The following is a 117,855-nucleotide window of genomic DNA, read 5'->3' on the forward strand; positions in this document are numbered from 1 at the left end:
GTAGAAAGAAAGGGTCCAAATTGTCTTGTCCGGCTGATTTGTGGGGGTCCATATTTTGCAGCTCTTTCAGAACATCAGCTAACTGGATTCGGGAGAAGGAGAAATGGGGAAGGCGAGATGTTGTTGACCGGGGTAGGGGTAGCAAGGTGGAAAGCATGGCCAGCCATAGAAAAATGCTTCTTGAAATTCTCAATTATAGTGGGTTTATCGGTGGTGACAGAGTTTCCTGGGAGGAGGTTTTCTTATTCTCCATGGACTTTACAATGTCCCAGAACCTGTGTTGCAGGAAGCAAATTTCTGCTTGAAAAAGCTAGCCTTGGCTTTTCTAACTGCATGTGTATATTGGTTTCTAACTTCCCTGAAAAGTTGCATTTCACGGGGGCTGTTCGATCCTAATGCAGAACACCACAGGATGTTTTTGTGCTGGTTAAGGGCAGTCAGGTCTGGAGAGAACCAAGGGCTGTATCTGTTCCTGGTTCTAAATTTCTTGAATGGGAAATGCTTATTTAAGATGGTGAGGAAGGCATTTTTAAAGAATAACCAGGCATCTTCTACTGATGGGATGAGGTCAATATCCTTCCAGGATACCCGGGCCAGGTTGATTAGAAAGGCCTACTCGCTGAAGTGTTTCAGGGAGCGTTTGACAGTGATGAGTGGGGGTCGTTTGACCGCTGACCCATTACGGATGCAGGCAATGAGGCAGTGATCGCTGAGATCTTGGTTGAAAACAGCAGAGTTGAATTTAGAGGGGAAGTTGGTTAGGATGATATCTATGAGGGTGCCCGTGTTTACGGCTTTGGGATTGTACCTGGTAGGTTCATTGATAATTTGTGTGAGATTGAGGGCTTCAAGCTTACATTGTAGGATGTCCAGGGTGTTAAGCATGTCACAGTTTAGGTCACCTATCAGCACGAGCTCTGAAGATAGGTGGGGGGCAAAAAGTTCTAATTGTTTGGGTAGAGACTTGGATAGTAGGACAGAACTCTGCAGGCTATCTCTGCAGTAGATTGCAACACCGCCCCTTTTGGCCGTTCTATCTTGTCTGAAAATGTTGTAGTTAGGGATGGAGATTTCAGAGTTATTGGTGGTCTCCTAAGCCAGGATTCAGACACGGCTAGAACATCCGGGTTGGCAGAGTGTGCTAAAGCAGTGAATAAAACAAACTTAGGGAGGAAGCTTCTAATGTTAACATGCATGAAACCAAGGCTTTTACGGTTACAGAAGTCATCAAAAGAGAGCGCCTGGGGAATAGGAGTGGAGCTAGGCACGACAGGGCCTTGATTCACCTCTACATCTCCAGAGGAACAGAGGAGGAGTAGGATAAGGGTACAGCTAAAAGCTATGAGAATTGGACGTCTAGGACGTCCTGAACAGAGAGTAAAAGGAGCAGGTTTCTGGGGGCGGTAAAATAGCTTCAAGTTATAATGTACTGTACATACAAAGCTATGGTAGGATGTGAATACAGTGGAGGTAAACCTAGGCTATGAGTGATGATGAAAGAGACATTGTCTGTATAAACATCGTTGAAACCAGGTGATGTCATCACATGTGTGGGTGGTGGAACTAAAATGTTGGATAAGGTATAATGAGCAGGGCTAGGGGCTCTACAGTGAAGTAAGCCAATAAACACTAACCAGAACAGCAATGGACAAGGCATATTGACATTAAGGAGAGGCATGCATAGTCGCCTGATCATAAGGGTCCAGTGAGTAGTCAGGTTGGTTGGGGTCACGGCGATTCAGACAGCTAGCCGAGCCATGGGTAGCAAGCTAGCAGAAGATGGAGGTCTGTTTTTAGCCACCCTGTGCGTTTCCGTCGGTAGATTAGTGTGGTTCCATGTGGTAGAGGGGACCAATCCAATTGTCAAAATAGTTATTGTTATAGTGGTCCAAGAAGATTGTTCGATAGACCTGTTCAGATAGCAGCCGATATGCCCAAGACAGCTAACGATTAGCGGGAAGCAGTTAGCAGATTAACATTCAGGTTACTTCTCGATGGAGGGGCCAGTTGAATAACTCCTTCAGGCAGATAACGATAACGTCGGTAATCCAGTCGTGAAGGCACGGTGGGGCTCCGCATCGGCAGTAAAACGGGTCCGGATAGGTGATTGTAGCCCAGGAGTGGCTGATGGAACTCTTCAGCTGGCTAGCTCCGGGGATTATTGGTGGTTGCTCCGGAATCGGCGTCAGCCGATAGTCACTCGGATAGCAGCTAGTTAGCTGCAAGATCCAGGTATAAATGTCCAGAGCTTGAGGTAGAAATCCGGGGATATAGAGAGAAAATAGTTCAGGTATGCTCTGGTCTGAGTCGCGTTGTACAAAACTGGCGATAGCTTTCCGAGCTAAAGGATAGCTGATGACCGCTAGCCGTGGTTAGCTGAATAATAACGTTAGCTAGTGAGCTGGCTAACTTCTGTTGTGGATTTCGGATACGAGGTGAATGATACTTTTGGAGAGAAAAAAACAGATCCGCAACACATTTGGTGAGGCGGGTTTAGGAGAGTGTTTTGAAGTTGAGTTTTTAGAAAAAAATACATGAAAAGATATGCGAAGAAAAATATAAAAATATATAAAATATGTATACACGGGACAAGACGAGGACAAAGGACGTCTGACTGCTACGCCATCTTGGGAAAAAAAATGAAAATGAACATATGAAAATGAATGGTATGAATGCGTCATACCAGGATCGGTGTTTTCTGTTGATTCTCTTTTTCAAGATACCATAGTAAAATCAGCACATTATATCATAGAAACAGTCCTCTACCTGGGTTGTCTAGTCATCTCTACACTGTTTATTTATATTATCTTTCAAACCAAACTTGCTAGAAAAATAAGGCAGTTCAGGGTTTATTCAGTTTAGTATAGCATACCGGCTTCCTGGCGTACCCCTTCCCTGACTTAGTCTGTTTACACATCAGATGGGGAGGTGAGTGACACACATGCACGCATACACACACACGCACATAGCAACAGTAAGGGGAGTGGGAGTGTGAGCGAGAGGAGAGATCTCTTCAGAGTAAACAATGGGACGAGCAGGTGGATATGTCAACTGTGTGAGATTAAAAACATGCAGGCATTTACGTACATAGACGCACACAAACACACACAGTTACCCAGAAACCGAGACAAAAAAGACTCTCAGCCAAATAATCTATTTTAATGAAAATGATACGAAATTACGCCTTATGGGCGTGTGTGGCAAACAGGGACAGATGCTTCCAGTACACGCTGTACAACAGCAGGAGAGACACCAAGTACATCATTTACACATGGCAGGAGATGACAGATTGCATCAACAATGCATCTCCTGTCTAGGGTGATCCCAATACTGCTGTTAGTCTACTCTGCTCGTAGACTTGTCTACTATGGTCTATCCACTTTCATACCTCACTGAATCCACCTATCATGCAATATGTGTTATTCAGAGCTAAATGTGTCACTGTACCTGACAAGTCGAGGTTTGAAATGTTTTGAGTGCAGACCAAAACCTCATCCGTCTACTGTTATGAATATAGACAACTAGCTCAAACAACAGATTAAGAAATCTGCCATTCAGTGTCTGGGATGTCAGGCAACGATGTGAACAACGGGGGCTTTTATTCGACAAATCCTGATCAGATTCAGGAAAGAAAAGGGATTAAGATTGAGATTAAGACGGAGATTAGTGCTCGGATGGAGCCTGTATTTTCTGATTGGACATTAAAGGCCAGTGTAAGTAGCCCTACTAACTGAAAATGGACAGGTCCCCTATGAATATTCATATCTCTTCCAGACTGAACTAAAAAATGTCCAAGTTGCTGTCCTAAGCAAGTACTGACCTTTAGGTTTCCTGGCACCCTATTCCCTATATAGTGCACTACAGTGGTTCTTCCTTTAAAAGTTGTGTCACACTGCAGCACAGCTTGAGGGGTGCTGCAGAATTCATGTTATTTAAGTGTCAGCCATTGTTGCCATTAATGCTATCTTTGAGAAGTTAAATGACAAAAAAAAATGACATGGAACTGTGACCTAAGAGTCCTGTTTACTGTAGCTATATTAGCGTAACTTACTTATTGGCATACAGGCCTACTTCAATATACAGTATATCAATCAATCATTAATTTATTTGTGCATGTCATCACACAGCACAGAAGTCATCCATGTTTTAAATACATTCAAGCATTTTTTATCAAATGAAACCTCAACGTGTTGGCTAAAGCGATTGAATTCAGGAATGCATTTGACTGTTTTTAATATTAGGAAAATATGATGCTGTACAACGTGACCGGTCAGCAGTAGACCTAGGCTACTAAGTGACTGCGAGTGAAGAGCAAATTAATCCTTACATTTCCACACCCTAATTCTAGTCTAACCAATACCAAAACGGAGATTCAGTGAAAATAAAAAATATCATTGATTTATCAAGACCAGTCCCCATGCTTGTCTCAGAGCAGCACAAAACGGTGCTGAAATAGTTGACCACACACAGGTAGGTTAATGCCTCAAATCCTATTATAACAATTGGATGACTTTGGGAGTTTCAGTAAGCAACAATCTATTGCCTTCATTAGCCTACTTTATTCCAATATTTCTGTTATCAGTGATATTTATTTCCATAGTAATTCGTTATCATCCATCCAGATGTGGTGGGCTATGCAAAAGAGAGAAGTGACATGCCTCGCAAACATCATGAATACATTTAAAGTCCCTAAACTCGGCAAGAGTCTATTATCCTGCTGATAGCCCATCAAGGGAGGAAGGCTTCTTTTGTATTCTTTAAAAAACTCCAGCACAGAGAAGAGAAAGGACCTTTAATTAAACAATGAATAAACCACAACATGTCAGCTAAAGCAATTGACTTCAGGAATGCATTTGACTGTTTTTAATATTGTCCATCAACCAAAAACACAGCATCTACCGTGGTAGAAATACGCTATTTTTACTAGAACTGTTTTTTTTACTACTTGAAAATACACATGTTTAGTAGGCTACTGTGCAGTGTATGTAAATACAATGCTCACCCTACCCCCCTTTCCTATTGTCCTGCTAATAGCCCATCATGGGTGGATGTATCACGTTTCATGGAAGACATAGATGCAGACAGTGTCGAAGTAACAAACGTGTATTACTAGAACAGGGGGCAGGCAAAACAACAGGTCAAGGGCAGGCAGAGGTCAGTAATCCAGATCAGAGTCCAAAAGGTACAGAACGACAGGTAGGCTCAGGGTCAGGGCAGGCAGGGATCAATAATCCAGTGTGGTGGGGCAAGGTACAGGACAGCAGGCAGGCTCATGGTCAGGGCAAGGTTCTGACTTACATTTGGTCAAAAACGCACAAACATTCCTGAAAATGAAAATTTCCACAAAAGCCAACCTAACTAAGAAATACATGTTGTTTGTTGCCATGGTGAATAATCCAATAATAATTGGTAAGACACATAAAAGGAAACATCAAAGAGTTTACTGGAATCTCTAAATAAAAATACTGGCAGATCAATAAAATGTCCATGTAGATCTAATTAAATTTAGAGGATTCTAAATTAATATCTAAGGGACTTTTATACAATTATAATGCAGGGTAATTAATAAATGTATATATTTGTAGGGGTTGATGCATTTTTTTGTTGCGGCAAATCTGGTCTTAGAGTACTTAAGCATTGAATACACAAGAGAGCAGGTTACAGTGGATCAGCTCTACAGAGCTCTCTCTCTCCCTGCAGAAGGGGAGAGGAATGGATGTGGGGGTTTTATGACACCTCACGTCGATTGTAAACCATTAGGCAGCAGACAAATCCTTTGGGGTCTAGTTTGTCTTCAACGCAACACGAGGTTGAAGACAAAGGAACCTCTTAACAATCAATGCTACGGTTGAGTAGCTGTTCTGTAGTACTGTATCTAAGAAGGTGAATTTAAGCAGGACCATCCGGTTATTCTCTTCAAGTCATCGTTTGTCTACACTGCTTTCATCCCCACGCTGAGATCATCTACACCAGTGGTTCCCAAACGTTTTATAGTCCCGTACCCCTTCAAACATTCAACCTCCAGCTGCATACCCCCTCTAGCATCAGGGTCAGCGCACTCTCAAATGTTGTTTTTTGGCATCAGTGAAAGCTTAAACATAAGAATGAGTGTGAGTTTTTGTCACAACCCGGCTTGTGGGAAGTGACAAAGAGCTCTTATAGGACAAAATAATAATATAATAATAATCAATCATTTTGCTCTTTATTTAACCATCTTACATATAAAACCTAATTTGTTCATCGAAAATTGTGACATAACTCTGCAATGTTGGGTTGTATTGGAGTCTCAGTCTTAAATAATTTTCCACACAGAGTCTGTGCCTGTATTTAATTTTCTTGCTAGTGAGGGCCAAGAATCCACTTTTACATAGGTACATGGTTGCAAAGGGCATCAGTGTCTTAATAGCGCGATTTCTCAAGGCAGGATACTCTGAGCGCAGCCCAATCCAGAAATCTGGCAGTGGCTTCTGATTAAATTATATTTTCACAGAACCGCTAGTTGCCATTTCGAAGAGACTCTCTTGTTCAGATGAGGGGTAGCCTAGTGGTTAGAGCGTTGGACTAGTAACCGGAAGGTTGCAAGTTCAAACCCCTGAGCTGACAAGGTACAAATCTGTCATTCTGCCCCTGAACAGGCAGTTAACCCACTGTTCCTAGGCTGTCATTGAAAATAAGAATTTGTTCTTAACTGACTTTCCTGGTAAAATAAAAATAAAAAGATATTGTTAATTTAAGTGGACTGGATGCAGGGCATGAAAGGGATAACGAATCCAGTTGTTTGTGTCATCTGTTTCGGCAAAGTACCTGCGCAATTGCGCACCCGACTCACTCAGGTGCTTAGCTATATCACATTTGTCATTGTCCGTAAGCTTGAGTTCATTTGCACACAAAAAAAATCATACAATGATTCTTAATGCAGACAGAGAAGAGCTCCAACTTCTTAATCATAGCCTCAATTTTGTCCAGCACATTGAATATAGTTGTGGAGAGTCCCTGTAATCCTAGATTCAGATCATTCAGGCAAGAAAAAACATTACCCAGATAGGCCAGTCGAGTGAGAAAACTTTAAACTTGTCTCTCAATTTTAAAAAACGTGTCAATACTATGCCCCTTGATAATATAATAATAATAATAATAATCAGAGCACTTCTGTATGTTGAAAAAGCATTACATGGTCGCTGCCCATATCATTGCATAGTGCAGAAAATACACTGCCCCTATCCTTTTTTAGGATAGTGGGCAGCATTTGGAATTTTGGATGAAAAGCATGCCCAAAGTAAACTGCCTGCTACTCAGGCCCAGAAGCTAGGATATGCATATCAATTGGATATAAAACACTCTAAAGTTTCTAAAACGGTTAAAATGATGTCTGTGAGTATAACATAATTTATTTGGCAGGCAAAAACCCAGAGGACAAACCATCCAGGATTTTTTTTTGAGGTGACAGTGTTTTCAATCAGTTTTCTATGTGGATCTAGATTTCTAGGGCACTTGCCTGCAGTTCCTATTGCTTCCACTAAATGTCAACAGTCTTTAGAAATTAGTTGATGTTTTTCTTTTGAGTAATGAAGAAGTATGGCTGTTCAGAACGAGGGTCGAGTCTAGTGTACTGTTGTGGTTGGGGCGCACGACCTGAAAGCTCGCTCCACTTTGTTTTCGTCCGGTATTGAACACAGTTTATCCCGTCTTAAATTTGATTGTTTATTTATGTAAAAAAAATACATGAAGTTGTATTAGGAAAGTTGTTTGAAATGTTTGGATCAAGATTACAGGTAACTTTTGTAGTCATGTTGCGTGAGAAGGAACCAGTGTTTTTCTGAATCAAACGTGCCAAATAAATTGACGTTTTGGAGATATAATGACGGAATTTATCGAACAAAAGGACCATTTATGATGTTTATGGGTCATATTGGAGTGCCAACAGAAGAAGATCTTCAAAGGTAAGGCATGAATTATATCGTTATTTCTGAGTTTTGTCGCGCCTGGTGGGTTGAATTATGATTGTCATGTGTTTGGTTGATGGGGTGCTGTCCTCAGATAATAGCATGGTTTCCTTTCGCCATAAAGACTTTTTGAAATCTGACACAGTGGCTAGATTAACAAGAAGTTAAGATTTAATTTGGTATATTGCCCTTGTGAATGTAAGAAAGTTAAATATTTCTAATAATTTTCTTTGAATTTCGCGCTCTGCCATTTCACCGGATGTTGTCGAAACGTTCCGCTAGCGGAACCCCTAGCCGTAAAAGGTTTAACAAAGTTAACCATTTTCACTGTAGTATACAAAACGTCTTTCAAGCTGTCAGGCATTCCCTTGGCAGCAAGAGCCTCTCGTGGATGCTGCAGCGTACCCATGTGATGTTGGACCCAACTGCTTGCATGCGCGTTACCACTCCACTACGTCTCCCTGTCATTGCTTTTGCGCCATCAGTACAGATACCAACATGAGCAGCAGCTAAGTTTGGCTACATTAGTGGTATTCCCATGAGAGAGTTACAGTTAATGTGATTGGATGTTAATTATTTGACTAGGCTACCTGTATGTTATTTCTGTTGTTATTTCGCCGAAGACTAGATGGTTTATTTTTGGCAGTGAAACGAGGCTACTCAGGTGAGAGAAAAAACCTCACCCAAATGTATAGCCCCGTTGGAAAATATAAATGGACTGTTTGAAAATGTGAAGAAAAAAAATGAACAAATGTGAATCACATTTTTATTTGGCTTACTTCCGACGGCATTGCGCATACCCCAGTTTGGGAATACCTGATCTACACGGCTAATTAGCCGTCCTCAGAAGACCACTCTTCCAGAACGAATACAAGGAAACATAAAACTAAGAGAAAGGGAATCTCTCTCTCTCTCTCTCTCTCTCTCTCTCTCTCTCTCTCTCTCTCTCTCTCTCTCTCTCTCTCTCTCTCTCTCTCTCTCTCTCTCTCTCTCTCTCAACACGTTACATATTGTGTTGGTCCGCTGGGGACCTGTTGTCATTATATTAAGTTCTAATCGATAACATATACCGTGGGTGTGTGTATTCTATTATCATTTAGCTTGTTAGTAAATAAATAATCAAATCACTTTGTGTGGTACGGAATGATTAGTGAGACCTGGGTTCGTGCAGATTTACGGAGTCTATGATGTTCAGAATTAGACTGATATGAGGAAATGATTAATTGATGACTGGTATGATGTCTATATTTTGGAGTTAGTTCGGGAAATGGTAACTCATTAAACAAACCTTTCCCGCACTGCCCCAAATTCAATTCAAATCAAATTGTATTAGTCAAATGCGGAGAATATGAGCCCCTAATCAACAATGCAGTTAAAAAAATATAGACGGGTAAGAATAAGAAACAAAAGTAACAAGTAATTAAAGTGCAGCAGTAAAATAACAATAGCGGGACTATATACAGGGGGGTTCCGGTACAGAGTCAATGGGCACCGGTTAGTTGAGGTAATATGTGCATGTGGGTAGAGTTATTAAAGTGACTATGCATAGTTGATAACAACAAAGTAGCAGCGATGTAAAAGCGGGGGGGGGGGGGGCAATGCAAATAGTCTGGGTAGCCATTTGATTAGGTGTTCAGGAGTCTTATGGCTTGGGGGTAGAAACTGTTTAGAAGACTCTCGGACCTAGACTTGGCACTCCAGTACCGCTTGCCATGCGGTAGCAGAGAGAACAGTCTATGACTAGGGTGGCTGGAGTCTTTGACCATTTTTAGGGCCTTCCTCTGACATCGCCTGGTATAGAGGTCCTGGATGGCAGGGAGCTTGGCCCCAGTGATGTACTGGGCCGTTTGCACTACCCTCTGTAGTGCCTTGCGGTCGGAGGCCGAGTAGCTGCCATACCAGGCAGTGATACAACCAGTCAGGATTTTCTTGATGGTGCAGCTGTAGAACCTTTTGAGGATCTGAGGACCCATGCCAAATCATTTCAGTCTCCTGAGGGGGAATAGGTTTTGTTGTGCCCTCTTCACAACTGTCTTGGTGTGCTTGGACCATGTTAGTTTGTTGAGGATGTGGACACCAAGGAACCTGAAGCTCTCAATCTGCTCAACTGCATCCCCGGCGATGAGAAGTCCACAATCATCTCCTTTGTATTGATCACGTTGAGGGAGAGGTTGATGACCTGGCATCACACAGCCAGGTCGCTGACCTCCTCCCTATAGGCAATCCCGTCGTTGTCGGTGATCAGGCCTACCACTGTTGTGTCATCGGCAAACTTAATTATGTTGTTGGAGTTATGCCTGGCCGTGCAGTCATGAATGAACAGGGAGTACAGGAGGGGAATGAGAACGCACCCCTGAGGGACCCCTGTATTGACGATCAGCAAATGTGTTGTTACCTACCCTTACCACCAGGGGCAGCCCGTCAGGAAGTCCAGGATCCAGTTGCAGAGGTGTTTAGTCCCAGGGTCCTTAGCTTATTGATGAGCTTTGAGGACACTATGCTGTTGAACACTGAGCTGTAGTCATGGAATAGCATTCTCACAAAGGTGCTCCTTTTGTCCAGATGGGAAAGGGCAGTGTGAAGTGCAATAGAGATTGCATCATCTGTGGATCTGTTGGGGTGGTATGCCAATTATCTAGAGTTTCTGGGATAATGGTGTTGATGTGAGCCATGAACAACCTTTCAAAGCACTGTAGGGCTACAGATGTGAGTGCTACGGGGCGGTAGTCATTTAGGCAGGTTACCTTAGTGTTCTTGGGCACAGGGACTATGATGGTCTGCTTAAAACATGTTGGTATTACAGACTTGGACAGGGAGAGTTTGAACATGTCAGTGAAGACGCTTGCCAGTTTGCCAGTGCATGCTCGCAGTACACGTCCTGGTAATCCGTCTGCCCCTGCGTCCTTGTGAATGTTGACCTGTTTAACTTCTTATGGTATAGGGGATGCGTGCGTCCCACTTGGCCAAAAACCAGGGAAAATGCAGTGCGGCAAATTCAAATAAATGTATATAAAAATCAAACTTTCATTAAATCACACATGTAAGATACTCAATTAAAGCTACACTCGTTGTGAATCCAGCCAACATGTCAGATTTTTAAAAGGCTTTTCGGCGAAAGCATAAGAAGCTATAACTCCAATACCTTGACTTTGTTGTCCTTAAGCCATTTTGCCACAACTTTGGAAGTATGCTTGGGGTCATTGTCCATTTGGAAGATCTATTTGCGACCAAGCTTTAACTTCTTGACTGATGTCTTGAGATGTTTCTTCAATATATCCACATAATATTCCTCCTCATGATGCTATCTATTTTTTGAAGTGCACCAGTCCTTCCTGCAGCAAAGCACCCCTACAACATGATGCTGCCACCCCCATGCTTCACGGTTGGGATGGTGTTCTTCAGCTTGTAAGCATCCCCCTTTTTCCTCCAAACATGACAATGGTCATTATGGCCAAACTGTTCTATTTTTGTTTCATCAGACCAGAGGACATTTGTCCCCATGTTCATTTGCAAACCGTAATTTGGCTTTTTTTATGGTGGTTTTGGAGCAATGGCTTCTGACCCCCTGGATTTGTGATCCATTTTTGGTTGATGATATTACTAGATATTATCTAGCGTGTCCTGCGTTGCATATAATCTGACTGAGCATACAAGTATCTAAGTATCTGCAGGAGTTCCTCCAACAGCACTTTCGTGCGTTTTGCCGTGCGTTGTGTGTCAAGCATTGCGCTGTTTATGACTTCAAGCCTATCAACTCCCGAGTTGAGACTGGTGTAACCGAAGTGAAATGGCTGGCTAGTTAGCGCACGCTAATAGTGTTTCAAATGTCACTCGTTCTGAGCCTTCTAGTAGTTGTTTCCCTTGCTCTCTATGGGTAACGCTGCTTCGAGGGTGGCTGTTGTCGTGTTGCTGGTTCGAGCCCAGGGAGGAGCGAAGAGAGGGAAGGAAGCTATACTGTTACACTGGCAATACTAAAGTGCCTATAAGAACATGCAATAGTCAAAGGTTAATGAAATACAAATGATATAGAGGGAAATCGTCCTATAATTCCTATAATAACTACAACCTAAAACTTCTTACCTGGGAATATTTAAGACTCATATTAAAAGGAACCACCAGCTTTCATATGTTCTCATGTTCTGAGCAAGGAACTGAAACGTTAGCTTTCTTACATAGCACATATTCCACTTTTACTTTCTTCTCCAACACTTTGTTTTTGCATTATTTAAACCAAATTGAACATGTTTCATTTTTTACTTGAGGCTAAATTGATTTTATTGATGTATTATATTAAGTTAAAATAAGTGTTCATTCAGTATTGTTGTAATTGTCATTATTACAAATATTGTTTTAAATCGGCCGATTAATCGGTATTGGCTATTTTGGTCCTCCAATAATCAGTATCGGCGTTGAAAAATCATAATTGGTCGACCTCTATGACAAATCCTCACTGGACTCTCTTTCATTCCGTGTAACGGCGTTTGTCTGTGGAAAGAGAGTCGGACCAAAATGAGGCATGGTGGTTACTCATGTTCTTTAATGGAAAAAATACGATACATGAAAATAACAATAATATACAAAAACAACAAACGAACCGCGAAAACCTATACAGCCTATCTTGTGACAACAAACACAGAGACAGGAACAATCACCCACGAAACACTAAATATGGCTCCCAATCAGAGACAACGGTAATCACCTGACTCTGATTGAGAACCGCCTCAGGCAGCCATAGACTACGTAGGCACCCCACAAAAGCACAAGACAAAAAACACACCACAATAACCCATGTCACACCCTGGCCTGACCAAATAAATAAAGAAAACACAAAATACTAAGACCAAGGCGTGACATACCGTTTCTGCTTCACATCAGTAAAGGACTCAGTGTTTCAGAAACTCACTTCATATAGAGGAGCTATCACTCTTTCACACACGTAAATAAATCCAGTTTGTTATTTGGAATGATTTATTTCATTTTTTTCGAGGGAGAGAAGCCAAAGTCCCAGAGTGCCTAATTTTAGAAAATTGTCAGTCCACATGTCAAGTGTAATTCCTCTATTGTATTTACCCAAGTCTCTCTCAACTCCAGGACCACCACCAGCATTTTATGTTGTTGCCTGATGCAGGACTCTAGTGCCAGATAAGAGAGACTCTCAGACTGAAAACACTTCCATTAATTTACGAAAAGATAGTCCATTTATGCCACAGTTTAGACTATCAATATATCAGTGTTCTAACTCTCCCTTGTGATAATGTGGTGCAATGACAGAACAATGCAATCTGCCACCATCTACTACAAACGGTCGCAGCATAAGCTCAAAACTTTTAAAGGAAGAACCACTGTACTTTTGACCAGAGCTTTTGACCAGAGCACTATGGACCCTGGTCAAAACTAGTGCACTATACAGGGAATAGGGTACCATTTGGAATACACCCAGACAGACATCTTACATAAGCTTCTGAGTCAATGCAATATTCAACACAGCGAAAGCAACATGTACTTGCTCCTATGCAAATATATTATGAATTCATGATTCTCAAAAGAGCTTTTCCTTTGAAAGTTTGAGCCATTTCTACCAAGATACTTCAGAAGATGTCACTGCACATTTCATGGGGCATCTTCTATTATACATTTTCTATTATGAATCAAACTAATTCAAACAAATGAATCATTATAGAAATACAGATACGAAATACACAACGCAGAGGACGAGAGGACTAGAGTTAACGCTCAATGGGAGTTCGTTTTCAGTTCAACATCTGTTGAGAATCTGTGGAATGTCACTCCTAAACACTCCTAAGCTACGTGTGCTGCATGTGCTATGTGTGCTATGTACATTTAGTCGGGAGCAGGAAACTTGTTATTTGGCCATTGGCCAGTTGTACTGCAAGGACTTCTGATTGGTCAACCCCAGGCTAGGGTGAGGGGTTATAAACGGCATCTTGTTCCTTTGTTCGGTGGAGAAAAGCTGAGGAGAGGGCAGACTGAACATCTACCTCCCAGCGTAACATCTTGAATTGCCCTACTCAAACCTATTTTTCTCCCTCTGATTTGCTCTGGATTTTGTGTTATTGAAGAATAACATCAATTGCTAACAGAGGGGAAGTGAGTTCCATACCGTCTTTAGACTTTCTACGAACGTTAAAACATGAAATAACAAACAGTACACCAAGTCTCTTCCCTGGGTTATTTATTTAACCTTTATTTAACTAGGCAAGTCAGTTAAGAACAAATTCTTATTTACAATGACAACCTAGGAACAGTGGGTTAAAACCTCTTGAAGCTAGGGGGCACTATTTTTATTTTTGGAAGAATAACGTTCCCAAAGTAAACGGCCTATTTCTCAGGACCAGATGCTAGAATATGCATATAATTGACAGCTTAGGATAGAAAACACTCTAAAGTTTCCAAAACTGTAAAACTATTGTCTGTGAGTATAACAGAACTGATATTGCAGGCGAAAGCCTGAGAAAAATCCAATCAGGAAGTGACTCTTATTTTGAAAGCTCTGTGTTCCTATGCATCCCTATTGACCATTGAATGGGATATCAACCAGATTCCTTTTTCTATGGCTTCCCTAAGGTGTCTACAGCCTTTAGACATAGTTTCAGGCCTTTATTTTGAAGAATGAGCGTGAACGACCACATTACGTAAGTGGTCAGGTGGGGGCTCTCAGAGTGATTTTTGCTCAAAAGAGAGAGTCGGCCATTGTTCCTCCCGGTCCTCGTGAAAAGCCAACTGTCTTGGCGATATATTATCGAATAGATATTTGAAAAACACCTTGAGGATTGATTATAAAAAACGTTTGCCATGTTTCTGTCGACATTATGGATATAATTTGGAATTTTTGTCTGCATTGTCGTGACCGCTATTTCCGGTGGATTCCTAGGCATAACGCACCAAACTAACGGAGGCATTTGGATATAAAAAATATATTTCTGTCTAACTGGGAGTTTCGTGAGTGAAAACATCCGAAGATCATCAAAGGTTAACGGTTAATTTGATTGCTTTTCTGATTTTCGTGACCAAGCTTCCTGATGCTAAGTGTACATAATGCTATGCTAGGCTATCGATAAACTTACACAAACTCTTGTATTGCTTTCGCTGTAAAGCATAATTTCAAAATCTGAGACGACAGGGTGATTTAACAATAGGTAAAACTGTGCTTCGCTATATTTCACTTGTGATTTCATGAATATTAATATTTTCTAGTAATATGTTTTGACTGTTGCGCTATGCTATTCAGCGTTGCTGATGACAAATATACCGGATCCGGGATGGGTAGTTCTAAGATTAACTGCCTTGTTCAGGGGAAGAACAACAGATTTGTAATTTGTCAGCTCAGGGATTTGATCTTGCAACCTTTTGGTTGCTAGTCCAATGCTCTAACCACTGCCCCAGCTTTGAACATCATCCCTAGAGACAAATAACTCACCATTTAGACTCTTGCTGAGGAAATATTGTGTCTTGTTTACTCTGTCAAGAACCCCCCCCCCCACACACACACACACATGCACCTTCTCTCCCGCTTTCCCTCCATCCCTCTATCTCATCTCTTGACTGAGGTGTTCAAACACTACATTGTTTTATGTTTTATGAGTATGTCCCTCCCTATTGGGATGGCTGTGATAATTTGGGGCCAATAAAATATATCCAATGAAGGATACTAGCGTCTAAACTTCTACTTTTGCTGGAAAATTTTAAGGGAGAACTACTGCTTGACCTCTATTCCAAGCATGTCAGTTAATCCTTACCCTAACGTTAACCCTTTAACCTAACTCCTAGCCCTAACCTTAACCGCTAACCATAACCCCTAGTCTAGCTAACAAACATTAGCCACAAGCCAATCCTGCTTGAACCAGCAGCAGATCCTATAGTCTGATAATGTAAAGGTTGCATTTTATTATTTGTGATGCTATGGAATTGCAAAGCATATAAAAGTAGTAATAGTTGCAAAGTTGCTAATTAGCAAAAAAACGCTAAAGTTGTCCGTGATGAGATTCGAACACGCAACCTTTGGGTTGCTAGATGTTCTTGTCATACGCCCGACCAACCACCGTACTTTTGTTTTTACCTTAAGTAACCTTCTTTCTTATGTAACCATACCAAACGTAACATATCATACTACTTTGCATTTACTATTTTACATCTAGTCTATGAGACAAGGCTGGCTGGTTAGGCATATTCTAAATGATCAAGGATACAAACAAACAACCAAAGCTGTGTACGGGACAGGTATTTATACTGGGTGTAAGGGTGTAACAGAACTCAAAAGTTTATTAGAAATCTCCTGGCTGTTTCAGCAGATTATCACAGTTTGTTGTTGGTGTAGTAGCAATTATGAACACTGGAATAATGGATACAGATGATAAGGTCACGGTGGACTTTGCAATGGGTGATCAGACTAAAGTAGTTATACTAATCAAATACATCCTTTGTGAATAATATAGAAGTTCACCTCACAATATTCAGACGAAACATTTATCCAGACTAAACATTATGTGGTAACCGATTAAGCTACACAATTTTATGTGCATGTACTTTATGGTTTGGAAAGCAGTCATAACAAATGACAATCAAAAACATGAAGATAAAGATATTTTCAAATCTCTGGGATCACCAAAATGATCATCATTCTTCCTCCAAACTGTCCCCATGTCTCCCTGCTCTGACTCAACAGTGGCCTACAGAATACTTTTTTTTTAAACGTTGCTATAAATACACTGCTATTCATTTTCTCTGCATCAAAATCTTGTTCACGGTGCGAGAGATTATGGCTGAAGGTGACTAATTACACTTAAATCATATCTCTATTCAATTTTCTCTGTGCGCTCCAATTATTTCTTCCAGTTTTTGTCAGTATAGGAGCACCACGGCAAAAAGAAAGACTCGCCAATAGGTTCTATCTCCCCCCTTCCCCCACTGTGCCCTGTAATTACATCTGTAACCCTGTACATGTGACTATTAAACTCTCTATTCTCTAATCTAATCTCAATCAATCTGACAAAATGGAGCTCAGAAGGTGAAGCAGATGGTCAAAGGACTGGTTGGATTAATGCCACTATAGCAAAAGATTTTAGGACATGATTATGTCTTACAGAAATAAACCTGCCCAAACCATCTTCTATCCTTTCAATATCTTTATTTTGACACACACACACACACACACAAACACACACATGGCATCACTACAATAACAAACCCTCCAAAACAAAAATGGCCTTAATATCTACTACAGCTTTTCTACATTTTGTTAATGATTTTGCTAACTTCTTCTCATCCATCTGTCACTTATATGTTGTAATACAAAAACACTCTAATGCCAGATCCAGACCATTGGACTTCAGTGGAAGACTGCCAATGAGTGTGTGGGAGCTAATCACTACCCCATATTTTCTGTCTGGGTTTCTCCATTGATCCTCTGAGTCATTAGAAAAGGTAAATCTGGGGAAACAAAGTGTGTGTTTGAGATTGACTACATTGCAGTCCGACTGCCCATGCAGTGCTCAGAATCACGTGATCTACAAATCACATTGCATCCCAAGGAACTACTCATTATGTGATCAAGATCACCTTACTCAAACTGATCTCTTCAAACACACTAAAAGGGAGGCCTACAGGTGGCCATCTATTCCCAGGAGTGGCTGGACAGATGATTAAACCAATAAGGCACAGTAAGTGGGTTTCTGGGTTAGGTAGTCCACGTTGTAAAACCAAACCACTGTCTATTTGAGGCATTGTCTTAGACTACAATTCAGATGAAAAAGGGAGTTATGTGGGTATCGAGGAAGCTGATTGCGTATGAAACTCTTCGTACTACAAAGTAGAAGTCTTTCTCTGTTGTCAGATGTGTAACTTTAGGCAGCATCTTGTTACCTGTCTTGTCCAAAATCTTCAGCATCCACTTTGAACACATTGCTATACTGTACTTTGTGTACTATAGTCATTATCAAAAATGTTGACATGAAAATATAGCAATAAAGGCTGGTCTGGGGCTCGACAGTAATATCAAGTAATCTGTGTATTGGCTTCGAGACCGAGTGAAGACTGAAAACAATGTTATCCAAGCCTGAAACTATAAAAAAGAAGTCTCAAGACCGGATTTGTGACTGAGACCAGTCTTGAGTACTACAACACTACTATAGTGCATACAATACTACAACTAGTGAGGTACATGAAAGCATGTCTCTGATTTCACAATTGTTAACAGTGTCACTTTTGAATCTACTTCATGAAAGTGTCATTAGTCTCTTCTCATCATGTTAAGTCTATCAAAACATATATATAAACCCAGAAAATGTATTAACTATGGAGCTCAAAGACATACTGTATCTTGCAAATGATGCTGAGGCAGACAGAATCTGAGTTCTCTTTAATGCAACTTGGTCATTCATGTACTTTCTCATAGAGTGTACAATCTGACGGAATAAGGAAATTATTAATGAAATGGGATATTTTATTGAGGGTCCCTAGAACATACTGTAATTGCACACGAGGAAGGATTGATTGCCCAATCTGGCCCTCAAACCATCACGGTCACCTAAGAATCCCCAGTTTACAATTGGCTAATTCATCCCCCTCCTCTCCCCTGAAACTATTCCCCAGTTCGTTGCTGTAAATTAGAACATGTTCTCAGTCAGCTTACCTGGTAAAATATACACATGGACAGCCTACATTGATCTACATACATGCTGTCATGGAAATGTTGATTCCAGATCTCATTTTTTTTAAAGTACCGACAAATCTCAAGGAAATAGGATTCCAGATCTCATTAAAAGAAAGTACCAGCAAATATCAGTGTGAATAGTTGAATCACATATCTCTCTATGGAACCTGCAGTACGTACCAATGTCTTCTAGCGCATAGCCCCGATAGCAGCACCAACACCTGCAATCTCATTTTTATTCCAGGCTTCGTGCTATAGACTTCCAACACGGCAGTATCTAACAAATCCCAGAGCTTAGGATCCATCCCTTAATCACAGCCTGGGAGTCTGAGACAAAGCGTTTCAGAATGGAGAGATTCAATTCTGGAAGATTTGCTCTGTCATTTTGCATTCAAAAGGTCTAATGTACAGCAACAAGCTATATAGAAGCAGCATCCCAAATGGCATCCTATTCCCTACTTTTGATCAGGGCCCAAAGGGGCTATAGGGAATTATATAGGAAACTATATAGAGAATAATGTTCCATTTGGGACATACAGTGCCTTCAGAAAGTATTCACACCCCATGAATTGTCCATGTTTTGTTGTGTTACAGCCTGAATTAAATGTAGATTTTTTTTGTCACTGGCCTACACTCAATACCCCATAATGTCAAAGTGGCATTATGCATTTCGATTTATTTTAACAAACTAATTCAAAATCAAAACCTGAAATGTCTTGAGTCAATAAGTATTCAACCCCTTTCTTATGGCAAGCCTAAATAATTTCAGGCGTAAAGTTGCATGGAATTATTCTGTGTGCAATAATAGTGATTAACATGATTTATTAATAACTACCTCATCTCTGTACCCCACACATACAATTATCTGTAAGGTCCCTCAGTCGAGCAGTGAATTTCAAACACAGATTCAACCACTAAGACCAGGGAGGTTTTCCAATGCCTCGCAAAGATGGGGACCAATTGGTAGAGGTGTATAAAAAAGCAGACAATGAATTGTCCTTTGAGCATGGCAAAGTTCTTAATTACACCTTGGATGGTGTATCAATGGTCACTTTGGATGGTCAGTTTAATGGCTATGATAGGAGAAAACTGAGGATGGATCATCAACATTATAGTTACTCTACAATACTAACCTGACAGAGTGAAAAGAAGAAAGCCTGTACAGAATAAAAAACATTATAAAACATGCATCTTGTTTGCAACAAGGCACTAAAGTAATACTGTAACAAAATGTTGCAAAGCAATTCACTTTTTGTCCTGACTACAAAGTGTTATGTTTGGAGCAAATCTAACACAACACATTGCTGAGTACCACTCTCTATATTTGCAAGGATAGTGGTGGCTGCATCATGTTATGGGTATGCTTGTAATTGTTAAGGACTGGTGAGTTTTTCAGGATAAAAAATAAATGGAATAGAGCTAAACATATTAAAAATCAGTCTACTTTCCACCAGACACTGGGAGATTAAATCCACTTTCAGCAGGACAATAATTTAGAAGGTAAAGCGAAATCTACATTAGAGTTGCTTACCAAGAAGACAGGGAATGTTCCTAAGTGGCCGAGTTACTGTTTTGACTTACATCTACTTGAAAATCTATGGCAAGACCTGAAAATGGTTGTCGAGCAATGATCAACAACCAATTTGACAGAGGTTGAAGAACTTTGTCAGTGCAAATGTTGCACAATCTAGGTGTGGAAAGCTCTTAGAGACTTACCAAGAAAGACTCACAGCTGTAATCGCTGCCAAAGGTGCTTCTACAAAGTATTGACTCAGCGGTGTGAATACTTATGTAAACTGGATATTTCTGTATTTGATTTTCAATCAATTTGCAAAAATGTCTAAAACCATGTTTCCACTTTGTCATTATGGGGTATTGTGTGTAAATGGGTGAGAAAAACAAATATTTAATACATTTTGAATTCAGGCTGTAACACAACAAAATGTGGAATAAGTCATAAGTCAAAATGTAAATACTTACTGAAGGCACTGTAGTCATAAGATCTAGCCTAAAGTAACTAATACGGGAGCTCTCAAGTCCCACATAGAATTCTATAGTAACTGTAGTATACTGTAGAATACTATACTAGACACTGTACTACCCCTTGATCATGTGTAGTACTTAATATAGAATGTATTTAATTAGCATATACCCCTTCTCATTCTCCTAACCCATATAGCAATTTGTGCCAGCCATAAGTGAAAACCTACAGTACATGCCAAGTATAGACCCTACAGGTTATAGAAAAGAGCAGAAGCTCTGACCTATCTGTTCAGACCTAATTTCTGCCTACCTTCTGAAGGAGAAAGGCTCTACTTCTATGTCAAATATAATAAATCAAAAACACTACAGTAAATACTTCAGTAATGTCTGCAGAAACACTATAGTACATACTACAGTATAATACAGCCTGCAAAAACAATACAGTATATACTACAGTTTTCTTTTACTACAGTATTTATACTAGCGTTAAATGTGAATATTACAGTATTCTACAGTATACTACAATAAATCAAGTACATTTGTATTTGTCACAAGAGCTGAATATATTCAGCAGAGAAAACGGCCTATGACTTGGGTGGCTGGAGTCTTTAACAATTTGTAAGGCCTTCCTCTGAAACCGTCTGGTGTAGAGGTCCTGGACGGCAGGGAGCTCTGCCCCAGTGATGTACTCGCCTGTATACATTACCCTCTGTAGTGCCTTGTGGTCAGATGCCAAGCAGTTGCCATCCAAAGCGGTGATGCAACCAGTCAAGATTATCTCAATGGTGCAGCTGTATAACTCTTTGAGGATCTGAGGGCCCATGCAAAATATTTTCAGCTTCATGAGGGGGAAGTGGCATTGTTGTGCCCTCTTCACGACTGTGAATTGCAATTGATAAAATGCAATTGTGTTAGTTGTCCGTAGCTTATGCCTTCCCATACCAGAACCCCACCGCCACCATAGGGAACTCTTTTCACAACGTTGACATCAGCAAACACCTCACCGACACAACGCCATACACACTGTCTGCCATACAGTTGAAACTAGAATTCCTCAGTGAAAAGCACAATTCTACATCGTGCCAGTGGCCATCGAAGGTGAGCATTTGCCTACTAAAGTCGGTTACGACGCCAAACTGCAATCAGGTCAAGACCCTAGTGAGGACGACGAGCACTCAGATGAGCTTCCCAGTGACGGTTTCTGACAGTTTGTGTAGAAATTCTTTGGTTGTGCAAACCCACAGTTTCATAGCTGTCCGGGTGGCTGGTCTCAGACGATCCCGCAGATGAAGAAGCCAGATGTGGAGGTCCTGGGCTGGGGTGGTTACACATGGTCTGCGGCCGGTTGGAAATACTGCCAAATTCTTTAAAAAGACCTTGGAGGCGGCTTATGGTAGAGAAATTAACATTACATTCTCTGGCAACAGCTCTGGTGGACATTCCTGCAGTTAGCATGCCTGCACATTTTAGAGTGGCCTTTTATTGTCCCCGGCACAAGGTGAACCTGTGTAATAATCATGCTGTTTAATCAGCTTCTTGATATGCCACACCTGTCAGATGGATTGATTATCTTGGCAAAGGAGAAATGCTCACTAACAGGGATGTAAACACATTTTACAGAAATACATGTTTTGTGTGTATGGATAATTTCTGAGATCTTTTATTTCAGCTTATGAAATATGGGACCAACACTTTACATGTTGCGTTTATATTTTTGTTCAATATAGAATGAGAGCCCCGAGAGAGGTGGAGGCTAATCACTGCGTGTTGAAAGCCATTCTGAGAGCACAAATGACAAACATCATATCAAAAAGAAACTGTCTCTAAATCACCAAGCCTATCGAGAGTTAAGAAAAGTGGGGATATTCATTGGGAAAGATAAGTCAGATCCATTGACAGAATGAGAGACGGGATCACACAGAACAGGGAAACACAGTGAATTGAGATAAGCATCAAAACAAAGGTTTGATTCCGTCCCCTTTGTTCCATTGTTAACAGGTGGTGACTGTCTAGCCCGGCTATGATGGAACACTGAGTTCTACTAACTGAGCCTCTAGTATTGGTATCTAGAATATTTGCTCGAATAACCCCTTTTTATGGCACCGTATAACCAGATTTTATTTTTAAATATATGTTAATGCTCATCTAGGGACAAGCACTGGAAATTAGTGTGGGTGAAAATGTGTGACTGTTGTCATTGTATCTGTCTTTATTCAAAATAACATTTTAATTAAATGACATTTCAAAATGGCTTCTTCAGTTTGATCAAAATATTCAACTCTGACACAGAAAGCGGTGATTGGCCTAGGCCCTAGACAGATGAGGAAGGGACGCTGTTGAGGTTACCATAGAGATAACAGGAGGGGGAAGCAGAGGAACTGAAAACACCTGATGTTTACTTGAGAGGGGAAAAACAAGGTGCCCAGGGCAATAGCTCAGACCAAGACAAATACCCCAGGCCCTTGTACCCATGTGTGTGGTTTAAATGAATGCTTAATGATACTACGCACCCTCTTAATAAAAAAGGTGTTTTGTATTTCCAAGGACAATCCTAAAAAGTTAAAAAATATTAACGTTCATCTAACTCACAGAGCAAATATGTCATATGAATCCTGAAGATGTACTTTATTGAAACTTGAAACCTGATAAGGTTTGTGTTTGAAGTATATCGTCATTGCGAGTTATACAGACTTTTTACAAGTCTCATTATTCTCCTTCCGATGCATATTGTGGCTTGTAATCCGCCAGTGTTGTAGATAAAAACATTGCATTTTCCACTCCTGAACTTTACAGCGCTCTGACCTTTTCCATGTCCATGACAGTGCAGCACGCGAAGTGAAGAGGATCAAATGTTTCAGCGACATCCTTTCAGAATCACATCAGAATCAGAATCACATTCCAATTCAAATCCGAGGAAGTTGGGGGGTTTTCTGCAATAAGCGTGGGTAAACGGAACCTTTTACAACAATCTGAGCTGTAACACTTTCATAGACATGATTTAAGAAAACAGAATTGTAGAACATAAAGTAGATCCCAACTTCCCACTCTTTTTTATTATCCTGCCACTGCTCCCAAACAAATCAATCAAGCCTCCTCTAAGGCCCTTTCTGCTATAAGATGTAGTTTTCCCCCTGCTGGTCCCGGTATCCACGGCAACGGGGGTGATACCAAACCCACCCCCTTGACCAGACCTGGGGAGGGGAGCACCTTTTTTCTTTCTTGGGCATTGTTCCCTTCACTTGAATGGATTGCCACTAATTCATCTCAGCATGAGAAATGGCATACAAAGGCCAAGGAAGAGCAAGGGTCTTGGGATTAGACCAACGCAGGCAGAGCGCAAAGCCTTACAAGTAGCCTCGTAGGTTGAGGGGTCACAGAGCTACTAGTTGACTTGCGAACATCCACAATAACATTAGAATTGCTTTTGAAGAAGTTGTCATTTTCACTCTTGTTTTAAGACGAATGGGTAAACTTCAACATTCAACATTGTTGCCAAATGCAAACATACTGTACGTATGTATGTATACAGCAATTCATGTGTTTTCAGGGAGATTGGGCAGGTGTTTTAGTAAGAAAAAAAATAGAGTTGTTTTTGTATGGTAATACTATTTTCACACAAAACAATACCGTAAATCTTAGATGGGCTCATGTAGTTTAGTAGACTTTGCACAGTTTACAATAAATTCAAAGCAAGCCAACAAAATCCACTGATGGCATTTGGCAAACTTACATTATCAATGGGTGGCAAGGCGGAGTCAATCAGAACATTGAATAATCACTGTTAATTGTATTCAATTAAGGACATGTGAATGAATTATGTCATATTAATTATTTTAACAGGTAGATATTTGGAAAAAATGTAACCACTTGTATTATTTTCTGACAACAAATACATTAATATATAATATGGTATGCTCACACATGACATGAAATGTGCATTGTTAGCTATGATACTAACCTACAATATCTATATCCTGTGACATGTCCTATCCATAGAATTAGGAATCAGTGTTGGATGGAATGGCCTATGCTGTACCATTCACATAGTAGGCTACAACATGTTGTAAAATAACCCTAAGAACGAAGGAACGAATTTAGGCTGTCATGTACATGAAGGCTAAAACAACCTTATGTACAGACATCTATACAAAGAGCGAATAAACTTTGCATAAGAATAACTGTTTAGAAGCATTGACTTGCATGAATGATGTCATTTCACACATCTTCACAGTTGCAGTGAGTTACCTAATTAATTGCAGACTAAATAAGCAAATAATACACTGATGAATCACTTACCCGAGAGAGATAGAAGGGTAAAATGCATACTAGGCCATCTGCACGGTTAACGTTTCAGGTAGTTAGGCGTACTTTTCAGAGACAGAAAAGATGTGTATTGTTATTATTTGGTTGTTAGAGCAGCGACGGATTCCTCTGTTCGCTACGTCGCGTCGAGGGAAGAGAATCTATTGAAGGGCGGCAGAGGCGACAGCAGTAGCAGCCGCCGGACAGCATGCACAATCTCAAACGTCATTGGCTCAGGTGAACACGGTGTGTTCTCCCGTATCTTGCTCGGTGAGGCGCGCGACACACACGGCCGGTGAGAAATGTTATTACAATTTGGTGCAACGCGTCTTGTTGCGGTTATTGATGTTTTATTACGATGTAATAAGCATATGTTGAACGTCAACATTTTGACACCGTATTTGTTAGCGATGCACTTTCGTTTTCCAAACGACGTATATGTAGTTTGTAAACAGGAATCTCCAATTGTATTAGTCAGCTTTTCTTGAAGAAAATCACCACATGTAGGGCAAACGTATTATAGGCTAGCTACTAATGTCTTTGAAGGTGACTATTTTGGTGGAGGCCACGAAGATGAAGGGAGTGCCTGCCTGGAGATGGAGAGGGAGAGAGTGGACCTGATGAGAAAGAGGATGGTGAGTAAAATAGTAGAGACAGATGCTTGGGAGCATTTAAGGTCAGGAGTAGAACATTGCTATAACTATTAGTCTTTCAATTCTGACCCTAAACCCTTGGAATGGGGAATATTTAAGATGAATAAAGTTGTTATTCAGTTTAGAGGGATTAACACAATGCTTAGCATGTTTATATGTTTTCTATTTCTATAGTACACATGATTTCCAGTGTTCTGGTTGTGCAAGGTATGGGTTGATGGACTTGATGCTGTATGTTATGAATTAAACTCATGCTGCATCTGTTGATAGTGATTGACGCCAGACTGGTGTTTGAAGGACCAAGGACACTGATTTTTGTTGTATTCTGTGAAACACTGTGTGATTCTGTAGCAGCTGACAAAGTTGTTTTGACTTCCAAGCCTCCCAGTCTGTTGTTTATAGGACATTTGGTGCTATGTAATTCGGATATAAAGGCCTTCTCTGCTAAGGCCAAATTATACATTTTCTCTGCTCCTGTGCTGGGGGTGTCACCCTGTTGCAACCTATAATTAAACCGAGATGATTTTGATTGATTTGACTGCTCTCCTTTTTGTTCACCTGGAAATTTCCATTAGACCCCTCACCTTTGACCCGAAGATGAACCTTATCTCCCCAACTGTATGTCCATTTTTTTCCTTCCCAATGACTATGGGCTGTCACTGGACCTCTGTTTGGTCCCTAAGGGTAAGCCACCTTGAAGGCTGGACCCCCAATTTTAAGTTCACAGGAAAAAGGTAGGCTACACCATACATCCAATTATTTATATATACAGTGGGGCAAAAAAGTATTTAGTCATCTACAAACAAGCAAGATTTCTGGCACTCAGACCTTTAAGAGGCTCCTCTGTCCTCCACTCATGACCTGTATTAATGCCACCTGTTTGAACGTGTTCAGTATAAGACACCTGTCCACAACCTCAAGCAGTCACACTCCAAACTCCACTATGGCCAAGACCAAAGAGCTGTCAAAGGACCCCAGAAACAAAATTGTAGACCTGCACCAGGCTGGGAAGCCTGAATGTGCAATAGGGAAGCAGCTTGGTTTGAAGAAATCAACTTTGGGAGCAATTATTAGGAAATGGAAGACATACAAGACCATTGATAATCTCCCTCGATCTGGGGCTCCACGCAAGATCTCACCCCGTGGGGTCAAAATGATCACAAGAACGGTGAGCAAAAATCCCAGAACCACACGGGACATAGTGAATGACCTGCAGAGAGCTGGGACCAAAGTAACAAAGCCTACCATCAGCAAGGGCATTGAAGATGAAACGTGGCTGGGTCTTTCAGCATGACAATGATCCCAAACACACCACCCAGGCAACGAAGGAGTGGCTTCGTAAGAAGCATTTCAAGGTCCTGGAGTGGCCTAGCCAGTCTCCAGATCTCAACCCCATAGAAAATCTTCGGAGGGAGTTAAAAGTCTGTGTTGCCCAGCAACAGCCCCAACACATCACTGCTCTAGAGGAGATCTGCATGGAGGAATGGGCCAAAATACCAGCAACAGTGTGTGAAAACCTTGTGAAGACTTAGAGAAAACGTTTGACCTCGGTCATTGCCAACAAAGTATTGAGATAAACTTTTGTTATTGACCAAATACTTATTTTCCACCATAATTTGCAAATAAATTCATTAAAAATCCTACAATGTGATTTTCTGGATTTTTTTCTTTCTCAATTTGTCTGTCATAGTTTAAGTGTATCTATGATGAAAATTACAGGCCTCATCTTTTCAAGTGGGAGAACTTGCACAATTGGTGGCTGACAAAATACTTTTTTGCCCCACTGTATATGTTTGCGTCACACCTCGAGGCACACTTATGACTTCATGCTGGCGTTTTACATGCCAAACAGTTATACAGAATGGATCATTCTATATTACAGTAACATATCTAGGCAAACAAAGAACATATGCCATACAAAGAGTCTATCCTTATGAATAATAGAGCCAGTGAGTGAGCACTTACACTGTTAATGTCTGATGACCACAAAAGGACTGTTAACTGATAGGCTTTGACTTTCTGAAATTGTACAATCAAAAAAAGGACAAACAATAGAATCTGAGGATTGAAAAAGTTAAAAACTGACCAGGAGTGAGCAAAGTTGAATTGCTGACAAATTGCAGAGCAACAGCAATTTATTAAGCACAAATCAGTTCCACCAGCACTTGCTTTTACTTTTGTAATGGCTCTGAGAAGACAGTCGTTAAACTTCACATCCATTCTGTTTTTTAACGAATCAGTTAGATCCTGTGACGCTTAAGCCTTTTGGGTGTTGCAGGTAGGCGATTCTAAAATAAAACGCTTTCCACTTGGAAAAGCCTCAATTCAAAAGATGTTGCACTGGAATTGTTTAAAAAAAAAAAATATTCCACTCAGTTTTAAGATGTTTTAGTTATATACAATATGCTTCCATAATGAATGATCTCCTTTATCAATAGAAAACAAGCTACACCAATGTGCAATTTTAAGTTTTCTTAAAAAGGTGACACCAGAAAATATCTTTATTTATATACTGTAGCTAAGCCTTCTCAATACCAGTCACTGGTGGAAGCACCACATGAAGCTAAATCATCCAAATCTGTACACACATCATACAAAGGCACAGAATGCAAAGACATTGTGAAAATATAAAATGCCTGCGCTCGATTATTGCAAACATACAAAAATACCAAAAGGAGCCATTTATGAAAACATTTTATTATTTTCCCCCAAAAGACATTGCACAACATTCAGAAACCTGTTTTTGAACTCAACATCTGTAAATCAGCATGAGAACAATGCCCCATGGCTTCATTCATATACCCTATAATATATATCTAAGATAAGAGGAAATTACAAATATATATATTTATCTATGCTTACATCATGTCATTGAACAACAGATTGATGTACAATACACACACACTGTTGTACAGCAGGAATGGTACTGTAGGTACAAGTAGAAGACAGGAACCCCAGTGGGCAAAAGTGGTTGCAATACCGTCATTATGATGTCTTTTGTGAACATTATGGTCAGGTTCTAAAGGGAAGGTGTTCAGATATAATTTGACCAGATAACCAAAATATGGCGTCATGAAAAAGAAGTCTTCACCTGGTTGTCATCTGGCTATCTAACATTTCAACAACCAGAATATATCATTATGAAATCCCATGCCATATTTTGCCCGCAGGGACGAGACAGCTGGCTAGAATACCTGTGGTCCTTTCGAAGGAAATAACTATAGTATTCAGAAAATAACTATTCAAAAGGTTAGAAGCTCAAGAAACGATGCTGGTCTTTCCTATGTACAATAAGTTTTTCAAGTCCACTTTCATTTAGGTTTCATCTCATATACACAGTTCTTACACAAGTGTTTTTTTTGTCTCATAGTACATAAATGTGCGATATTATATACTTGAGAGGATAACGTTTTAAAAAGTGACTGCAATTTGGAAGTCAAGGGAATCACCCTATTTCACTGTCACATTGTGCTGTTTGCGCCATTAACTAGCATAGAGATTGTCGTTGTACAATGCCAAGACTGAACTTTTGTTGCTCTGATTCCAAAATGCAAACATTTACGTTCTCATTTAGCATATAGGTTAGTTTTAATGCTGATAAGTCTCTCTTTAATTAGCAGCTAAATCGCTAGCGGTTTACTCATATTTACCCCCCTTAAATGCGTCAAAAAGGATTAGACTCACACGGCGAGGTAATAGTGAAATGGAACAATTGAGTGGTTTATGTTGGTTTGGAGTGTATGTAATATAGGTATGTTTGGTCCATTCTTTATCCATCTACTGCTATATGGTCCTGAAGCTGGCAGTGTGAGGGGTCTGTGTTTAGCTGAAACACCAGACAGAGCGAGAGAGTTGTACAGACATAAAACAAGGCACATCAAGTTCACGTGGTAAGGCTGGTCCTTCAATTTCTCTGGAATTACAAAATGTTCAATTCAATAATTAATATTGTCCATCATATACCCATGATTAAAGTCAAACACAAATGGTTAACACTACTTGAACATCATGACACTTCTTATAAAATGCCCAGCGGCGCTATTCATTACAGTACAATGACAAACAGTGAAAACCAACCATCTAATCTACGCTATCGAATTCCAAGGCTGCGGTAATCCATTTCCTACAGTCATACACTGGGTATAACAGGTGTCACACAAGCTTATGATACATCATGTAAATTTAACGATGCCTATCATTAGTGTTACTTCATCAATGGGTGGGCAAACTTTTACAACAAGTGGAGATAAATTATCCAACTGAATGCAGAGCCAAATAGAGGATGGACATTTTGTCCCCAAAATGTCTCTGCGGTATCGAGCTACAACATTAATAAGCTGGAGTAAAAAGGCCATACACTTTTCAAAATGTATTTAACATCTCCGTGCTTCTCACTAGATTTGTCAAATCAACCCCAAAAAGTGAATTTCCCATGATTCGAAAAGAACTGCAACAGTTCCAAGTAAAAAAGGGAACGAGAGAAAGAGTGCCACTTCACGATTAGAACAACGGTCAATGGATTTCCTTGTTCAGGAAGAACAAGAGAAAATAGTAGAAAACAGAACTTACAGTTTATCAACCAAGAGATTGACAAATATTTTTGTTTTTTTATTAATTCTTTGTCTTTGTTGCTTTGCCTAAAACCCTTTTACAATCCTGAAGAAAAGTGGGAGGAACAGAGGCAGACAAGGAGCGGAGAGCGTTTCCTGTTGCTTCACAGTAATTCTGGAGCCTCTCCAGATCAAACCACAGTGGTTTATTTGGGAGGGGTGGGTCAGTTGATTAGTGCTCCTCCAGCCAAGATGGCGTATCCCCGCCGGGCATTTTCAACTTGATGTGGAACTGCTTGAGCGTCTGATCCAGCTGCTGCTGGTTTCCTGCATAGTATGCCGCGATGGCATTGTGGAAGAGGATCAGCTGGTTGTGCAACACTTTCACCTGGGAAAGGGGGCGGAGAAAGAACAGAGAGGACATGAGCACTCACACCAGAGTAAACAAACACATACTCAAATTTAATGACTGTTAAAGAACTGTGTAATGTACAAGTTTGTTTTGATACAGCAAATATCCCAGCAGACTTTAAGACTTTTTAGAGATTTGGCCAACCTGGTCTCAGAGCATTTTGTATTATTCTGTACGTAGATCAGAGACACTCCATTTAATATGACATGTCACGAACGGTATGTATTAATTTGTGGCTGTCCATTACCCATTTCGTATGATATGTTACGAATTACAATTTTCATTTTTACCTTAAGTAACCACACCAAACGTAATATCTTACAATTTGAGTGTCCCGGATTTGGTTTTACTATGTTAGATCTAGTCAATGAGACCAGGCCGACTTGGCAGTAATGATGAATATTTTCCTGAAGATGTATCTAGTTTTAATAGTGGGAATAATTCATATTTATTCAGAGAATCCCAAAAAATAATGCAAAAATTGAAGATGCACATTTAAAACCAAGATATGGTCACTGTGCCAGGGTTCACCCTAAATAAGAAGGGCTCTGCACCACGTTGTCGGCTTGGCTACGCCACTATGTAAAGATTTCAGAGCAAATGAAACTGATATTTAGTAATGATAGTTACTTTATCTTTGATCGCCAATGACATTGTGAATCAGGCCGTTAATAAATTCAGAGCATTACCATGTTCCTCAATTAATTCAGCACATTTCAGCAGTAGGCTCTCGACACAGTTCGCACTCAGGACGCACCCTGAGTATAGTGTTATCGAATTATACAAACTTTGTAACAGTCAAACAAAAGTAAAATGACCAAACTTGCTAAGCTTGCTAGATAACCTTCAACAAATGACAGAATATCAATATCTAATTTAGCAAAAGCAAGTTGATTCAACAGATCATCTCCCCGTTATTCATGAGCTGAAGAGTGGACATTGTTTAAATATTAAAGTATTTTAACAAGGACCAACCCTGTTAAAAAAATATCCATATCTACTCTCATATTTTTTGTTGATCACACATTCTCAACCGAAGCTTTCATATAGTAAGCAAGCACGAGACAGTGCAGAGAAGCGGGGGAAATGTAATAGCGGTATTTTGACACACACAGGCAAGAGACGTGCTTTAACAATACAATCTATGAATTACAGAATAAATAATATAATAATAATATATGCCATTTAGCAGACGCTTTTATCCAAAGCGACTTACAGTCATGTGTGCATACATTCTACGTATGGGTGGTCCCGGGAATTGAACCCACTACCCTGGCGTTACAAGCGCCATGCTCTACCAACTGAGCTATATAGTTAGGAATTTTCATGCGAGACAGGTGTCAGGATTTAGGTTTCAGTGGGAATGAATAGATAAATAGCCTAGGCTCTAGGGGAAAATATAATTTCCCCTCATGCCTCTGAATTGTTAGCAGACTTAATGTCTGTAATGTCATGTAGTAAATTGGGCATATTCCTATAACATTTGTGACCGTCTGAAGAGTCACAATGACAGCTCAAAGCAGCACTCATTTTATAGGCTATACTGTGCTGTTTATTAACTGCATTCGGGTTGCATGTGCGGTCCGGCAGTGTCAATTAGGCATGTGCTTTGAATTTATGATGACTGTGTGAAAAAAATACGCCAGGCTAAAGAAAGCTTCCATGCGACAACCTGCTTGGATAATTTTATTTTCGGCTAATCTGCCGATGCGCATGTAGTTCATTTTAACCTCTTTCAGCTAGGGGGCACTATTTTTAGGTTTGGAAAAATAACATTCCCAAAGTAAACAGCCTATTTCTCAGGCCCAGATGCTAGAATATGCATATAATTGACATATTAGGATAGAAAACACTAAAGTTTCCAAAACTGTCAAAATATTGTCTGTGAGCATAACAGAACTGATATTGCAGGCGAAAATCTGAGGAAAATCAAACCAGGAAGTGGCTTCTATTTTGAAAGCTCTATGTTCCATAGCCTGCCCTTGCTCCATTTAAAGGGATATCAACCAGATTCCTTTTCCTATTGCTTCCTCAAGGTATCAACAGTCTTCAGATATAGTTTCAGGCTTTTATTTTGAAAAATGAGCGAGAAAGATAACATCACGTCAGTGGATAAGCTGGGTGTTCGCATGAGTTTTGCTTGCGCAACAGAGTGGGGCAGCCTTTGTCTCTCCCTCTCCTACTGAAAAAGAGTCGCGGTTGATATATTATCGATTATACTGTACATTTTAAAAACAACCTGAGGATTGATTATAAAAAACATTTGACATGTTTCTGTGGACCTTACGTATACTATTTGGAATTTGTCTGCGTTGTCGTGACTGCTCGAGCCTGTGGATTTCTGAACATAACGCACCAAACAAATGGAGATATTTTGGATATAAAAATAATCTTTATGGAACAAATGGAACATTTATTATGTAACTGGGAGTCTCGTGAGTGAAAACATCCGAAGATCATCAAAGTTAAGCGATTCATTTTATTGCTTTTCTGATTTTCGTGACCAAGCTACTTTGATGCTAGGTGTTCATAATGTTGTCTAGTGAGCGATAAACTTACACAAACGCTTGGATTGCTTTCGCTGTAAAGCATATTTTCAAAATCTGACACGACAGGTCGATTAACAAAAAGATAAGCCGTGTTTTGCTATATTGCACTTGTGATTTCATGAATATAAATATTTTTAGTTAAAAAAATGTAAATGTGGCGCTCTGCAATTCTGCAGTTGTTGATGAAAATGATCCCGCTACCGGGATGGGTTGCGTCAAGAAGTTAAGGAATTACATTAGTGCCACATTAGGGAAAAATATTGTAATTTCCAAGGTTATTATTTTGGGAAACGTGAAGAGTGTTCCCGAGACAGTCCCGGGATCCTGGTTACCCATGTTAATCCCTTGACAGCAAAGGTTCCAAGACAATTAAATCCTAGTAAGGATGCAAAATTTAGTCAAATGTATTCTGTACTAGCCCTTGAAAAGACCAAGAATACTCATGTCTCCTGAAATGGCAGCAAAAACTAGCTTCTGAAGTACCTTGTTCTCTTCCAGGAATTTGAGCTTGACGGAGACGTCGTTGCGCATCTTCTCATACTTCTCGCGGTGGATCTGGAACTGTTGCTGGGAGTATTCTATCTTGGGCAACGTGGTGGCATCCCGCGGGCCCAGGTTCAATTCCTCCAGGTCTGTGCGGTACGCGTCGAACTCAACTCTACAGGGGGTGTCAAAAACCAGAATAAAGTCAACTACATACTCTTTCTTTTCACTTGCCAATGGTCAACATTTTTCCAGACAAGGAGGAGTTGGTTATACAACACAAACAGATCTGGGACCAAGCTAGGGGTAGTAACACGACCAACAGTCAAACAAAATCCTACAAAACATTGATGAACCCCCCCAAAACACTAACTTGGACATGGCAATTTCCTAAACTGAGTCAATTTCAGAAAATGACTAGGAATAACGTATGCTGTCAACATGTTCAAAAAGAGGATGCACATCAATCAGCGAGTAACAGTAAACCAATTTAAACTGATATCATATTACCTGGCAATTTCATACTGTTTGATGTTAATCATAGTGTCCTCAATTGTTTTGTCCACCAGTGTGTTCACACTGGCAATGAAGAAGTTGATTGCTCCCAATAGGGTCTCCCCATTTTTGGACAAAAGTTTTTGAGTGTCAGCATTGTAGCCAAACTCCTCCTGAAAGACAAGATTACATCACACAGTTTTTAGACAATTCAATAAGATAACTACCATAGAACAATTGTATTATCTGAGCAAGCATAGTATTGTTGAATATGATCAAAATACTAATTCCCTAAAATATGATGCATTTCCTAAAGAGATTAATGGATATTGGTTGACCTCTCAATCAAATAAAATTGTATTTGTCACGTGCGCCGAATTACAAGAGGTGTAGACCATACCGTGAAATGCTTACTTACAAGCCATTAACCAACAATGCAGTTAAGAAAACAAATGTTAAAAAGTAACATAAAATTAACATAATAAAAAGAGCAGCTGTAAAATACACTGCTCAAAAATAAAAATAACACATACTAGATCTGAATGAATTAAATATTCTTATTAAATACTTTTTTCTTTACATAGTTGAATGTGCCGACAACAAAATCACAAAAAAAATCAACGGAAATCAAATTTATCAACCCATGGAGGTTTGGATTTCGAGTCACACTCAAAATTAAAGTGGAAAACCACACTACAGGCTGATCCAACATTGATGTAATGTCCTTAAAACAAGTCAAAATGAGGCTCAGTAGTGTGTGTGGCCTCCACGTGCCTGTATGACCTCCCTACAACGCCTGGGCATGCTCCTGATGTGGCGGATGGTCTCCTGAGGGATCTCCTCCCAGACCTGGACTAAAGCATCCACCAACTCCTGGACAGTCTGTGGTGCAACGTGGCGTTGGTGGATGGAGCGAGACATGATGTCCCAGATGTGCTCAATTGGATTCAGGTCTGGGGAACGGGCGGGCCAGTGCATAGCATCAATGCCTTCCTCTTGCAGGAACTGCTGACACACTCCAGCCACATGAGGTCTAGCATCGTCTTGCATTAGGAGGAACCCAGGGCCAACCGCACCAGCATATGGTCTCACAAGGGGTCTGATGATCTCATCTCGGTACCTAATGGCAGTCAGGCTACGTCTGGCGAGCACATGGAGGGCTGTGCAGCCCCCCAAAGAACTGCCACTCCACACCATGACTGACCCACCGCCAAACTGGTCATGCTGGAGGATGTTTCAGGCAGCAGAACGTTCTCCATGACGTCTCCAGACTGCAGTGCTCAGTGTGAACCTGCTTTCATCTGAAGAGCACAGGGCGCCAGTGGCGAATTTGCCAATCTTGGTGTTCTCTGGCAAATGCCAAACGTCCTGCACGGTGTTGGGCTGTAAGCACAACCCCCACCTGTGGACGTCAGGCCGTCATACCACCCTCATGGAGTGGTATGACGTTGGTTTCTGACCATTTGATAAGACACATGCACATTTGTGGCCTGCTGGAGGTCATTTTGTAGGGCTCTGGCAGTGCTCCTCCTGCTCCTCCTTGCACAAAGGCGGAGGTAGCGGTCCTGCTGCTGGGTTGTTGCCCTCCTACGGAATCTCCACGTCTCCTAGTGTACTGGCCTGTCTCCTGGTAGCGCCTCCATGCTCTGGACACTACGCTGACAGACACAGCAAACCTTCTTGCCACAGCTCGCATTGATGTGCCATCCTGGATGAGCTGCACTACCTGAGCCACTTGTGTGGGTTGTAGACTCCTGTCTAATGCTACCACTAACGTGATAGCACCACTAGCATTCAAAAGTGACCCAAACATCAGCCAGGAAGCATAGGAACTGAGAAGTGGTCTGTGGTCACCACCTGCAAAACACTCCTTTAGTGGGGGTGTCTAGAATTTCCACCTGTTGTCTATTCCATTTGCACAACAGCATGTGAAATTTATTGTCAATCAGTGTTGCTTCCTAAGTGGAAAGTTTGATTTCACAGAAGTGTGATTGACTTGGAGTTACATTGTGTTGTTTAAGTGTTCCCTTTATTTTTTTGAGCAGTGTAATAACGAGCCTATATTTTGTCTGTCATAGTTGATGATGAACATTAAAGGCCTCTCATCTTTTTAAGTGGGAGAACTTGCACATTGGTGACTTTTTTTGCCCCACTAACTGAAAACCGTAAAATAACTAAATGTTTGGGAGGAACAGAACCAGAACAAAAGTGATCTAACAGAAACACTATTTTAAAAGCTTGGAAACGGGTTAATAACCTTATTTTACATTCCGGGCATTTATCTCCAGTCCCAAGTGTGAGTGCTTTGCAAACTTATTATAGTGTCTGCCTGCCTGCCTGCCAGCTGAAATTCTTTGCCAGTGTGTGTAGACTACCTCCCCTCCCTCCGAAGCATGTAGTCTACTGTAGTTACTGACGTTAAAGGCGTGATTCAAAAATTAGGGAGGGGGATTTTCAAATTAGGGAACAATGGATTCACTTTTTCAATTCTGGTTAAGGATACTACCGATATCACATTTTACATTGGATTTATTAACTACAAAATTATTTTTTATTTTAATTCTGGTGCCACTACCACACACACTAGCTAGCTCTGGTCTAGCGCTTGAAAACTCTAGCCACATTATGGAACTGAGAGTCATGATCAAAAAATAGCTCTGGTCCAACGTTAGTTAAGCCAACTCTGAAGTTCAAAGACATTCAAACTTTCTTCAAAGACGCCGCTCCTTCGTAGATATCATTCTGTGGGTCTAATTCAGATCATGCATGTCATAACAACATGCCCATTGCTTCATGCCCAGCGCTCTCCTCGCCCTTGACTACACTTGTCTTTCCAATGCATTTACATATCTTGCAAGCTGCTCTATCCACATAAAAATACAATGATTTCAGAGGTTTAAAAAGGAACAGAAAGAACCTATATAAACCATTACTTTTTGGTGGTTCGAACTGGTTCATAATTTCATTTTGCTGGTTGGAACAGTGGAACAAAAGAAAATACGGTTCTGTTCAGAACCAATTTTGGTTCCAACCCCTTGTCAGGATGGATAGATACTCTGTTTATGTGAAGAGTGTGAAAGTGTGTATTGGTGAGTGTAGCGTCAATATGCATGTAGGCGTGTTTTGTGTGTATTGAGCGTATGCAGTGTGTGTGTGTATGTGTGTGTCAGTGTAGTATGTGTGAGTGTGCATAGAGCCAGTTCAAGAGAGTCAGTGCAGGGGGGGAAAAGGGACATTTGTTTAGTATTTCATACTATTTCAGTGTACATCAATAACGCATTTACTACAAACAATAAATGATGCATCATGTATGAAACAGCTAAGTCACATAATAGTTCTGGCTTTGCATGAAGCGGTCTGTCTTAAATCCATTTTATATAGAGACAAATGAAAACAATTTATCAAAGGCTTTTAGTGCGTTTGAGAATTCAACACAAGTGAACCCACTCAGAATCATCCGCACTGAGGCAACCTGAAGCAGCTCAAGTAAAAAAGAAAAGGGAGAAAATAACTGACTGATCTGACAGGTGAAAGGAAAATAGTGGAAACCTATCCAGTTCTTTCACCTTGCTATCAGGGGTTAATGAAAAAAAAAAGCGAGGAAAGGAAGTCATTTCAGAGTATTGACAAAGAACCAGCGACAGAAATGGCCATCCTTACAAGGTATGCCCCAAACCACAGATCTAGGAAGAGGTTACTTTACCCCCAATCCTAACCTTACATTAACATTACGGGCATAAAGAATTTGAAAAAATCCTGTATCAGTGGTTAGTGTCAACTACTTCAACCTACTCTAGCTTCAGGTTCCTCAGTAAGGTCAAAGTAAAAAAAAAAATAATAAAAAAAAAGTGTGTCTGACTCACATGGAGCTCCGGCGACTTGAGGCCGAGGTCAGCGAAGGCATCACCCAGCTGCCGCTGAGTCTGCATCATCTGGGTGAGCTGGTTGGCCAGAGTCTGGGTCAGCTTGACCACGTGCTCGTACTTGCGCTTGTTGTCACGCAGCACTTCAATCTGCCCCTCCAGCTCCGGGTCCACCGTTCGTGAGCCGCGGCCCAGCTTCTCCGACAAGATCTGCCTGGTGCACTGCGGAGAGAGAAGTGTTAGCATTCCTAATGTAACTGACCAAAGGAATGGAACGATTTAGCATTAGCATTCTAAAATAACAGACCTTGTGTTTCAAACAAGTTAGCGTTAGCATATATTATCCCAGTGTAACTGACCTGGGGTTTCGAACGACTTAGTGTTAGCATCGTTAGCATCCGAGAGTAGCTGATCTTGGTTTCAAATGAGTTAGCACTAACATTGTTAGCATTGAGAACCCAACATCAGATACAGTCAGAATCCTAATGTAACCAACCCCAGGTATCAAACCCAGGTCATCGACTTGTCTCAAGACCATGTTAGCCCTCCAAGCTAAAGCCTGTGTGTTGGCTCTGGGAGCAGACATATTTTATTTAACGGTTATCTAAAGCTGTGATCACATTCAAGGCAATATCTTTAAATGGATATTAAAAATATGTATGTAGTGTTGTGTATTATCACTGAGAAACAGTTTTGCTGCATCCCTTTTCTTTCATTCTTTTGTAAGTGTACAATAAAGCAGGGGAGCCATCAGTAAACATTCACAGCACAATGGGGAATAATGGACAGATGAGATCATATGTAGCTCACCAATCCAACTATGGCTATGAAAAGCTGTGTGTGTGTGTGTTTAGATGCCAGCTGCAGATGCCAGCCAGTTTGAAAAATTAAAGGAAAGGGGGTAGTTTACGTGTCCAAGTCGGAAATGGATTGTGGGAGGGAGGGACTAAGGAGATAGAGGTGTGAAAAAGCAAGGTTGAGAATATGTGAGTGAGAGAAGGAGGGGGCAGTAGGTGCTGGTGGCAAGTATTACTTTGTACGTGTTGATGCTCCACTTCCTCACTAGGTCCAGTTTCTCCATGGCCGGGTTCTTCAAGTCATCTGCCAGGACCACCGGCCCGCTATGTGGCTGCCCTTGCATAGTGCCTGAAGAGAAAGGCGACTGTCATGAATGTTGAGAGAGGCTGTATCTGTTAGCTTGGAGCTCTGGTAAGATATCATAAAGTGTTAAGAGAATATAAAATATGGATGTGAAACTATGGTGAATCAATCATAGGATTGATTTGCAATTTCAAGTAGTGTCAGACTGGAACATGGAGACACTGAGTCAAAGTTAGATGCCGACTATGATACTTTGACAATTATCCTCTTCAGCTAAAATACCACAGGTATATACACGTTTTCCTGCAGGGGAAATACAAGCAACTGCAAGGAGTTTAATTTAGAGTAGAAGGGACAACCTGCAAGGAACTACGGGAGCCCAGTGATGCAAGGAGGATACAGGAGTTAAGCAGGGATGCTGATTAAAACTTGGGTGAATCTGTGGAAGGCTTGGTTGGTCCTAGCAAGTGTGTGTTTGTGAAATATTGAAACAAGACGAGGACCCTTACAGCCAGCTATGAGAGAAATGCAGACAACCGTCAGAATTAGTTGCCAGTAGCCTAACCTCAGCTGTTACGAACCAGAGACCAACGTCAAGTTCTCAGGTAGTCACATCCTTCACAGCTAGAAGCCAAAGGTGAAATTGAACAAATAGGGAGAGAGAGGGGAAGGACGCGAAGACAGAAGTTGAAAGACATGGGCGATGGATTTTGAAGGAATGACAGAACCTTGATAAAAAGAGCCAGGGAGAAAATCCCAACCAGAAAGAAGAGAGGGAGCAGAAAGCAGGTCCGTATTTCTCATCTCTGTTGCTGTAGGTACCTTTCTGTATCTCAATCTGACTATCACTGATGGGCCGCGCCAGGCGGCTAGCCAAGGCCGAGCTGGGAGCTACAGGTGCCACGGGAGACGTGGGCTGGCTTGCCGACAATGGAAACAGCAGGCAACAGTGGCGATTGATTAGTAAGTCAATTCATCAACACCCCCTATCTAGAGCTGTCAAATGGAACCTCCCATGGGTCCTCCTTGGATGTTCCTTTAAAATGGTACTATAAATGTGGCAGCACACCACTAAGACCAAATAAGGGGTGTAATCTGGAGATGACAGGCACATAACAGTACCACTGGACTAAAATGGGATCCAATGGGTTCAGTGGCGCAACTAGGTTCATATTGTACCAAGTAAAGACTCCTAGAGCAATTGGACTACCTGACATCACATTGGACAATGTACTATACCTGCACCTTGATATTTGGTTTGATGTTACTTCTCAGTGAAAACTCCATGGGATAAGCCTATGCTCAACTTTTAATGAAAAGTATTGGGATGTTGCTGTAAAGTGACAGTGTTCCATCATCATGGCCTTACTGTCTTCATAGACTTGCCTTTGGATGTGTTTATGGGTTAGCCAGTTGAGATGTGACAGATCAGGTTGGGGCCTGTATTCATAGTGTCTCAGAGTAGGAGTGCTGATCTAAGATAAGTTTAGCCTTTTAGATCATAAGGAATGAAATATCATACAGACAGATCCTAGATCAGCACGCTTAGATCAGACACTTTGTGAATACTGGCCCAGGTCAGGAACATTCTCAGCGTGTTGATGTGTCCTCATGAACACCACATACCCACAAAACACACAGACAGGCAGGTATACAACAAACAGCAGAGTTCAAAGTTGGTTTGACCCAACGCCGCCTTGCTGCTGATGACTGGGTGTTAAACACATGCTAAGTATGTGGCTACTATCAACCAACACTACTGTATGCTACCATATCTGCTAGCCATGTCGGAAAGGACTACCCCTTTCAAAGTGTACCCACTTCATTATGATTATTAACGCCCATGTTGGTATATATATATATATATATTCCCCTAAACCAAACATCCGTCCTCTAATTGGAGTAAACTAATGGACAAGAATACCTAGGCTTCTACTTCCTGCTTATAGATACTACATACATTTTACAGACAGTATATTTTACATTAGTCATCTTGTTTTTTTGTACCACCCATCAGGTCCCCTCAAAACCTCCCACCACCCAGTTTTGATTTCTATTACCCATATGTTTTTCAACTCTGCTGTTTCATAAAAGTCATGAACCTTTCTATGCTCATAGTTTCTACAGATTGTAAATGAAAATGTTTTTTTAACCTCTCTTGGGTAGGGGGCAGTATTTTGACGTCCGGATGAAAAGCATGCCCAAAGTAAACTGCCTGTTACTCAGGCACAGAAGCTAGGATATGCATATATGTAGATTTGGATAGAAAACACTAATGTTTCTAAAACTGTTCAAATTATGTCTGAGTATAACAGAACTGAAATGGCAGGCAAAACCCCGAAGACAAACCACCCCCCCCCAATTAAAAAAAATAAAAAATAAAAAAAATTCAGCCTACCTCCATTTTCAATGGATATCACTTTAATTAAGTCCTCCCAGATTGCAGTTCCTAGGGCTTCCACTAGTTGTCAGTCTTTAGAAAGAGTTAAGCTGGTTTTTGGAAAAATGAGCCATAAATTGTAGTTTTTCTAGGTGGCTCCTATTTTGGCTGTAGTGTTTCCAAGCGCGTGGAAGAGAGCGTATTCTTTGGTATTTTTCTCCAGTAAAGACTAACGATTCTCCGTCTTAAATTTTAGCATTTATTTACGTATTAGGGTACCTAAGGTTTGATTATAAATGTTGTTTGACTTGTTTGGAAAAGTTTATTAGTAACATTTGGGATTAATTTTGTATGCATTTTGATGGAGGGAAACTGGTTGGATTATTGACTGAAGCGCGCCAGCTAAACTGAGTTTTTATGGATATAAGGAAGGACATTATCAAACAAAAGGACCATTTGTGATGGCACTCCAAAAGGTCCCAGTTACAACAGAAGATCAAAGGTAAGGCATTTTTTATATCCCTATTTCTGACTTTCGTGTCGCAAAATGCGTTGCCTGGTTGAAATATGTTTTTCATGTGTTTGTATGCGGGGCACTGTCCTCAGATAGTCGCATGGTTTGCTTTCGCCGTAAAGCCTGTTTGAAATCTGACACAGTGGCTGGATTAACAGCCACGGTATTTTGGTGTATTACACTTGTGATTTTATGAAAGTTCAATATTTATAATACTGTAGTTTGAATTTCGCGCTCTGCAATTTCTCACGGATGTTGGCCAGGTAGGACGCTACCGTCCCACCTGCCCATAAGAAGTTAAGAGTATTAATATAACGATCAATAATATAATATGACTTTTCAAATCCTCAAGTAGTGGTATTTGCAGAGTTAGCGCCAGGTAAATGTTAAAATTTTTCAGCTCTTCCTGAACCTGCGACCAAAAACAAGGTACATATGGGCAGTACAACAACAAGTGATCATCTAATGATTCTGACACTTCATAGCAAAATTTGCAGAGCTGGGATGGTTGTATCCCCAATAAATAAATAAATAAATATGATATTGGTTGCAAGAATTATATAATAATTTAAACTGAAAAATGTCCTTATTAGTGTAACATTAAATGACAACTAGATGAAAGAAAGAAAAATATCACTGATATAAAGACATTACGTGGACCTTGACAACTTCTGAGAAGGGCAGTCGAGTTGAACATTGTTGCATAGATACTGTATCATTGAAGTGAAACTTTTGATTCTGTTAATTACAGTCACAAGAGTCAATCGATGCAAACATCAAGTCTCTGTGTTGTGACTTCACCTCCTTCAGTAGGCGTGTATGGGCATGCCAAGGTAAGTACTTCCCAGTCTCCACCACAGCCTCAAATCTATACAGCTTGTGTTAATAGCTTTCCAATGTCTTTATTAATTCAGAGTGATAAAAGATATCTACATGAGAGGAGAGGGGACGGCGGCCACTCAAGAGTCTCCAATCCTTTTCCAAGGAGGTGAGAGTTAATTTATTTTTGTGTGTAACGAGGATGCTGTAATGAAAGGGGTGCCAGGAGGAAAAACGGAGTTCAGAGGCGATTCATGAAAACTCAATTGGACTCCTCCTTTATAAATTCAAATGTCATCCTTATCTATCCATATCGCTGGTGCGGGACAGAGGGGCAGCCTGTTAGGACGACACAAACAAAGTACCTTGCATTTTGCAACCTGAACTGAAACACCGGGGTTGAATGAGGGCGAGCTTGGCGGGTCGAAACCCATTCCAGGGCTTTTCTTTATTTTTACCATTTTCTACATTGTAGAATAATAGGGAAGACATTGCAAACTATTACGGACTACAAAGGGAAACCCAGCCGCAAGCTGCCCAGTGACGTGAGTCTACAAGACGGGGTAAATGCATTTTCTACTCGCTTTGAGGCAAGCAACACTGAAGCATGCATGAGATCACCAACTGTTCTGGACGACTGTGTGATCATGCTCTCCGTAGCTAATGTGAACAAGAATTTAAAACAGGTCAACATTCGCAAGTCCAGACGGATTACCAGGACGTGCAGTCCGAGCATATGCGGACCAACTGGCAAGTGTCTTCACTGACATTTTCAACCTGTTCCTGACCCAGTCTGTAATACCTACATGTTTCAAGCAGACCACCATAGTCCCTGTGCCCGAGAAAGCGAAGGTAACCTGCCTAAATGACTACCACCCTGTAGCACTCACGCCGGTAGCCATTAAGTCCTTTGAAAGGCTGGTCGTGGCTCCCATCAACACCATCATCGCGGAAACCCTAGATCCTCTCCAATTCGCATATCGGCCCAACAGATCCACAGATGACACAATCTCAATCGCACTCCACACTGCCCTTTCCCACCAGGACCAACAAAATAACACCTATGTGAGAATGCTGTTCATTGACTACAGATTAGAGTTCAACACCATAGTGCCCACAAAGCTCAACACTAAGCTAAGGACCCTGGAACTAAACACCTCCCTCTGCAACTGGATCCTTGACTTCCTGACAGGCCACCCCCAGGAGTTAAGGGTAGACAACAACACCTCTGCCACGCTGATCCTCAACACAGGGGCCCCTAGGGTAAGTGCTTCGTCCCCTCCTGTACTCCCCGTTTAACCACAACTGGGTGGCCAAGCACAACTACAACACCATTATTAAGTTTGCTGACGATGGGCATCCCAAGTGGCGCACTACAGATCCGGGTTTGATCCTGGGCTGTCGCAGCCGGCTGCGACTGGGAGACCCATGAGGCGATGCACAATTGGCCCAGCATCGTCAGGGTTACGGGAGGGTTTGGCCGGATGTCCTTGTCCCATCTCGCTCGAGTGACTCCTGTGGCGGGCAGGGGCATGCACACAGTCACGGTCGCCAGTTGTATGGTGTTTCCTCCGACAAATTGGTCCAGCTGGCTTCCGGATTAAGCGAGCAGTGTATCAAGAAGCAGTACAGCTTGGAAGGGTCGTGTTTTGGAGGATGTATTGCTCTTGACTTTTGCCTCTGAGTCCGTATGGTAGTTGCAGCAATGGGACAAGAATGCAACTACCAATTGGATATCACAAAAATTTGGGAGAAAGGGGTAAAAGTACCAAAAATAAATAAACTTAATTGATTGAACAGTATAACCCATTTTATTGGCACCGGCGGACAATATCAGCCATGTCACCACTGAGTGTGCATATTCACTTTTTATCACCACTTGAAAGTTAGTTTTTGGACAATAATTTCCTCCTCCCGGTTAGATGGATGTCATATAGAGTACGACAGTAGGAGTCATAACACCCATAAAACAAGGAAATGGTTCCAATCGTTTTTTACACCATTTTTTAACGTTTAAAATAAGGGCTGTGTTTCGTGTAGGCTTACCCTGGTGTGACATTTTGATAAATCTCTCTAGGACAAGGTGACTTATCAATTTATTCGCCTGTTTTACCCAACTAAAAAATAAATGCAAAATAGCCGCTAATGTGGCTATCATAAAGAACTACAAATGCCATGATCTGAACGAGATTATATTGATAAAGTCACCTTGTCTGAGAGGGATTTACATAGTTAATCAAAACGTTACGCCAAGGTAAGCCTACACGAAACACAGCCCTTATTGTAAGTGTTTCTAAAATACCCTATGGGAAAAATTAAATGACGATTTAATGGAATATCTACATATAAAATGACAAGTTGTGTTAGCTAATCCATGTTGATAATGTTAAAAGGCTTATTGATCATTAATAAACCCTTTTGCAATTATGTTAGCACAGAAACTGTTGTCCTGATTAAAGAAGCAATAAAAAAAAATCTGGGGCATCAGCATTTGTGGGTTTGATTACAGGCTCAAAATGGCCAGAAACAAAGACCTTTCTTCTGAAACTTGTCAATCTATTCTGAGAAATGAAGTCTATTCCATGAGAGAAATTGCCAAGAAACTGGAGATATCGTACAACGCTGTGTACTACTCCATTCACAGAACAGCGCAAACTGTCTCTAACCAGAATAGAAAGAGGAATGGGAGGCCCCGGTGCACAACTGAGCAAGAGGACAAGTACATTTGTGGCTAGTTTGAGAAACAGACACCTCAAGTCCTCAACTGGCAGCTTCATTAAATAGTAGCTGCAAAACACCAGTCTCAACGTCAACAGTGAAGAGGCGACTCCGGGATGCTGGCCTTCTAGGCAGAGTTCCTCTGTCCAGTGTGTGTACTTTTGCCCATCTTTTCTTTTTATTGGCCAGTGTGAGATATAGCTTTTTCCTTGCAACTCTGCCTAGAAGGCCAGCATCCCGGAGTCGCCTCTACACTGTTGACGTTGAGACTGGTGTTTTGCAGCTACTATTTAATTAGCCTTTTAAAATGATAAACTTGGATTAGCTAACACAACGTACCATCGGAAGTGATGGTTGCTGATAACGGGCCTCTGTATGACTATGTAGATATTCCATAATTTTTTTTTTTTAAATCAGCCGTTACCAGCTAATACACACACACACACACACACACACACACACACACACACACACACACACACACACACACACACACACACACACACACACACACACACACACACACACACTAGAAGTCGGAAGTTTACATACACCTTAGCCAAATACATTTAAACTCAGTTTTTCACAATTCATGACATTTAATCCTAGTCAAAACTTCCCTGTCTTAGGTCAGTTAGGATCACCACTTTATTTTAAGAATGTGAAATGTCAGAATAATAGTAAAGAGAATGATTTCAGCTTTTATTTCTTTCATCACATTCCTAAATGGGTCAGAAGTTTAGATACATTCAATTAGTATTTGGTAGCATTGCCTTTACATTGTTTAACTTGGGTCAAACGTTTCATGTAGCCTTCCACAAGCTTTCCACAATAAGTTTAATAAGTAACCACCTTCCGGAGACACCTGAAACCCCACCTCTTTAAGGAATACTTAGGATAGGATAAAGTAATCCTTCTCACCCCCCCTCAAAATATTTAGATGCACTATTGTAAAGTGGCTGTTCCACTGGATGTCATAAGGTGAATGCACCAATTTGTAAGTCGCTCTGGATAAGAGCGTCTGCTAAATGACTTAAATGTAAATGTAAGTTGGGTGAATTTTGGCCCATTCCTCCTGACAGAGCTGGTGTAACGGAGTCAAGTTTGGAGGCCTACTTGCTCGCACACGCTTTTTTCAGTTCTGCCAACAAATGTTCTATAGGATTGAGGTCAGGGCTTTGTGATGGCCACTTCAATACCTTGACTGTGTTGTCCTTAAGCCATTTTGCCACAACTTTGGAAGTATGCTTGGGGTCATTGTCCATTTGGAAGATCCGTTTGCGACCAAGCTTTAACATCCTGACTGATGTCTTGAGATGTTGCTTCAATATATCCACATAATTTTCTATCCTCATGATGCCATCTATTTTGTGAAGTGCACCACTCCCTCCTGCAGCAAAGCACCCCCAAAACATGATGCTGCCACCCCCATGCTTCCCGGTTGGGATGGTGTTCTTCAGCTTGCAAGCCTCCCCTTTTCCTCCAAACATAACGATGGTCATTATGGCCAAACAGTTATATATATATTTTTTTTTCATCAGACCATTGGACATTTCTCCAAAAAGTATGATATTTGTCCTCATGTGCAGTTGCAAACAGTAGCCTGGATTTTTATGGTGGTTTTGGAGCAGTGGCTTCTTCCTTGCTGACCGGCCTTTCAGGTTGTGTCGATATAGGACTCGTTTTACTGTGGATATAGATACTTTTGTACCCGTTTCCTCCAGCATCTTCACAGGGTCCTTTGCTGTTGTTCTGGGATTGATTTGTACTGGGATTGATTTGCACTTTTCGCACCAAAGTACGTTCATTTCTAAGAAACAGAATGAGTCTCCTTCCTGAGCGGTATGACGGCTGCGTGGTCCCATGGTGTTTATACTTGCGTACTATTGTTTGTACAGTCGAGCGTGGTACCTTCAGGCATTTGGAAACTGCTCCCAAGGGTGAACCAGACTTGGAGGTCTACCATTTTCTTCCCCTGAGGTCTTGGGTGATTTATTTTGATCTTCCCATGTCATGCAAAGAGGCACTGGGTTTGAAGGTAGGCCTTGAAATACATCCCCGGGTATACCTCCAATTGACTCAAATTATGTCAATTAGCCTATTAGAAGCTTTTAAAGCCATGACATTTTTCTGGAATTTTCCAAGCTGTTTAAAGGCACAGTCAATTTAGTGTATGTAAATTTCCCACCTCAACTGTATACATTTATGGGATTGGAAATGATGCAGACAATTACTGATGGAAGCCACAATCTGCAATATTAAAGCTTATCTACCTTCCCCCCAAAAATAACAAACATTTAAAGAAAGTATACTAGGTACTCAAGGTACTCGAGAAAAGGAACAACCCTGCACTCATTGAATACAGTCTTTGCATAAAATTTGCTGCTGCTGCACGCCATTTCTTGGTAGTCTGGTTACAGTACCTTTGTATGGTCCTGATTCAATGATGCCCTCCATCATCGAGGCAAAGTTGCCGGAGCTGATATGGCTTTCTGACAGGTTCAGGTCACCGTAAGAAGGGTCCTAAAGTCAAGGAGGAAAAATGCATCGGTCAGAGGATAGGTGTTCACATTGAATAATACCCCAGTGGTGTAAAGTACTTAAGTAAAACTATTTTGAAGTACTAAAGTCGTTTTTTTTGCGGTATATATAATTATATAAAACTTTTACTTCACTACAGTCCTAAAGAAATTCTGTACTTTTTACTCCATATATTTTTCCCTGACACCCAAAAGTATTAGTTACATTTTGCAGGACAGAAAATGTATCCAGAGGACATCCCTGGTCATCCCTAGTCACTCAACACAAGTTATTTGTTTGTAAATTATGGCTAAATGTTAGTGTGACCCTGTCTATTACAAAATAAAATAATACATTTAAAATTGTGCCGTCTGGTTTGCTTAATATGTGGAATTTTAGATTATTCATACTTTTACTATTGATACTTAAGTATATTTAAAAACACACTTTTACTCAAGTAGTATTTTACTGGGGCATTTTATATTTAAAAAAGGTATCTTTACTTTCACTCAAGTATGAAAATCAAAAACTTTTTCCACCACAGGAATACACTCATGAGTTTGACGCATTCTCACGGTTTACAGAAACTGAACAAATGCAGAATTGAAATGATCAAAAATGTGCCCATAGACAGACAACATCAAAAGTGTCAAGACTGTCACAAAATGTAACTACAATCATCACTAAAGATGAAAAATACTCCTTACAACTGAAGGACTTCAAGAAATAAGTGTCCTGCACAGGTTATGAGCATAGATTTTCCCTTTAAGTACATTCTGCTTGCTTCCTCTCAATCACCACAAATCACACCAGTCAACACAAAACTATTGGCTGATGTCCAGTGTAAGAGAACCAGTTGCAACCATCAGGCAACACATTGGAATTTACGTTAAAGGGAGATGACAATGAGCATGAATCCTAAACATCATGACAATGTACTATAAATAATATGATTCGTATGAGGACATATTAAAAGGACATCTTCCTTTATTTTTATACTTGGCTCTAGTTTGTCACTTACCCAAAATGTAATTATGGGGCTAGGAGAAAACTATCTACGGGTTTGTTTCAAAATCCACTGCCAACTTAACTTTCGCCACTACTGACAGGGAAAAATAAATAAAAAGTGTAAGCTCAAGCTGCCGATGTTCAGAATGTGTGGCCCAAACACCTCAAACCAAGGAGGTACACTAAGGAATGGTAAACAGTTGAGTGAGCAGAGACTCGAACCCACATTGCCTTGGGGGTGTATGGTCCCAAGTCGGGAGCGTTACTGCTGTGCCAGACTCCGGCAGAGATTTGTAACTATCATTACGAGAAATATAGCATTACTGCTTGCCCCTTATTACATCATATAGCCTAACAAAGTACCGCATTATCCCTAAACATAAATTAGAAAGCAAGACCCCAATGGGGCGATGTTCTGTGTGCTTACAATGGTCACAAAATCTGTACTGTCAGTAACAAAGAAAGGATCGCTGGCATTTGAAAAGCGTGTGACCAATTTTCACAATGTCGGTCTTGACATTTATGCAAATACCATGTACCATCTGTCTGCATTTTCTAATGTGGATTAGTATGACATTCATCAATCAATACAGAATAAACATGGGCCTAGATAGAGAGCGCATTGCCATCTCTGTAGGAATTCTTCAAATGTTTTCTTTAAAGTACATTGTGGACCACCCACCAGTAGCTAAACAGCAGCAACAATACCACATGGACAAGAATAGGCCTATGGTTTGATCCATTACATACGTAGGATTACATGTGTACCGATTAGGCTTGGGTGGTATACCGTATACTCGGGTATTTTGAAATGGCCGCAGGATGTTTTTCAATACATTTTAATATTTGTAGCTACTTCAAGTAAACACTTGCAGTCAACTTGTGCAATACATTAGGAGATGAAGCAGATCGCATTCTTCATTTCACCGGTCGCATTATTTTACCATAGTTCCCCAGAACAGTTGAGCCGGTCACGTTTTTGTTTGTAAATAGTACAATGGGAGAAAGCAGAAGGTGAGTCCAGCTTTGTAATGTCAGGGGTCGCGTTTTATATTGAAAGTCAACTGTTTTTTTGCTTCAATAGAGTGATCAGGGAGATGCAACTATAGTTTTCCTTCACAGAAAATACACTGAACAATTTTTTGAAATGCAGCAAATAAAGATTTTACTGAGAAACAGTTCAAAAGGAAAATCAGTCAAGTGAAATAAATCCATTTGCCTCATTCAGCGCGATCCATCTCATTCACATCAAGTTGATCAGGCTGTAGATTGTGGCATGTGGAATGTTGTCCCACGCCTCTTTAATGATTGTGCAAGGTTGCTGGATATTGGCGGGAACTGGAAAATGCTGTCGTACACATCAATCCAGAGCATCCCAAACATGCTCAATTGGTTACATTGAATAAGACATTATCAGCTTCCAGGGATTGTGTTCAGATCCCTACGACATTATCATGCTGAAACATGAGGTGATGCCGGCGGATGAATGGCACGAAAACAGCTGCAGCATCTCGTCATAGTATCTCTGTGAATTAAAATTGCCATCAATAAAATTCAATTGTGTTTGTGATCCATAGCATGATTTCATCTGGCCAGTACAGTTGAAACCGGGATTTATCTGTGGAGAACACACTTTTCCAGTGTGCATCAAAGGTGAGCATTCGCCCACTGAAGTCGGTTACAACACCGAAATGCAGTCAGGTCAAAACACTGGTGAGGACGATGAGGGTCTGCGGTTGTGAACATACTGCCACATTCTCAAAAACAACATTGGAGGCAGCTTATAGTAGAGAAATTAAAATTCTATTTTCTGTCAAAAGCTGGTGGACATTCCTGCAGTCAGCAAGCCAATTGCATGCTCCCTCAATTTGAGACATGTGTGACAAAATTGCACATTTTAGAGTGGCCTTTTATTGTCCCCAGCACAAGGTAGTCATGCTATTTAAACAGCTTCTTGTTATGCCACACCTGTCAGGTGGATGGAATATCTTGGCAACAGAGAAATTCTCACTAATAGGAATGTAAACAAATGTGCACAAAATTTAGCAGGCTTTTGTGCTTAATAAAAATCAGGGATGTTCTATTTCATTTCATGAAACATTGGACAAACTTTACATGATGTGTTTATATATTTGTTCAGTCGTACACATTCGGAAGAGAATAGCTGCATTGTCATCAGAAGTGCAACGCTATTAGGCTGGCAGCCACACGAGTAAATTCGCTTATTTTTAATGTTGATCATGAAAAGAATGTAGCCAGCTACATTTCCTAATGTTTCACTTAAAGTTAATCTTGAATTTTACTGGAGAAATGTAGGTTAGCTACACCAAGAATAGTACTGAAGAAAAGCGCTGTCTGCTTGTAGAATGCCCATGTGTGAATTCGCATCTGAGTGGAGAAGTACAACTGAAGAACAAAATTAGGTGTTTACAAAACGCAGCAAGAAATATATGGGTTTGATTTGAAATCAAGAATTCTGCATTAACTATTAAGTTAACGCAACCCCTAAAGTTTATCTCAGTGAGTTACTGAATTATGGGGAATCATATTGTGCAATGTTCGCAAAGTTTGAGAAGTCAAAAGCCCTTTGGATGAGTTCTGTACAGCTACCACTGCTATCTTTTGATATCCTTGTTTTTTCTACTGTGTTTTTCTGTTCTCAGCCGGTCTGCTCCTCCCCCATATTCTCAGAGGAGAACAGGCAGGCCCTTTTCCCTAGCGACTCCAGACAGACACAGCGTGTATACATGCTGCTTTAAAAGCAGTACTGTTATTCCTTCAGACAAAAATGCGTCAAAACTTTGTTCCTTTGCATAATGTTTCTCTTTCACATGCACTTGTAAATGTCCAAACTCACAGTATATAGGAAGGAGCTACCGAATGGTATGCATAACTTTGTAATACCCTTGTTAAAACCAAGTACAGAGTTTATATGTTATAATGAATTGGTATGAGATTTTTTTAAATGATCGAATTGCTCCTGAATTGTAATGTTGTTAATGCATTTCTTTTGAAGAAATAATTATTTTATGTACAAGTGAATAGGTTGGTTTACTTTTAAGTAACATTTTTGACAATAAAAGGTAGCTTGTTAAGCTGAGGCCAATGGGAGACTTGACCTGGTTAACAGGAGGCCCGGGGGAAAAAAGACATTACGATAAAAATAGAACAAAACCCATACCTAATGGGGTTTGAAGGGAAATACTGATTTTATTTTAAGAGTTATTATTATTTTGTTAAGACAGACTTAGAGACTGAAGCTACCGTTTCATTGTGGAGATATGACAGCCTAGAAGTTAGTATTGTGCGAGACCAGGAGAGAATTGCTTGTGGAAGATTAACAAGTTCATGTTTCCATGGGATATCTGTTGCTGCTAAGGAGTACTGTCTGCATTGATAGCTGTGCTTGCTGTGGATATTGTGAGGACACATGCATGGAATTGCTATACTTCGCTGAGGAAATATCTATGAGTAGTGAGTAACCACAACGGTGGGGGTGCTTCGGGACTTTATGTACATTTTTTTTTCTCCAACGCGCGCCAACAGGTTAAAGCACGCTTGCAAGTAATTTGGACAAGGGTTGTGCACGGCTCATTGGGGTTTATTTTTAAAGTCCTTTTTTATTTATAAAGTCCTTTTTACATCAGCAAATGTCAAAGTACTGTACAGAAACCCAGCCTAATACCCCAAACAGCAAGCAATGCAGATGTCGAAGCACTGTGGCTAGGAAAAACTCCCTAGAAAGGCTGGAAACTACGAAGAAACCTTGAGAGGAACCAGGCTCTGAGGGGTGGCCAGTCCTCTTCTGGCTGTGCCGGGAGGAGATTATAACAAAAATCTAATCGGACCCTAGCCAGTCAATTACGATCCTCTCGGGTATATCCTGCCATAGGACCTGTGGCACACCAAGAGGGACTGGGATGACCAAGTGGAACGATGGATCTGTTGGGAAACAGTTGTCGGAGCTCTCTAAAGGCCAGATGTCAAGGTGTTATATGCCAGCCTGTGCTGACCAACTGTGTTCCAGCTTGGAACTGCATGTGTTCTGTGACGCATCAGAACACGCTTATAGGGCGGTTTCTTATCTCCGAGTGGAGGATAAGGCAGGCCACACCCATGTCTCCTTTGTCATGCTTAGGTCCAGGGTCGCACACAATAATGGGTTGTCAATGCCCAGGCTGGAACTCAGCGCTGCCCTTTCCGGAGCCCGGCTGGCCTCCACCTTACCAATCCAAAGGGTCATCTACTGGAATGAGTCAACCAGTCCTGCAGGTATAAGGTGTCCGTCGGAACTCGCATTGCGGAAATCCAAGACCTAACAGAAGTCAATCACTGGAGGTATGTTGACAGTGTAAATCCTGCTGATGACATCACTTGTGATAAAACCCTTAAGGAACTGGCTGGAGCTTGGGACCACCATTCTTGTCCCAACCAGAGAACGAGTGGCCGACAGCACCCAGGCCTGTGGTCCCTCCGAAACCAACTGAAGCTCATGAGTTAAGGAAGTCCCGCCCAATGCTACAGCATCTCTACGGAGCCAACAGCACTCCCTGACCCAGCACAATCCGAAACACTGCAGGATGTGATCGCCGCCACAAACCAGACCTCAGATGGGGTGGCATCCATACCCACTTCCCTTGCTGCAGACACTACTCCTACAGTATGCACAAGCAGTCAGCTTCCCTGCGGAACTAAAAGCTCTGAAAGCTGGTAGGGAAGTGGCTAAGGACAGCAGTCTTCTCTCACAGCTACCTGCTAATAGCCATAATGGCACTGTACAACGTGAAAGAGTATTTTCCAGTAAACAACCATGTGTTCACCTTTATTAGACAACTTTGTTCCATAATTTCTGTAATTCAGTGATATTTATTCCCATAGCAATTCGTTATGGATCCATAACTAAATAGGCATTTTGAAAAAGTATTTTTAACAATTTTTAAAGAAAGCATAAAGATGCCATATTTAGTTACATTGTTTTAGTTTGAACGTGCAGACTGGCACAAAGAACAGTGGGGACGTTTCCCTAGTCAGCACCATCATTAGTGCAATGCCCCTTAAAGTGTTGCTCTGTGCTACCCAGTGTGGCGGGGTGGGGGTCCACCCCCCATGGGCTAGGTCAGTCTTCTGTGCGCAGCTCTGAGGCTCATCCTGTGCCCCCTGCCCTCATGTCTTGAACCTCCACGCTTTCAGTGGATATAGCTGGAGAACTGCAAAGCAATCCCATTGTGCACCACAATGGGATATTGTCCTGCTAATAACAGGGTTAATAATATATATCGGTGAGAATATCCATGGGGCTTTTATATAATTCTAAATTAATAAATCAACGCTTTGTTTAAAAAATATATATATTGGAGATGATTTAATTTTAAAATAACATAAAATGAGCGAGAAAAGGGCCATTCTTGAACATGGGGTGAGACATTGTTACTAATTTGTAAATAAAGCCAGTTTGTTATTTATAATGATTTATTTCTGTTTTTAGAGGGAGAGAAACCAAAAACCTAGAGTCATCTCATGGGTCTCCCAGTCAAGGCCGGCACGGGTACTGAACCAGCATCTATAGCAACACAGCTTGCACTGCTATGAAGCGTCTTAGACCGTTGCGCCACTCAGGCGCTGTACAACGTGACTGGTTGGGAGTGGGCTACAGTAAGAGCAAAAGAATCCTATCAAAATAAAATAAATTATCAGTTTCTATTTAGGTTTATGTCACCCATTTATTTTCAGTTAGAGACACTAAGACCCAAAAGCATGATCAGTGCTCTAACTCCACCGTGCGCTGGTCTGGAGCAATGAAGTGGTGATGCAGGGTACCATACTAAACCACAAATGACCTAAGTCCCACAGCATAATCACAAAACTTTTAGTGGAGCAACCACTGTGTGTGAAAGCTATAAACCAATCCACCTGTAAGAAAATATTCCTGCAAGTTATACAAATATTGATTAAGTGTGTTTGGGAACAGTACTGGGTGAATTGTAGGAGAGTTGTGTGAGTGTGGAAATAAGATATAGAAATGTGCATAATAAGACAAATGAAATTTGGATAATACGCTTTGAGATAATGTTATCTTGGGGTTCTGTCCATCACAGAATATCTCTGGGTGGTATTGAGAGAGGGGTGTTATTTTAGAAAGTAGAGGCAAGTCTATAATTTCTGGAAGTCTAGAGAACGTGAAGAGCATTATTCCTGTGACCAGCAAGGCTGTGTCCGGAAACTTTCATGGGGGTTTTCCCGCTAGGAGATTTCTGAGCCAATGAATTGGTTGATGTGAGTACCTAAGAATTTCTAACATTATTTTTGGATTATGTGAAGATATGAAAATATGATGAATTGTATGTGTGCATAATCGATTACTAGAGGATTGATAAAGTAATACTGGGAATATAAGACGCAACTTAAACAACCCATACGTAGACGTACGTAGGTATTGGACTGGTCCCTGTAATGGAGCATTTGACAAAAATGAGATTTAAGCGTTATTAAACGGTCTACAAAGTCTGGGCAATTGTCTCAGAAACTGATTGGAGTGTGTCCACTTTTGGTTAACTTTCCCTAACGATTTAACTATAACACACTTTTTCGAATTTCTCCGTTCTGGTACTACATTTGAAATAAAACAGCCCTTAAGGCCTGAATATTGGTTTTGTTTTCTTCCCAGTATGAGAGGAGTTGCTATATTTACTGAATAAACCTTTTTCCATTAAGTTAGAGCGAATTATGATGGAATCTCAACGTAACTTATGTCATACAAAGCCGAAGGTATCCATCATACTAATTATCATTGCAGGATGAATGTGAGGTAGTAAAGTAATTCAAATGTGTTGCATGAGAAAACAATCTGGTTATATTAAAAAGGGGACATACGTAAATGCTAACAAAATAACTTTTTGGTCAGTGTGGTATGTTTAACCTTTATTTACAATGACAGCCTACCCTGGCCAAATCCGGACAACGCTGGGCCAATTGTGTGCCGCCCTATGGGACTCCCAATCACGGTCAGATTGCACTGAGATGCAGTGCCTTAGACCGCTACATCCATGTGTTAACTATTTAACTGTACAGGAATGTTTAAAAAGGATGCAAAAAATGTTAAATATCGTTTGCATGATATCGTTATCGTTTTTTTGGCAGGGCAAATATCGGATATCGGCCAAAAATGTCATGTCGATGCAACACAACTGACAACCAATTATCCTCCTCAGAGAGTGGAGGAGAATACCTGCTGCCTGATCCTAATTAATACAACTACAATCATGTAGCTACAGTGGCAAGCTATATGACATTAAATCCTTTATTGAATAATTGTATGGCACTAGGAATGGGGTTAAGACTATCTTTGACAAATAGGCCTAGACTATAATTGCTGGGGAGATAATTTGGTAACCCTTTACTTGACACCCAGTGTCATGGTCATAACCATGTCATATGTCATGACAGCTGATATTATGACAAGTTATACGGTCATGACCCCTATATTTAGTGTTGTGACATATATTGCGTTATTTTATGGTGGGTTATGACACCTGCATAAGTGTCAAACCACACATTTATTCAAATTATATATTTTTTCAGCCAAGAAGTTTCCTTTGGTTTGAAAGTTTATATTTTAAATCCTTTGTTGTTGTAATGAACTCTTTACGGTCATGTTTTTTCACCATTTTTTTAATAACTTACAGAATATATACTTTATGATACGGTCATGAAGCATTATGACCATCCTGTCATTTTACTTGGACTAAGAAAATACCCTAACAATGTCAAGAAGCATTATGACCAATCAATCATATAAGCCAGATAAGCCTATCACATACATGTCTTTAAATCAGTCATTAGTCAAAAAGAGGGCGTCTTGTCCTGCTCCTGAAATCTGCTCTTGCATTCATCAGCAACAGCGCATTGGGGTAGGTGCATGTCTGACATCAATGTGTGCGCAATATCATTTATAATTTTATAACATAAACATAGTCATTCCAAAAATGTTGAGAATGACACAAATATTAATTTCCACAAAGTTTGCTGCTTCAGTGTCTTTAGATATTTTTGTCAGATGTTACAATGGAATACTGAAGTATAATTACAAGCATTTCATACATTTCAAAGGCTTTTATTAACAATTACATGAAGTTGATGCAAAGAGTCAATATTTGCAGTGTTGGTCCTTCTTTTTCAAGACCTCTGCAATCCGCCCTGGCATGATGTCAATTAACTTCTGGGCCACATCCTGACTGATGGCAGCCCATTCATGCATAATCAATGCTTGGAGTTTGTCAGAATTTGTGGGGTTTTGTTTGTCCACCCGTCTCTTGAGGATTGACCACACGTTCTCATTGGGATTAAGGTCTAGGGAGCTTCCTGGCCATGGACCCAAAATATCGATGTTTTGTTCCCCGAGCCACTTTTGCCTTATGGCAAGGTGCTCCATCATGCTGGAAAAAGCTTTGTTCGTCACCAAAGTGTTCCAGGATGGTTGGGAGAAGTTGCTCTCGGAGGATGTGTTAGTACCATTCTTTTTTCATGGCTGTGTTCTTAGGAAAAATTGTGAGTGAGCCCACTCCCTTGGATGAGAAGCAACCCCACACATGAACGGTCTCAGGATGCTTTACTGTTGGCATGACACAGGACTGATGGTAGTGCTCACCTCGTCGTCTCCGGACAAGCTTTTTTCCGGATGCCCATAACAATTGGAAGGGGATTCAATCAGAGAAAAATACTTTACTCCAGTCCTTAGCAGTCCAATCCCTGTACCCTTTGCAGAATATCAGGTCTGTCCCTGATGTTTTTCCTGGAGAGAAGTGGCTTCTTTGCTGCCCTTCTTGACACCAGGCCATCCTCCAAAAGTCTTCGCCTCACCGTGCGTGCAGATGCACTCACACCTGCCAGCTGCCATTCCTGAGCAAGCTCTGTACTGGTGGTGCCCCAATCCCGCAGCTGAATCAACTTTAGGAGACGGTCCTGGCGCTTGCTGGACTTGCTTGGGCGCCCTGAAACCTTCTTCACAACAATTGAACCGCTCTCCTTGAAGTTCTTGATTATCTGATAAATGGTTGATTTAGGTGCAATCTTACTGGCAGCAATATCTTTGCCTGTGAAGCCCCTTTTGTGCAAAGCAATGCTGGCAGCACATGTATCCTTGCAGGTAACCATGGTTGACAGAGGAAGAACAATGATTCCAAGCACCAGCCTCCTTTTGAAGCGTCCAGTCTGTTATTCGAACTCAATCATCATGACAGAGTGATCTCCAGCCTTGTCCTCGTCAACACTCACACCGGTGTTAACGAGAGAATCACTGACATGATGTCAGCTTGTCCTTTTGTGGCAGGGCTGAAATGCAGTGGAAATGTTTTTTTGGGGTTTCAGTTCATTTGCATGGCAAAGAGGGACTTTGAAATTAATCTAATCATTCTTCATAACATTCTGGAGTATTGCCATCATACAAACTGAGGCAGCAGACTTTGAAAATTAATATTTGTGTCATTCTCAAAAATTTGGCCACGACTGTACGTACTGTTGATACTTAGGCTATGGTGTAAATGTAATGGTTTGCCTTGTATGGTAGCTTTTGTGGGTTTTGACAATCATGTAGGCGTCATAACCAGCAATAAAATATCACAATATACCATATGTCACAGCAGGTCCAAATATATGCGTTATGAACATATGACTATGGCGCTGGGTGTCAAGGTATTTCTTGCCCAATTTATCCATCATTACATTTGTGGATTTTTTATTTTTAACAAGAGCAATGGAAGCCAAGCCATCTGTGCTTTACGAATGACTATAGAAATTATGCCAGTCAGTGCAGGGCTATTCATTATGTGGAGGCTGGTGTGGCTCTGACTTGGGCAAACTGCTGATTTCGACATGTTCCAGGAAGTAAAATGAACTCCTTTTGTAAAGCTTGGCTGTAAGCTCTAGTAGCATTGTGTATCCACTTGCCCAATCGAGCAATGCATTGTCCCACTGGCTCTGATTGCAAAGTTGCTTAAGCCTAGCTATTCATTCTGTCCTCGTTATTATCTCGCAATAATGTGGTTCCCTTCCAAATAAAAAAAACTCATGTGCAAACTCAGTTTTGAGAAGCAGTGCGTGCATGTAATTATGTGTAGTGTGGTGAGTGAGTGCAGTGCCAAAGGGGATGCTCTTTCCAGCCTTTACCCTGAACACATCCTCGTGGCTCTCCTCCAAGTCTCCATTGCTGGTGACCGATATCTCTGCGGCAGGGCTCCTGTGGACCTCCTCATCCATAGTGCTGTCCTGCAATCACAAACAGATATGGTAAGATATTAAACAGTGTTTCATACATTGCATGAGACTTCGCTCAATTTCCTCTTCCAAGTGTGCACGAGTGAAGCTGTAGGCCTATGCTTTTAACCTAAAGTTTGTCTATAAGTAGATGGCTCTCAAAAGAATTTGATAACTCTGGGCTGCCATCTTGTGGTCACTGCAACCAGAAATGATGAACAATACTGCAGGATGTTATCTCAATGTATTAGGATGGTTTTTAAAACAGTCTCAAGCGGAGTTAATGCATAAAAGGAGATCAGTCAACCTTCAGAGAATTACACAAGTTACCTCACATGCAAGCTCACCTGACCACGTCATAGAACAAGAATAATAGGAAAACATCAAATGTTTTTTAGAGCACTGAGAAGGATGGAGAGAAGGGGTTTAGTGAGGAAACGGGGGACGAGGTCAGTTTAGAGGACAGTTTATGGCCCACATCACTTAATTTCCTGCCTAACAATAAAGATGTAATGTTTTCAGAGAAGGAGACTCCACCCAAATTGGGGTGTAATACACACACACATACAGGTGGAGATTGGTTTGTCTTATGCGGCTGTATGACCCAGTGGGTGAATAAACTTGGTTTGAGCGTGATTAAACGTCTGAGTTTAACTATGTTTATTTAGAACCTAACAACCAAATTAACCATTTCTAATCTACATAAATAGAACTGGAATCAACACATGATCCTTCAGTTGTTCCAAAGATCCAACCATTCTCCATGGCAATGCTTTCACGTGGGCCTCTCCAAGACCATTCCAGGTCTCCCATAGTTATCAGGGCAAAATAAATCCAACCATGTCCTGTAGTCCTTTAGGATTAGACGTTGTGTTATGACTGAAGAACAGATTCTCAAATTGCCTCATTATCTCAGACAAAGCAGAACTATCTGGGTCAAGCAGAGTTATTGTACTGCTTCATGACTCCATGGAATCTGGGCAAGGCAAATTCAACAAACACAAGGGTGAAGCCGCTGTCAGTAAATATACAAAAAAATATGTCCACATACCAGACCAAACAAAAGTTCCAGTTGTCAAAACAGATAGGGCTAAATGTCTGGTATGATATTGTTAAGAGAGTCAAAGGGCACCCCATCAAGCCATTTAGATACTTCAGTCACATGTCGTCACCCATAGGGAGAATATGTAGGACTGTGAAAAGCAGCACATTCACACCTTTTCCCACAGAACCACGCTGACTGTCTGAGTCACTGTCTGAAAAGGCTAAAAATATAGATGGGCGTACTTGCTAAAGCAGCAACACCAACCCTGTTCATGCAGCAGGAATTGTGTTGGTCAATTAAGCATTAATCTGTGTGTTTAAATGCTTTGCTTAAAGCATGGGTCAAGGACAGCTACAATTTTAAATAACTATTCATTGAAACACTTCAAAGATTCATAAATTCCAAATTATCTATTAGGAAATAAAAAAGTATCATTAGGCTATAGTCTGTAGGTAGAAAACCTTGTGACATTGTCATCATTGACCCATAAGGAATTACTGGAACGGTGGTTAATAATTTGATGCCGGCTATAAATGTTAATAGCATAGGCAGCTGTATTACGTCAGTAAGTCAGGCGTTGACACATTAACTTAAAACACGACCATAACTTCCTCTAGCAAGTTGGACACAGTAGAATGGTGTTCACACATCACACTTTAAAAAAGCCTGGATGACAAAAACGTAGCATTTTTAGGGCCAGGATACCCAACTTGGCATAGCTACGGTGGAAGGCTAACACTTTTATAGCACCCAGTTAGTATAAAGCTAAGTCATAGCAGCTATATTATCTATAGGAGGTTGGCACTTGGCATGGTCCCTTGTCATTGTCAAGGGTTTATCATTACTTGGAAATACCAAAGTCGAACATGAACTCCACCCCTCAGTTGCCTTGGACTTTTGTCTAAATAATGCAGATAGCCACTAGATAACTAGCCAAGAAAGGCTAGCACTAGCGTAAATGCTCCATTCACAGACCATGCTTACGAGATCAAGCAGTGCTAATGCTAACATCAAAATGAGAGGATGAGCCAAGCCCTTAAGAAGATTTAAAATGGCATCACAGAGTGAGCCAAAATCAACCGGCGAAAGGGACAGGTCTGCTTCATTGGAACCAGATGAGATCAAGTTCATGAACCAAGAGTAGGCTATCTGGAGGATACACATACAATTTGTTGCTGCCTAAATATGACTTATTTCACATGCCACACAAATGGGAAAATACACTATAAACAAGCACAAACACAGAGCACTGCTTTGTTTATGTGTTTGTCATTTGGTATGTGCATGAGTACATTAACCGCTCCAGAAGACAAAACCTAATAAAAACAAATCATATTTTGGAAGCTCATCCGGGGAAGAAGTTAGCCAGTATACTTTCTCCTTATTCCGTTGCATTAGGACAAAGCATAGGTCCTAATGCATTTCCAATAGTTCAATATGATTTAGTGTATGAAGATATTCTCTGTCATTGGACTTGTTTTAAACATTGCCAAAAACCAGCTCCATAAGAAACAACGAGCTTCGTGAAATTATTTGGACTGCTTTGGCAGCGGAGTGTGCCAAAGGTGCAGAGAGAACCAGGTATCAGATAACACACAATGTGAATATTTAAAAAGGCCACAAGACGCCCACATTCAGGCAGGCAACAGAGACAGCCACAGGTAGACTTGTCTAACTGTTGAGGTAGATAAGACAGGCTCCCATCCATCTCATCTTCCCAGAGTACGAGTTTTAACAAGCCAAATATAGCAGTACCAATTCCCGAAGAACAAAAACTGGTTACAAGACACAGAAATGGTTCTACGGTACTGAAAGGGTGAACATGTGGGCAAGGTTTGGCATATCAGAGGCAGAGCTCAGGCCCCTGGAGTTCAGTAGCCTGGAAACTAGCTGACAAGTTGGGGGAGGGAAGGATAACAACAGCAGCCTCCTGATCAGCTGAACTGAGGGAGGAAACCAAGGCTCACTTCTTAAAGAGCAGGGCAGAACGTAAGGCAACCGGGGCTTACTAGTGAGACGGGTAAAGTGATTGCATAGTATGTGACGACTTCACGCAGCCCATTACAGAAATCAAGTGCATAAACTATAGCCTTTCTATCAAAAAAAGAGGCAGTTATTATGAAGGCATGACACTTCCAGAGGGCATCACCACCTGAAGCACACTCCATTATGATGCACAATTACTCATTTGACGTTGGCAACGACCCAAGTGAATCTGCATCGAACTAACAGCTTGGAGTGGTTGAATACAGCAGCAGGGGATCTGACATTGACTGGGAACATTGAGGTAGCTGTGCAAATCACTCTGCCTACAGCAATTACCCAGCCATGTGACAGGCCTATCCAATTCAGGGTGCTGTATCCACACACACAGGAAACACTGGGTGGGATTCTTATACACCGCTCGCGTGCGTTGCAAAATAAATGTAGAAATCTATGTTATTCAATTAGTGCACCCACACTGCTCGCGCACGCCAATGAGCGTCTGTGTTGCCAAGGGCTAAAATAGAACTCCTTTCTATTTCTGGCACAGATCACACTGCAAGTCCTGCCTCTCCCATCTCCTCGTTGGTTATAACCAAGTGGGTGATTGAAAGACGAACTGTGTTGCCAGTCGGTGTAGTAATACTATGAATGTTTAGATGGCAATCACCATATATGTTCAAAGATGGAAAAAGCCTGGAAGGAGGAGAGATGACTAGAAACGATTCGATTGACCATTTTATCTGTGGATTAATTGTCGGAGAAGAGGTCCTTGTGCATTTCAGGTAAAATAACTCAATGTTTCTATCCCAGGACAAATTAGCTAGCAACAGCAAGCTAGCTAAAAAGACAAATTAGCTAGCAAGTGCAAGCTAACATGCTAAATTGCCATAAAGGTTTAATGCTTTTCGACCTGTTCCCAAATTAATGTAATTGGTTCAGAGATTGTTTTGATATTTTGACCTGCATGTCGTCATCGCGTTTGGTGTAGGGGGACAAAATAAATGTATGCACGATGGCGTACGCGTGCAGCCGGTTTGGGTTCCGTGTTACAATTGCTGGGATCAGTCACACGTACAGGCCACATCATGGCTAGGATGGAACAATTGTGTCACTACTGCATAAAGGTGGCTGCTGGTATGCTGAGAGTCGAATGCAAACATAACATCACGGCATGTACCTGTAAACACAACTCAATTAAAGTTAATCAATTAAAATACTAATTTAATTAAACAATTGTGTTGGCATTAGAATGCATGCAGGGGAATTCACAGGAAGCATAGGCCATCACCAGCATTTTCACTGGTGCTACCAGACACCACAGGACAACAACTAACCAGGAAGTATACCTTGTAAAACTAAGATGGTTACGGAAAATTTAAACCAACAACACAAATGCACTAGCCCAAACATCTACTAGAGTTCCACCAAACAGACAAATTTGAAACGTAAGGGGAAAGCACCAACAAAAAAAGGGATCAACAATTAAAGGAAATTGAAAATCAATAATTATTGATTCAGAGCATTAACTCAAGTTCATGTTGTATTTTGTTAAGGAATGGTTCATAAGCTATATCAGCATTGGATATCATAAAAATAACAATATCCTGAACTATGGTGTAATGCTATCCATGTTTTTGTGACATATAGCAACATGAACCAGAGTGCTGGAATTAATGATTCCTAGAGCTGTTCTCTGCATTGAAGATAAATGTCACCTTTGTATGAGCATCTTCATTTTTCTTTTGTTCCTTTGGTGTATCATTATCAGTAGTCACTGTATGGCAATTTTCCCTTTTAGCACCGGCATTGTCAGAATGTGCATTGCCACTAGTGTTTGGAACATCATCATCATGCTCAGCATTCACACTGGTTTGTGTAATTTTGTTGCTCTGAATATTGTCATTTTGAACATCACTGTCGTTTTCTGCTCTGTCATCATGAGGCACTTCATCATTGTTCAGTACATAGTCAGTACAATCAAAGCTGTGAGCATCCTCCTTGCTCTCTCTTCGAATGTCCTCAGTATTCTCAGCCTCCAAAGATGAACCCATTTGCATGTCCTGGGCTGGAGCCTTCCTGGACTCAGACTCAACACTGACATTCCTGAAAACAAACATAGGAGGGCATGAATAGGTCCCTGCCAGCCACCACATTTAATAACGTAGAGGGCATCGATCCAGGCAGCTGCATTGCAGGCAAACACCTCACGACGGAAGATAACCGTGCATGCACGGTTATCCTTTCAAGTTATTGATTTGCTGGGGAAAATAATGTAGCCTAAACTCATGGCACGCTTGCTTGTCCGGTGATTATGTTTTACTAAGATTTAACAAGGAGTAAATAAGTGTGACGATATTACACAGGCTGACTATTGTTAAGAAAAAATACTCTGACTAATTTTAAATGCAACTCCAAAGAGTGGCATAAAGAACCTGGGCCACTATTCCAAAGAGACAAATGTCAATGCACATTCTTTCATTCAGTGGCAATTAACAAAATTGGGGGATAGCTATGCTGCTGGATAGGCTAGTTCATCATCACACAATCATTGTTTTTGCAGGGATCTTGACCAATGTCTGCAGGTGCGATTCCAGGCAAAAGCGACATAAGTGTTCGCTTAGGGCCCCCAGCTGCCAGTGGGCCCAGATTGATTTTGTTAGTCATTTTCACTCAGATATCACAACATGGCATAAGTCATTACAAAATGCATATAATTGTAGGAAATTACCTTTAAAATGCAAAAATGTCTTTCCACCCCATTGGAAAAAGTTTCAGAATTGCAGGAAATTAGCTGTAGAACTGCAAATGCAAAACTGGTTATAAAATTGCAATGTTCTCTCCACCAGACCCCATCGCAAAATGTGTAGAATTGCAGGTCACGAACTTTTAAAACTAAAATGTCTCTCTTCCGTCAAGAGGAAGGACACTAAAATGTTTTGAGGTGCAGGGCCCCTCAGCCAAATCTCATTTAGGGCCCCCAAATGGCTAGAGCCAGCCCTGCATGTCTGGAGATGGAGGGAGGAAGCATCCACTCTGACATTCAAGAAAACTTGAAGGACTAGAGGGTCTTGCCAATCATTTTCTATAACAACTTGATGACTGTTAAACATAATCTCTCTTCCTGGTGGAGGAAATTAAGTAATTTGAACCTTAGGTGCACTTGTAGTATACAAAATATTAGGAACACCTGCTCTTTCCATGACAGACTGACAAAGCCATGATTCCTTATTGATTTCACTTGTTAAATCCACTTCAAATCAGTGTCGATAAAGGCGAGGAGACAGGTTAAAGAAGGATTTTTAAGACTTGAGAAAATGATTGTGTATGTGTGCCATTCAGAGAGTGAATGGGCAAGACAAATTATTTAAGTGCCTCGAGAGGGTGTCAAGAACTGCAACAAGGCTGGGTTTTTCAGGCTCAACAGTTTCCCGTGTGTATTAGGAATAGTCCACCACCCAAAAGACTTCCAGCCAACTTGTAGGAAGCATTGGAGTCAACATGGGCGAGCATCCCTGTGGAACGCTTTCGACACCTTGTAGAGTCCATGCCCTGACAGATTAAGGCTGTTCTGAGGACAAAAGGGGGTCAACTCAATATTAGGTAGGTGTTCCAAAATGTTTTGTACACTCAGTGTTTAGGCCTACTAATCTATGACTTTGAACATTCCTGCTTTGTAGGCAAACATAATTGTTCTTTCTGATCTCCTGGTAATACCACAAAACTGTGGCTCCAACTATAAAACAGTGCTTCCTGTAGATAACCAGATATTAGACCATATACACGTTATGTAAAACAATAAAAAATAAAGTTTAAGGTGACAATTTTTTAAACCATTTAGACCTCTGAACAGAGAACAATATACTCTTCCTCAACATTTTACTCATGACATTGAAGTAACGTTTTACTTTAAAATGAGGGTGCTGATGAATCCTGTTAAGTGAAGGAAGCGATTGGCATGATGACATATACATATATCCAAATGAGGGGATGAGGAAAACTTTTGGTAACAGCTGGTTATGTTGGATATCAATCAGTCAAATGTATTTATAAAGCCCTTCTTACATCAGCTGATGTCACAAAGTGTTGTACAGAAACCCAGCCTAAAACCCCAAACAATGCAGGTGTAGAAGCATGGATGTAGTTGTTATTTGGCTATTTAAAATCAACCAATTCAAGCGTGATCAGAATTGATGTAAATGACATTTCATGTTGAACACTTTATTCCATAACAGGGGGCGTCGTTGACCTAAATGTCTGACTTTAGTGGTATATGTAGGCCTATATAGAGAATAATGAAAGCAACAGGGACATTTCGTTTCGTATGGCCCGTTTCCCCGGGTGGGGGGAGAGTTTTGGGAATCTCCACTGGAGTGTCTAAAAACATACAAACTGTGCCATGCAAAACCTGCCGGACTAAATGTCATAATGGACACGTAAACGGTAGTCAGGTCAGTAGTTTGCCATCTTAAAAAAAGAGGACATGCTAATTAGTACCCATCTATAACGTTCTAATTTATCGAATGAAAATAAAACTATTGGCTAACTTTTAATTTTAAATGATTGCGAGCTGGCTTCACTGCTTACCCTAGCGTTGCATTCTTAGAAAGCAACACTCACTTTGGATTTAAAATAGTAACTAACCGCTACATAGCGAACGTTATAATATTTCTTAGTTAACTAAAAACATTAAACGTAGCTGGCTAGATAGCAGGTACAGAAAGAGTTGCCTGTTAGCTGTAACGTTACTGTTAACTATGAATGACAATGTCGACACGGTCAGTCAGAAGAACGTAACTAACATGTTGCTTAACGTTGGCGGTGCCACTTTCTGCATTTGTCCAGCTGAGTACAATCACCAAACGCGGAAACTAGCGGTGACACGAGAGCTAACTTTTTAGAACTAGTCACGGTAACGTTACCTACCTAACGTTACTAGCTTTCTACACACAAATGTCATTGGTAGTCCCATAGGACGGCGCACAATTGGCCCAGGGTCGTCCGAGTTTAGGGAGGGTTTGGCCAGGTAGGCCGTCATTGTAAAGAACAATTGTTCTTAAATTAACTGACTTGCCTAGTTAAATAAAGGTTCAATAAAAAAGCTAGTTAAGTCACATGACACGGTCATAGACCGTCACTGCTAGCTAAAGCTAGTTAGCTAAACTTAGCTAGTTAGCTAGCTTGACTGCTTGTTGTGCTGAAAAACTCAAATATGCAACTGATAATGTACCTGCAGCTTTTGTCCGGACCTTTATCTCTGTCTTTCTTGGTGCAAAACGTTCCACTCCCGGGATTTGTGAAGAAAATACAGCTAGTTTACTACTTACTCACTCTATAAAATGTAAATCAGCGCCCATTGGTTCCCTGGTGCCCCTGGCGTGTGTGAAGCTACCCATAATAAGGACGTCAGTGGAATTTGCGGTTCGTATTCAAAATAAAAGTTCCCCACTGAAACTGATCCAAACGGATACAAATAGTGGAATATTACTAGATCATGCGAAACAAGGTTGGAATGTTGTTATATAACTTAACAAATAAATACAATACATAATTAACTTGACAAACAGTAAACAAAAAAACAACAGTTCAAATAGCACTGTGTATGTATTAGACTGCATACTTGCATTAGGGGCGTACATACACTGAGTGTATAAAACATTAGGAGCACCTTCCTAATATTGAGTTCCATCCCCTTTCGCTCTCAGAACAGCTTCAATTCATCAGGAATGGACTCTACAACGTGTCAATAGTGTTCCATGGGGATGCTGACCCATGTTGATTCCAATGCTTCCCACAGTTGTGTCAAGTTGTCTGGTTGTCCTTTTGGTGGTGGACCATTCTTGATTCACACAGGAAACTGTTGAGCGTGAAAAACCCAGCAGCATTGCAGTTTTTGACACACTCTAGCTGGTGCACCTGGCACCTACTACCATACCCATTTCAAAGGCATTTAAATATTTTGTCTTTCCCATTCACTCCTCTGAATGGCACACATACACAATCCATGTTTCAATTGTTATCCAATACACACAATTGAATGACTGGTGAGGTGATTTCCCACAGTCAAAGTCCTGCAATAAGAGCTATGATGATAATATTTGTGTAAATTATTTGGAAATGTAATCTGTGCGTGTCACTGTGTAGGCTGATACCCAATACAGTGCATTCGGAAAGTATTCAGACCCCATGAACTTTTCCAAACTTTAAAAAAAAGTTACAGCCTTAATCTAAAAAAAATATATCCTAATCTATCTTCACACAACACCCCATAATTACAAAGTGAAAACAGGATTTTAGAAATGTTTCAAAACTATTAAAAGTAAAAAAACAGAAACACCTTATTTACATTGCATAAGTATTCAGACCCTTTGCTATGAGACTCCAAATTGAGCTCAGGTGAATACTGTTTCCATTAATCATCCTTGAGATGTTTCAACAACTTGATTGGAGTCCATTTGTGGTAAATTCAATTGATTAGACATGATTTGGAAAGGCACACAAATCGAATCAAAATAAAATGTTATTGGTCACATACACGTGATTAGCAGATGTTATTGTGGGTGTAGCGAAATGCTTGTGTTTCTAGCAACGACAGTGCAGTAATATCTAACAATTTCCCAACATATACCCAATACACACAAATCTAAGTAAGGAATGGAATGAATAATATATACATATATGAACGAGCAATGTCAGAGCGGCATAGAGTAGAATAGTATAGAATACACTATATACATATGAGATGAGTAATGCAAGATATGTAAACAGTAAACATTAACGTGACTAGTGTTCCATTTATTAAAGTGGCCAGTCTATGTATATAGGCAGCAGCCTCTATGTGCTAGTGATGGCTATTTATCACCTGTCTATATTAGGTCCCACAGTTGACTGTGCATGACAGAGCAAAAACCAAGCCGTTGTGGTGACCGAGAACCCAATGTTCACTCTGACAAAGCTCCAGAGTTCCTCTGTGGAGATGGGAGAACCTTCCAAAAGGACAACCATCTCTGCGGCACTCCACCAATCAGGCCTTTATGGTAGAGTGGTCAAACAGAAGCCTCTCCTCAATACAAGGCACAAGACAACCCGCTTGGAGTTTGCCAAAACTATAGACCATGAGAAACAAGATTCCCTGGTCTGATAAAATTAGAGATTGATGAGTTTCATTTGGCAACTTTTATTTTTAAGTAGTCCAGCAAATTCCACTATTGTGGATCATCCTTGTTGTGGCTAGTTTCACACAGGTGTTTCTTCATTAGGTTTTATGTTGGCACAAAGTCACAATGTCAAAATTGACAACAGAAATGTGTTTTTGGACTTAATTTAAGGTTATGGCATAAGGTCAGCAGTGTGGTTATGGTTACGGTTACGGTTAGGGTTAGGGTTAAAATCGCATTTTAAGAAGATAAATTGTAGAAATTGGCGTGTTTTATGACTTTGTGGCAATAGAAGCTAGTGTCAACCCTGTTTGAGCTCAGACCAGACCCAGAAAAGGACAATGTGGCCCCGTCCAAAGTTACCCTCGTATAGGGCCAACCAGGAAGGATTATAACCCCACCCACTTCGCCAAAGCACAGCCCCCACACCACCAAAGGGATATCAACAGACTACTAACTTACTACCATCAGTACCATCTGGAGCAATAGTGATTCTTTTGAAGGTCTATGTCCCTAGAAATAGAAAATGTGTCCTACTATTTCAGCAGTGGTAGCTCTCTGTGTGTTATCACTCTTTCTTTCATCCCTCCATCCCATTCATTTTTCACATAGGATTTTACCCTAGGACAAATGATGGCAGTAGAGAACAAGTTATTACACATTCATTCATCATATATCATAGGAAAGCTTATGTTCGTGGCAACTAACCTTTTGACCTTTGACCTTCAGGCTACATATCAGAAATTGCATATATAAATTGCTTTCAAAAATAAACAGCTAATACTTTTATAAAAATCTTTGTTTTTCAACCATTAAGAACAAAAAAGGTAGCCCTATTACATCCGCTGAGTCTAATTACAAAACTGTAATGAAGCCATTGCCCTGCACATTTTAAATGGCTTTTCAAAATAGGATTGAAATGAAAAATGTGATTTGGGAAATTTCAAGCAATGACTAGTTGCATTTGTGAGAGGGAAGTCTGTAATAAATGTGTTTTTCCAGCGAACAGCACAAGAAAGCCTCTACACAGGGCAATGAGATGGACTATATTGATATTATATATGACTTAATAAAAGTTAACAATGTTATTTGGGTAAGAGTCAATTCAACAGAATAAATACAAATACTAGATTTTAATTGGACAGTTACTTTAAGACATACATTATATTAGGACCATTTAGACTGAAGTACTGAACTTGATTTCTATTATTTTTGCAGAGCTTTGGGCAGGCCAGGCTGGTGGACCCCAACCCCTCTGTAAGTCATTGTCATGTCAGTGAGGAAACTGAAAAAATACACACCTAAAATGTCTGCATGTCTGTCTGTTTGACAATATGTAACAATAACTAACTGTCAAATTAAAATCTAGTATTTGTATTTATTTATTCTGTTGAATTTACTCTTACCCAAATAACGTTGTTAACTTTTATTAAGTCATATATAATATCAATATAGTCCACCACCAAGTGCATATTTCAAAGTATATGTGCACCCAAGGAAAGAAAGCTAAGAGCAATTGAATTGTCTCTCTCTCTCTTTCTACAGGTCTGTAAGATGTAAGGATGCACCCCTGTCAAGCTAAGGCAGCGGGAAGAGCAGGCTGCTGCTGAAGCTGCACCAACTGCTGGAAAATACTCAAATCAAGGTTTTGAATGGATGAAGGACATATAGTGCCAAGTATTCAGCCCCCTTGACTTTTTCAAAATTTTGTTAGGTTACAGCCTTATTCTACAATGTATTAAATCGTTTTTTCCCTCATCAATCTACACACAAGACCCCATAATGGCAAAGCAAAAACATGTTTTAGAATTTTTGCTAATTCATTAAAAAAATAAGAAATATAACATTTACATAAGTATTCAGACCCGTTACTCAGTACTTTGTTGAAGTGCCTTTGACAGCGATTACAGCCTTAAGTCTTCTTGGGTATGACGCTACAAGTTTGGCACACCTGTATTTGGGGAGTTTTTCCCATTCTTCTCTGCAGATCCTCTCAAGCTCTGTCAGGGTGGATTTGGAGCGTAGCTGCACAGCTATTCTCAGGTCTCTCCAGAGATGTTAGATTGGGTTCAAGTTCGGCCTCTGGCTGGGCCACTGCGTTCTCTTGGCTGTTTGTTTAGGGTCATTGTCCTGTAGGAAGACAAATCTTCTGCCCCAGTCTGAGGTCCTGTGTGGTCTGGAGCAGGTATTCATCAAGGATCTCTCTGTACATTGCTCTGCTCATCATTGCCTCGATCTTGACTAGTCTGCCAGTCCCTGCCACTGAAAAACATCACCACAGCCATAATTCACCGTATGGATGGTGCCAGGTTTCCTCCAGACGTAATGCTTGGCATTCAGGCTAAAGAGTTTAATCTTGGTTTCATCATACCAGAGAATTTTGTTTCTCATGGTCTAGTTTTGGCAAACTCCAAGTGGGCTGTCATGTGCTTTTCACTGAGGATGGCTGCCATCTGGCCACTCTACCACAAAGGCCTGATTGGTGAAGTGCTGTGGAGATGGTTGTCCTTCTGGAAGGTTCTACCATATCCACAGAGGAACTCTAGACGAAGGCTCTTCTCCCCCGATTGCTCAGTTTGGCCGGGTGGCCAGCTCTAGGAAGAGTCTTGGTGGTTCTAAACTTCTTCCATTAAAGATTGATGGAGGCCACTGTGTTCTTGGGTACCTTCAATGCTGCAGACATTTTTTGGTACCCTTCCCCAGATTTGTATATTTTTATTTTACCTTTATTTTACTAGGCAAGTCCGTTAAGAACAAATTCTTATTTTCAATGACGGCCTAGGAACAGTAGGTTAACTGCCTGTTCAGGGGCAGAATGACAGATTTGTACCTTGTCAGCTTGGGGGTTTGAACTTGCAACCTTCCAGTTACTAGTCCAACGCTCTAACCACTAGGCTACCTGCCGGGCGGCATGTCTCGGTGCTCTACTATCCTTCGACCTCGTGGCTTGGTTTTTGAAGACAGATGACAGTGCTTTTCCAAATCATGTCCAATCAATTTAATTTACCACAGGAGGACTACAGACCAGTGGGCCTAGCATGTCAGTGAGGAAACTGAACCAGGAAGGAGGGTCTGAAAGAGGGGGCGGGGAGAGATGACGAGTAAGATCTACTGCTCAGTGCTCACCACCAGAGATATCCAGGATACTCATGAGAAAGTGTAGAAAGAGAAAGCTGAGATGTAGGTAAGAGCTTTAGGATGCAGAAGATCTTAGGCGCGCCTCCAAGCAGACCAAGGCTGAGAACGCAAGGGCAGAGACGGAGAAAGCTGCCCTCCAGGAAATTATTCACACACTTAAAGAAGATGAACAAGGATATTAACGGTGAAGCCAAGTTAATGCAATGAACAATCTGTCATGACCTAGTACAGATCACTTGACTGAAATGATAAATACTTGCCCACTACCCCTTGAGGACACATAATTGCATATATCTGTAGCATACAAATTGCCACTTGTATTGATGAACTGGAGTGGTTATGAATGGGATCATGAATGGTCACTTCTGGTGTTTCTTCCGACTGGGGATGCAGTCAGAAAACCAGTCTGCCATTATCCATCTCCCCAGCACTAACGAAAAAAAAACATCATTTCCCATGAATCCTCAAAGACAGAGGGGGGAACGTACTGTTGCAACGCAAGCTCGAGCAGCCAATTCCTGTCCAGTGGCCATATTGAAATCTCAAGTCTATCAGGACTCTAAAGGTACTGGGTTGGCTGTCTAAGTGGAAGTCTTTAAAATATCGTATTTTTATAACAGAGTGATTTGAGCCAGACATTCCACCTGAGACTCTGCCTGTACTGAACGGCAAGTTGTCTCTGACTTTTGTGGGAAAATGAGTCCAACCGATGCTAAACGAGGAGCTAAACGCAGGAAGAACAAGCGGGGCGGTGGCAGCAGTAGCACTGTCTGCAGTACCAGTGGCAAGGCCGGGGTTTCAGCCACGGCCTTGAGTCCTCAAGCCACGGCAACACCCGTGTCTACTATGGGCTTTCGGACACCAGGGAGCTCTGGAAATGGGAACATGGTCTCTATAACAGGCCTGAACGGAGAGGTGAGAATATACAGTCGACGTATTGAACACTGACGTTAGAGATCGCGTTTACACATAATCGAGACATTTGAGGCCTGACATTCTTCAGTAACGTTAGCTAAGCCACTGAGGTAGCTAGTTAGTAAGACGTTAACTCGGGAAATGGCAACCCGACGTTGACAACAGCCAACAAGTTCGTTTAGTTGGCTAACCACGTTAGTAAACTTTCCAGATAAGGTTACATGTTAGCTACTTGCTCAACTTGAACATAAACTAGCCTGGCTGACGTTTCTAGCCATCTTGTTCTAGCTACTCGACAACCACAATGTTGACAGCCCGAAAATAGCATAATTTGCTTACTCCACAGTCGTTATCTTATTAGCTTATTAGCTAACTGTTCGCAACGTTGTGTGAGTGGATGTTTGTTACTTGCTAGATGGATAACTTAGTTTACACGCTAGATAGTTAGCTAACGTTAGCTATGACCAAGCTGACCATCGACACTGCACTGTGCCCTTAAACTAAATTGTCTCTAGTAACTGACTAGCAACTAGTTACAGAATGCAGCTAGCTAACAATTTGGCATCAATTTGTACAGCCAGTTGGCCTTCCATTTCTTGTCTGATGTTTTCATATTCACAATTTTAGCAGGAGTAGTGGCTCGCCAGACTAACGTTACAGGAAGTCTCAGTCGAGTCTGTCAGTGTCATCTGCTAAGTAACAGCCCTATAGTTTGTTTACTCGAACCAATTATTTCATAGGTAGGTCATTACTAGTTAGGTCGTCCGCTGCGTTTAGAGACACAATAATAACGTGTAAGACAACTGCAAGACTACTGTCACACAGCCAAGCCAGCCAAATAACTTCCACAACCACGATCCTGCAATGTACCTATGGCATAGCTAACATAACAACATTACATACTTTGCTGTGAAATGGCATATTGAGTGTCTTGCTTTACTCTCTCGGTTTCTTACCACCTCTCCATATATTGTAGCTATGCCTTGTCTGTCTCTATATCACAACAGTAGCCAGGGAAACAACATCCACTAATCACCAAAGACTAGGCCTATCATGTGTACCTCACATTGGCTACTACTAGGTTTACCATCTTTAGGGCTGAAGAACTTTCTCATATGATGAGCCAATATTCTCAAACAAGTCCATAATGCAGACTTGTTAATAACTTGCATACCTAGTCACTGTCTAAGCAAATCCAAGGAAAGTCTGATTTGAGCTAAATGCAACGTATTGCACTCATTCAAAGATTGAGTTTCATTAGAATAACTAGCCTATATGCCAGACATTCTCTCCATCATACACATTCAGTAGGCCCCATCTCTTGCAGGACCAGTTATTGGTCAAATTATTAATCTTGATGGTTGTGTACTCAAGGAAAGAGAAAGACAGCTGCCAAGAGATGCTGGCTCGTGTACTTACTTTACATGGCATCTGCTACCTGTCTTGGGAAGGTCCCACTCAGTCCCACTTAAGACAAACAAAGCAGCTAGGCCAGGCTACCTATTGTGGAAGGAATTTGCATAGATCTGCTCAGCATTTACACTAGTCAGGACTATTATTTTCATCTAAGAAGTAATATAGTTTTCCTCATAACCTTTTGTTTACCTCATCAATGTGTTCTGATTAATTCTTCAGATGTTTACACAATCTTTGCATAGTGCATACATACACTGCATTTGATCTATCAATTCCAAATCGAGACTACCCTCCACATATGTAAAGATCAGCTGTTGAAGACAGAAACAGCAGGTGACCTTGCTGGCCTCGTCAATATACTGCTGCGCTGAGCATTAATATGAAACGTAATATCTGCATATGTTCCTTGCAATTTAGCCAGGACACATCAACTGCTTTGTGTTTTATTTGTAATTCAAATAACATAATTCGAAGACAAACCTTAATTGTGTGTGGCCAAGTAGCCCCCAGCCAGGTCAAGTGCTAACATGCTTCAGATAGCCTTGTAATTGACGCTTGGCATCGGTGCTAATGAGAGGGGTGACTCCGGAGGTGTTGGTTCATGTCGGGCCCTTTGTGTCCTCCAGGTCCCTATGAACGGTAACGTTACACCACAATTTTCGGAGGGGCCGGTGAATTCCGACTTCTCTGGAGTCCTTCAGGTAATACATCACTCACTGTCTCCGCAGCTACTCCTGTTAGGCCTACGGTAACATAGATCAGCATCAGTTTATCTGCTGTGAGTATCACTGTCTGTGTGAACTGAAAAGCCCCGGGGTGGCGTTCAGTAGGCACAAAATGTATGAAAAAAATGGAAATGGCCCATCCTAAACTTTAGGACCAATAACTCTACCATTCAGTTTCCAATTAAACATTTGTTCTACCTGTTTGTGCTTACTGCTCGTGACATTGTCTTAATTAACTTTAGAACCTGCCTGTGTAGGCTTCATATTGGAGGACAAGTTAGTAGCTACTGGTTACTGCCACTACAGTAGTGCTACATACTCGTCTAACTGACATCCACTCCGTCTCCAACCACCAGACCCCGTTCACATTTGGCCTGAGTCAGAGGGCCCCATACTCCACTACCGGTGACCGCTGCCTCCTGTGCCGGAGTGAGCGCAAGCCAGACAGCACCCTCCATCCTGACACGGGGCTCCCTGGGGCAGGGCAGAATGGTATGGCACAGTCCCCCAGCGCACTGCATCTACCCCTGTGGGTGTGCTCCGACTGCCGGCGCACGGTAGAGAAGGAGGACCGCCACTCCTCCCTGGAGCAGTCGCTGGTGGTGAGTCACCACGGGCTGGTGGAGGGGTGTGGGTGGGTGGAGGGAGGGAGACGTAGGGTGGTGAAAAGGTGATGCTGGACCAATGAACTGAATGACAAAGGCTGTTTTAAATGGATATTTTTGTGCAGTTAGTGGATAGCCAAACGCCAGATAGATGCAGGCAGGCATTGGTGTAACATCATAACATAAACATTTTGTCTAGGCCTTTCAAAGTGTGTTGCATTATGGGGATGAACATTTTCTGACTTGCACCTCCAGGTCTACTGCAGGAACTTTCCCAAAACCATGTGATCGAAGGTCATGCATTTTTCTTTTTTTATGAATTCGCCTTCAAGTCGCTGCAGTTGCTTCTTACCAACTCCACCATGCAGCCATCACCTGCATTGTGGGAGGCACTATTTGTCAACCGATCATTAGGGTGTTATTTGGTTGACCCGTGCGAACGTGACCAACTACATGACTGAAATTTTAACCAGCTTTACTGCTATTCTACAGAAACAGGAGATGCAAACGAAAGTGACATTTGAGAACTCTAATCAATACATTTTACACACGTTATGTTTTCATGTTGTGAGTGTGATATGGGGGTATAGACATTTTTATAAAGATACACTTTTATTAGCAATAGCAGACAGTTCCATGTTGATCTGAGCCTTGCTGTCGCAGATACCTTCCCCGACTTTACTCGCTGACTTTCGTCTACTATCGGCTTTGTTAGCGTTACTGCTCGAACACATCCATAGAGACGGCGCAGATGCGTGATGGCGACAGGCATACTAAAGGTAGAGCACAACAAGGAATAAATAGGTAAGGAGACAGAGGGCTTGCAGCCGACTGACTAATCTACAAATTACCTTGCCATAAATAACTACTCATTATTATTTGTAGATTAGTCAGTCAACATTTACCCAAATACATGACAGATTTGATGATGTCGAAAACGACCAAAGAGAGACACCGACCCGTACCATACACACACACGCAGAGAAAGTGGGAGAAACAGGCAAGCTACAGGTGGAGGTGTAACAAGGAGCAGAAACACCTGAGTCCTGAACAAATGCACACATTGTATAACGTTACAGTTTCCCTCTGTTTGATGACTCCGCATTATAGTCTTTGGCTCCTCCTTTCCTATCAGCGGGAGATAATGACATAAGACCGAAAGCCACACCAGTGTTTAGATGTCTCTCTTGCTAATGACTTCATGTCTTCAAGGCTGTTCCGTGTACACTGTCTTGCCTCACTCGTAAGAGCCACTCTGTTGGCGACGTCTAGCGGCTAATTGAATTCTGAAGTTGGGGAGAGCCCGACGATTCCTGGAGTGCCCCTCTGGCCTCGAATGCGCTTATTTTTCTTTCCATCTCTTTTTCTGCTATTTGCTTGATTACGTTCTCTAATTTCCGAAATTAATTGCAGCTAAGTTCTGGAATTTTGTCTCTAGTCAAGTATAACGAGCATCGACTTCTATGTGCACTTTGCTGCAATTAAATACTTCAGAATACAAACCTAAGGTGACAGTTGGTAAAGTTATGTCACTATTATGGTCACGCTTGGTTGCATTATCACTGCTGTTTTGCACTTTCTGATGCTCTGTAATTTCTCATTCCCCCAGAGCCAAGACTTCCTGTTGCAAATGCCTGTGGGTAATGGAGGCTTGGGCCAAGAGCTGCCCGCCACAGGGGGCAGACTGACCAATGGTGGCACACCCCCAACCCTCCCCACTCTCCCCGTCCCAGACCTCACCACCCCTATGACCGCTGACACCGTGTGCAGTTGTGAGGCCTGCAACGAGAGACGGTGAGCTGGATGGACACATTTGTGGTGGTCACTAGACAACCACACTAGAAAGGACGAAAGTGTCTATCGTTTGACATATTGAGCTAGCCTAGTATATCAGCTATGTGTTCAGGGAGTTTCAAGAAGCCGCCACCTGTGCTGCCATCCTTTCTAGCATTGTCAGATAATGACTAATCTAGTCCACCAGCCGGCTCTCTCTCTGTCCAACAGTCTGGAGTGGGCGACCAATCCGCTGGTTTAATTGGCTGATCTCTGTCCATCAGCATCTTGTTTTCTTTTTCTTTCAAATACTTTAACTCACTTGATAGATTACCTGTTTGCTAAAACTCTAATAGGTCACCTAATTTCAGTTTGTGACAAAATAAGCTAAACTTAGGAAAAAAGAATGTCCTTTTTCATGACTCTTGTCTTTTCAAAGATAATTTGTAAAAATCCAAACAACTTCACAGATCGTAATTGTAAACGGCTTAAACACTGTTTCCCATGCTTGTTCAATGAACCATAAACAATTAATGAACATGCACCTGTGGAACGGTCGTAAAGACACCAAAAGCTTACAGACGGTAGGCAATTAAGGTCACAGTTATGAAAACTTAGGACACTGAAGAGGCCTTTTTACTGACTCTGAAAAACACCAAAAGAAAGTTGCCCAGGGTCCCTGCTCATCTGTGTGAACGGGCCTTAGGCATGCTGCAAGGAGGCATGAGGACTGCGGATGTGGCGAGGGCAATAAATTGCAATGTCTGTATTGTGAGACGCCTAAGATAGCGCTACAGGGAGACAGGATGGACAGCTGATCGTCCTCACAGTGGCAGACCACGTGTAACAACACCTGCACAGGATTGGTACATCTGAACATCACACCTGCGACCAGAAAGGATTGGCAAAAAGTGCTCGTTACTGACAAGTCGCGGTTTTGTCTCACCAGGGATGATGGTCGGATTCACGTTTATCGTCGACGGAATGAGCGTTGCACCGAGGCCTGTACTCTGGACCAGGATTCAGGTTGAGGGTCCGTCATGGTCTGGGGCAGAGTGTCACAGCATCATTGGACTGAGCTTGTGCGGTACAGGGAAGACATCCTCCTCCGTCATGTGGTACCCTTCCTGCAGGCTCATCCTGACATGACCCTTCAGCATGACAATGCCACCAGCCATACTGTTCGTTCTGTGCGTGATTTCCTGTTGGACCTGTTAGATCGGAGGTTGAGGACTAGGGGCTATTTCCCCCAGAAATGTCCGGGAACTTGCAGGTGCCTTGGTGGAAGAGGGGGGTAACATCTCACAGCAAGAACTGACAAATCTGGCGGAGTCCATGAGGAGGAGATGCACTGCAGTACTTAGTATCTGGTGTGGCCACCAGCAGCATTGACTTTTGATTTTGACCCCCCCCCCCCCAAGGACACATTATTCCATTTCTGTTAGTCGCATGTCTGTGGAACTTGTTCAGTTTGTCTTTTGTTGAATTGTTGTTATTGGTCATGTTTGTTTCATATAAAGCAGTAAAAAGTAATATGTGCTCAGTACTAGTAAGGTTTTAAGCCGAATAGTTCTCTATGCTGCAGCATAATCTGTTTTCTATTGCGCACATATGATCAACAGTTGTTGGTCTGAACACGTCACTGGAGCCACTGAGACAGAGGAGCATGTATCAATCCTTCATTGCAATTCATTGATTTATTGCGGCCAGCAGTTCAAACAAAATAAATGATTCTCAAATCAGTCAAGTCATTTAAAAAAGAACGACTCGTTCGCAAACTGCAGATAACTACCACATATTTCCCTGTTATCTCTTCGGTCACAGTGATCTGGCTCTGCTGTGGTGGTTGTTCGGACCAGAGTATGTGAGCGAAGCTGGAGCAGATGTGGAGTGTGCCCAGTTTGACTGGCGCAAGATTCCCAAAGGCTGGAGCGTCGGCCTTCTCTCCAGCTCCAATTTCGCTGCAGTAGCGCTCACTTCACAAACTCAGGGCATGCCCAGCCCAGGATGCATTCGTAGTCTCCTTGTGTGCTGCTGCTATAGCCCCTTGCTTTAGCTACTGTGATGGAGTTCACTAAATATTTTCATAAAGAAACTGATCAATCAAGGTGACTTAAAAAGATGAGGACCAAGAGAGGGAGTCGATGATGTAGTGTCCACAACTAAGGAATCTTTGTTGAATCTGAAAAGACACATCCCAAAAGCATGATAGTGTACATACTATGTGTACACAGTGGTGGAAAAAGAACCCCATTGTCATACTTAAGTATAAGTAATGATGCCTTAATAGAAAATGACTCTAATTACCCAGTAAAATACAACTTGAGTAAAGTGTAAAAGTATTTGTTTTTAAATATACTGAAGTATTAATGTCAAATTCCTTTATATAAAGCAAACCAGACTGTACCATTTTTTTCTTTCTTTTTAACCAGAGGCATACTCCAACATAATTTACAAATGAAGCATGTGTGTTTAGTGAGTCCGCCAGATCAGAGGCAGTAGGGATGACCAGGGATGTTCTCTTGATAGTGCGTGAATTGAACCAACATTCATGGAGTAAAAAGTACATTTTATTTTCTTCAGGAATGTGGTGAAGTAAAAGTTGTCAAAAATATAAATAGTAAAGTACAGATTAGAGGTCGACCGATTATGATTTTTCAACACCGATACCGTTTATTGGAGGGCCAAAAATTACAAAAATGACTAAAACAGCAATAGACGAGGCATATTGACATTAGGGAGAGGCATGTGTAACCGAGTGATTATAGGGTCCAGTGAGTAGCTAGGCGAGCTGGAGACGCGGCGATTCAAACACCAGTCCCTCCTGCTGACTCGTTTTACTGTGGATATGGATACATTTGTACCTGTTTCCTCCAGCATCTTCACAAGGTCCTTTGCTGTTGTTCTGGAATTGATTTGCACTTTGCGCACCAAAGTACTTTCATCTCATGGAGACGGAATGCATCTTCTTCCTGAGTGGTATGTTGGCTGCGTGGTCTCATGGTGTTTATACTTGCGTACTATTGTTTGTACAGATGAACGTGGTACCTTCAGGCGTTTGGAAATTGCTCCCAAGGATGAAGCAGCTTTGTGGAGGTCTACAAAAATCTTTGATTTTTTTCCTTTTTTCCTCAAAGTGCTGTACAGAAACCCAGCCTAAAACCCCAAACAGCAAGCAATGCAGGTGTAGAAGCAGTCATCATGTCAGGTAGTCCTGACGCATGGTCCTAGGGCTCAGGTCCTCAGAGAGAGAGAAAGAGAGAATTAAAGAGAGCATACTTAAATTCACACAGGACACCGGATAAGACAGAAGAAGTACTCCAAATATAACAAACTGACCCTAGCCCCCCGACACTTAAACCACTGCAGCATAAATACAATATTGTGCTGCTGAGGTATAATAAACAAATATATATGAGTACAGGGAACATAAGGTTGAATATATTATTATAGACCTGCAAGATCTACTGTCTCTTTTATATTATGACAGACCAGCTAGATCTACTGTCTTTATTAAATTACAAAAGACCAGTTGTATCTAGTGTCTCCATTTCACTTTGGCCATTGTTTTGGGCCTGCCTCCCCTCAACAGCCTCAAATAGGCTATTTCATGTGGGTTGGGGTGGGGCGGCAGACACATTTCATCACTTTTCCTTACATCATTTCATGACATTTCATTACATTACATGTTGATATATTGCTTCTAAAATTTAAAACAAATCACAAATAATATTTTAAATTATTAATTTCAAACAAGGGCATTATCATGAGAAGAACTTACCAGTCCAAAACGGTGACATTTTTCCTCTTCTGCAGGCACCGTTATAGATTATACACAGTGGCTACAAGGTGTCCTCTCCGTTCAAAAAATATTCCTCCACTTGGGAATCGCTAAATTAATCGTCCTACAACAATCTCTGTCTCACTTTTCTGATCAATTTCTTCTAAAATTGTGTGCACATCTGTATATCTAGACTTGGATTTAGCTTTCCCTGACATAGTCGCCATACTGATTGATATATATATATATATATATATATTGATATATATAACAGCTGAATCTGCGCGTTTACCAAAACAACGCTGTGCGTAAAATGCGTAGCTCATTCCAGAATAAAACTTCAGTAGCGAGTGACTCTCTTTACCTGGAGTTTACGACATGGGTTGGTCTTCCAACACACAACCATTGCATATTGCCGTTTACCTCAGCTCATTGGCTATCTATCCAGCTAGATTTCAAGACGATCAGTGGTCATTGGTTTAAAATACAGTCAATAAATGAAACAGTAGTCATTTCATTGGTGCACAGTGATGTCATTACTTGTTGTCTTCAAATCGGTTTCTTTCAGTTAGTACGTCCCGCGAAATGGCCCATCAGGTTTGGTTGTGTTACAAACAAACCAGTTGATTGCAATGAAACCAAACATGACTGGAAAAGTAATGTTTTGTGTGGGTTAGTTACCTGGAATGTGTCGTCGAAAATGGAATGAGACGAAATTCACGACACAAGCGGTTCACAAAATGTTTCGTGTTAGGCTATAAAAACTGATTTTTATCAAACATAAGATCATTCATTGTGTAACAATGAGCATTGGGATTGCAAACAGATGAAGATCGTCAAAGGTAAACAATTTATTTTAATGCCGTATGTGATTTTGTTATGCTTGTGCTGGTTGAAAGTGTTTTAAAAGTGTTTTAAAAATGTTTTCTATTTATGGAGCTCTATCCTCAGATAATCACATCGTATTCTTTCGCAGTAAATCCTTTTTCAAATCTGACAATGCAGTTGGATTAGCAAGATTATAGTCTTTCGATACATGTGAGACACTTTTATTTTCATGAATGTTTAATATGACTATTTATGTAGCGATCACCGTATGTTGTGGAATCTCAGCCCGCTACCGGGTTCCGTGCTCAGAGAGGTTAACAAGAAATGTTTGGTGGTTGAAAAATGAGTTTTAATGACTCCAACCTAAGTGTATGTAATCTTCAAATGTATATGAATAATAAATATAAACTAATGATTTGATACAACGGAGTGTTTAAATGAGGGCTTTATGTCCCTACCAGACTACTGTGTTGCACTCACAAATGCTTCACTATATATTTCTTGATAGGCTTGATATAATTGGGATAACGTAGCCTAAATAATTAATTTTCGTTCTTTCTTAGGCTCCCTGTCTGGCGTGTTTCTATGCTGTTTAATATGACATGTAACATATTTGAAATGATGCTTGCGTCTCACATGAATCTTCATGTTTATGAAAATAGTTTTCATTCAAATCCACATGGTTTTGTTTTAATGCTTGGTCCAGGTAGTCACAAAAATAGTTGGTAAAATTGTGATTTTGAAGAATAGAGTGAATTTTGTTGAGCTTTTTAGATGAGCGGTAGGAAATCGCTCAGCTTTGCTCACATGCTGTGGTTCAGACCTTCTTTTCACATGCTTCGCTGGCTCTGGTGTTCCAGCACAACGCTGCACAGAGTGCAAAACTATTTGCCCCCACTTTCATGTAAAACATTTGGAAATAGTTTTGCACGGCCTTTAACTATGATTTTTGTTGGTAAATGAGATGGTTTCCTGTTCATTGTTCTGCCTGTCAGTCATTATCTGTCAGTAATCAACCATCGGCTTACGGGGGGGAAAGTTTGTTGTTTGATTGGGCTGTTTTTCATGGTAACAGTGATCCTAGGTGCAAACCCTCTTTTGATTGGACACTTGTGCGGAGATTGGTCAAAATTGCGAGCTCACGCATAAATGAGTGGATTCGTTGATTTTTTTGTGTTGAAATATACAATCACAGAATAGTGGAATCCTGGAGGGACTGGATATCAGCCCTTTAAAAGAGGAACATGGATGCACAGAATCACTAATACTTCTACTATATGGGTATTCATATAGTAAATGAAGTAGGAAACGCTCATTTTTGTTTTCTGTTGCTAAATGTTTAACTGTTGGTTGCCCTAATGAACATGACCCTGGGTCCCTTGTCTAAGAGCACCCAGTGTCCTCATCACAATTACCTCTTTGACCTTCACCCCCTCCAGGGAGATTTCGGCCGAGTCAGAGCGCGAGTCCCAGCTGCTGCAGAACCACTGGTCAGAGGTACGCTACCTAGTGCGGTGCATCTACCGCCAGACAGGCACGCCGCTGGCCGACGACCACGACCATCCCCTGGACCGTGACAAGGAGGGCATGAAGGAGCTGGTGGACAGGTAAGGAGACTCAGCTAGAGAAAAGGCAGCATGTCTTCCACCCTCTTTCCCTCAGTCTGCCTTCTTCCTTTCTCCCCTCTTTCTATTCCTTCCATCTTTCCTTCCCTCATACTTTCCTTTACACTCTCTCATTTGTACCCTCCATCTCTCGCTGCTTCCTGCCTCATTCCTTTCTTTCCTTTTGCCCTCCATGCTCGCTCCCATCCCTACCATCCTCTTTTCACTTCCATCTTTTCACTTCCATCTTCAAGGTGATCAGTTATCTGACAAGAGTACCAGAGTAATCATTGAGGAGTGGTTACCTCACTTGCCCTTATTAAATTTAGCCAGATAAGAGATTACCATCAGAAAATGTTAAGTCATTTCAGAGGCTAAACCTTCCTCTGCTACTACTAGGTCATTTGTTACGTCATTCCAGGAAAACTAAATCAAACTCAAGTCATTTGAAAGTGTTGGAGATTCTTTTGACCCAGGTCTGACCACCGTAGATAATCACTACAAGTATTCGCATATTGTACGCTGGGTCTTATGATATCCATCTTTCTCACCTCCTGTTCAGGTTGTGTGAGAAGGACCCGTATCAGCTCTACCAGAGGCTGGAGCAGCAGGCCCGCGAGTACGTCCTAGAAATGAAGGTGCGCCTGCTCAAGCACCTGTCGACCGGCTCTAAGGCTGCGGCAGCCGCCGCCCAGGGCCCCCCGCAGGCCCACCAGTTCATCTCGCTGCTCCTGGAGGAGTACAGCGCCCTCTGCCAGGCTGCGCGCACCATCAGCAGCTTCCTCCTCACCCTGGTGAGTCTTCCGCTGTTAGCAATAGCATCACGTTAGCATTAGCAATGGCATAGTCTTAGACCAGTGGACTTTTAAACATTTTTTTCAGTAACTTTCAGTGTTTTCCTTAGTGTTAGCCTTAGTGTTAGCTTGTGCGTTAGCCTTTATGTTTATTTGACACGTGTGCCGAATACAAGTTATACAGGTTACAGTGAATTGCTTACTTACAGGCTCTAACCAATAGTGCAAAAAAGGTGTTAGGTGAACAATACGTAAGTAAAGAAGTAAAAAGACAGTGAAAAACAGAAGCGAGGCTATATACAGTAGCGAGGCTATAAAAAGTAGTAACTCCTACAGACACTGGTTAGTCAGTGAGGCTGATTGAGGTAGTATGGAGATATGGTTAAAGTGACTATGCATATATAATAAACAGAAGAGTAGCAGTAGCGTAAAAGAGGGGTTGGGGGGGGGGGGGGGCACACACAATTCAGGTCCGGGTAGCCATTTGATTACCTGTTCAGGAGTCTTATGGCTTGGGGGTAAAAACTGTGGAAGTCTTTTTGTCCTAGACTTGGCACTCCGGTATTTTTAGGGTCTTCCTCTGACACCACCTGTTGTAGAGGTCCTGGATGGCAGGCAGTTTAGCCCCAGTGATGTACTGGGCCGTGCGCACTACCCACTGATGTGCCTTGCGGTCGGAGGCCGAGCAATTGCCGTACCAGGCAGGGATGCAACCAGTTAGGATGCTCTCGATGTTGCAGCTGTAGAACCTTTTGAATATCTCAGGACCCATGCCAAATCTTCTTAGTTTCCTGAGGGGGAATAGGCTTTGTCGTGCCCTCTTCACGACTGTCTTGGTGTGTTTGGACCGTTCTAGTTTGTTGGAACTTAAAGCTCTCAACCTGCTCCACGTCAGTGGTCTAGGGTTTATTTGATAATGTTGTTGATGTGAGCCATTACCAGCCTTTCAAAGCACTTCATGGCTACGGACGTGAGTGCTACGGGTCTGTAGTCGTTTAGGCAGGTTGCCTTTGTGTTCTTGGGCACAGGGACTATGGTGGTCTTGAAACATGTTGGTATTACAGACTCAATCAGGGACATGTTGAAAATGTCTGAAGACACCTGCCAGTTTGTCAGCACATGCCCGGAGCACACGTCCTGGTTACCTTTTACGGTTGCCTTTGTGTTAGCCATTTTGTTAGCATCGGACTAGCACAGAGGGACAATGCTTGGTTCTGCTCAGTGTCTCTTTAGCCTGAATCTTGGCAACAACGTAAGTTATACTAGACATGCCCCCAGTACGTGAAGGCTAATGAGTAACGTTGCCTCAGTAACTCGCACAGGATTAACATGGGCTTTAGAATCTCCACAGAACTCCGGGACAAGCCAAAGACGGTGTCACAGAATGACTCATACTTTTCGGAAGCAGCACAGATGTTTGTCTGAAAGTTGTCACCTTAGATTAGGGACAATAGTCATCAGCCAAGACAGCTGCCACTGCTGTGGTTCTGGAATATGGGGTAGCAGCCATTTAGCCACCTGACAATGGTGTCGCTCCTGTTAAGTTATACAGACACACAGACACACAGACACAGTGAGGTCCGGATTATTGACACCCTTGATAAAGATGATTTAAATAGTTATCTATATTTTATGCTCAAAGAGATTTGGTAAATTATTTTATACTAATAGAATTGCTCAGAGAAAGCAATTTTGTTTACCAAGTAATATCATTTTTCTCTCAAAGGTAGGGGTCAAAATATATATTTCAATACTTCACCTTTTGAGGATATCGGCACTGAGCTGAGATGGTCATTGCAAAATGTAGATTTTGTGACCAATTAAGCATTTCTTTGTGGATTTTGATATGTGCTTGAGCATACAATATAGCACAGTATTTGAATTATTTTATACAGTCATTTTTGTTTATCTTTATCAAGGGTGTCAATAATTCTGGACCGCACTGTATATTAAAGACTTTTCCGAAATATTATTTTATTAAAAAAATTTAAAAGTAAATTAACAGATAGTGAAAGAGGATGATAATGGACAGGGAGGTTGTGTCAAACGGCCGGATACGACCCTATGCGAACACAGTAGACGTGTGCCTGAGGCTGCGGCATTACCGCCAGGCCGCATTAACTTGGTTTCCTTATTCTTTTCTTGTCTGGCTTCCACAGGAGAACGAACACTTACAAAAGTTCCAGGTGACATGGGAGCTGCACAACAAGCACCTTTTTGAGAACCTGGTGTTCTCTGAGCCCATCCTGCACAGCAGTTTACCTGCACTGGTTGCACAGCTGAGGTAAGACTGAGTCGAATGACAAAACAGCCATTAAGAGGCGTTATTAAAGTGTATTCTTCCGTGAGAATTCTTAATTTTTTTACATTTATTATAGTCTCCCTATATAATCCCTGTTTTGTTCGTCTTAGTATAGCAACATCATTAAACCTGGTCTATCCTCAAACCTAAATAGGCCATTGGTATGATAAACTGGCCTAGCTGTGTGTTTCCAATGTTTTCTTTTAAAAAATTATGCAATTTCTGATTAGGCACGGCACGGCCTCCCTCGACTCGTACAACGAGGACATGTACAGGACCCTGCTGGAGAGCTACCAGCAGCTGGAGCAGGAGATGGCTGCCGTGGCGGCCGAGTGGCAGGAGTGTGAGAAGAGGATTGACGACTACGTCGACGAACAGGTACACACACACAGACCGAGAGAAACACATCAAATACACACACAATATGCCTTTCTCTGCTACTTTCCACGGGCAGTTCCTTGTGTGTGACAATGGAACTTAAGTGTAATTTACATATTGTGATGTCCTGAAGGTTTTTAACAAATATGTCTCCTTTGAATGGTTTTCTTTTGTTTTTTTCTGATGCTTAACAACTAGTTTTCTTTTTCTGGCAGCTGCTTTTTAAGGTGGAGGGCCAGAATCTCACAAATCAACGGACAGAACCACATAAGTCTTTAATTAGCAAAAATGTAAGTGGTTTATCACGCAACTCAATTTCAAGTAATAAGACAGTTACTCTAGGTATCAGCATTGGTTAGGTATCAGCATTGGCTATCTTTTCATTCCCTAATCCTTACCCATTTTATGTATGTCATATTATTTATATAGTCCAACAGAGAAAAGGTGAATAGGTGCTCTAATTTATTAAAAAGCCGACACTTTTCGACCTTCATCTGTCAAAGCGCATAATTAATGTCTACCCATTTCCAGACTTTGAAAACAAAACAACGGATGCTGAAGGAAGACTGGGAGTTCTTTAAGCAGAGGAGGTTTATAGAAGAACAGGTATGATGAACAAAAAGTCTATAGAAACTGGTCGGACAGATTTTGACCGTGTACATTTTTAAATCTGCTGTACGTGAATTGTATTATTTTTCTCTTTGTAGTTAACCAGCAGTAAGAAGTCTTTAGCTGGTGACAGTAACTTTACAGACACGATGAGAATGCTCTCCTCTCGTCTCAGCATTCCAGACTGTCCAAATTGCAATTATCGAAGACGGTGAGTTTAGAGGATTCATTTTGCTTGCGATTTACAGATGGTGCATTTGTTTCTTTGTAGCGTGTAAAGTAAAATCATTTTATTTGAATATATATTTCTTTTTTTTTACCTATGTGGGTTTTGTATGACAAGTCCAATGAGCCATTCAAACTTGTGTGCGAGTATGTTTTTAATCATCATTTATTAACCCAAAGTAAAACAAACCAATGTTTCAACCAGTACCCAGTGTTATTCAGTGACCTGAAAGGAAATGGGGTATAAAAGTGTTTAGCATCTCATGAACCACATCAATATAATATATTAACCACAAAAACAATGACCTGGAACACCACCACTGGCCACCTGCGACCCAAACTTTGTGAAACCACCTTTTAATTAACAACCATTGCTCCTCTCCCAGATGCACCTGCGACGACTGCAGCCTCTCCCACATCCTGACGTGCGGCATCATGGACTCGCCCATTGCTGAGGATCTCCACATCAAGCTGCCGCTTCAGGCCACGGAGCCCCCACAGCACCGGGACTACCTGGCCGAGGTGCACCCCCCCAGTCTCTCCTCCGGGGGCAGCTCAGCCTCCGCTTCGGCCTCCAGCTCGCCCATCACCATACAGCAGCACTCACGCCTCATCCTGACAGAAGGGGTCACCACCACCTTGTAAGTCCACCAGGGGTGGCGTGTTCTTTGTTGTAAAAATATGTATTTATTTATTCAGCAGATTATAGCAAATTTATTTTCAAAACAAGACCTTAGTGTATCATGTAAAGCAATAAAATATCACAGAAAAAAACCATACAATAAAAGCAATACATTACAATAATGTAAAAAAATATATATATATATTTGTATAACTATCAAAGATGCACATTACTAAAATGAACAAAGAACAGGCTTGTGAGTTCATGCTTGTGCTGGGATGATCAACCGAAAATTATCAATACTTATCGTGGACATTATGCTGATATCGTTCATTACGATAAATAACGTATAGGGCCCTACTAGGCGAGGCAAGTAGCCTAAGGTTAGAGCATTGGGTCAACCGGAAGGTTTCTGGATCGAATCCCTGAGCTGACAAGGTAAAAATCTGTTCTGCCCCTGAGCAAGGCAGTTAACCCACTGATCTCCAGGTGCCAAAGACGTAGATGTCGATTTAAGGCAACCCCCCACACCTCTCCGATTCAGAGGGATTGGGTTAAATGCGGAAGACTCATTTCAGTTGAATATATTCAGTTGGACAACTGACTTTCTCTAGAGAATTATTTAACCTTTATTTAACTAGGCAAGTCATTTCAGAACAAATTCTTATTTACAATGATGGCCTATCCTGGCCAAACCCGGACGACGCTGGGCCAATCGCAGCCGGATGTGATGCATCCTGGATTCGAACCTGGGACTGCAGTGACGCCTCTTGCACTAAGATGCAGTGCCTTAGACCACTGCGCCACTCAGGAGCCCTTAACCTGTCTAGGACTGGACCCCGCAACAACCAGTGAAAGTGCAGGGTGCCAAGTTCAAAACAACAAAAATCTCTTTATTAAAATTCCTCAAGCATACAAGTATTTTACACCATTTTAAAGATAAAATTCTTGTTAATCCAGCCACAGTGTCTGATTTCAAAAAGGATTTACAGCGAAAGCACCACAAACGATTATGTTAGGTCACCACCAAGCCACAAAAACACAGCCATTTTTCCAGCCAAAGAGAAGAGTCACAGAAAGCAGAATGGCTTATTTTGTTAGGGCGTTTGGTAAACAAATCCAAAAGCTCGTTCAGGTCGCGCCGAACGTCAGACGAAAAGTTCAAAAAGTTCCGTTACAACCTGTAGAAACATGCCAACCTAAGTATGGAATAAAACGTAATGTTCCAACCGGACAATTCCTTTGTCTGTACAAATGAAATGGAACGTAGCTACCTTTCACATGACCGAGGCTGTGGCACTCTGCAGACCACTCACTCAAAGATCTCTTATGAGCCCCTCCTTTAGAGTAGAATACTCAAAACATGTTCTAAATACTGTTGACATCTAGTGGAAGCTGTAGGAAGTGAAACATAACTAATATCCCACTGTATATTCAATGAGGGCTGAGTTGAAAAAACACTTTTCGGTTGGATTTTTTCTCCGGTTTTTGCCTGCCATATGAGTTCTGTTATACTCACAGACATCATTCAAACGGTTTTAGAAACTTCAGTGTTTTCTATCCAAATATACTAATTATATGCATATTCTAGCTTTTACAGCTGAGTAGCACGCAGCTTAATTTGGGCACTTTTTTCATCCAAGCTACCCAATACTGCCCCCTACCCCAAAGAAATTAAATGTGAAGTATGAAATAAGTTTGCTACTACGGGTAGTTAATGGGACAATTTGATAGCTACAATATTCAAAGTAGGAGTTTTAAGGGTAATATTACAAAAAATAACTGTTGCACTTTGTTATAAAGTTATTGTTCAATTATCATTATTGTGATTATTCATCCAATTTATCGTGATGTGGATTTTTTTGGTCCAGATTGCCCAGCTCTAGTTCATGCTACCAGCAGGATTTATCCCAATATCTACTTGATGTTGTTATAATGTATTTATTGTGGTTATGGTTACTCTTGTGGTATATGTAGTTATAACTCCTTGTTATCGGGTATGTGCTCTCCAATCATGTAATGTCATTTCCTATAATCATTTTATCATGTTAACAGGGCCACTCCTGTTTTGATATTCACCTTCATTATTTTCTCTTTCCCCTTTCCCTATCTCTCCTTCCTCCTCCTCGCAATGGTAGTGACGACGATGAAGTGCCTCCACTGTTGGGCAAGTTTGCGGACATCTACCCCATGGGCAGCTATGAGGACCCAGGGGTGGTGGCCGGCATGAACGGCCTGCACAGCGAGCTCAATGGTGGCGGAGAGAACATGGCGCTCAAAGTTGAGGTGTGTGGGTGGTTGACTGCTCCGGGGTGTAGTTTACCCTAGGTACAGATCTAGGATCTTCTTCCCCTCCCCCAATCCTGACCTTAACCATTAGTGGGGGAAATGCAAAACTGGCCCAAGATCAGCATCTGGGGAAACTTTACCATACACCGTGAGTGATGGTGCCCTTGATGCAAGTTTAACACATTTCGCTGCTCAATTTCTCTGTCCAAGTTCCTGGACTGGGACAGATTTGATTGAGGAAATGTTATTTGACTCTTAGTTATTCCTGCTTCCTTGCTCTCTCCCATCTCTATCCTCCTCACTCTCCTCTCTCCCTCTCCTCTCTCCCTGTTTTCTCTCATCCTCTGCCACTTCCTCCCATCTCTCTCTTTCCATTCCCCTCACTATCCCCTCTTACTCTGATTTCTCTCTCCCCCTCCAGTCTCCTGGAGGGAGCAGCAGTAGTTCGTCGGAGGGCGACGAGGAGGAGGCTGACGAGGAGAGCTGCGGGGAGCCTCCGGGCCAGCGGAGGGAGCATTCCCCAGGGAAGAGCAACAGCCCTCCGCCCTACTACCAACAGCAACAGGTACAACCACACTACACAACTAGGGCTCGAGGTAGAATTGGAGTCAGGTTAACCTACCGAGATATGGAATACCTAGAGAAAGAATCTATTCCATTTGAATAGATTCCAATGCATGGGGAACACAGCCGATTGTGTATGTCGCCATCTAGCGTAAAATGTTCACACTGGTGCAAATGAAGTAAAACTCACGGTAGCCATCTTCTTTCTCTCTCGTTCCAGGTGGAACAGCACGCCTGTGAGTGCCACGTGTGCAACCAGGACCTGTCCTCCTCCCTCCCCCCCCTGGGCCCAGCTCCCCCTCTCTCCCCCCACCGGATCCACACGCCCCCCTCCGGCCACCACCATCAGTTCTTCACTGAGGGCAACAACCAGACCCCCAACCACTCTGCCCTCCACCTCTACCCCCACATCCACGGCCACCTGCCCCTGCATAACCTCTCCCACCTGCCCCGGCCCCTGCTGCACCCAACACTCTACCCCAGCCCCTCCCTTTCACACAGCAAGGTGAGTGCACACACAAATACCACCAACAAGGGTTAAGGGTAGATGTTACCCTACTCCCAATACTGACCTTGGGTGTCCGAGGGGGCAGGGTGAATGAAATCTCACCTTGTGTCAGTGGTTAGGGGCAGCTTATATTAACTCCTGAATGCTCAACAGATACAGGCTGTGCACCAATAGTCCTGAAAGGCTTCCTTTACTTGTGTCCCTTACTGATCTTACCACTGCTCTGTAAGTGTGTTGATTGGTGAAAACCATTTCAATGGTCTTGAGGGAGAGGAGAACGAATGGAAGTAATTTATGGGTATTGGGATACAGCCATAGTCACCTACAGATATGGCTAGCACGGTTATTGTATAATCAGTTATGGACAATGACCATGAACAAAAAAATGATAATCGTCATCGTATTAGTACATTCATTTTAGGAGAATGGGGGATTGAACTATGTGTAGTTTGCCAAATAGCAGTTTTTAATTTTTACATGAATTGGGTAAAGTTGGTAATCATTTTTCATTTTAGTTCCAATCAGTCAAAACCATTTGTTTTTGAGACAGTGGTGTCACCAAAGCTGTGTTATATTCATTAGGTATGTTGTAGCAAATTTTCAAAGATGCATTATAAGCTCAAAACATTATTCAACAAAACGACAATTGAGTAACAGTTGTCACTTGCATGACAATTGTTACCAAAAATGCCATTATTGTCACAGCCCTAGTTAGACACTGTATTGGCTATACTTTGTCTAGAAAAGTGATGGGTATTTACATGATTTAAGGATATGATTTGAGTGGTAACACCTCTCATCCCTCTTAACTGGTAATTTTGGGTGTTTTCACCTTGGAAACTTTTCATTGGTGGAGTTTGTTTTGCATGGCCCCGGGTGGGTGGAGTTTTTTTTTTTCATTTTAGACTATTCCATTGGTCCTTAAGTGAAATCTCCACCCAAACGGGGCACCGGGCCATGCAAAACGAATTTGCCCATTGATACATTCCCTTCAGGGGATTTACAACATCACAAGGAAGTGATTCAACTCTGTTATACCTTTTTTTTGGTTGGATGTTTCACTGTAATTCCATGGATATGCCACGAGGTCGCACGGTATCAAATGAGCTCATATCTACTAGAGGTCGACCGATTATGATTTTTCAACGCCGATACCGATTATTGGAGGACCAAAAAAAAGCAGATGCCGATTGATCGGCCGATTTCTTCTATATTTGTAATAATGACGAGTACAACAATACTGAATGAACACTTATTTTAACTTAATATAATACATCAATAAAAATAAATTTAGCTTCAAATAAATCATGAAACCTGTTCAATTTGGTTTAAATAATGCAAAAACAAAGTGTTGAAGAAAGAAGTTCAATATGTGCCATGTAAGAAACCTAATGTTTCAGTTCCTTGCTCAGAACATGAGAACATATGAAAGCTGGTGGTTCCTTTTAACATGAGTCTTCAATATTCCCAGGTAAGATGTTTTTAGGTTGTAGTTATTATAGGAATTATAGGACTATTTCTCTCTCTACCATTTGTGTTTCATTAACCTTTAACTATTGGATGTTCTCATAGGCACTTTAGTATTGCCAGTGTAACAGTATAGCTTCCGTCCCTCTCCTCGCCCCTACCTGGGCTCAAACCAGGAACACATCGACAATAGCCACCCTCGAAGCAGCGTTACCCATGCAGAGCAAGGGGAACAACCACTTCAAGTCTCAGAGCGAGTGACGTTTGAAATGCTATTAGCACGCACCCCGCTAACTAGCTAGCCATTTCACATCCGTTACACGAGCCTAATCTCGGGAGTTGATAGGCTTGAAGTCAAACAGCTGCTGGCAAACACACAAGTGCTGTTTGAATGAATGCTTATGAGCCTGCTGGTGCCTACCATTGCTCAGTCAGACTGCGCTATCAAATCATAGACTTAGTTATATTACATGATAAACACACAGAAATACGACCCTTAGGTCATTAATATGGTCGGAAACAAGACGTTTATTCTTTCAGTGAAATACGGAACCGTTCCGTATTTTATCTAACGGGTGGCATCCAAATATTCCTGTTACATTGCACAACCTTCAATGTTATGTCATAATTACGTACAATTCTGGCAAATTGGGTGGCCCAAACTGTTGCATATACGCTGACTCTGCGTGCAATGAACACAATTTCACCTGGTTAATATTGCCTGCTAACCTGGGTTTCTTTTAGCTAAATATGCAGGTTTAAAAATACATGTATATACTTCCGTGTATTGATTTTAAAGGCATTGATGTTTATGGTTATAGGTACACATTGGAGCAACAATACGCACTTCATATGCAACGCAGGACACGCTAGATTAACTAGTAATATCATCAACCATGTGTAGTTAACTAGTGATTATGATTGAATGTTTTTTATAAGATAAGTTTAATGCTAGCTAGCAACTTACCTTGGCTTACTGCATTCGCTTAACAGGCAGTCTCCTTGTGGAGTGCATTGAGAGGCAGGTGGTTAGAGCGTTGGACTAGTTAAGTGTAAGGTTGCAAGATTGAATCCCCCGAGCTAACAAGGTAAAAATCTGTCGTTCTGGCCCTGAACGAGGCAGTTAACCCACCGTTCCAATGCCATCATTGAAAATAAGAATGTGTTCTTAACTGACTTGCCTAGATAAATAAAGACTAAATAATGGTGTTCAAAATATTTTTTAAAACGGCCAAATCGGTGTCTAAAAATACCGATTTCCGATTGTTATGAAAACTTGAAATTGGCCCTAATTAATCGGCCATTCCGATTAATCGGTCGACCTCTAATATCTACTATGAGGGATTGCAGCTTGGTTGTGCCAAGTGTTGTTGTAAAAAGCTGTCACTATTGAAAATATTCTGTGAGACTAAGGGTCCGAGCAAATATAGTTGATTCTGTGTCCTTATTGCATTTATTGGCATTACTTTGGCTGTTTGGCTTTTTCACAGACACAGGATTAATATGGGCTGAGGGTCCAAGCACCAAGGGCCAGTTTCCCGAACCCAGATTAAGCGTACTCCTGGACTAAAAAGCAAGATCAATGGAAAATGCTTTTTAGTCTTGGACTATCAATCAATCACATTTATTTGGCTAGGAAAAACTCTCTCAATAGGCAGAACCCAAGAGAGGAGCTCGGCTGGAGTCATCAGGCACACAGAACAACAGATAAGACAGGATAAATACACCAGATAGGATAGACTGAACCAAGCCCCCTGGCACAGACTATTGCACCATAGATACTGCACCCATCGTAGGGCCGGTAATGGTGGCGCACTAGTAAGCCAGTGACTCAGCCCGCGTAATTTGGGCAGAGGCAGAGTGGAATCCCAGTGGAGAGCGGGGAGCCAACCAAGCAGAAACGGCAAGGGCGATTCGTCACTCCAGTGTCTTGCCGTTCACCTTTGCACCCCTGGCCAGACTACACTCAGTCATAGTAAATAAGAATTTGTTCTTAACTGACTTGCCTAGTTAAATAACAGTTCAATAAATACAAAATAGGACCTACTGAAGAGATGAGTCTTCAGTAAAGACTTAAAGATTGATACCGAGTCTGTGTCCTTACATGGATAGGCAGACCATTCCATAAAATGGAGCTCTATAGGAGAAAGTCCTACCTCCAGCTGTTTGCTTAGAAATTCTAGGGACAATAAGGAGGCCTGCGTCTTGTGACTAGCGTACGGTAGGAGCCCATGTAATGCTTTGTAGGTTAGCAGTAAAACCTTGAAATCAGCCCTAGCCTTAACGGGAAGCCAATACTGGAGTAATATGATCAAATATTGATTCTAGCCAAGATTCTAGCAGCCGTGTTTGGCACTAACTGAAGTTTATTTAGTTCTTTATCCGGGTAGCCGGGGAGTAGAGCATTCATTGCAGTAGTCTGATCTAGAAGTGACAAAAGCATGGATGAACTTTTCTGCATAATTTTTGGACAAAAAGTTATTGATTATTTTTAAGAAGCTGTAGAAAAGCTGCACTTCTTTAAAATATTCTTGATATGTTCTTCAGAAGAGGTCAGGGTCCAGAGTAACGCAGAGGTCCTTCAGTTTTATGAGACAACTGTACAACCATCAAGATTGTAAGATCAAACGGAACTATTCTATCCTGTTCCTAGCCTCTCCCCACATCGAGCCACACAGGGCCCAAGCAGCAGGCCTTCAGTCCCTCCCTACCGGACCACGTCTACCAGAACTGCTTTGGCGGAGGCGCTGGCGACTGGAACAGCTCGCTGCAGTGCCTCTCGCTCAAGTTCGAGAACATCTGTGACGCTGCCATGATGAAGAATTGGAACCCATCAGTGCTGCTGCAGGAGCCCCTGCCAGGTGAGAACATACCTCTTCATCTAGCCCATGGACGACCAACCATCCTCCTGGAGAGCTGGTGTAGGGTTAAATCGCTCTTTGACGCTGGTACTTGGTCTGTTTAGCATTTTCTGCACTAATGGTTACAGTTAAGATTGGGGGGGGGGGAAGCTGATCCTAGATCTGTGTAGGAAGTTTACCACGGAGCTAGCTACCCTACTGCAGACTTTCACTACAAAACCTAATATAGTCCACCTGATTCTACTAACCAGCTGCTTACACTGACTAATTAATCTTAATTAGCTAAATCAGGTGTGGTACAATGGGGGTGGAGCAAAAGCCTGCATACCAAGTAGTTCTCCAAGAGAAAGATGATTCTGCCATCCCTGATGTAGGCTAAAGGAGGAGGGGCTTATTTTATTTCAGCTCCCAGCTCCATTGCCTGCAACTACATGCCTGATCTTGTTGTAAGAGTCCCATTCCACTCCCATTTCAGCCTCCTTCCCCCAGCTCCTCCTCCTTCTGACTTGGTCTCTGTAGTTTACACAAGGATGGGTCCTGACAAGGTTCAGTGTTCATTCTACTATAGTAGAATTGTTCCATCCTCGTGCTATAGAATTCAATGTACTCTTGAACTTTGTGTACAGTGACAGCTATCCTTATTGTTTGTCCGATGTTCTTTCTCGCCCGTCAAAATCTTTAGACTTACACAGGATCTTACACATGCGGCGAACTCTTGTTTTTCAAATGTTTTTTTGCCAGGCCATCCTTGTAAATAAGAATTTGTTCTTAATTTACTTGCCTGGTTATATAAAGGTGAAATAAATACAAATAAAATGTTTGTCTTCAACTCCAGGGGACATGCTGGGATCACCCCACCACCCAGGCGTGCCCCTCCCCTCCTCGGGCTATGGGGACCATGCCCACACCGCCTCGTCCGAGTCCACCCCCCTTCACCTCCTCCCCCCCTCGCCATCGGAGCAGCAACAGCCCCTGCCCAGGGAGAGGAAGAACACCGCCAAGAAGAAGTGTCTCTACAATTTCCAAGATGCCTTCCTGGAGGCCAACAAAGTGGTGATGTCCACCTCTGCCTCCACCGCCTCAGTCTCCTGCACGGCAACCACTGTCCAGTCAAGTAATAATCACATCCAAGTTTCATCTAAAAGACCCAACTCCTTAGGTAAAACTGAAGAGGAGGAGGAGCGCAGCTTTGGGCTAGCCCGATGGCACACTGCTACACTCGAATATCCATACTAACACACCACCACATGCATACGTTTGGTTAATTCTAAAGGCGTCAGCATACTTCATAACCGAACTAGTGTGCTTGTGTACTCCCTTAAAAGATCTTCGCTTTAAATATTTCATAAAAGCAGCAGTAGTACTGTTTGTCCATTTTGAGTCGCTGTAGTCAGAATTCATCTGAGAACTCAAGAAATCTGTCTGTTAATTTTGACGTTTTTGACAAAGATCTTAGTCGTGCAATTTTACATTTAACTAAGATGTTTGGTGCAGCATTTTTCAATTAAAAGGTATGTTATAGAAGGACAACAAAGCTTGAAGAATACCTACTGTTGACCAATCACCAACGAAGGGGCGTAGACTTCGGCTACCGACTTCGTTTTGCCTCAACAAAAAAAATAATAGTGCCCGAACAAACAGTCCAAAACAAACAATAATATCACAATGTCTTCATCATACACTCTTGCATGCAGAAGCTTTAAGAAGTATGTTAGTGTGGGTATTGGAGCAGAGCCATATCTGCATAGTCTAAAGTCGCTTCATCTCCATGTCTTGAAGGATCTGTACATACAGTGGGGCAAAAAAGTATTTAGTCAGCCACCAATTGTGCATGTTCTCCCACTTAAAAAGATGAGAGAGGCCTGTAATTTTCATCATATGTACACTTTAACTATAACAGACAAAACGAGAAACAAAATCCTGAAAATCACATTGTAGGATTTTTTTATGAATTTATTTGCAAATTATGGTGGAAAATAAGTATTTGGTCACCTACAAACAAGCAAGATTTCTGGCTCTCACAGACCTGTAACTTCTTCTTTAAGAGGCTCCTCTGTCCTCCACTCGTTACCTGTATTAATGGCACCTGTTTGAACTTGTTATCAGCATAAAAGACACCTGTCCACAACCTCAAACAGTCACACTCCACTATGGCCAAGACCAAAGAGCTGTCAAAAGGACACCAGAAACAAAATTGTAGATCTGCACCAGGCTGGGAAGACTTGTGACAATAGGTAAGCAGCTTGGTTTGAAGAAATCAACTGTGGGAGCAATTATTAGGAAATGGAAGACATACAAGACCACTGATAATCTCCCTCGATCTAGGGCTCCACGCAAGATCTCACCCCGTGGGGTCAAAATGATCACAAGAACGGTGAGTAAAAATCCCAGAACCACACGTTGGGACCTAGTGAATGACCTGCAGAGAGCTGGGACCAAAGTAACAAAGCCTACCGTCAGTAACACACTACGCCGCCAGGGACTCAAATCCTGCAGTGCCAGATGTGTCGACCTGCTTAAGCCAGTACATGTCCAGGCCCGTCTGAAGTTTGCTAGAGAGCAATTTGGATGATCCAGAAGAAGATTGGGAGAATGTCATATGGTCAGATGAAACCAAAATAGAACTTTTTGGTAAAATCTCAACTCGTCATGTTTGGAGGACAAAGAATGCTGTGTTGCATCCAAAGAACATCATACCTACTGTGAAGCATGGGGGTGGAAACATCATGCTTTGGGGCTGTTGTTCTGCAAAGGGACCAGGACGACTGATCCGTGTAAAGGAAAGAATGAATGGGGCCATGTATCGTGAGATTTTGAGTGAAAACCTCCTTCCATCAGCAAGGGCATGGAAGATGAAACATGGCTGGGTCTTTCAGCATGACAATGATCCCAAACACACCACCCGGGCAACGAAGGAGTGGCTTCGTAAGAAGCATTTCAAGGTCCTGGAGTAGCCTAGCCAGTCTCCAGATCTCAACCCCATAGAAAATATTTGGAGGGAGTTGAAAGTCCATGTTGCCCAGCAACAGCCCCAAAACATCACTGCTCTAAAGGAGATCTGCATGGAGGAATGGGCCAAAATACCAGCAACAGTGTGTGAACCTTGTGAAGACTTACAGAAAACGTTTGACCTCTGTCATTGCCAACAAAGGGTATATAACAAAGTATTGAGAAACCTTTGTTATTGACCAAATACTTATTTTCCACCATAATTTGCAAATAAATTAATTAAAAACCCTACAATGTGATTTTCTGGATTTTTCTTTCTAATTTTGTCTGTCATAGTTGAAGTGTACCTCTGATGAAAATTACAGGCCTCATCTTTTTAAGTGGGAAAACTTGCACAATTGGTGGCTGACTAAATACTTTTTGCCCCATTGTACGTGACAAAGTGTGTGTGTGGGGGGGGGGGTGCTTACGGCTAGCAGTCACTAGCCCCAAGGCTGTGTTTCAATGGCCTGAATTAGCTTATTTTCATAGACATCTCCTTGGTCTGTACTGATGTCACAGGACAGCTGCCTGAGACAGGGAAAGTGTTTGCAGTATTGATTGTAATTTAACATGTTCCAAATACACAATAGACACGCAGAATATACCCGATGACCCAAAAACATGGGTGTGACTTAGTGTTGATAGATTGTAAATGTATTTCCTCCATTGGGGCATTTGAGATGACTTCATGTAAATTGTCTCCGATCTTCACTGACCAGCTGCTGAATGTGCATGCATTTTTTTTTCTGTCTCTGCCAGGTGACGTATTTCACAATATAGGTAAAGAGGACCATAGGCAACAACCTGGCCCTATCGCCCCAAGGAACAGCCCCACAGGCCTGGCCTCCCTTCCTCCCCTCTCATCTGGCCCAGCCCTGCCACCTGCGCCTGGCAGCACCGCCCAGCACCACTACCCCAGCATGGGCTCGCAGCCCTTCCTAACGACGGCCACCCCAGCCCCGGGCTTCATGGAGGCCCACCACCAGGGCATGTGCCTGTCCCCAGCCGAGCCGCCTGCCGCTGCCCCAGCCGACGGGGCCATTAGCGCCCCGCCCAGCGTGTGCAGGTCATTCCCTTGTTTAAGTTTCCTTTTATCACAAATCTTAAAATCAGATTAACCTACTCCTGATACTAACATTGACCATTCGAGTGTTGATAAAATATCAAGGCCTGAGCATACTGCAAGCTTTATTTTCAAAGCCTTTTACATTTGAATTCAGCTCGTGTCATTCTAATTTAGCTTTTTGCGACCTGCAGAAAACGACTTGTAAGACTGACCAAAAAATGTATAATCCTCAAAAGTTTCAGCGAGAAAGCTACGCTACTGTCAATAGAGCTCGGTGCTTTTTAAATCGGAATTATTAGGTTACAAAATCTGACGTTTTGGATATAATGATATTGTAATGACCCTGGGTTTATAAGCTTGGATATCGACTCTGCCGCTCAGCGTGCTTTTGCTGCACAGTTGATAGCGCGCTGGACTTCGGGCTAGAAGGTCGAGGGTTCGAGACCTGCTCCCTGCTGTTTCATTACATTGGTGTCGGAAGTGGGATCGGACCTTGCATCCACGACTATGAGTGTGCTTGGCCGGTGAGCCCGTTCCTATAAGACGTTGAGTTGCAAGCTATCGTGAGGATGCGCTCTTTGAAAGGAGGGAGTCGTGTAACGACTCTGGGTTTATAAGCGTGGATATAGACTCTGCCGCTCGAGCATGCTTTTGCGGCACAGTCGATAGCGCTCTGGCCTTCGGGCTAGAACCCTCGACCTGCTTCCTGCTGTTTCATTACAATATGTTAGAGAAAAAACCCACAGAACGATTCAGAACAGGAAGAATCATATTTGTCTTGGTAAACTGTAAAGAAGGCAAATGTCATCACGAAAGTGCGTTTTCACCTACTCTGGGCAGAGTACACCCTAGCCTGTGTCAGTGGTTAGGCATTGGCATGTCAGTCTTTCTTTTTTTTTTTTTTTCATTAACTTCTCTGGGATATGCGTCCCACCTCGCCAACAGCCAGTGAAATTGCAGGGCGCCAAATTCAAAACAACAGAAATCCCATAATTAAAATTCCTAAAACATACAAGTATTATAAACTTCTTGTAAATCCAGCCACAGTGTCCGATTTCAAATAGGCTTTACGGCACACTTAACTATTGTTAGGTCAGCACCTCGTCACAGAAAACCATACAGCCATTTTCCAGCCAAGGAGAGGGCTCACAAGTCAGAAATAGCGATTTTAAATGAATCACTAGCCTTTGATCTTCATCGGAATGCACTCCCAGGAATCCCAGTTCCACAATAAATGTTTGTTTTAGTCCATCATTTATGTCCAAATACCTCCTTTTTGTTCGCGCGTTTAGCCCAGTAATCCAAATGCTCAATGTGCGATCGCTTAGTTCAGATGGAATGTCAAAGTTATATTACAGTTCGTAGAAACATGTCAAACGATGTATAGAGTCAATCTTTAGGATGTTTTTATCATAAATCTTCAATGTTTCAACCGGACAATTCCTTTGTCTTTAGAAATTAAAAGGAGGTATACTCTCATGGCCAAGCGCATGATTTAGCTCATGGCATTCTGCCAGACACCTGACTCAAACAGCTCTTATTCTCACACCCTTCACAGTAGAAGCCTGATACAAGGTTCTAAAGACTGCTGGCATCTAGTGGACGCCTTAGGAAGTGCAACTTGACCCCATAGACACTGTATATTCAATAGGCAATGACATGAAAAACTACAAACCTCAGATTTCCCACTTCCTGGTTGGATTTTTTCTCAGGTTTTTGCCTGCCATGTGAGTTCTGTTATACTGACATACATCATTCAAACAGTTTTAGAAACTTCAGTGTTTTCTATCCAAATCTCTAATTATATGCATATTTTAGCTTTTGGGCCTGAGTAGCAGGCAGTTTACTCTGGGCACCTTACTATCCAAGCTATTCAATACTGCCCCCCAGTCCCAAAGACTAATATTGCCCATTTAATTAAAGTCTGATCCTGTATCAGTTGATAAGGCAAAACTTCTGCCTACTTACCGCTTCATGGCTATTGGAGAGCATTGAATTGTAACCACCCACTGATGCTTTGAGTGGGCTTCTACACAGCTAGGTCTTACTCATAACCAGAACATTGGAAGCCCATCGCTCCCTTCTATACTTCATAAAATGGATGAGCTACATGCCAACGTTAAGTTCCAATGGGCATACTGAGAGGCCAACCTGATCTGTCTTACTGAAACATGGTTAGATGACATGTCATTGACTCAGAACTGAGCTTTGCTGGATTCGGAGCACCGTACAGGCATGACCTAGACATGGGAAAAGCGCAGAGGCGCATTTCTATGGCAACATGTCATTCAGAACTAACTTGCTCCGGGTCAGGCTAACTCCATTTACCTTGAATGAAGCGTCTGAGCTGTGGTTTGAGGACCAATGAAATCATAATCCCTCCCTCTCTGAAAGATTGTCATCATCCCCTTTAATTGAAGATGACAGAGTAAATATTGTATTTATTATTTTGTTAACTATAGTAATGTTAGAATACCTAGCACATTATACATTTATTAATGTCAAAATGCCTTTGAAACTTCACACACCTTTGTATGACCTAGGCTAATACAATTCTTTTAGCAGTGGGGGCTGCTGTTGAAATTGATCAGCACACCAGAGACTACATTAAAGCTACGTAATATTTTTTATTTTATTTAGCTGTTATTTTACCAGGTAAATTGACTGAGAACACGTTCTCATTTACAGCAACGACCTGGGGATTAGTTACAGGGGAGAGGAGGGGGATGAATGAGCCAATTGTAAACTGGGGATTATTAGGTGACCATGATGGTTTGAGGGCCAGATTAAAAGAGACCGCACTTCTAATGGCCTATATCACACTATAGCCTTCTGAATTTGCAAGAAAACTCTAAATGAATTTTGATTTGGGCACAAATAAAAATGTGGCACTGAAATCGGCCATCGCTTTTGAGATTTTTCAGCATTGTCTCAATCCCGAATTCGGTGTTCGCCACGTGCTACATCCCTCATAGAGTTAGCGGCAGGCAGTCGAGCAATATCCACTGTCGTAGTACGAATGAAGTCTCAGCTGGAGTGTGAAGCTAACTGACGTTGGCTAGCTTTATAAAAGCCTGAGTAGATCTAGCTTGCATTGTAGTATATTGTACCACTCTGGAATCGCACTGCTCATCAGATGTGGCGCTACTATCCCTCTTCTTCAGACCAAAGTACCTGCCCTGTGAATTCGGTCAGTTCTTTATCATTCTTGTCTATGTACTACCCACAGCCAATGTTACTTGCACTGCAGATGTTATCTCTTCTTGCGTGCAGCGCATAGTCAAAATCACCCGGACTCCCCGATTTCAGTAAAACTGGGTGATTTCAACAGCTGTACTCTCAAAAAGACTCTTCCTTATCAGCAATATGTTACATGTGCAACATGGGGTAGTAAAACACCAGTCTATTCAGAAGGCTCCTCTAAGCACTGCGGCTCATAATGCAGTCCACCTCATACCAGCCTACCGAACTAAACTACAAAGAGGGAATGGTCTATAAATCAGTCAAACAGTGGAATGAAACATCCAGGACAGTGCTGCGAAACTGCTTTGGCAGTACAGATTTGGACTGTTCTCAGGAAATGTCACACTGGATGATACTTTAGAGGCTTTGTCTGATTATATACATTTTTGTGAGGATACAGTGGTCTCTTCAAAAAGTGTTTTCAAATCATATTTCCTGCATTACAAAGGAACCTGGAAATAACATTAAATTAGAAAATAAAAAGCATTTTCCTCTGGTAATAGGGATGGAATCGAAGCATATTCAGCTGAAGCTGAACAGACCAATATAATAAGCAAAAAGGGTTACAAATAAAAGGGTGAAGGACTATTCCAGGATGGAAAGATGAGGGGTACTTGGAAGGGCCTAAAACCCTCTCTGGACTACCAACTAACCACACTGAGCTCAATGTCCAATCAAAAGAACATTGCATAGATTTTTCCAAGAGTCTGAACACTTTTTATTCTAGGTTAGATAGTCTGGACTTCAGTACGGAGGAGGAGGAGCTGTTGTGTGAATTTTTATCTTTAGCACAAGGGAAGCTGATTTGGTTATAGAGGAAGCATATGTTGATAGGGAGTTAAATCAAATGTCAGTAAACAAAACTGCCCCAGATAACATCAGCAACTGAATTCCTGCCACAAGGAATTGTCAGGTGTGTTCTGTGAGCTGTTCAATCGCTCACTGAGGGATCATACAGTACCAGCCCTGTGGAAACCATCCATCGTACTCCCAGTGCCCAAGAAGATCCGCTCTGCTGTCCTCAGCAATTTCCAACTTGTGGCATTAACGCCTGTCATAATGAAAAATCTGGAGTGTTTGGTTCTCTCCCACATACAAACCCCCTTCAATTTGCCTATAAGCAATGGGGTGGACGATGTTCTTGTGATCCTACTGTACTACACCTTGCTAAGTCCTATGCCTGGATGGTGTTTCTGCCCTTTTCCAGTGTTTTTAGCACTATACAGCCATATCTAATGGGTCAGAAACTTTTGAATATGAACCTAAGTCCTAAACTCATTCTGTGAATTTTACATTTTTTGTCAAATAGACCACCGTTGGTGAGATTCAACTGTGAGTGCAGCATAGGGCTCAATAATCTCTCCTGTCCTGGTTACACTATACAGAGGACTGTAGGAGCACCTGCCCTGAGAGAACATACAGTACATAAAATACTCCGATGACACTGCTAATCTTGGCACGTCTGATTCTGATGACCTGATTCAGTCCACAGTGGACAAGTTTGACCTCTGGTGCTGAAATCCAAAGACCTAATCATGGACTTTCGGAAGCGGCCGTCTAGCTCCAAGTCAATCACCATCAGTACAATAGTTAACAACAAGCTGAACTTAGGAGCGAACTTTGGGACGGTGTTATCTAAATACCAATCCAGACTGTACTCCCTTTGTAAACTTAGAAGGCCTGATGTAAATCTGTTTGTCCTTTTACAAATTGTTTTATTGAGCCTGTCTTAACATTTAGTGTAGTTGCCTGGTTTGGCTCCCTCACATGGGCAAGTCAGAATACCCTAGAGAGTTGTGCAGGTCAGTGGTAAGATTGTCGGGAGAAGGCAAAGGGCTCTCCTATATTTACAAAGAGCGCACACATAAGAATGGTAAAGAAATAATGATTTAATCTTACACATCCACTGGACAACCAATATGCAGTAATGCCATCGGGGAACCGGCTCAGGTCTTTTACCTCTTAAAACCAAGAGCACTACTAACATTTTGTATCGGTATCAGTACGGCATTTAAGTGAAAAATGTATTTGTGTGACTTACAGTATGTTTATCTTGTATAGCACAGCTCTTTAATGAAGTAGATATATATTGTGCCCCACATTTATCTTGCGTATACCTTGTAAGTATTTCTATCAGTCGTGTGTGAATGTTGCTGGTTATATGTTTACTATAGATCTTTGTCTTATCCGACTTGTCAGAACTTAGGTTTTAAAAAAATTTTTTACCTTTATTTTACTAGGCAAGTCAGTTACGAACAAATTCTTATTTTCAATGATGGCCTAGGAACAGTGGGTTAACTGCCTGTTCAGGGGCAGAACGACATATTTTGTACCTTGTCAGCTCAGGGATTTGAACTTGCAACCTTCGGTTACTAGTCCAATGATCTAACCACTAGGCTAACTGCCGCCGGTTCCTTCTGGTAAAACAAATGCATTCAATTGGAAGTACTTTATTTGACAGAACAGAAAGTTCCGATATTTAGTGGGTGAAATTCACATACTGGGGCTTCAACTACTACATATTGGCATGACATTGACATTTTGACCTTGGCGTTTGACCCCGTCTAGTGACCCCGAGTGTGAGGGCCACCGTTGTGAGGGAAACGGGGCGTACGACCACCAGGGCTACGACGGGGAGGAGAGCCAGGACGAGGACAGCTGCTCGGAGCACAGCTCCTCCACCTCCACCTCCACCAACCAGAAGGAAGGGAAGTACTGTGACTGCTGCTACTGCGAGTTCTTTGGCCACGGCGGGGTGAGACATGCACACATACGCATATACTCATGTACTAATATGAGTATATTACTATGTATCAACTTGCAGAAAAGTCAGAAACAGAAGTTTAATAGTGTTTACTGATATAGACTGACATTATGTAGAATACAGTATGTAAATCTTTACTAGAATGGCCTGCTGGACACTGTCTTGAGTGCTGGCACTTTCAATAGAACTTTTGATTAGGTCCCTGACACATTTTACATTGTATGGGAGTAACTCACCTCAGATAGTATTGAGGGCTCTGATATTCAAACACAATTCAACTCGAAACTACCAGAATAATCTAACACTATTTCCTTGTTTCCTCCCCTAGCCCCCGGCGGCGCCCACCAGCCGCAACTACGCGGAAATGCGCGAGAAGCTGCGCCTCCGTCTGACCAAGCGGAAGGAGGAGCAGCCCAAGAGGGAGGAGCAGCCAGCCGTGGTGGAGCGTGACAGCGCTGCCGACGGTATGGAGGACCCCCGGCGGGCGGAGGACCCCCGGCGGGCGGAGGACCCCCGGCGGGCGGAGGACCCCCGGCGGGCGGAGGACCCCCGGCGGGCGGAGGACCCCCGGCGGGCGGAGGACCCCCGGCGGGTGGAGGACCATCGGCTGGTGGAGGACCTGCTGCAGTTCATCAACAGCGCCAGCGACAACAAGCCTGCCTCCAGCTCCAAGGCCGCCAAGCGGGCCCGCCACAAACAGAAGAAGGTAGTGATTTAAAGAGTTATACAACATTTTGAATGTGTTTCAAGTGTTACCTCTTGTTGTTTAGACGACAGTGTTGTGATTAAAGTGTCACTTTAAAGTAATAGTTCACCCCTGGCATTTTGACCTCAAAAGTGGTCTATAGTTGCGCTGATAATCCACACATGATATGTTTTAGTATTTGATTTTGGGCTGAACTAACCCTTCAAGGTTTAATTTTAACATGGGTGCAAAGGAATTCGTTGAAAAGGGGAGTTGGTTCAAGCCATCGTTTTTGTGATTAAATAAAGCAAAGGACCAACTGGATATGAACTGTGTGTGTGTGTGTCTCAGATGGAGGAGAAGGTGCGTCTGGAGGCGGAGGTCCGTGAGCAGCAGGAGCAGCGGCGTCGGGAGGAGGAGGAGGCCCTTCAACGGGAACTCCTCCGGCTGCAAGAGTTGCAGCACCTCCGCGCCGCCAAGAAGAAAAAGGATAAGGCCAAGGAGCTCGCCACCCCGCTCCCTACCCCCGTACCTCAGAACAACCCCCAGCCCCTCAAACAGACGGCCCAGAACGTCCTTGAGAACCTCCGCAATGGCAAGAGCCAGCTCCTGCACAGCCTCATGCGCCTCCCTGGCCACAAGGATCCCCGAGTGGAGCACCGACCCCAGCCCCGGCCCCAGCCTCCCCCCTCACAGCACAGCCCAAAGAGCAGCAGGGAGAAAGCCCTTACTCCGGCCCTTTTCACCCAAAATGCCCCCAACTCCCCAGCCCCCTTTCTTCTCAACGGCTCCTCCGCCGCACGCCACCCGACGGAGGCCAATGGCAAAGCCAAGCCAAAACAGCAGCAGCCAATCGGGCAATCCGCCAGTGAGACAATGATGGTCAAGAAAATGCCAGAGTCGACCACCACCAACGGTACACCACAACTACCACCAGATGTCAAAGTGACCCGACCCAGGCCTCCCGCAGAAGATCCGGTCGCCCCTCTGGCATCGGGACCCAGGAAGGAGGAGAGGAGCAACGGGAAAAGGCAGCACCATCAGCAGTCGGCGAGCCAGGCGAAAGAGGAGAGGAGCGGACCCTTGAAGGAGCCCTCCCCACCCCCTGCCTCACAGACTGAGCAGCCCCAGCAGAACGGCAAACTCCTCAGCGCAGAATCCCCCCAGCCCAAGGCCAAGTCCAAGAAGAACAAGAAAAAGAAGGCTGACAAGATGAACAACTCAATAGGTCAGCATGCTATGCTCTGCCAGGTTATGTTGTGCAGTTTTATTTATCCCTGTAGGATGGTTAGTTTCAGGGCTGCAGAAGTGCAGCATACAAAATCCAGACATATTGAGACTGGGACAATGTGAAACATACATTTACAATTGTTAACTTGGCATTTTGTGACCGAGTGTTCTCTTATTGCAGATGACGTTTTCCTGCCCAAAGACATTGATCTGGACAGTACTGACATGGACGAGACTGAGAGGGAGGTGGAGTATTTCAAAAGGTATGGGCCTAATTCTATTCACTCAAATGACTCTTGCTTTGCATTGACTCCATAAAGCTTTGTTTAAAGATAAAAATGCTTAAACGATCTGTCCGAAAGCTTAGCTGCGAAGTATTGAAATTGAATCTGGCTTGAAGTGAAGCTGGATGGTTTATAAACTCAGTAAAAAAAATAAACGTCCTCACTGTCAACTGTTTATTTTCAGCAAACTTAACATGTGTAAATAGTTGTATGAACATAAGATTCAACAAGTTCCACAGACGTGACTAACAGAAATGGAATAATGTGTCCTTGAACAAAGGGGGGGTCAAAATCAAAATTAAGTCAGTATCTGGTGTGGCTACCAGCTGCATTAAGCACTGCAGTGCATCTCCTTGTGGACTGCACCAGATTTGCCAGTTCTTGCTGTGAGATGTTACCCTACTCTTCCACCAAGGCACCTGCAAGTTCCTGCACATTTCTGGGGGGAATGGCCCTAGCCCTCACCCTCCAATCCAACAGGTCCCAGACGTGCTCAATGGGATTGAGATCCGGGCTATTCGCTGGCCATGGCAGAACACTGACGTTCCTGTCTTGCAGGAAATCAAGCACAGAACGAGCAGTATGGCTGGTGGCATTGTCATGCTGTCAGGATGAGCCTGCAGGAAGGGTACCACATGAGGGAGGAGGATGTCTTCCCTGTAACGCACAGCGTTGAGATTGCCTGCTATGACGACAAGCTCAGTCTGATGCTGTGACACACCGCCTCAGACCATGACGGACCATCCACCTCCATATCAATCCTGCTCCAGAATTACAGGCCTCGGTGTAACTCTCATTCCTTCGATTATAAAAACGAATCCGACCATCACATCAACTTGTCTCCCTGTATTGCTGTCTTCGGCGTCTCACAGTACGGACATTGCAATTTATTGCCCTGGCCACAGCTGCAGTCCTCATGCCTCCTTGCAGCATGCCTAAGGCCCGTTCACACAGATGAGCAGGGGCCCTGGGCATCTTTCTTTTGGTGTTTTTCAGAGTCAGTAGAAAGGCCTTTTTAGTGTGCTAAGTTTTCATAACCGTGACCTTAATTGCCTACCGTCTATAAGTGGTTAGTGTCTTAACGACCGTTCCACAGGTGCATGTTCATTAATTGTTTATGGTTCATTGAACGAGTGTTTAAACCCTTTACAATGAAGATCTGGGAAGTTCTTAGGATTTTTACGAATTATCCTTGAAAGACAGGGTCCTGAAAAGGGGATGTTTTTTTTGTTGTTGCTGAGTTTATGCATAGTCTATTATGTGAATCAATTTGTCATTAAATCCCCCCAAAATATTAAAATAAATGACTTGTGTTCCTAAGCTTATGCTTGTGGGCGTGGAGAGAAAGTGTGCACTTTTTCACCACTTCCCATAAATACAAAAGCATTAGATTGGTGGAGTCCTTTCAAATCAGTGAAGGGAAGTGAACAAATGCACACTTCAGGAGGAAGGAGAGATAATTGGTAGTTAGCTTGAGCGTACTTCCCTCCTCCAAATGCCCCTAGTGGAAAATTTTGCTTAGAGTAGATCTTTAACTCCCCATCGTTCTCCCTCCCACCCCCCCAGGTTCTGCTTGGATTCCGCCAGGCAGACCCGACAACGGCTGTCCATCAACTGGTCCAACTTTAGCTTGAAGAAAGCAACGTTCGCCGCCCACTGATGGAACCTCTCGTAGGGCAAAGAAAAAGAGACTGGCAGGAAGCAATCAGCACCCCCCCACCCCCTCCCCCATGCAAACTGCTATCACAGACCCCGTCATCACCTAGCCCTGCTGTGCCCACCCACGCTGCCTTGTTCCTTGTTGCTGTGCGGTTCTACCATGAACCCATCCTCTGGTCTGATCCTCAAGCAGAACTCTTGAGAGAATTGTTTTTTTGTTTTGTTTTTTCAATTAAATGACAAGAAAAATGACTAAATGCTACTTTCTACTTGTTTTGTTTTTTTATTGCTTGTTTGTGTGCTTTTAGTCTGAGGGGCATTTCTCCTGACTTAAAGCCATGTTCTGAATTTCATTTTCTTTTTTTTCTTTTTTGGGCTGATTCATAGTCAAAAGATGCTTACTATGTATGCTTTCTGAAATCAGACACACATGCAAAAAATGTGGAGAAAAAAAGATATATCTAATGAATTAAACTAAAGCCTTTCATTCAGTTACTGTGGCTTACTATCCCCTTGTTACCCACGATTCCTTGCACGGCATCTCATTCAGTTAACTGACAAGGGAATGGGCATGGTCTGCCGCACTCTCCCCTGCCCCAACAACCTTCACTTCACTGACAGGAGCTTGGCTTAATACTTGACAACCTTTTTTTTTTTTTCAGTTCCATTTAACAAAACCGATAAGTAAAAGTGTACCCTTATTTTTCTTTTCTATTTTTGACTTGTATCCAGCTTGTATCACAATACTTTCAGAATGAAATTGAAGAAAAGAACAATGCACACTATCAATCTGTTATAGAGTGTATATTGTATTAACACTGAAGCCAAACTGGCTACCTTTTAACATATTGTTAAGTAATATTAAAATCTTATCTTTCTTTTTTGAAAGATGGAATACAGTAGTATGGCAGGATGTGTGTCTTGTCTGTGCTTATTTACTTGGTGGTGCATCTTTAATGCTGTGTGTGTGTGTGTGTGTGTGTGTGTGTGTGTGGGGTGTGTGTATATATTTAGTATAGTTTCATTTAGGAGTATTTATTTTATTTAACATTTTCCCCAAATGTATAGGGGAGATCCATTCTCACCTTCGTACCTAGATGGACCTCCTCTGGTGGAGATTGTAAATCATGTCCATCTGCACATTATACACCAAAATAGATTCTAGAGAGCTGTAGGCTAAGAAGATACTGTCGCAAAATCACTCAGTATCGAGAGGATGATAGTAACTGTCCACCATTACCGTCCTCCTCAAGGTGATTCATATTTACTGGTTGTGCTCTCAGGGAATGTTTGGCATTTAAAGACATCACTGATGCTTCTCCATTTGGGGTGTGCAGCCACACTATGCTACGGGACAGTGAGTCATGTGGAGTACCGTGTGCTTTCCTGGATCTCTACCACTGATTGTACCAATCGGTAGTGGAGCTATGACTGAGTCCTGTGCGACCCCATATTCTCGTAGCAGTGACTGAAAAGGTAAGGGGCTGACTTGACTATCATGACACAGTGGTGAAATGTGAGTTATTTACCCTCTGTCCTCTAGAAGAACATAAGTCGCTCTTCGATACTTACAGAACTCTGGGGAAAACGTGGTTGATGATGGTGTTATGAAATTGACGGTTTTCCCTTGGAGGGTAAATGGTTGATGTGTGTTTGTGGAATGACGTGGTAGTCTGATAGAAATGAAGGTCCTAGATGCCCACATACCAAACTAATGTATGGCACTGTTAGTGTGTCTGTCCCTCTTATAATATATGCCATTTAGCAGATGCTTTTATCCAAAGTGACTTACAGTCATGTGTGCATACATTCTACGTATGGGTGGTCCCGGGAATCGAACCCACTACCCTGGCGTTACAAGCGCCATGCTCTACCAACTGAGCTACTTATTAAATTATATTTACTCTAAATGTAATGTGTGTGTGAACGTGCCTTCAGAAAGTATTCACACCCTTGACTTTTTATACATTTCATCCTGAATTTAAAATGTATTTAAATTTAAACAAATTGTCACTGGCCTACACAAAATATCCCATAATGACAGTGGAATAGTTTTGAAATTTATTACAAATTAATTAAAAATGAATAGCTGAAATATCTTGAGTCAAGTATTCAACCTCTTTTTTTTTTATAGAAAGTCTAAAGTTCAGGAGTAAAAAATGTGCTTAAGTTGCATGGACTCACTCTGTGCAGTAAAAAAAATAAGTGTTAATTGCTCAAGGATTTCACCATGAAGCAAATGATGACTTTAAAATATTTAGAGTTTATTTGATGTGATAGAAGACTGGATGGATCAACAACATTGTAGTTACTCTACAATACTAACTGAATTGACAGAGGAAAAAGGAAGCCTGTACAGAATAACACGTTACAAAACATGTATCCTGTTTTCAACAAGGCACTAAAGTAATACTGCAAAAAATGGCAAGGCAATACATTTTTTGTTAATACAGTGTTTGTGGTGATTCCAGTAACACATTACAGAGTACCACTCCATATTTTCAAGCATAGTTGTGGCTGCATCATGTTATGGGCATGCTTGTAATTGTTAAGGACTGGGGAATTCTTCAGGATAAAAAATAAACAGAATGGTGCTAAGCACAGGTTAAATCCTAGAGGAGAACCTAATTCAGCCTGCTTTCCACCAGACACTGGGAGATAAATTCACCTTTCATCAGGACAATAACCTAAAAAACAAGGCCACATCTACGCTGGAGTTGTTTACCAAGGAGACAGTGAATGTTCCTGAGTTAGTTTTAACTTAAATCTACTTGAAAATCCATGGCAAGACTTGAAAATGGTTGTCTCGCAATGATCAACAACCAATGGTTATCTAGCAACGACAGAGCTTGAAGAATTTTGAAAAGAATAATGGGTAAATAATGTACAACCCAGGTGTGCAAAGCACTTAGACTTATCCAAAAAGACTTACAGCTGTAATCGCTGCCAAAGGTGATTCTAACATGTATTGACTCAGGGGTGTAATAATTTACGAAAATTTATAAAAACATGTTTTCACCTTGTCGTTATGGGGTATTGTGTGTCGATGGGGGAGAAAAAACAATTTAATCAATTTTGAATTAAGACTGTCACACATCAAAATGTGGAATACCTCAATGGGTATGAATACTTTGTTAACATACCTAAAATGAACGCAGTGCACATTCATAGGGGGCCCAGAAGGATGTGCTCTTGAAATGACAAACCACATGATTTTTAGCCCCCAATGGCAACCCCCATTCATTTTATTTTCTCTTTCAAATGACACCTACAAAAAGGGACCTTTTTGAGGCTCTCTGTCATCTTCTGAACTTCCTTTGTTTTTTTGTTTAGCATCCTGCCAAGCGCCATAGTGCGCGGTTGAGCAAGCACCCTCGATGTCACATGACACCAAGCGAGATTCGTTCAACAGCGCTTGATCATCTGAGCTCATTTCCATATGAATAGCTAGACAAACTAGTTATTAGGTAGATTAGCTCTCTGTTTTACTGTATGAGGTACTGCACATTTGCACTAAGGGTTCACACAGGAATGAGGTCACAGTCACACAATAACCAGTATGTACTTCCTGTGAGGCAGACTTCCTGTGAGGCAGACTAACACCTACTTAAAACTGACAGGTATAAGGCTTTATAACTTGTTATAAGCATGTATGAGCCTTTTTGATGTATTATAAGAATAAAAAATATATTATGTCAATCTTTGTAGCAAAAACTGCCTCAAATGACTAATGGGCCATACATGTTTATGACAGTCTTACTTTGCATTATAATCGCATTATAATGCATTGTAAGTCAAGTGTTCTCATAACATTACATACTCATCAAATATAGATTTTCCCCCATAAACTTAATTCTTAAAACTACATACCTCTTTAAAGAGTATCTTAAATAAATTCCACAGCACTTGTCTTTTCCTACATTGATGAAAACTACTTTGTTGAGGGTAAATGTACTTCCAACGATTGTCATATGTTGTTGTCTCACCTAGTTTAAGATTAAGATTAATGCACTAATGTAAGTCACTCTGGATAAGAGTCTGCTAAGTGACTAAAATATAAAACAAGTTGGAGTGACTTAATCAAACATTTCAAGAGAGGAAGAGGAATTGAATAACAATGACCTTAACAGTAGGACATTCTCCCTTATTGCTTGCTTCCTCATATTTGTTCACAACTGTTCTTATCACAGATGGGTTTCACAATGAATAGTCACTATTCATACACATTTGTCAGATGAAAGAAATGTGGGAAATTTTCATCAGAGAGAAGTAAAAACATGGATTGAAGAGACAGCACAGCTGAAATTAGTCATTGTTTATTTCTGTAATGAATAGCTGACCGACTGACTGCCTTCCTGTACAGTGTGTTTGCTATCAATCACCAATGATGTAAGAACGGACACCTGCTTTTGAGTAAGCGAGGGCATACAAGAAAGACTACCTGAACTAGACAAGGACATTAACATTTGCTCTCGTATTTGTGAAACATAATTTAAGTTACTGTAAATTGTACAATAATACATTGATGAAAGTATTATTTATTTCCTTTTTCAGGAATCCCTCGGTGTCCAAAGTTCACGAAAATGAACATGTATGATACATAATATATGCCATTTAACAGACACTTTTATCCAAAGCAACTTACAGTCATGGGGTGGCAGGTAGCCTAGTGGTTAGAGCATTGGACTGCTAAATGAAAGGTTGCAAGATCAAATCCCCAAGCTGACAAGGTAAAAATCTGTCGTTCCGCCCCTGAACAAGGCAGTTGTTCCTAGGCCGTCATTGAAAATAAGAATTTGTTCTTAACTGACTTGCCTAGTTAAATAAAGGTACTTAAATGTATACATTGCGTATGGGTGGTCCCAGGAATCGATGCTAGAATCCCGGTGCAATTGCCATGCTCTAACAACTGAGCCATACTGGACCACATGTATGACATTACTCTTATTCTACATTTTTTATATAGCTAAAATCATTTTTAAAACCCTATCTGCATCACTATTACTTTGAAGAAACCTGACAATCCTTGGCTTTGGCCTCTGCTTTGGTCTCTATCCCTAGCCTGTGATGGCTGGGGTTAAAAAATATCATGGTGCTATTGAGTCTTTAGTACACGGTGCAGGGCTCTAATTATGACAGGGGCGAGAGGCAATAGGGATATTAGAGGGGATCAGACCTGAAGGTTGCCTGTAGCTTGTAATCAGTAGGGAGGGGGTTCATTATTATACTCTACAATGGCGTTTTGTACCAGCAAGTGGAAAATCACTCTAAGCCAATGAACTGGCCTTTCTTATAAAATAAACAAACAAAAGAAATTGGCAATAATATCAACCACCTCCACCCCCCTATAACTAATAATGATCTACAGCTCCCAAGTATAGAGCTGCCACGCTCCACTTTCAAGTGAACCAGAGCGCATAACAAACAGTACGTGTTGGGAATTCCCTTTATGGGAATTTCCCATTATTTTTGGATACACATGAGATTAAAGGCCACATTTATCCATTCTGTAGTCTGTCTAGATAAGTGTCAGGCTAAGTTTTCCCATTGCTGAAAAAATGCATGACTTGGACAGATCTCGTAGACACCCGGTTAATGGAAACCTAGTGGCGCCAGGAACTGTTTTGCCACGTCATCTGACTTGAAATTCATGGATTTGTAAATGTAGGTAGTCAGCCATTGTTTCTATTAAAAGGACGCTGAGTTCAGCTAAAGGGATTTGTGACACCATATTTTTTCCACTCCATGCAGGTGGGCTGTGTGTTCACATATAGACCAACCATGCAGTTGTGTAGGTGTTTGTGGGGGGGGTGGGGAATTCCTGTCAACCCCAACCATAGCTTATTTGGGGGCCGTGTGTGTGACACTATGTGTGTGGGTCTTATGCAACAGTCAAATAAGGATTGCTGTACAAAGCTACAATCTGAAACACAACCAATTGAATTATTGAATTAAACTTCTCATAGAATCACCCTCTTTTTACTGAACAGATGCAAATGTGTGAGAATGATAGGAACTGGTCCAACCACAATCATCTTCCCCAGACTGCATATGAGTATGTGAGCATGCGGCGTGCTATGTCATCTCGAGTCTGTGGCTGAGTCTCACATGACACCCTATTCCCTGTTTAGTGCATTACTTTTGAGGGAATAGTCCACTATATAGGGAATAGAGTGCCATTTGGAACACAGTCTGTGACTTAGCTCTTTGGAGGACTTTGAAACTTCTAATGGAGTTTCTATCTCTTTCAGCTGCTGTAGTCCCTTGACACAATTAGCGAGGCCTTTCTTGTAGGTCACAGTTCCTATAAGTGGGGCCCCATCTGCATCTGTATAGCAAGAGTGACCTTGTGTATGTACTCTCTATATAGGACATAGTTATTAAAGGCTGTTATGGACACTTTTTAGAGTTTAGAGTTTAGAGTTTAAAATTCTATTGAACTGTCATTGTACAATATTACAACAGTAATACCTATTACAGACTTAAATAACATATTGTATAAACTGTATGTGACACTATAATCCTCCGTAGGCAGTCATAATACACTATATCAATATCAGCCATAATTCATTAGGCTAAATCATCAATAGAAATGTAGAAAGGTACAAAAACAAAGTAACACCTATACCTCTTTGAATTGCTAAATAATTGAGTAGGTTTTTAAATTGTGTTCTAATCATACCAGAACACAGAACAGTGTGACATGGAACTCTCTCTCTTTTCAATATAAACTAGGACTCCAATAACAATGGAGCTTTGCAATATTAAAGCTGATCTACCCACTAAATAAAATGTAAAAAACAATGGAGCTTAATGATCCAGTGATCTGCTACTTTAAGTGTCTCTATCACGGAAATACATGGACAATACACACACACACAAAGACCTTGTTTGGTGCTTCATCTGCCACCCCTTTAAATAGCGACTTTATAACAGGGAATGTCCAGTTCCCTGCGGCCATATTGTACCCGTAACAACTGGTCCTGGACTTGTGTTGTTTAGCTCAAAATTACTTAATTGAGAACTAGTCTGAAGACAACTGATCCCAAATCAGTAGTTAGGAGCAGGATGTAACCAGAGCCTCTGTCTCACTGGTCTCTAGTCCCCTTGCTGTGTTCACTTCAGCCACACAGG

At 41.7% G+C, this 117,855-nt stretch overlaps 2 protein-coding genes across 3 annotated transcripts; one reads left to right on the plus strand and one right to left on the minus strand.

Moving 5' to 3' along the window:
• Positions 1–30,324: 30,324 nt before the first annotated feature.
• LOC124001907 (arfaptin-1-like) lies at positions 30,325–67,619 on the minus strand. 2 transcript variants are annotated; one of them, XM_046309060.1, is made up of 8 exons: positions 67,469–67,619; positions 59,124–59,222; positions 47,858–47,957; positions 38,936–39,048; positions 37,903–38,124; positions 34,055–34,212; positions 33,545–33,719; positions 30,325–30,488 (listed from the first exon to the last, which is right to left on the minus strand). In XM_046309060.1, exons 2-8 carry the CDS (start codon positions 59,211–59,213, stop codon positions 30,333–30,335), a joined length of 1,014 nt encoding a protein of 337 aa, XP_046165016.1. In that variant the 5' UTR covers positions 59,214–59,222; positions 67,469–67,619; the 3' UTR covers positions 30,325–30,332. The 2 variants fall into 2 exon arrangements, with proteins under 2 accessions (XP_046165016.1, XP_046165015.1); XM_046309059.1 differs by lacking the exon at positions 67,469–67,619 and adding an exon at positions 63,957–64,373.
• A 5,419-nt stretch (positions 67,620–73,038) lies between these two features.
• LOC124001300 (protein FAM193A-like) lies at positions 73,039–111,631 on the plus strand. The gene is made up of 23 exons (XM_046307974.1): positions 73,039–73,448; positions 75,491–75,565; positions 75,946–76,191; positions 77,804–77,988; positions 84,016–84,183; positions 84,743–84,974; positions 87,134–87,258; positions 87,507–87,654; positions 87,870–87,944; positions 88,186–88,260; positions 88,362–88,474; positions 88,875–89,129; positions 91,249–91,396; positions 91,821–91,964; positions 92,184–92,468; positions 96,592–96,799; positions 97,635–97,958; positions 100,550–100,856; positions 106,668–106,854; positions 107,192–107,569; positions 107,900–108,776; positions 108,960–109,041; positions 110,629–111,631. The coding sequence occupies exons 1-23, from the start codon at positions 73,230–73,232 to the stop codon at positions 110,720–110,722; spliced, it is 4,950 nt and encodes a 1,649-aa protein (XP_046163930.1). The 5' UTR covers positions 73,039–73,229; the 3' UTR covers positions 110,723–111,631.
• The last annotated feature ends 6,224 nt before the right edge of the window (positions 111,632–117,855 follow it).

This window comes from Oncorhynchus gorbuscha, linkage group LG17, assembly GCF_021184085.1.
Source record: "Oncorhynchus gorbuscha isolate QuinsamMale2020 ecotype Even-year linkage group LG17, OgorEven_v1.0, whole genome shotgun sequence".
In the NCBI taxonomy this organism is placed as follows: Eukaryota; Metazoa; Chordata; class Actinopteri; order Salmoniformes; family Salmonidae; genus Oncorhynchus; species Oncorhynchus gorbuscha.

Bases quoted from the DNA above. Each gene is read 5' to 3' on its own strand.
- LOC124001907 (XM_046309059.1), bottom strand. From the start codon at position 64,358: ATGTTTGTTTTCAGGAATGTCAGTGTTGAGTCTGAGTCCAGGAAGGCT. The intron at 59,223-63,956 runs GTGACATTTATC...TTGTGATTGCAG, and splicing joins ATGAAGATGCTCATACAAAG to GACAGCACTATGGATGAGGA. The intron at 38,125-38,935 runs GTAATACTTGCC...CTCTCTCCGCAG, and splicing joins GGAGCATCAACACGTACAAA to TGCACCAGGCAGATCTTGTC.
- LOC124001300 (XM_046307974.1), top strand. From the start codon at position 73,230: ATGAGTCCAACCGATGCTAAACGAGGAGCTAAACGCAGGAAGAACAAG. The intron at 91,397-91,820 runs GTGTGTGGGTGG...CTCCCCCTCCAG, and splicing joins ACATGGCGCTCAAAGTTGAG to TCTCCTGGAGGGAGCAGCAG. The intron at 100,857-106,667 runs GTCATTCCCTTG...GACCCCGTCTAG, and splicing joins GCCCCGCCCAGCGTGTGCAG to TGACCCCGAGTGTGAGGGCC.